Consider the following 140,450-nt stretch of genomic DNA (forward strand, 5'->3'; position numbering starts at 1 on the left):
GAAGCAGGGAGAACGCTGCACCAGCAGCTCAAAAGCTGTGTGATTGCCTTCACAGAAGCACAAGGACACATCAGCCTGCAGCCCTCCGCACTCACTGCTCACACTTCAGCCCTCCGTGCCCTCTGCAAGCAGTGTCCCTTAAATCCTGCTCTAGTGTTCCAAAAGAGAAACTGTTCAGATTAAAGGCTGCCACAGGGTGGGAAAATCTTGAGCCACCCCTTGAAAGTATTAATAGAACCAATGACAGTTTGTTTGGTCTGAAATAACTTGCTCAGCGTGGAAAACTGTGTCCAGTTCTGGGCCCCTCAGTTTAAGAAGGACATTGAGACACCTGAAGGTGTCCAGAGAAGGGCAACAAGGCTGGGGAGGGGTCTGGAGCACAGCCCTGTGAGGAGAGGCTGAGGGAGCTGGGGTTGCTTAGCCTGCAGAAGAGGAGGCTCAGGGGAGACCTCCTTGCTCTCTACAACTCCCTGAAGGGAGGTTGTAGCCAGGTGGGGGTTGGTCTCTTCTCCCAGGCACCCAGCACCAGAACAAGAGGACACAGTCTCAAGCTGTGCCAGGGGAGGTTTAGGCTGCAGGTGAGGAGAAAATTTTTCAGAGTAATTGGCCATTGGGATGTGCTGCCCAGGGAGGTGGTGGAGTCACCATCCCTGGAGGTGTTCAAGAGGGGACTGGATGTGGCACTTGAAGCCATAGGTTAGTTAGTCCTGAGGTGTTGGGTGCTAGGTTGGACTTGATGATCTCTGAGGTCTTTTCCAACCTTATTGATTCTAGGAGGAAAGGGAATTTAGGCTAGAAGGGGAGCAGCACCTTCCAGCAACCTGAGAGGCTCCCCAGAGGATTATCCTGGGGACTCTCCCTTTACTCCAATAAAGTTTTACAAGACTCCTGTTGTGAGCAGGAGCTTCTAGATCAGATTGATTTTTCCTTACAGGAGTTTATGCCTAGCACACAGCCCTGGCTTTCTCCAGCAAGCATCATCCACCAACATTTCCCTCTCAGCAGCCCCTTGTGAGCATACATGTTCTCATTGCAACACAGCCCAGGCCAGGGTAGCATTGGCCAGGTCACCTTTACAGCCAAAATCTGCCTCTCCCGTGGGCATGAAGCCAGCAGCACAGTACCAAAAGCCTTGCCTACCTCCCCTCCATCCCTGAGATGATGATACTCTTGCTGCACAGCCTGTGACGAGAAGGATCAAAACAGCTTCTGAGTAAGTTTCTTGTGGCATGAACGTACTGGCAGATGTGTGTGGAGTTTTAGTCTTTCTGCCACAGCGAGAGGATGAAATTCCCAACCCAAATGGCAGCTCTGCAGCAAGTGTCTGACATAATTACAGCAATTACGTTGCCTCCACACTCTTTGATGAGCCAGTGACAGTATATACTTAATGAGCTCTTTCCTGTTCAGCAGGTTGCTCCCAGCCACTCTGATTTCCAACTGCAATGCAGAGGTATCTCAAAATAGCATGAGCCCTTGGGAGCAATGTCCCTTTCTGGGGGGACACAGGTGACCCCTCTCAGAGCAGGGCCTGGTTCTACATGCCCTTCCCAGCACCACTGGAAAGCATGGGTGGGCTTCAGAGCAAGCCCTGTGTTAGGTCTGCTTTGCCCAGCGAGTGCTGCCTGTGGGAGCTGGGGATGAGAAGCTCAACATGAGCCAGCAGGGAGCACTTGCAGCCCAGAAAGCCAAACACATCCTGGGCTGCATCAAGGGAAGTATAGCCAGCAGGTCAAGGGAGGTGATTCTCCCCCACTGCTCTGGTGAGACCTCACCTGGAGCACTCTGTCCAGGTCTGGAGCCTCTATTACAGGAAGGATCTGGAGGTGCTGGAAGGTGTCCAGAGAAGAGCCACAAAGATGAGCAGAGGGCTGGAGCTGCTCTGCTATGAGGACAGACTGAAGGAGCTGGGGCTGTTCAGTCTGCAGAAGAGAAGGTTCCCAGGAGACCTTATTGTGGTCTTCCAGGATCTGAAGGGGGCTACAAGAAAGCTGGGGAGGGACTTCTGAGGGTGTCAGGGAGTGATAGGACTGGGGGGGATGGAGCAAAACTAGAAATGGGGACATTCAGATTGGATGTTAGGAAGAAGTTCTTCCCCATGAGGGTGGTGAGAGACTGGCACAGGCTGCCCAGGGAGGTGGTGGAAGCCTCCTGCCTGGAGGTGTTTGCAGCCAGGCTGGAGGTGGCTGTGAGCAACCTGCTGTGGGGTGAGGTGTCCCTGGCCATGGCAGGGGGTTGGAACTGGCTGAGCCTTGAGGTCCCTTCCAACACTAAGTGTAAGATTGATTCTATGATGCAGGCACTGCCAGGACACAGTGGCTCACATTGCACAGGCTCATGCTGTGTCCCCTTGGAAAGTCAAAGGTTTTGGTTTTTTCCCATAGCAATCAAATATGTTTTGCAGCTCCTGGGCTTGCAGGTGTCCAGAAAATAGTCCCTTGGCTTTGCCCATGCAGAGGCACCTCTGGAGGCACAGCAGGGCAGGTGGCTGCCGTGGGAACACGCCACACCTGGGCCATCTAAACCCAGCAGTCTCCCGTGGAGAAGCCTATTACACTTTCACTTCAGGCACCAAGTTTGTCACCCTGAGCACACGAGGAAGCAATTGCTGCCTGGCAGGAAAGCTGGCACAAGCCCATGCACTAGAACACCTGTGCTCAACCATCACTGCAAACTCAGCAGTCCTCTGCCTTGCCCAGAGGAGAGACCCTTTGCTGTGTGCATTGCTTCAGCCTCAGGAACTGGACCGCTGGCACACAGCGAGGTTACAAACCAGCTCAGTACCGAGAGCGAGGCATGCAGCAGGACCACAGCCAGCTCCCCAGCGCTGCCCACACAGCAGGGATGCCCCCAGCCTCCGAGCCGGGGCGGGGGGCGCTGCCGGCCCCCAGCCTCCGAGCCGGGGCGGGGGGCGCCAGCCGATCTGAGCAGCACCTACGTTTGCTGTGCTGTTCCCTTGCGTCTGGCCCTGGGAGATTCCTCCTGCCACCCACCCTAAGGTGCCGCCTCCAGCCCTCATCCCAGCACTGTGAAGGCAGGAGAGAAGCGAAGAGCTCGGGGGACACTGATGCTCAGGCAGATGTTCCCGAATGACAAAAATGTCTAAAAATCAGCAAGAAAAGATAAATGCTAATTTTAAAGCTATTGCCTTTAAGCAATCCTGCCTCAAAGCATTCTCTACCAAGGCAGCAGCTTGGGTAATCCCATGGATGCCACGTCCACAAACACTCCTCTGTGAAGCTTTGCCTGATGGTGCCTCAAGGCCCTGAGTTGCCTGAGGAATGATCCTCCTCCTCCTCTTCAGCAGTCCACAGAGTCACAAAGTTGTCAGGGTTGGAAGGGAGCTCAAGGCTCAGCCAGCCCCAACCCCCCTGCCATGGGCAGGGACACCTCACCCCACAGCAGGTTGCTCACAGCCACCTCCAGCCTGGCTGCAAACACCTCCAGGGATGAGGCTTCCACCACCTCCCTGGGCAGCCTGTGCCAGGCTCTCACCACCCTCATGGGGAAGAACTTCTTCCTAACATCCAATCTGAATCTCCCCACTTCTAGTTTTGTTCCATGCCCCCCAGTCCTCTCATTACCTGACACCCTAAAGTCCCTCCCCAGCTTTCTTGGAGCCCCCTGCAGATACTGGAAGGCCACAAGAAGGTCTCCACTCTTTTCCAGACTGAACAACCCCAACTCTCTGTTTGTCTCCAGAGCAGAGCAGCTCCAGCCCTCTGCTCATCCTTGTGGCCATTCTCTGGACACCTTCCAGCACCTCCAGATCCTTCCTGGCACAGAGGCTCCAGAACTGGATGCAGTACTCCAGGTGGGGTCTCAGCAGAGTGGAGTAGAGGGGGGAGAGCTGGTATCACCTGGTAGCTCCTCACTTGCCAGGTGGGTGAGTGCAAGCCAGGTCACAGGGATTTAACAGAGCTACAGCGCTTCATGCCACTGCCACAGCTGCTTTTTTGCACTGTATCAGTCTTGAGAGGAGGCAGGGGAGGAGAAGCAGTTTGGAGAGCTTCTCTCAAACCTGGTCTGTTCATGAATTTTAAAGAGAGTCATATGGATTTCTGGGGAGTTGGAAGCCTCAGATAGTCAAATTATGCCTACAAGATTTTGGTTACCTATCATAGAATCAATAAGGTTGGAAAAGACCTCAAAGATCACCAAGTCCAATCTATCACCCAGCACCTCAGGACTAACTAACCCATGGCTTCAAGTGCTACATCCAATCCCCTCTTGAACACCTCCAGGGATGGTGACTCCACCACCTCCCTGGGCAGCACATCCCAATGGCCAATCTCTCTGTGAAGAACACCTTCCTAACATCCAGCCTGAACCTCCTCTGGCACAGCTTGAGACTGTGTCCTCTTGTTCTGGTGCTGCTTGCCTGGGAGACCAACCCCCACCTGGCTACAACCTCCCTTCAGGTAGTTGTAGAGGGCAATGAGGTCTCCCCTGAGCCTCCTCTTCTCCAGGCTAAACACCCCCAGCTCCCTCAGCCTCCCCTCATCATGAGAGTGCTGCAGCTGAAGCTCAGAGGAGTGCTGCAGCTGAAGCTCAGAGGAGTGCTGCAGCTGAAGCTCAGAGGAGTGCTGCAGCTGAAGCTCAGAGGAGTGCTGCAGCTGAAGCTCAGAGGAGTGCTGCAGCTGAAGCTCAGAGGAGTGCTGCAGCTGAAGCTCAGAGGAGTGCTGCAGCTGAAGCTCAGAGGAGTGCTGCAGCTGAAGCTCAGAGGAGTGCTGCAGCTGAAGCTCAGAGGAGTGCTGCAGCTGAAGCTCAGAGGAGTGCTGCAGCTGAAGCTCAGAGGAGTGCTGCAGCTGAAGCTCAGAGGAGTGCTGCAGCTGAAGCTCAGAGGAGTGCTGCAGCTGAAGCTCAGAGGAGTGCTGCAGCTGAAGCTCAGAGGAGTGCTGCAGCTGAAGCTCAGAGGAGTGCTGCAGCTGAAGCTCAGAGGAGTGCTGCAGCTGAAGCTCATCTTCCTTGACTCCAAGGAGATCTACACTGATGCTCTGGTGCTCCACTGCACAGCACCACATTCCTGGAGCCTTACAGTGGGTCTGCATGGTGACTTCCCCTAAGCTAAGAGTCTACTTAAACCAAGCACCACCTAAACAAGCAGCCTTGCACCCTCAGCTGCCTGGGGAGTTTAAAGTGACATAGCAAGGTGCAGGTTTATTCTGAGGGTGCAGGCACCACACTTTGTCTTCCTGCAGTACTTCACTTTCGGGATCTCAGCTTGGGGAAGGAAGAAGAGATGATGATAAAGGCAGCTGACAGCATACCCAGAGCTCAGGGTTTACTGAAGTGTCAAACAATACCAAAACAGCAATTCAGAGCTCAGGGCAGACAAGCACTAGCCTAAAATCTGTTCCCAGGCTGTACCACAGCCAGTCAGCCAAAAGCTTTAGGGGGACGATATTATTTGATTTAAACCACCCCTTGGTGCTGGTTTTTTGCCTCACTGCTAACCTGCAGTGAATGCATCAGATCCAGAGATGATTGAGGGGATTCTCTGACTGCAGTTGGACCTGCAGTGACATCTCGTGGCCCCCTGCAAGGCAAGGGCAGGCGAGGTGCTGGCTGCCAGGCAGCACAGCCCTCCTACCCAAGCCTTGCACCTACACCACTGGACTACAGCACTGACCTGCACAGAGCTCCCAGGGACTCCATCTGGGGTGACTGAGTGCCAAGAAGGGAAACAAACACACACCTCCTACAACATCCCTTCCCCTGCAGCCCCAGAGAACACTTCAGAAGTCATCCTTTCATGCATGGAGAGAAACAAAACCTGAGCCAATCAAACCACGGCATGGGGAGCCCCTGGATGGGCCATGCCTGCCTGCAAAGCCAGGGCCCTTTCAGCTCAAGGCAAGGAGAGGAATTACACAACCTTGACAATTCTGTCTGGCATTACAGCCCTGACTGATACTGATAACAGAGGTGCTCGTGGGGGAAGCACCACCACAAGGAAAAGAACGCAGGAAGCTGACTGTGCCACCAGAACAGCAACAGGGGAGAGGAAAGGGCAAAATAGAACAGAAAAAGTATCTTTCAGAAATGATAAAGTTAGCTTAGAATAGGCTCTTCCTTAGGACATTTGTCTTGTGGTTCACCAGAAGTGATTCTGCCTTTCCACCCTGCCCCTCTTCCTGAGGGCTTCCTGTTCAGAGCTGATCAATAAGTGCACGCATTTGCCAGCTCTGCTTTATTGCTTGCTTCCCTCCTTTCCTTCCTTATTTCTGAAGGGAGGCAGTGAGGGGGAAGAAATGGTCTGCAAATGAGGCACAGCAGCAGGGATTCATGGCATGATGAGAGCAGGCTCCAGGAGCCTCCAGGTCACTGCAGTGGAATCAGCATCACAGCATCTAACTACACAGCTCCTGCCCCACCACCACCATTCCTCACCCATCCCAGAGCCTGGGGCAAGACACCACCCAGAGGAGCTCAGCCCCAGTGAGCAGCCCCAGCCAGCACCCGTGGAGAACAGTGGCGCAGTCATCAATCCTGGCCCTAACAACCGGGGGGCCACCAGGCCCCCCGGCCTTTTGTCACCACCACCCACACCCAGTGTGCACCAGGGGCACTCACCAGGGAGGAGAGGAGGATCCTCAGCCCAGATGGGCTCAGCTTGGGGCTGCTGCCCTTCCTGGGGGGGATTAAATAGGGCAGTGGGTGGGGAGGGCCAAGTGGCCACAGCTGGGGTGGGAGGAGACTCCAGCAGAGCCCAGGTGCTGTGGGTTTGAGGGGAAAAAGGGGGAAATGGGGCAGGTGAGGGACTTTAGGGTGTCACAAAATGACAGGACTAGGGGGAGTGGAAAAAGAACTAGAAATGGGCAGATTCAGATTGGATGTTGGGAAGAAATTCTTGCCCATGAGGGTGGTGAGAGACTGGCACAGGTTGCCCAGGGAGGTGGTGGAGTCTCCATCGCTGGAGGTGTTTAGGAAGAGCCTGGATGAGGCACTTGGTTAGATGGTGCTGGGTGATAGGTGGCACCTGATGATCTCGAAGGTCTTTTCTAACCTGTGAGCAAGATGCTTTGTGCTGTGCCACTGCTTCTCTTGTGACTCTCAAATGCTTTCCACTGAAAACCAGCACCCTTACTGATGGCATCTTGGTAGAGAGAATCAAATCCAGAAGCTCAGTGTTATCTGATTTCCCACCCTTGAATGCCACTCTGTATTGCTACCACCTACTCACTGTTTTCTGCACATACACGTGCACTTAGAGAAACATTCATCAACAAAGAGTATCTAGGCAGAGGAAGGTTGCAATCAGACAGTTCATTTGCTTGAGAAGTGAGAGAAGGGAGGAGGAAATGACAATGAGAAAATGTCTCTCCTGTGAACTTAGGGCACCAAAAATTGTGTGACAAGACTGCAGCAAGAGAAGTGAAACAGCTGAACAACTGCTCCTGAGCTACTGCACTGCAAACAACATGGAAGTCAGAGATGTGATTCATTGGACATCTTCTGTGCTCATCAAGAAAGAAAAGAGAAGAAAAGGGAAAGGGAGAGGGAGAGGGAAAGGGAAAGGAAAAGAGTTAAGTCACAGGAAACTTCTGGATTTGATTCTCTCTACCAAGATGCCATCAGTAAGGGTGCTGGTTTTCAGTGGAAAGCATTTGAGAGTCACAACAAGAGAAGCAGTGGCACAGCACAAAGCATCTTGCTCACAGGTTAGAAAAGACCTTCGAGATCATCAGGTGCCACCTATCACCCAGCACCATCTAACCAAGTGCCTCATCCAGGCTCTTCCTAAACACCTCCAGCGATGGAGACTCCACCACCTCCCTGGGCAACCTGTGCCAGTCTCTCACCACCCTCATGGGCAAGAATTTCTTCCTAACATCCAATCTGAATCTGCCCATTTCTAGTGTTTTTATTCCATTCCCCTAGTCCTGTCATTTCCTGACACCCTAAAGTCCCTCACCTGCCCCATTTCCCCCTCTTTCCCCTCAAACCCACAGCACCTGGGCTCTGCTGGAGTCTCCTCCCACCCCAGCTGTGGCCACTTGGCCCTCCCCACCCACTGCCCTATTTAATCCCCCCCAGGAAGGGCAGCAGCCCCAAGCTGAGCCCATCTGGGCTGAGGATCCTCCTCTCCTCCCTGGTGAGTGCCCCTGGTGCACACTGGGTGTGGGTGGTGGTGACAAAAGGCCGGGGGGCCTGGTGGCCCCCCGGTTGTTAGGGCCAGGATTGCTGACTGCTCCAATATCCTCCACGGGTGCTGGCTGGGGCTCCTCACTGGGGCTGAGCTCCTCTGGGTGGTGTCTTGCCCCAGGCTCTGGGATGGGTGAGGAATGGTGGTGGGGGGGCAGGAGCTGTGTAGTTAGATGCTGTGATGCTAATTCCACTGCAGTGACCTGGAGGCTCCTGGAGCCTGCTCTCATCATGCCATGAATCCCTGCTGCTGTGCCTCATTTGCAGACCATTTCTTCCCCCTCACTGCCTCCCTTCAGAAATAAGGAAGGAAAGGAGGGAAGCAAGCAATAAAGCAGAGCTGGCAAATGCGTGCACTTATTGATCAGCTCTGGAGAGGAAGCCCTCAGGAAGAGGGGCAGGGTGGAAAGGGAGAATCACTTCTGGTGAACCACAAGACAAATGTCATAAGGAAGGGACAGGACAAGACTGCATCTCCTCCACTGTGGTTATGTTTCATGGTGGTAAATGCAGAGGGGGGAAAAGTTCAAACTGGCTTGGAAATCCAGGCACAGTTCTCTACAGAAAGCATCCCTGAGACAGGGACATTGTGAGAAGTGAATCCCCATCCTTCATACAGAATTAACCAGGTTGGAAAGACTTTAGAGGTCAAGTCCACCCTATCACCCAACACCATCTGATCAACTCTACCATGGCACCAAGTGCCTCATCCAGGCTCTTCCTAAACACCTCCAGGGATGGGGACTCCACCACCTACCTCCCTGGGCAGCACATTCCAATGGCCAACAACTCTCTCTGGGAAGAACTTTCTCCTCACCTCCAGCCTAAACCTCCCCTGGCACAGCTTGAGACTGTGTCCTCTTGTTCTGGTGCTGCTTGCCTGGGAGAAGAGACCAACCCCCACCTGGCTACAGCCTCCCTTCAGGGAGTTGGAGACAGCAAGAAGGTCTCCCCCCTGGCAGGATTCAGCTCTCACTAACTGGTTTTCATCAGATAAATTCCTGATTGCCATGTGCCTGCAAGGAGCCCTCCCTGCCCCCACAGCCACCTCTCCCAGCTCTCCATAATCTTTCCTGTTACAGGGTTCCTCCCTAGTGACTAATCTAAACCTTCTTTGATTCCATAAGCCTATTATTTCTTGTCCTAGGCACCAGGTACATAAAAGCATTGAACAGATGAAAGGAGTAAATGGTTCCCTTTGTGTTTGGAGGCTCCTAGTTCCTTTGTGTGTTCTGTAAGCAAACTCCTCAAACACCTTCAGTCTTTGTCTTGCATTTCTCATGCTCAGGCACTTCAGTTCTCACGGGCTGGGCTTTTGGGTTTCTGTTGAATCTCATTGCTCCTCTCTGAACTCCTTTTCCCTAACAAGTCTGGCATACAGAAACAGACCTGCTACTGCAGCTGCTGCCCCTCCAGGGCTGAACAGAATGAGATGTACAAAGACTGTATCAGCCATGTGACATGAAATCCCTATTTCCCTGTTGATTTTGAAGCACCAGCCTGTTGCCAGAAGGGTTCACAAAATGGATGCCAGCCAGCTGCTGGACTTTCCTTTCTCCCTGCCAAGCTGACCTTTAATCCCTCACTTTGATGTTTGCAAGGCTGGTCACTGCTGTCCAATTTCTCAAGATGAATTTGAATCCTAATCCCAGCCTTCAACATGCCTGCAACCTCATCTGCCTCAGCACAAGAGGAGGCTCAGGGGAGACCTTCTTGCTGTCTACAGCTCCCTGGAGGGAGGCTGTAGCCAGGAGCGAGTTGGTCTCTTCTCCCAGGCAACCAGCACCAGAACAAGAGGACACAGTCCCAAGCTGTGCCAGGGGAGGTTTAGGCTGGATGTTAGGAAGAAGTTCCTCCCAGCAAGAGAGATTGGCCATTGGGATGTGCTGCCCAGGGAGGTGATGGAGTCCCCGTCCCTGGAGGTGTTTAGGAAGAGCCTGGATGGGGTGCTTAGTGCCATGGTTTAGTTGATTAGATGGTGCTGGGTGGTAGGTTGGACTTGATGATCTTGAAGGTCTTTTCCAACCTGGTTAATTCTGTTCTGTTTTATCCTGTTCTATTCTATTCCTTTTGCCCTTCTGTACATCCTGCCTGACACACAAGCAGTCACACCATCTCTCTTGTGCACATGTCTCCTGCAATCCAACAGTCACTCTCTAGACTCTTAATCTCTCTACCCACCCAAAGGAAAAGAAAAAGAAAAAAGGGAAGGAAAAGAGACCCAAAGTTATTCACTGGTTTGGTCTGGGGGAGTGATTGTTTATTTCTACAAAAGAAAGCAGCACTGCATTTTTGCTGTAAGCACCAGGAAGAAATCATGGAGCACTGAACCAGCTCCAGAAACGGCTGACCATCTTCCCCCCAAGGACATGTATGGGCACCTCAGCATGTTTGAGAAGTGTCTGGGCTGTGAAAGCAATCTCTGCACAAAGAGCTTTCACAGTTCAGAAGTTCTGACTGCATTGAAGCCAGGGCTGTCAATATTTGCTAAGGAGAGCTCAAATATGATACCAATAGGAAGAGAATAGCCAGCTCTGCCAGGGCTGTGAGCACAATTCTCCTCTGACTCACTTTCTTTTGCACATTGGGAGGAGGCAGATTTGAACCCATGTTAGAACCAGCTGTATACTAAAACTGGTGGAAAGCAGTGACTGTTTGAGTGTTCAGCACGGTAATTCCTCTCTTCTCACTGCTGGAACTGTCATCTGCTTGCCTCAGAGTCCTGCAGCTGAGCAACACAGCAGCTCCCTGGGACCAGCTTCAGTGCATCGCAGCCATTGATTCCTACTGCTTTGACTCTGAAAAGTCTCAAGGGATGAATTGACAGCAAAGAAGCTACTGAAAACCTTGGTGAAGATGTTAAAATGAAGACAAAGAAAGAAAAAGCAAAGAGGGAAATGGAAAACACCACAAAACCTCAATACAAATTTACATCCAAATTCAAGCTGTTACAAATCTCAGTTCAAGTCATTCTCTCATCAGAGAAGGTTATTTATAGGACAGCAATAGAAGCTCCACATTTTACAGCCATTTTCCCACCTTTACCATTGAAACTTTGGCTCCATTTTAAGCAACCAGCAAGCTGGAGTTATGCAAGAAACTCACTCCAGTCAGCCAGGCTGGCCTCCCACCAGTGCTGGTTCTCTCTCAGACACACTGCAGCAAACACCACCTTCACTCACAGTGCCACAAATTCTTCACTCTGCCACAGAGGAGAGACCAACAGCTGTACAACTGTCAGGAGCTTCATGGGGTCCTGCAAGCTATCCCCAAGACAATGATTTGCTAACTTAGACCAGGAATTGCTCTGCTTTTGTGCAGTCCCCCACAACTCAGGATCTCAGGTAGTGATAGGACCAGGGGGAATGGAATGAAGCTGGAGGTGGGGAGATTGAGGCTGGAGGTGAGGAGGAAGTTCTTCCCCAGGAGAGTGGTGAAGCCCTGGAATGGGTTGTCCAGGGAGGTGGTTGGGGCCCCATCCCTGGAGGTGTTTCAGCCCAGGCTGGATGAGGCTCTGGGCAGCCTGATCTAGTGTGGGGTGTCCCTGCCCATGGCAGGGGGGTTGGAGCTAGCTGATCCTTGTGGTCCCTTCCAACCCTGACTGATACTGTGATACTATGACTTAGAGGAGTTTGTGCCAAAGAGGAGTAACTTTAAACACATTACTAACAAAAACTCCCAGAAGGCATCTGGTGCAAAGAAAGAGCTGAAAAAGAGTTGGTATGGAGCAAAGGAGAAACCCCAGGGGAGCAGTGGGAACCACAGAAGAAGTTTAGCAAGGGGAATGTGCATCAAAAGGATGCAACACCTGAAAGGAGCTGAGCAAACCTTTCAAGACACCTCTCAGAAGGTTACAGGCAGTGAAGCACTGAAGCATTTCTAGCCAAGGAAGACACACTTGAATCCTACATCCAAAGCACTTCCACAAAGACATGGCTGGTTAGGATTCTGTGTGAAGGTACAGCTTCCCATCAGAGCTCCTCATGCCATGGCTACTTTTACTTGGACACAGAAGTTAGTATTTGGCAGCTCTAAGAATACTCTGGCCTCATGTGCTCTTGAGAGAATAAAGTTAGGGTGAGGAGAGTGGAATTTGGTGCCTGGCAAACAGCCCATGAGAGAGAGTCTTTCAGACTCTGAAAATCACAACTTGACAACTTCCACCAGTCGCTGTGTGCAGAGGAGGCAGTTCATTACAGAGCTACAGAGTCTTCCCAGGACCAGAAGTATCTGGTGACCTGAAACAGCCACAGTCTGTGCAACCCAGCACCGGGATGAGCTGCAACTGTCTTGTGAGCTGCAGGAATGACTTCCCTTATGGCCCTGAAGCCCTTCATGAAAGGAGTCAGTCTCTCCTGTACTGGTAGAGAGGAATGTTCCCTCTTTTATTAAGAGCACAATGCCTCAGATGTACTGCTCTTCATCTCCTCCATTCATAAGCAACGACCACTTGTCCCCTTGCTCCTCAACAAAGCCGTTACACCTCAGCAGCTTGTCAGACGCCAAGGAAGAGAGAGACACTTGGCTGATCTGGTCCCAAGGAGTCGGTCTGGATGAATCCCTCCTCCTGTCATCCATTCCTATATGAACACTGATCTGGGAAGGAGTAAGTGGCTTCATGCAGCCTTGAGCTCGTGCTTCATAGCTTTCTGTGTCTGGCTTCTTATAGCTGAGAAGAGAGAGAGAAAAGGTGTTTAGTACCAAGAGGTCAATATGTAGAAGCCTCCTCAGCATCACAACAGATCAGAAACTCCAATAACCTAAATGTTACCCACACGAGTTCTAGTCCCCTCATTTCATAGAATCACTAAGGCTGGAAAAGACCTCAGAGATCCTCAAGTCCAACCTAGCACCCAGCACCTCATGGCAGACTAAACCATGGCTCCAAGTGCCATGTCCAATCCTTTTTTGAACACCTCCAGGGATGGTGACTCCACCACCTCCCTGGGCAGCACATTCCAATGGCAAATTACCCTTTCTGGGAAGAACTTTTTCCTCACCTCAAGCCTAAACCTCCCCTGGCACAGCCTGAGACTGTGTCCTCTTGTTCTGGTGCTGGTTGCCTGAGAGAACAGATCAACCACCACCCGCCTAGCCCAGGTGTGCTCATGACACCATCATGACACCTGTCTCTTCTGGAGCCATGGATTAGAGAGAACAACCCCAAGCCAAAGGGCTGTCAGGTACTTCCACACAGCTCAAGAGACTGTTTCCCTGGATCCCCAGCAGCAGTGCTGCCTGTGGGTCAGCAGCTGACAGGGGGAGCCAACTTGCCATTTGAGCTGCAGGGACGACAGCACGACAGACACAGACGAAGCTGCCATTGCAGCCGACCCCATCCAGGGCTGAAGCACAAGGCCAGCAGGCATGAACACACCTAGCAAAGAAAACACAGGCACATGAGCCAGAGCCAGCTGCCCCACACAGACAGCTGCTTCTCAGAACAGACCAGCAGGTCTACAACAAGAGCTGCTGAGAACTCCATCAACACATCTGAGATGCATTTATTCACTGATTTCTGAATATGCCTCTCCCATTGACCTCTTTGGATCCAGCTGTAAGACTGTGGCCACAGGGTGAGACTATCTGTCCCTTCCAACTATTCTGCACATAAGAAACAAAGCCACAGCCACAAAAAGGTAAGGCAGTTGTCCAGGTAAAGCAGGAAGAAGCTGCTCATAAAGACAAAGAGGGAATTTTAAAGTAAGCTTTAAGGAGCAATTTGGAGCATGAGGAGATGTCTGACAGAGCATGCAAGCAGGAGGCAGGAAAGTGTGAGATTCATGGTGAATAGAAGCAGCAGCATCCAGAATGTGGTGATACTTCTGATTAGAGCTGGCTTTGAATATACAGGAACTGCCCCCTAAGTACTGCTAGGAGCATGGGTTTAATGTTGTCATATAAGAATTTGTTCCTAAGGGTTTAAAATCCAGGGTGCAAATACAGTCCAGGGTGCAAATACTTTTTCTTCAACATGAAAAGAAAACCCAAGAACACTTTGTCCTCCATTCACCACATTATAGAATAGAATAGACCAGACCAGGTTGGAAGAGACCTTCAAGATCATCATGTCCAACCTATCATCTGACACCACCTAAACAACTAACCCATGGCACCAAGCACCCCATCAAGTCTCCTCCTGAACACCTCCAGTGATGGCAACTCCACCACCTCCCTGGGCAGCCCATTCCAATGGGCAATCACTCTCTCTCTGTAAAACTTCCTCCTAACCTCCAGCCCAAACCTCCCCTGGTGCAGCCTGAGACTGTGTCCTCTTGTTCTGGTGCTGGTTGCCTGGGAGAAGAGACCAAGGCTCTCTTTGATTTCTTGAGCAGGAAGTCCTGTGAGAGGCAAGACAAAGCTCAAGTGTGGTGCTGCCTCCAAGCAGCTGAGCTCTGGCAGTCACATACCTGCTGCTATGGGTATTCCAAGCAGGTTATAGATCAAGGCAAGAATCAGATTAATTCGTATTCTCCGAACTGTTCTCTTTGACAAGTGAATACTGGCAACTACATCCAGCAAGTCATTCTGCAAGACAGGAGAGCAGTGAAAGTTTCCCACGTTCCACAGTCTTCAGACTGTGGAAAGAGGATGGTGAGTGATCCAAGAGGACAGGTGAAAACTGCAGTGCTCACTCGGATAAGAACGACGTCTGCGGCTTCGATGGCAACGTCGGTGCCCGTCCCGATCGCAATCCCAACGTCCGCCCTGGCTAGTGCAGGGGAGTCATTGATCCCATCACCAACCATTGCAACCTTCCTCCTCCCACTTTGGAGCTCCTGGACCTTTGCAACTTTGTGAGAAGGAAGAACCTCAGCAAAGACTTTTTTGATCCCAACCTGCACAGGAATAAAGAAACACAGCCGGTTGGTGGAGCCAAAAGGAAGAGCCCTTTGCTGCTCTGGGTGAAGGAGAACGAAGGAAGGTTAACCAACCTGAGTCTGGCAGAGGCAACATTTGCAAGCTACACAGACAGCTGAAGAGCAACATGCCTTTGACATGAGAAAGGGACTGCTTATAGGCCCCTCCATCTTCACAGCAGAGTGTGGTGGGTTTAGGCTGTGCCTTGAAAATTTAGTTACAGATTTTGAGCAGAAAAGTAGAAGAAATAAGGAAATCACTATTGGGTGTGAAAAGGGAAACAGAAGAGCATTCCAAACAAACTCATTGGGTAAATATCTGGAACAAGAGGAGCTGTGCCCTAACAATTCTTCCCTTTTCTCTTCTCTGGCTGGTTTGCTTCACTCAGGAGAGAGAACCTGCTTATCAGCTGGCTTTGGCTAAGTCTAACTTCTCTGCTCCTTTCTCTTGTCCCTTTTGTACAGGGGGGTAAGAGAGGTAGGGAGGGAGAAGCTAGTAGCTTCCCCTGGTCCTTGGCCAGGGGGGTCCTTGTGCTGATCATTAATTCATCATAGTATCATAGTATCAGTCAGGGTTGGAAGGGACCACAAGGATCATCTAGTTCCAACCCCCCTGCCACAGGCAGGGACAGCCACACTAGATCAGGCTGGCTGATACTGTAAATATCTGTGTAATATTGGAACTCCTGTATATTTTGTGCATGTTCATTGCATTCCATTGCAGAGTGTAGCTCTGGCTTGTAAACACAGCTCCATTTGCTTCTAACTGAGTTGGGCTGGCAAAGGTTAATGCTGGGGGGAAACTTCACCCCACCACACAGAGGTTCTGGCAAACCATGCTCTGCCCTGCCATCATACCCTGCAGGGCTTCTAAAGCTCTACAGAGCTGGCAATAAAGGATTTGGTGGCTAAAAGAGGCAGTTTTAGCTGATCCTGCTGCTCAGTGCACTAATAAAGCTTCCAGGAGGCACATATGATCAAGCTAGGAGACACAAATGCCAAGCATGTGCAAGCCTCAGGGAAATGATGAAGATGAAGCAGATGGCTGGCTGAGCACTTACACCCATCCACATCTCAGCTAATATGAAGCTGCTACCAATGAATTTAACACTGCAGCTGAAAACCAAGTGAGTGTGCTGAAGGGGGCTGGCATAATACCCCTGGTTTGGCTGCCTCACCAGGCAGAGATCAGCTTTTTCACTACACATGATACAAATTCTCTTTTAAACTCTCAAGGAGTAACATGTAAGGATAGTTTTAGGAGTGTCTTACCATTTGTCCATTGGAAAGCAATTAAGTGCCAAAAGTTCAATAAAAACACAGGTTGGCACAAACTAAGCTTGTTTGAAAACTTCAGCTGAGTGCCTGGAACCATGAAGCAGAGCTTGGTTCTGTCTGAAAGGCTTCTCTCAGCAAGGAAAGATGGGATGGGGAAGTGCTTTACCACAATTGACCACAAAAAGCAGGTGTGTGAATCAAAAGGGAAGGATTAAAGCACCACACCAAGAAATAAAGCAGGCCTCAGGACATAGGAGAATGTGCATACCACAGTGCTGGCTGAGTTAGCTGTGTGGTGGGAGACCTGAGGAAAGCAAGGTCCACACAGTGGAGAGAAAAGAGGGAGAGGAGAGGAGAGAATAAACCAGCTTGGATTAGACCTTTGAGATCATTGAGTCCAACCTATCACCCAACACCATCTCATCACCTAAACCATGGCACCAAGTGCCTCAGCCAGGCTCTTACTAAACACTTCCAGTGATGGTGACTCCACCACCTCCCTGGGCAGCACATTCCAATAGCAAACAACTCTCTCTGTGAATAACTTTCTCCTCACCTCCAGCCTAAGCCTCCCCTGGCACAGCTTGAGACTGTGTCCTCTTGTTCTGGTGCTGGTTGCCTGGGAGAAGAGCCCAACCCCCTCCTGGCTACAAACTGAACAGCCCCAGCCTCTTCAGTCACTCCTCATAAGATTTATTCCCCAGGAGGCTCACAATGTATTGTTTCCAAAGACAAAGCAGCAGATACCTGGGTAGCAATGGCTTTTGCAGTTTTTCTGTTGTCCCCTGTGATCAGCACCACGTCTATTCCCATGTTTTTCAGGGTGTGCACAGCCAGGGCTGCCTCCTGCTTGACAGTGTCTGCTATCGCGATCATCCCGCACAGCGCTCCTGTACGAAGAGAAGTCCTCCGTTAGAGAGAGCTGTGGGAGGCAAAGTGGCAGCAGGAGACATGGCATGGCATGGAGTGGCATGGCATGGAATAAACCAGGTTGGAACAGACCTTTGAGATCACCGAGTCCAACCTATCACCCAACACCATCTGATCAACTCAACCATGGCACCAAGTGCCTCATCCAGGCTCTTCCTAAACACCTGCAGGGATGGGGACTCCACCACCTCCCTGGGCAGACTTTCCCTCCAGCACACCGTGGCAGTTTGTGCAACACTGACACTCCCAAGCCTGAACAATTGCCTCCCTTTTTCTAAGGTGCTTTCTCACACACACAAACATGCTTTTCTCATTCATGTTTCAGGCTGAACAGCAAACCCCTTTGATATTTAGGGCCCAGGAGAAAAGGGAGAAGAGGAAGGCAATTTTTAAGCATGCCTGACTTCTTGGGTTTATGATACAGAGAAATACCACAGTGGGCCAGAGGAAGTTTCTGTGTTTGCTCCCAGGCCAGATGTGGAAGGCACTCCTTTAGCAGGAAGCATAGAGGGTATCTGGTGCTATCTTCCATAATTTTCCAGGGGTGGATCTCAATTACTTTCCCATAGAAGTGTGGCATATGTCTTCCAATTTGTTGACTCCAAGCTGCAGCCACGTCTCCTTCAAGCAAGTCACAAAACTCTCACCTTGGTTTGTCCTTGCAAAGGTTTCTCATTCAGAAGTGAGGACTTCAGTGGGTTTTGCACCCTTCTGTCTGCTATCACTAGCAGTGGTAGGACATACCAGCTGTACATCAGGGGCCTTAACTCCATGTTATGAGCACTTGACTCTGCTGGACTGCTGATGGAGTCCAAGCTGAGACACACAAGTGCCTCAAAATTGCTCTCTAGGAGCACCAAGGATATTGTATTCAGTAATTGAATCAGAGGCCCCATCTGAAGATCACAGATGTACTGCAAATCTATCACTGTTAGAGCAGCTTCACACACTAAAGTATTCTCTGGGATCTCTTTCTGCACAGCACAGAATAGAACCCCCCTGGCAAAACTCATTTAGACTAATCCATTATACTTGAATGATCTAATGAATGATCATACTGATCCATGAAACATCTTGAAGTCAGTGATGTAACAGCTTTGCCTGTGCTCCTACAGCAATGTGAAGCCAGGATGGAACATGGCACTGCACTGGCACTGCACTGGCACTGCTTTTCTGAACAGCAGCCCCAGACAACAGAAGGTTCAGCACTTAAACTAAATGCTACCCAACAAAATCTTTAAACACTTTAGAGTAGAATAGAATAGACCAGGTTGGAAGAGACCTTCAAGCTCATCGTGTCCAACCGATCATCCAACACCACCTAATCAACCAACCCATGGCACCAAGCACCCCATCAAGTCTCCTCCTGAACACCTCCAGTGATGGTGACTCCACCACCTCCCCAGGCAGCCCATTCCAATGGGCAATCACTCTCTCTGTGTAGAACCTCCTCCTAACCTCCAGCCTAAACCTACCCTGGTGCAGCCTGAGACTGTGTCCTCTTGTTCTGGTACTGGCTGCCTGGGAGAAGAGACCAACATCCGTCTGTCTACAGCCCCCCTTAAGGTAGTTGTAGAGAGCAAGAAGGTCACCCTTGAGCCTTCTCTTCTCCAGGCTAAGCAACCCCAGCTCCCTCAGCCTCTCCTCACAGGGCTGTGTTTCAAGCCCCTCACCAACTTTGTTGCCCTTCTCTGGACACCTTCCAGCAAGTCAACCTCCCTCCTAAACTGAGAGGCCCGGAACTGGACACAGGACTCAAGGTATGGCCTAACCAGTGCAGTGTACAGGGGCAGAATGATCTCCCTGCTCCTGCTGGCCACACTGTTCCTGATGCAGGCCAGGATGCCATGGGCCCTCCTGGCTGCCTGGGCACACTGCAGGCACACTGGGCACACTGCAGTGCAAGCTTCTCTCAAGAACACCTTGGTACTCTGCAGCTCACAAGCAGTTCTGCACTAGGAGACGTTTCTTGACGTTAAGCCACTGATCAATTGCTCCAGAGTTTGCTTTTGTCACTTTCATGACTTTTATCAGTTTCATCCCCTGGTATTTATCAAGCCACCCCAAACCCCCCTCAGTTACCATCTATAGCCACCAGTATGGCAGTCTGTCCTTTCATTTCATGGTCTGTCATGGCATCATTCACGTCACTTGCAATCTGCAAGCCGTTGCGCCGCATCCACTCGCGGTTGCCGATCAGCACCGAGTACGTAGGAGGAGCTGAGGGACCTTTGTGCACAAACAGAAAGGGAGATGAGCAGCTCAGAAATACTGAACACAAGTCAGAGATGTTTGCAGACAACAATGCCAGGCTGCATTAGCTACAGAGGGAGATTCTGAAGAGGTTTACTAATTGATTTCTTTTCATGTGTGCTCCGGACTGGCAGTGGTCACACAAACAGAGTTAGTGCTGCTGCCAAAGCCAAATGAAGATAGCCTCATTAACCTTTCTTCTTCAAGACTCAGTCTGCCCTGTTCAAACACAGAACTGTGTCACCAGCTTAATGCAAGTATTTGCCTGTATTTGTGTTCTTTCTGAACCAGCTCAGTATGCACACTTCATACACAGTATCACAGTATAACTAAGGTTGGAAGAGACCCCAAGGATCATCAAGTCCAACCTGGCCACACATGGCCACGCCGCTTGGTTCTCACAGCTAATGAGCTCTCACGAATATAAAGGACTATTTCTGGCAAGAAAAAAAGAAGCAGTTTTATGCTAACAACGAAACAGAATGCAATGCACCTCGTTATAAACTCAGTCCAACTTCAAAAGAGCTGTAGGAAGCAGGTGAGAAAACAACACATTACCACCGCTCACAAAGGGCAGAGCTCTGATGATTAAAGCTCTTCTTTAACTTTTGTAACAGCTTTCTCAAAAAGGTCAGGGGGGAGAGCCACAGCCTTCTGGAGAGAGCTGATGAGCTTCCTAAGGAAGGCTTTACATTCCTGCTCTCTCTCTCCTGCATTACAAAAGAGAAAAGTGGATGCTACAGAGCCTGAAAAAAGCCCACAAATGTACAGGCCTAATCAAAGACACCGGGCACTGAAACTCAGGTTGCAGCTAAACCCCATGCTTTGGTGCAACTGCTGAAGAGGGGTGGGGCTTTTCAATTAAGTGCCTTGAGAGATATAGGAAGAGAAAACAAAAGGTCCAGGTGAGTATGAGACAAAGGGCAGGACACAAGAAGTTGCAGTAAGATAACGTATGTTACATGGAACTGCACTGAAGGGGAAGGTCGTGCTAACAGGCAGACTTTGCTCTCTGCTGGCCCATTCTTTTACTCAAAAGGAGCACTGCTGAGCATGCCTTCTTGCCTATGGGCATTCTGAGTACCCGTCACTGTGGCATCCAAATTCTCCCGTGGGTTTCTGAATTGCAGAGAGATCGAGAGTAGGGGAAACAGAGAGCCTCAGTTTTTACTCGGGGGCATTTTTATCCCCATGTTTTTTGCCTCCTTGTGCCACAAGCCCATGTGTCTGCTGCTCCTGGTCCTGACAGGATTGTTTTACCGCGGCCAGCACTGTTGGTTCACTCCCTTGCACCGTGACTGGCGGTGCCAGGGGGCAGACATACCGTGTGCTGCAGGGAGCAGCGCGTCCCCTCCCAGAGGAGCGCCGCCGTCCCGGCCCCCCTTGGCATCCGGCTTAGCGGGACCCTCCTCAGCCATGCCCAGGACGGCCTCAACACCTCCGACTCTGCAGCTGATGCCACAGCCTGGCACTGCCTGGAAGTCAGTGCAGTATCCCAGGCTTTGAGTGCCCAGCTCCTGTGGATGTAACCAGAGTTATGCAGTCAGTCCGTGCTGCTCACGTGGGTTACAGACCTCAGCTAACCCCTGCCAAGGAGAGGCCTCTTGCCTCCTCTTAACCAGGAATGACCAACTGGAAAGCAACATGGAGCAGCAGGAGCACAGAACTAAACCCAAGGGTTCTATGGATGTGCTGTTCTTTAGACCTCTAGAAAGGGGCATCCACACAGGTCACATCCTGGTCTTGGGCCTAGCACCAGCAAACCATAAAGGAGAGCTTTTCCTGGGAGGACAAAGGAGGTGGTTCATGACCCCAGTTCAAGGCTAGGAACTGCAGAGAAATACTGTAACAATAAGCCACACAGCTCCTGAAGAGAGGCAAGCTCTAATAAACCTCACAGACAGCTGGCCTGGGGGGGGTCAAGCCTTTGATGTATATGTAAAAGTAGAGTGAAAAACCATATTTAATTCATGAATTGTTCCATCCAGAGGATAAGGAAACTGAACCTGCCTGGGGAGCTAGAGAGAGAGGCCAGTGAGAGATGAGAAAAGAGATTACCAGGACCCCATGAGGTAAAAAGAGTGGAGAAAATATTGACTGATAAACAAGTTATGATGGGTTGTGTTTGGAAGCTGGGATTACAGGTACCTTTCAGTGACCTCCTTACAACACATGGAGGGTAAGGCAGGCAGTAAGAAAGTCAGAAGACAGTACAGCACTGCAGCTCTCATAATCCATGAGCCAGCAGTAACTGGTGGATGGAATAACTACAGAAGTGTCAGGGGATTAAGACAGACCTGAAAACAGAAGATGTGAACATCAAGAGAGGCAGCTCAGACATTACTCACACTCTCTTCTTCCTTCTGAATTTATATGTTAACTTCTAAATTTCACCACTGGATGGTCTATCACTGCTAAGTTTCATAGAATCACAGAATCATAGAATCAGAAAGGTTGGAAAAGACCTCAGAGATCATCAAGTCCAACCTGTCACCCAACACCTCAGGACTAACTAAACCATGGCTTCAAGTGCCACATCCAGTCCCCTCTTGAACACCTCCAGGGATGGGGACTCCACCACCTCCCTGGGCAGCACATCCCAATGGCCAATCTCTCTTGCTGGGAAGAACTTTCTCCTCACCTCCAGCCTGAACTTCCCCTGGCACAGCTTGAGACTGTGTCCTCTTGTTCTGGTGCTGGTTGCCTGGAAGAGACCAACCCCCACCTGGCTACAACCTCCCTTCAGGGAGTTGCAGAGAGCAAGAAGGTCTCCCCTGAGCCTCCTCTTCTGCAGGCTAAGCAACCCCAGCTCCCTCAGCCTCTCCTCACAGGGCTGTGTCCCAGACCCCTCCCCACCTTTGTTGCCCTTCTCTGGACACCTTCCAGCATCTCAACATCTTTCCTAACCTGAGGGGCCCAGAACTGGACACAGGACTCAAGGTGTGGCCTGAGCAGTGCTGAGCACAGGGCACAATGACCTCCCTGCTCCTGCTGGCCACACTGTTCCTGATGCAGGCCAGTTTGATATAGTCTGGACAATTAATTTTTCTGTAAACCAACTGGTGTGTTGTTTTAGCAGAAAGAATCCCTATTTCAGTAACTATTTGTGCTTTCATTCCTCCTGAAACATTTGGGGAACACATCAATGACCTTTTGCAAAACTGGCTAAGGTTGGAGTAATCTGTTCCTTCATTTGTGAAGCTCACAAGGGTCACGGTTTAAGATTCAAGGGTTTCAAGCTTTTTGCCTAGTCTATTCAGACAAGCAAATGACCAATAGAGATGGCAGCAGTCAGGTCACATGAAGTGTCATTACACACATCTGCTTCACAGTGCTATTTAAGCACAGGCATTCTTCCTGCATGCTCTCCACAATCTTTATTTTCCCAGTAGCTCAGGAAAAACCTTTGTAAGATCTTGCTTGAGCACTCCACAGCATTACCAGAAAAGCAAAGCTTTGAAAATGCCTTCTGCTGTTGTCCAGACTAAGATCCCTGGAGGTGTTTAAGCCCAGGCTGGATGAGGCTCTGGCCAGCCTGATCTAGTGTGGGGTGTCCCTGCCCATGGCAGGGGGGTTGGAACTAGCTGATCCTTGTGGTCCCTTCCAACCCTGACTGATACTATGATGATACTATGCTTTTCAGCCTGTTACTTTTCAGGCAAGCCTGAACCTCTGGAACATTTATACAGCATTGAGGCATTTGTACAGATGCCTTCAGGCTCAGATGAAACAGGAGGGCTAAGTACCTCTTTGCAATACTTAGTGACTGCCAGACCTAAAGGATGCTCGCTGCTGGCTTCCGCTGTGCCGACCACCGCCAGTACCTTCTTCAGAGAGAGCACCTCTGTGTCTCCCAGCAGAAGCACCCTCATGACTTTAGGAATGCCACAGGTAATGGTCCCAGTTTTATCAAACATGACAGTCTTGATCTGCAAGAAATAAACCAGAGTTACTGCCTAAGCCCTGCAAGCATGGGACTGCTCGTGTGCTTGAGGCGCCTTTGTGAGCTGCAAGTAGAGCAGATGAGTGATTGCGAGGAGAGCTGGAGTGTAGAGCCTGGAGAACATGGCCAGGAATCTCTGTAGCTTCATTTTGTTCATGATTTAATTGTTGTTTGTCCTCCAAGGAGGCTTAGTTGCTGTTTTCCTCTGCATTATACAGCATGTTCCTGGGTGGTGGAGTCACCATCCCTGGAGGTGGTCCAGAAACCTGTGGCCCTGGCACTTTGGGACATGGTTGTGTTGGGTCGATGGTTGGACTCGGTGATCTTAGAGGTCTCTTCCAACCCAAACAATCCTGTGACAGGCAAGACTTTAACAGCAAGTTGATTTTATCCACACCAAGACAGAATAAACCTGCAAAACTAGGAGCTCATGCATGGAGTTGAACTAGCTGTACAGCAGCTCTTCTCATGCTGTCATATTAATTCCCCATGCAGTGATTTGTCTGAAGCCACAACATGGTCCTGTACCTGTATCAGGATCTCAGATAACAGAGGCATTGAAGGACTTGCACTGTGTGCATATATACATTCACATCCAGGATTCATGTAACAGCACCTGCAACACTTTTCCCACAAGGTATGATGCAAAGAGGGTTCTTAAGAGTGCTATTCTAAACCCTTAACAATGCTACTGAGAAAAGAGGACTTGAGAGGTTATTTGGTAATAGAGGAGATGGGTACAAGAACCTGCAACAAGTTCCAGAACCAACAACCTGACCTCATGCTAGCCTCATGCTGCTCACTGAATTCAGCAATCACTTGTTAGCCAGCCCAACAGGTCCTGAGGGAACTGACACAGCCACGCATACACTGAAAGCCAAAGGTAAAGTCAGTTCTAATCCTGAAGATAACCACAGCACAAAGAAACACAGAAACAAAAGCAGTCCAAGGAGGCACTATTTCTATTCCCAGCTACCCCATCCTACCAACCCTGCAGAATCCCACAGGCCACCTCATTTTCCAAGCCTTGACCCTATCCTCACCTAGATTGGAATGGTAAAAAGTCCTTACACCAATTAGCAGACATTTGCTGGTGGCTGTGTGTGTGTGTGTGGTTTGCTTGTTTGGGTTTGGGGGGTTTTGTTTGCTTGGGTTTTTTGTGGGCTTTTGGGGTTTTTCTGCAGAGGCTTGGAAAAATTTCTGGTTTATGCTTTATAATGTCCAGTAAGAACAAGACTTATCAGTCTGATTAACTTAACTGTTGCCATGCTTTTTCACTTAAAATGTTCAGTGTATGTCTAATCCAGTGCATTATAGCACAGTTTATACTCCTGCTCTTTTCATCAGCTGTGGACATGTCAAGTCTCAGTATCACAGTGTCACTAAGGTTGGAAGAGACCTCGAGGATCATCGAGTCCAACCTGTCTCCACAGACCTCATGACTTCCTCCTTCAATCTCATCCTCTGCTTTTCATCACTTCTCTCTCTTTGCAGGGCTTTTTCTGTCTCACTTCCATCTTTTCTATACAGTAGAACAACCTCAATCATTCTGGTTTTCCCCAGCTGTAAATGTTATCTCTTAAGCTACTGGTCATGAACAACACACATTTCCCAACAGCCCTCTGAGGAAAGGAGGTAAAGAGAGTGCAGAAGTCAGAAACCTGTGAGAATGATTAGCAGCCTCACTGGCATGAGATTGCAGGAACTGCTGGCTGTCAACACTTTGCTGGGAGTGCTTTGAAGCAAGGTCACATCTGTCTTCTTCACATCAATGAGCATCAACCAACAGACATGAAACCAAAACGTTCTGCAGTGTTTCTCTTGGGCTGCAGAACTTCCCTGGGAAATTACACTCCATGCAGCAAGAGCCAGGTGAGCTACAACAGTGCAGAAGGTGCTACTAACCTTGTGTGCCATTTCCAGGGGTTTTCCACCTTTGATGAGGATGCCATTCTGTGCAGCAACTCCTGTGCCCACCATGACAGCTGTAGGGGTAGCCAAGCCTAGAGAACAGGGGCATGCAATGCTCAGCACAGTGATGGAGGTCTGAAATGCAAACCTCAGTATCAGCTCAGCCTTCGAAACATGCTTGTTCTGATTCTGCAAACAGAGGGAAGGGGGAAGGGAATAAAAGCTATATGAGTGCTGACAGAAAATAGCACAGATGCACAATCATAGCCCACATTTATCTGGAAACCTGCAGTACACAAAGCAATCTGTTCTTGTTACTGCAGCCACAGAGAAAGGTTGATGTTATGAAGTGTTTGTGGCAGTGGATTTTTTGCTGCTGAAGCACACACACACACCTGAGACTGCTCTCATGCTCCTGGATGACAAAATAACTTGTTGGCATTTCCTCTACAGCTTAGGGCCTTATTTCCAGGTGCACAGATCCCCACAGCTGCTGAGCATAGCAGATACATATCCTAAAGATAACAGAAGGTCATCTTCTTTCTACAGCCAAAACCACTATCTGCCACCAGGAACAAGGAAAGCCAGATAAAAACCTCAGGCATGATAGGAGTGTCTCAGCTTCTTGAAATGCAGCTACAGATCATGTTGATACTGCCAATAATTCCAGTTTGTAGGAAGCCTGCAGAAGTAGGACCCAAATGCAAAGGTCTATTTGTATTTGCTGATAGATTTTAATTAGTGCAGATATCTGCTCTATGCAGAGGCATCACATCACACAAAAGTATTCACCAGCTTGCAAACCCTACACACAAAAGGTATGCTCATTACACTGGAAGATCTTCCAGCACCAAAATCCAGCTCTGTGTGAAATTACTTACAGGAAAATATTTCTGAATAACATCAAAGTTGATGAACCCAATTGTGATCCATGCTAGCAGTGTCACTGTGGAAATGATGATGATAAATGGAACAAAATATCCACTGAACCTATCTGCCAGCTGCTGGATGGGTGCCTATAAAAAACAAACAAACAAACCAACCTAGATGTTTGGATGTTTATGGCCAAAACAAAGGGTTGGAGGGTTGGTGGCCACTGGCCAGATAGAACAGAATAGAATTAACCAGGTTGGAAAAGAATTCAAGATCATTGAGCCCAACACCATGGCACCAAGCACCCCATCCAGGCTCTTCCTAAACACCTCCAGGGATGGGGACTCCACCACCTCCCTGGGCAGCACATTCCAATGGCCAATCTCTCTGTCTGGGAAGAATTTCTTCCTAACATCCAGCCTAAACCTCCCCTGGCACAGCTTGAGACTGTGTCCTCTTGTTCTGGTGATGGGTGCCTGGGAGAAGAGACCATCCCCCACCTGGCTACAGCCTCCCTTCAGGGAGTTGGACAGAGCAAGAAGGTTTCCCCTGAGCCTCCTCTTCTGCAGGCTAAGCAACCCCAGCTCCCTCAGCCTCTCCTCACAGGGCTGTGCTCCAGACCCCTCCCCAGCTTTGTTGCCCTTCTCTGGACACGTTGAAGAGTCTCAATGTCCTTCTTAAACTGAGGGGCCCAGAACTGGACACAAGACTCAAGGTGTGGCCTAACCAGTGCTGAGCACAGGGCACAATGACTTCCCTGCTCCTGCTGGCTACACTGTTCCTGATGCAGGCCAGGATGCCATTGGCCTTCTTGGCCACACTGCTGGCTCATGTTCAGCCTACTCTCAACCAGCACCCCCAGGTCCCTTTCTGCCTGGCTGCTCTCAGCCACTCTGACCCCAGCCAAATAAACATGCAGAGTTCATGAAAATACCTACTGGTCTTTATGAGATCCTACTCTGAAGTCTGAACAGCCACACAGTTTGCAGATACATCAAAATCCTGACACTTTTTCTCATTTCACCAGAATCACTGAACAAGGTTTTCTTTCCAGCTATTTCTACCTTTGACATTTGTGCTTCTTCCACCAGCTTCACAATTTGTGCCAGAGTGGTATCGTTGCCAACATGAGTTGCATTAACAAGGACTGATCCATGTGCATTTATAGAGCCAGCAATCACTGTGCTCCCAGGCTTCTTTGTGACTGGCATAGCTTCTCCTGGAAAGAAAAAGCACAAAGAAATGAGCCAACACCCACAGTGAGCACAGCCATTAGCACACAGCCCACTGTAAGCTGGCAAAGTCAGTGTGTCAAGCCATAATGACCATAAATCAGCTATTGTATACCTCTGTCTAGTGAAGGAGTGTAAGTGGTGTCATACTTCTATTAACCTTCTATTCAGGTTTAGTTTCAAAGCAAATGCCATTGCCTTGGTCCTAGCTCTCCAATATGACATCCCTCCAGAGGGCCAGGAACAAACTGGTTGGAAAAAGATGTCCTCTTTCAAGACAGACTGCTCTCACAAGCAAGACCCTCCAACACAGACAGGAGGGAAAGTAGCATGGAAATGCCCTGGGTTGAGACAAGGAGTTTCATAGTATCATGGTATCAGTCAGGGTTGGAAGGGACCACAAGGATCATCTAGCTCCAACCCCCCTGCCATGGGCAGGGACACCCCACAATAGATCAGCCTGGCCAGAGCCTCAGCCAGCCTGGGCTTAAACACCTCCAGGGATGGGGCCCCAACCACCTCCCTGGACAACCCATTCCAGGGCTTCCCCACTCTCATGGGGAAGAAGAGTTTAATGGAAACAACACAATGTGCAGGTACCTTAGCCTGGTTCACAGAAAAGAACAGCAAAAGCAGAAGCAGCTGCAGAGCCAGCAAGAAAATAATACCCCCAGCCCAAGCCCACAGCCAGCCCAGAGCAAAATACCAACCCCCCCAAAACCAGAAACAGTAGCTGGAAACTGGAAGCCTCTCAGGTTACAATCCAAACTACAAGCCCCATGAAGCTTTGCTCCAGACAGCACTTTAGCTTTAAGGCTGGCCTGACCTCAGCATGGTTTTGAATGCTCCTTCAGTTGGCTAAACCCATGACAAAGGAACTTCAGGGAATGTCTCTGATGGACACTTTGCAGGCAGAGGGGAGTTTGAGCAATCTGTCTGTATTTCCACCACCCTCAGTTTCCAAAGACTAGAAAAGCTGTGTCTGTGACAAAGCTCCTGTTCTCACACTGCCCACACTATTCTTGATCCAGGCCAGGATGCCATTGGCCTTCTTGGCCACCTGGGCACACTGCTTGGCCACCTGGCCTACTCTCAAGCAGCATCCCCAGATCCCTTTCTGTCTGGCTGCTCTCCAGCCACTCTGCCCCCAGCCTGTAGCACTGCCTGGGGTTGCTGTGGCCAATGTGCAGAACCTGGCACTTGGATGTGTTCAATCTCCTGCCCTTGGACTCTGCCCATCTGTCCAGCCTGTCCAGGTCCCTCTGCAGAGCTCTCCTACCCTCTAACAGATCAACTCCTGCCCCCAGCTTGGTGTCATCTGCAAATTTACTGCTGATGGACTCAGTCCCCTCATCCAGATCATCAATGAAGATATTGAACAGGATGGGGCCCAGCACTGATCCCTGGGGGACAGCACTAGTGCCTGGCTGCCAGCTGGCTGTGGTGTATTTCCACCACCCTCAGTGTTCAAAGACTAGAGAAGCTGTGTCTGTGACAAAGCTCCTGTTCTCACACAGCCTCTCTATGCATACTTACTGTACAAACCAGTATTATCTGGGGTTTAGTATTTAAGGTTAGTGACAGTGAGAGGTTCTCTTAATTAGGAGTGTACCTCTTCCCCGAGCAAAGCAAACACGTAACTAAAACAAGTAAGCCAAAGCCAAGGCAAAGGTTTTCCTATCCTTTACCTTGGCTATTGAAATTGCAGAATGCAGTAAATACAGCATGAAATTAAAATTCCAGAAGCTCTGAAAAAGCCCCATGACCCTTAATGAGCAACAGATTGTGAGGCTTTCATTCCCCCTTGCTCACTGGGAGATCCCTGTCAGAAGCCCTGTTCAGTGTCCCTGTATAGACAGCCCAACATCTCAGCAGTGTTTCCACATCAGCCTTAGAAGTCACTTCTGAGAAGGTACCATGTCTGCAAACACATTCCAGAGGAAAGCCCCAGCAAATCTCTGCCACAATGACAGTCTCAAGCTGGGCCAGGGGAAGATCAGGCTGGAGGTGAGAAGAAAGTCCTTCACAAAGAGAGTTGTTAGCCATTGGGATGTGCTGCCCAGGGAGGTGGTGGAGTCACCGTCCCTGGAGGTGTTCAAGAGGGGATTGGATGTGGCACTTGGTGCCATGGTTCAGTTACTCATGAGGTGTTGGGTGATAGGTTGGACTTGATGATCTCCGGTCTTTTCCAACCTCATTGATTCTCTGACTCTATTGTTTAGACTCTTACCTATCAATACATTGGTAGAAGTGACCAAACTGGGAGGAAATTCCTCTGTTTTTTAGGGGTCTGCAGCCCTGAGATTCAGGTTCAAGCCCACAAAGGTTAGGCACAGCAGTCATTCAGGTGGACATTTATTCAGACAGCAGCTTTTGGGGTGGGTCTGCATTCTGTTCTCATAGGGAAGAATTGCAGGAGATTTCAGTTCTTTGCCGAAGTGTAAGGGAGCTTACCAGTAATCAGAGACTCATCTGCCATGGAACTGCCTTCGATAACCTTTCCATCGACCGGAAACTTTCCACCAGGAACAACCTTCACAATATCACCCCTTTGAACCAGTTCAACAGCTACTTGCTCCTCCCTGCAAAAGACAGGATTTCATGCTGCTGGCTTCAGAAGATTCATAATGCTTTCACTTTAACTGCTCCAAACCCAATTTATGCACCAAGGCAGGCTGATCATAAATATCTACCTGATGACGGAGTGGTCAGGTCCAAGTGTCACCACTGTGGCTTCTGTGGCTTGAAGAGATATAAGTTTAGCGAGAGCTTCTGAGGTCTTACTCTAAGAAACAGAGAGGAATGGTTAAGATATGTTAAGAAATATAGATGCTGGTTAGTAGTTAACACAATGAACTCTAAGTGACCTTGTCTAGTACAGCTGCATCAGAAACATCTGGCTCAAAATTCCTCAGAAGAGTTTTCTTCTTCTGTCACCACAAATACACAAGAATTAGTGTGAAGAGGAGTTACCTTTGCTATGTGCTCCAGCCATCTCCCAAGGGCAATGAACACAAACAGCATTGGAGGAGTGTCAAAGAAGGTGACAGGGCTCTTCTCTGCCTTTTCAATTATTGCCACCAGCAGGATGACACAGGAGTACAGGTAGGCAATCGTTGTGGCTAGCACGATGAGCACGTCCATGTTGGCTGTCCTGTGCCTCAGGGATTTGTAAGCTTGCACGTAGAAATACCATCCCCCGAGAAACTGTTGGTGTGAGCAGGGACAGCCTCATGTGAAGACCACAGCAGTAAAAGCAGAGAGTACAGAACATTCCTGGAGCAGAACTATAAACATGCAGCATGCAGGGGAAGGTATTGCTGCCCCATGCCATGTTTTAATTGATGCAGCTGGTGCAGAGTGGTCCCTTGGGAGGCCGCCTCCATTGTCAGCCTCCCACTTGTCCTTCCTGGTTCTTGAAACATCTCTGCCAGCTAAACACCATCTTTTGTTCCTCAAAAATGCAAAATAAACAAGGCTGAAGGGATTCACCCACAGCTATCCAATTAGTTTGCAGCTGATGAAGTGTTTCTTCCTTTTGACAGTGCCTTCCCCACCCGGAAAGTTATCTGATGCAGCTCAGGCAGGATGGAACGGAGAGCTTGCATGCATGGGTGGCACAGACCAGGGAGAATGCCCAACCCACAAAGCCTTTCCATCCTCTGGTCTTTACCACATCTGGTTATACACAGGAGAAATGAACAGAGAGCAAACCCCCAGCAAGCACTGTGAACATACCTGAACGAAAGTGCAGAGGACAAAGAAGAGAAGATTCAAAACAGACAAGCCGGGGATGAGGTTCCGCTCCAGCACCAGAGCCCCGTGCTGCTCACCATCAGGAATTAGCATATAAACCATCAGGATTAGGACAGGGATACCAAACAGTAGGCTGCACAAGAAAGATTTCCTCCACCTGCAAAGTAGAAACTGTAAATCTCTGATTGCTGTACACCCTGCAGAGCCCAGGCAGGTATTTGCACACCTGTACAAGTGCTTGCAAGCAGAGCTTGGGGTACTAGCAGTGTACTGACACACAGCTTTGAGACATTTGGGGAAGTTTCAATGTCTTACACATGGTTAACTACATAGACTTCTACCAGTTAAAATCTGGGAATAATAAAACAAAGAGAACAGACTAGAATTAACCAGCTTGGAAAAGACCTTTGAGATCATCGACTCCAACTTATCACCCAGCACCACCTAACCAACTAAACCATGGCACCAAGTGCCTCAGCCAGGCTCTTCCTAAACACCTCCAGGGATGGGGACTCCACCACCTCCCTGGGCAGCACATCCCCATGGCCAGTCTCTCTTGCTGGAAAGAACTTTCTCTTCACCTCAAGCCTAGACCTTCCCTGGCACAGCTTGAGACTGTGTCCTCTTGTTCTGGTGCTGGGTGCCTGCCTGGGAGAAGAGCCCAAGCCCCACCTGGCTACAACCTCCCTTCAGGGAGTTGTAGAGAGCAAGAAGGTCTCCCCTGAGCCTCCTCTTCTCCAGGCTAAGCAACCCCAGCTCCCTCAGCCTCTCCGCCCAGGGCTGTGCTCCAGACCCCTCCCCAGCTTTCTTGCCCTTCTCTGGACACGTTGAAGAGTCTCAATGTCCTTCTTAAACTGAGAGGCCCAGAACTGGACACAGGACTCAAGGTGTGGCCTGAGCAGTGCTGAGCACAGGGCAGAATGACCTCCCTGCTCCTGCTGGAGACACTGTTCCTGATGCAGGCCAGGATGCCATTGGCCTTCTTGGCCACCTGGGCACACTGCAGGCCCATGTTCAGCCTACTCTCAACCAGTACCCCTAAATGGCAAACTGAAAAATGAAATACACCAAATTAACTGGGAAGAGTGGGGTGGATGGGGTGTGAGGTACAAGAGGTGATCTATACATGGTCATTAGTGAGAGACAAAGGTAAATACTTACTGCTGTATTTCCTTTTTATGATCCAGGTTATGTGCATTTGGGACTCTTCTAGCCACAGAAGCATGAAAGCCAATTTCCTTTGCATTGGAAGGGGAGGGAAGATGAGTCAGCTGTGATTAAAATAAGCATAATGCATACAGCAGCCTTGAATGATGCTGCCTTCAGAAGACATGGCAGGAAAGGACACCCTTCCATATTTCATAAATGCCAGCTTCTTAGCTATTTTTAGATCCTGCCAACATGAGAGGGTGTTTCAGACAGTACCAAAAGGCAAGCTGCAAAGGCCTTTGGCTACCTACCCATGGACACAGTGTACACATGCAACACGTGTCCCGGGTTTCTTACGCACGAGAAGCTTCCACTGGCAGCTCAAGTTCTGCTGCCCTCCTCCTCAGGGGCATCACAGAATGTTAGGGGTTGGAGGGGCCCTTTAGAGATCATCAAGTCCAACCTATCACCCAACACCATCTAATCAACTAAACCATGGCACCAAGCACCCCATCCAGACTCCTCCTCAACACCTCCAGGGATGGTGACTCCACCACCTCCCTGGGCAGCACATCCCAGTGGCCAATCTCTCTTGCTGAGAAGAACTTTCTCCTCACCTCCAGCCTAAACCTCCCCTGGCACAGCTTGAGACTGTGTCCTCTTGTTCTGGTGCTGGTTGCCTGGGAGAAGAGACCAACCCCCACCTGCCCACAACCACCCTTCAGGGAGTTGTAGAGAGCAAGAAGGTCTCCCCTGAGCCTCCTCTTCTGCAGGCTAAGCAACCCCAGCTCCCTCAGCCTCTCCTCACAGGGCTGTGCTCCAGACCCCTCCCCAGCTTTGTTTTGCCTGCAGCCTGGCTGTAACAATGGTATATCTTATCTGTGTGGTTATTGGTAAGCCAGGGGGTTTTCCCTTTAGTGGCTGTGTCACCAGCTCTTTCAGTTTAAACAAGTTCCTCCCCGAACTGGTGTGGGCACAAATGGCAGTGACTGGAGAGATGTGTGATACCTCTGCTACGAGCTGCTGCAAAACTTCTTTTACAGCCTCTTTCCCTGGCAAGACAAAGCAGTGTTTTTTGTCCTGAAGTATCAACACTTCACTGAAATGACTGGAAACCAGAGACACATGATCCTACACACAGAACTGTAAGGAATGAATAGATGACACTTTTACCAGCCAGAGATTAAAAAGGGGTTATTCCTGTCGGTTTTAGGGTGAGCTTCTAGAGCAATAACCTGGGAAACTACTCATTGCTGCCTGTACAGCAGCTTCACCACAAGAGCACAGAAATACATGGCAATCACTATGTCTGGTGGGGAGACATGACCCCCCAGCTCATCTGGAGAAACTGCCCCCCAGAATAAAATTGCCAGGCTAGCTCAGTAGGTCTTGGAAGCAAATGGAGCAGTATCTACAAGCAAACTACAACCTAGACAAGTGAAATGCACTGAATATGTACACAGTATGCAATATATGCACAATATATAGATGTATTTATATTTATGTATGATGTATTTATAAACAACACAGAAGCTCTTCAGAAGCCCCCTGGATGGACCTAGGGAACCTCTTCACCTCCTCCTCCCGCTCTCCTTCCAGTTACCTCACACAGTAGTCAAAACAGGGATACCCCTGGCAAGGCCATGGAAGAGAGAGAGAGGAAAGTTGAAAGCAGAAGAAACAGAAGAAGAAAAGAGTGAAAGAACTGTACCCCCAGGTCCCTTTCTGTCTGGCTGCTCTCCAGCCACTGTCCCCGGCCTGTAGCTCTGCATGGGGTTGTTGTGGCCAGTGTGCAGAACCTGGCACTTGGATGTGTTCAATCTCCTGCCCTTGGACTCTGCCCATCTGCCCAGCCTGGCAAGACCCCTCTGCAGAGCTCTCCTACCCTCTCTAAAGAGATCAACTCCTGCCCCCAGCTTGGTCTCATCTGCAAACTTACTGCTGATGGACTCAATCCCCTCATCCAGATCATCAATAAAGATATTAAAGAGCATGGGGCCCTGGGGGACACCACTGGTGCCTGGCTGCCAGCTGGCTGTGGCACCATTCACCACCACTCTCTGGGCTCAGCCTTCAGCCAGTTCCTAACCCAGCTCAGAGTGCTGCTGTCCAAGCCAGGGGCTGACAGCTTGGCCAGCAGTTTGCTGTGGGGGACAGTGTCAAAGGCCTTGCTGAAGTCCAGGCAGACTACATCCACAGCCTGCCCCACATCCACCAGGCAGTCACCTGGGCACAGAAGAAGATCAGGTTGGCCAGGCAGGACCTTCCCTTCCTGAATCCATGCTGGCTGGGCCTGATCCCTTGGCCATCCTGTAAGTGCTGTGTGATTGCACTCATTGGCCATTGGGATGTGCTGCCCAGGGAGGTGGTGGAGTCCCCATCCCTGGAGGTGTTTAGAAGGAGCCTGGATGAGGCACTTGGTGCTATGGTTTAGTTGATTAGATGGTGTTGGGTGATAGGTTGGACTTGATGATCTCAAAGTTCTTTTCCAACCTGGTTAATTCTATTCTATTCTATTCTATTCTATTCTATTCTATTCTATTCTATTCTATTCTATTCCATTCCATTCCATTCCATTCCATTCCATTCCATTCCATTCCATTCCATTCCATTCTGTTTATGCCTCTGCTCTGTGTCCCATTAGCAATCCAATGAATTATATAGACCTTATCATTATTTTCCTTTTGTACCCAGTGGTAACTTATTTCCAGCCTTTGCAGTCAGGGGCCAGGCTCAGGCTCCCCCCTCACAGTGTAACACTACGTCATCTGCAAAAGGCACAGAGGACTCTCAAATCCCAGCAGCTGTATTTCCAGTTTAAATTCACCTTGTAAGTGTTCACACATAAAAAACTGTCATTGTTCATACAGAAAAAAACTTTCTAGATCCTACCTCAATGACCTTTATAATGTCTCGAGGCCCAGTAAGCTCAGGATCGAAGTGGATGTGAGCCTTGCAAGTAGCAAGCGCGACGGAGGCGTAGGATATGCCGTTTGTTCTCATGAGCCTGGACTCAATGTTGTGAACACAAGAAGCACAAGTCATGCCTGTAATCTAAAACAACAGACAAACTGAGGCACAGTGAGCAGTCCCCCACACCCCCCCAGGACTCATGGATGAATGTGAGACAAGGCTTCCCCATGTAACAAAGATAGCAGTGGCTGTTCAAGCTCTGCTGGTACCGACCTAAGGCCTAAGCAGGAAGCTTTTACAGAGCTGGCTTGCATGAAACAAAGAGAGAACAGAACCATCCACTTCTACTGCAAAATTCTGCAAGTGACAGTTACAGTCACAGGCTCACAGGATGTTAGGGGTTGGAAGGGACCTCTGGAGATCATCGAGACCAATCCCCCCTGCCAGAGGAAGACAATATCACCATATAATCCAGTGCAGGTCACACAGGAATGCATCCAGACAGGGCTGGAAAGTCTCCAGGGAAGGAGACTCCACAACCTCTCTGGGCAGCCTGCTCCAGTGGTGCCACATACTGATTCCTTAGCTCCAGTATAGTTGTTGGCCATGGGAATGTGCTGCCCAGGGAGGTGGTGGAGTCCCCATCCCTGGAGGTGTTCAAGAGGGGATTGGACATGGCACTTGAAGCCATGGTTTAGTTAGTCCTGAGGTGCTGGGTGAGAGGTTGGACTTGATGATCTGTGAGGTCTGTTCCAACCTTATTGATTCTATGATTCCATGACCCTTACAGTAAAGAAGTTCCTCCTCATGTTGAGGTGGAACCTCCCGTGCTGTAGCTTCTATCCACTGCCCCCTGTCCTATCACAGGGTGCAGCTGAGCACAGCCTGTCCCTGTCCCTTCCCTCTTGACACCCAGACCTCAGATATTTATAAACATTTATTAAGTCCCCTCTCAGTCTTCTCTTCTCCAGACTGAAAGCCCCAGGGCTCTCAGCCTCCCTTCATAAGGCACATGCTCCAGTCTCTTAATCATCCTTGTAGCCCTCTGCTGGACTCTCTCAAGCGGATCCCTGTCCCTCCTGGACTGGGGAACCCAAAACTGGATGCAGTACTCCAGGTGAGGTCTCACTAGGGCAGAGTAGAGGGGGAGGAGAGCCTCCCTGGATCTGCTGGACACACTCTTTCTTAACACACCCCAGGATCCCATTGGCCTTCTTGGCCACCAGGGCACATTGCTGCCCCATGGATAACTTGTTATCCACCAGGACTCCCAGGTCCTTCATGGGGCTGCTCTCCATCAGATCACCTCCCAACAGCTATATATTTGGATAGCAGCACTTGTACATTGTATTAAGTGCAAGAGTCTAGCTGATGGAGCTCTAACAGCAGCCACATTCACTTTGCCAGTCAAACTCTGCATGTGTCACTTCATCTTGCTTACTCAGAATTCACTTGTGGCTTCAGTAAGGTGTGCTCCTGCTTCCTGTTCTGTGAGCACAACTGCAAACTGCTGTTCCCTGTCTTGCAGCAGGCATGTATCAGAGAATAACAGCAGACTTTTGAACAACCTGTCCCTCACATAACAACCTACTAATTTTCCCCAGAGTTCTCAGACCCCTATACAACCCCTAGGCATTACCAACACTTATCTGGTGTTCTATCTACTCTCAGTTGCTCAGAGCCTGTGCTGTGGACTGAAGCACCTGCACAGAAACGTCCTGTTTCATTGCTCCTTGCCAGGGACAGTCTAGTCTGTACCCACAACTATCCCTTTTTATTTCAGCACCTTTGTACAGACTCCACTAAGAGCAAACTGACTTTGTGTTTTCAGCAGTTAGAAAGCACCAAGTGCCACCCACCAGAACTGAAGAGACAACTCCTGAAGCAAAAGGCATTTGCAAGAAAATTATTCTTCCAGGTTTGGCTTTTCCAAAGCCAACAGAAAGTGTCAAACACACAGGACTTACAAGAAGCTCCACTTTTCCTTCTGCTTCTGCCTGATCCTCCATGACAGTAGCTTCAAACCCCAACTCGCAGATCAGCTGGGCTATGTCGGGAGGCTGTAGGAGCTCTGGCCTGTATTTTACCTCTGCTTTACCTGCCATCAGTGCTACCAACACTGAAACAATCCCTGCAGCAGCAAGAACAGGACAATGTTAGGTAACATAGCTCCTTTGAGGGGAGGAAATGTAAAATACTACAAGTGATTGCCAACAGGGGCTGCAACAACTTAGAAATGTGAAAGGCCTAACAATTTCTCTCTGTCTTCTTCCAGTGCTGTTCTGCACTCACAACAGCAAAGTTCTTACTGAGATCCAGCCACACCGTGGTTCCCTTCAGCACTGAGAGAAACCACAGGAGCTCCTCAGGGAAGGAGCTGTGTTTTGCTGTGAGATAATGAGACAAAAAGGATGCTCAGAAGCAATCTCATTGCTGCAAGCTCTACCCTGGGCTAGGTTTGGAAAGCCCTAAACAAACTTCACAGCACAAGGCTAGGCTTCCCTATTTTCTTAGGTTTCTCCTTTCCCCCCCCCTCCTTTCTATTAAAAAACAAATAAACCTGCAGAAATCTGCTGTTAGAATTGAAATGCAAACCAAAATCACAGGCAAAAAAATGATTAAGTACTAATGTGTAGGGGGTTTGAATTTGTTTAATCAAGGTTGTCAGACCCTCAGTGGGAGACGTGGGGGTGCAGGAATCAATAAGCAAAACCCTTCCAAGGCATGCCTACACAGATTGCATCAAATTCACCTTCTTGCTCTCTACAACTCCCTGAAGGGAGGTTGGAGCCAGGTGGGGGTTGGTCTCTTCTGCCAGGCAACCAGCACCAGAACAAGAGGACACACTCTCAAGCTGTGCCAAGAGGTTTAGGCTGGAGGTGAGGAAGAAGTCCTTCCCAGCAAGAGAGATTGGCCATTGGAATGTGCTGCCCAGGGAGGTGGTGGAGTCCCCATCCCTGGAGGTGTTTAGGAAGAGCCTGGATGGGGCCCTTGGTGCCACGGTTTAGTTGATTAGGTGGTGTTGGATGATAGGTTGGACTTGATGATCTCAAAGGTCTCAAAGGTCTTTGCCAACCTGGTTAATTCTATTCTACTCTATTCTATTCTACTCTACTCTATTCCATTCTATTCTAATATTACTGAGGCACTGTTCATCCATTCTATGCAACGAGAGAAAAGGCAGCTTCAGCCTGCAGACTTCTAACCTAATAAGCTTTGCTGTGCTTAAGCTACTATAATTACCCAGGCACTGGAGCCACCCATTTGTTCGTGCCTGCTCGTGCAAATGTGCCCTGAAGGGTCAGGTTTGTATCACAAGTGTGTCAGAGCTTTCCACAGCTTGGGAAGAGATGGATCACTCTGTAAAGCAGCAAGGCCCTGGCAGCTGAATGAGAAGCATTTCTTTGTTGTTTTCTTGAGCCCTATTTGCATTTTTTGTCACAACAACTTAACTGTCACAGTACAAATATGTCCACTGGGTTTGTCCACCAGTGCAACAGCATAAACAGTAATGTCATTACATGAGCACTAACAAAGCATTAAGTCCATTTAACCTCCAGATGCCTTCCACCTTTCTTATCCCACAGTCCCTTACAGACTCATTGCAGGATTCTTAGGTTTCTTACCATCTTCTTTCTGCAGATTCCTTTCAATGGTGGAAACACACGAGGCACAGGTCATGCCTGTGATTTGTAGGAAACACTTTGCAGCTGTTGCTCTGCTGTGCTGGTCTGGCCCATCGAGGTGAGGACTGTCTTGACGTGCATCTGAGGCACAGCCTTGGTGAGGAAGCTCTGGAGCTTGAGGCTGTGTGGCTGCCTTGGTGGCATCAGGCTGGTGCCCACATCCTCCAGTGGCAGTATCTTAAATTAACACACAGTAAACTGAACTGCTGACAGCACAATCAGACAAGGCACAACTAAAAGCCAGTCACATTTATCAGTCATGAGAAGTTTCTTACTTGTTTGAAAGTAGTAATCTTGGTCTCTTCATGGCAACAGTGCAGGTTGTTACACTCACTAGCACCACTTGCATGACCAGCTAACTTTACAGAACTGGATTCCCACTGGCAGATGCCAAATGACTCCTCTCTGCTTCAATGCCTGGACTTGACAGCTACATCCACTCAGTAAAGATATATTGGTATCTAGAGGATCCTTATCTACCACTGAGAATGTAATTTAGTCACAGCTATTCTGTCCTTGCCATCCATGCAGGACTCAGAGCACTCCACCTCAAGCAAGGTAAAGAGCAAGTTTCTCAAGAGCTTTCTCTTGACGGCGCAGGATTTATACTGCAAGGTCTGCAAAATGAGTAGTGGAAGGATTTGCACCCAGAAGGCCTTCACATATACAGGCCTGGTGTTCTTTACCAGGGACTCAGCAGCTCCAGCTGCATTCACAAACTACCTCTCTTGCACAGAGGCTTGTGTAAAAGCACAGCAGCTGCTGCTGAACAAGTCAAACACTGAGGCTCCCCCTCTCTTACACCGATGGGTTGGGAAGTCTCCCACCAACAGATTATAAATCAAACAAATCATAATTAAACACCACATGTGGGCTCTTCCTCACCTGCAGCAGTTCCACAGATTCAGAGGGATTAGACCCAGGAGAAAGCTAAAAGGATATGGTCTGCAAGAGGACACAGAGCACACAGTCTCAAGCTGTGCCAGGGGAGGTTCAGGATGGATGTTAGGAAGAAGTTCTTCCCAGCAAGAGAGATTGGCCATGGCAATGTGCTGCCCAGGGAGGTGGTGGAGTCACCATCCCTGGAGGTGTTTTGGAAGAGCCTGGATGAGGCACTTGGTGCCATGGCTTAGTTGATTAGATGGTGTTGGGTGATAGGTTGGACTCAATGATCTCAAAGGTCTTCTCCAACCTGGTCAATTCTATTCTGTTCTATTCTACTGTGATCAAACAAATTCACTGCATGTAAACCACATCTGTACCTCAAAGCCAATCTGTTGCATTGAAGCAGATAAATAGTGCTACAGTTTAGATTTGCTGGAGAGAAGATTGTGCTCCACAGCAACTTCTTCAACGCTGAGCACACGTACAGAATGCACCAACTGTGCTGCAGCTGAGATGCAGAAGCACCTGCTCCTACCAAAGAGTGCCTGTGCCTCGCCACTTACCTTGAATAAAGCAAGGCTTAGAAAAGTAGGGGTAGTGAAGATACTCAAGAAATAAAGCTCAGAGGATTAGGACACTAAAAAGATATTTTAGCTAGATAAAAAGCAGGTTTAAATGGAAGAGTTTTCATGAAGCTTGTGAGGTTTCCTGGTTTGGAACATCAATGAAAACATTTGGTTACACAGATCTACTTACAGCAGCCTGTGGGCACAAGAGGAAATCTGCCTCAGTGGGTAAGGGGATTGGATATTTGAAAGACCTTGCACCAACTTCCAAACCTTTTGCCTTCATAATGTAACCCAACTCTTCCACCCACCAGTGCAGTTATTAAGGGCTGAAATAAGGTAATTCACAGCTGAAATCCCTCCCTTGTTAAGTGAGGTCAGGTCAGGCCAGCCCCTTAGAAAAGGCAATGCCAATGTGATATTTTCAGAGTCTCTCTCCAGGAGAGTCTTTACACAGGCATTGCATGGCCCTGCTTGGCACATCGCTCACAGAAGAAACAATACTCTTACCTGTCAGCACAGAAGCATCAAACCCCATGTCTTCTATGGCAGCTCTTAACTCTTCTCCATTAGTAACAGCTGGATCATAATGTATGGTCCCAGCTCTGCCAGCTAGAGAAACTGCTACATGTTGCACTCCTTCTCTCTGTGACACGGCCCTTTCTATGGACTGGACACAAGAATTGCAGGTCATGCCATCAATCCTAATAATAGCCATGCGTGTCACGTCCTGTGGTGGCTCTCTGAAGAGACTGCACAGCAAAGCAGGAGATGGAGATGCTCCTTCATTTGCTTCTGAACCATTAAGGAGGCCTACTTTGAAACTGCCAGGTGGGAGGGCTTCAATGGCGTGCTGCAAAGCCGGCACGGTAACTGAACCCGGGCTGTACCGCACCACAGCACGCTTCTGCTCCAAAGACACCTCGATGCTTTGGATGCCAGGGAGAGCTGATATGTTTCCTTCAATGTTTTTGACACAGGACTTGCAGTGCATGCCTTCTATCTGTAGAGTCACCACAGCTGTGCTACTCATTTCAGGGACCAGTGGATCCAGCCCGTCACTCGCCAGGCTTGTTGGCGTGCCCTTGGGGCTTGCATTCTGCAAGCGCTCCAGATCGAGCTCGCCCAGCCTCAACGGAGCTGATTTGCTTTTAATGCTGCAGTCATAGCCCAGGCTACTAATGTGGCTCTTGAGGTCATCAGGCTGAATGATGTAAGGGTAGTAAGCAATAATGGCTTCCTGGCTACCAAGTGACACCTTGATCCTTGCCACACCGTGCAGCTTCCTGACCTTTCCTTCAATGCTGGTGACGCAGGACTGGCACGTCATGCCTTCCACTCGCAGCTTCACTACCGCTTCTTTCAAGCAGGACAAGCTTGCAGGGGCTGCTGTCAGCCTCTCTTCTGCTATGCTGGCATCAAAGCCCATATCCTGAATTTCCTGGCAAATCTGCTCAGGACTTATTTCCGACCTCAGATACTTTATTACAGCCTTGTTCTGTTCAAGGGAGACTTTAATACCCGCAATGCCCTTCACCTTGGAAATCTGGCCCTCCACTGACTGCACACATGACTGGCAAGTCATTCCCACAATGTTGACTGCCACAGTGTGTTCTTGGGAAGATGGAGAGGGCACAGTTTCAACGGTCTCCTCGTAGCCCATGTTGTCAAAAGCAAAGCTTTGTTTCATTGTAGGCTCCAGCTCGCAGTCAGGAGGAGAGTCGGTGCTGGGCAGAGGCTAAGGAGCAAGAAAGAAAAGTCAGCAGCAGCAGTACTCTGCACAGGCTCTCAAGTCAGCCTGTACTGCTGCAATGCTTCATAGCATCAACTGACACCTTGAATCCATCACCAATGAGCTATGCCCACGATGATGAATCAGGCTTCTGACACTTCTCTTGGGCAACTTAACAACAATTCACTAGGGATATAAAAGTGAAATTGTCTTAGCATTCCCACTCCAATCCAATCATTTAAAACCTGAGCTCTGCAGCCACGGGACACTTTCACCAGGCAGCCTGAACCCTGCCTCTTCAGAGTTCACTGGCACAAAGGTTCAGAGCACAGCATGTGCTGGATGTCTCTCCTCAAATGTCAGAAGCTGGCTCAGTTTGGTGAACCTGCTACAGTTCAGCAGGAGTTCAAACCAAGCAAAAGAGTCCACAGAAAACAGCATCAAGACTTTTCCATGAGCCCAAACCAACCTCACACAGCAAGAACCAGTTGCATGATATCTGAAGATACAGAGATAGAGACAGATATATAGATAGATATGCATGCACACAAACACCTGGGCTGTTTGCATCTTTTAAGTTAAGATCTACATCTGACAAAGGTTTTAAAAGCCACAAAGACTTATGCAGATACTTCCACTGGGGTTTCATCTACCTCCCTGTGCAACACCTAATGAAGAACACTCGTTGGGCTACAGGAACTCACTGGCTTGACCCAAACCAAATGTTCAGAATGTAATGGCCACTGTAGGAAATGGCCCAGAAGTGGGCTCTGACAGGCTCTGCGGAGCTGAGACTCTAGACTTTAATGCCCTCAGTTCAAGTGAGGATGAAATCATAATAGAGTAATAATACTAAAGCAAATCATTTAAAATACAGCAGTAAAGGCAATGCTTCTCACAGAACAGGTAATCTGAGCATTGGCTCTGTCACCAAAGGAAATAGCTGGCACCAAGGGATAAAGAAGATGGAGCAGGGGAGGGACAAGTCCCAGCCTGCCAAATTGCATGGCAAGAACATCAAAATTCATGTCTGTGACTTAAGGCAGCTTTAACTACTGAAGAGCTAGACATAAGCTCTTATGACATCTCTTCTCTCACCTGAGAAGGCATGGGCTTTTCCAGCATTCAATAAAGCCACCTGAGAGTGGGCATCACTGCAGGAAGGGGCTGAAGAAGGGGTCACTGGATCAGCAGGCCCAGTACCACAAATCTTTTTCCTACCACCACCAAGAAAACTCTGTCCTTGGCACCACGGTGTGGATAGCAGAATTGAGGCTGCTTGTGAACACTAGACTGCTTCCTGTCCAGTTGGTGCAGCGTTCAAAACTCATGAACTTGATTTTGTTTCATGCTTGGACAGCCTGGGAATAATGAGGTCTGGGGTCATGACCAAAGTGGCAAAAATTGAACATGAGAAATTAGCTTTCAGTCTTCTCCATACTGTATTTATTAGAACAGGAGGAGGAAACAGCAGCAGCTTCAGCTCTTCAGCATTATGATGCAGCCCCTCAGTATCCTGACCTGGAGCTCTCCCCTCATGCCTGCCTCCTCTCTGCTTGACCTCAAGGCTGCTCTCCAGGGATGCTGGGGAAGAAGAGCCACAGGAATATTTTAGCCCTGGCACTCCCTTGTACCTCACACAGGCCTGGCAGCACCCAGGGGCCGTACCCTTCTCCTTGCACTTCTCTCCCTACAAGCCACAGCATACAAATGTGCAGGCAGCTCCTCCTTTCAAAACAAAGCCCAAACAGTTAATTGAATCTCCCTACAAAGGTGGTTCTCTGTTTAAACACACACAAAGATAATAGATGCTTATTTCCTCTTATTTGTGCCTACAGAGAGTTTGAAGCAATAAAATGGCCTTGTATATGGAAAGGAAGCCCATTTGAAAATGGAAAGTCTCTCATCCACCACATTTCAAATGCTCCTTAAACTCAGACTTGCACTTACTGCAGTGTCTACCATGAGAAATGTAATTTGAATATTGTCCCTCACCTCCCCTTGCCTATCTCCTGTCCTCAGCCCCACCAGGGGCACTCTGCTCACATTGGCCAGCTCTTATCACAAACACACCACAGTGAAAATCCATGGCTGAGTGACAGGAGCTCCTCACCCTATACATTTACTTTGGCTCACATGATAAAGCCATTTGCCTTCTGCACCCTGTAGCAAAACAGAGTGTGAGAGGTGGGTGAGATGAGTATCCTCTGCTCCTCTGCTCCCCTTCACCACATTTCTGGCAGCCAGTGGCAGATGAAACCCCAGAACCATGACAGGCCTTATGTCCTCCCCTGTGTTCCCTCCACCCCCTCACTCACAAACAGTTTTCCTAGATATAAAAGCAATGAAACTAAATGTATGAGAAGATTAAAGGGTATTTCTTCACAAAACCAAAGGGTTTCCTCATAAAACTAAGCGCTGGTTCTCCTATTTGAATCCTGTGTTTCTGGGGCATTGCAAGCCACAGAAAGGTCAAGACTTTGCCACCGCTTGATATTCGGGATAAAAAGCTATCCAATGTTCAGAAGAACTGCCAAAACCACTTTGTTTCTCACTTTGACAAAAGCAGGTGTTTGTGCCTTGCAGGTGAAAAGTCTTTGCACACCAATTCTTAACTGACAAGGAAAAAAGTAGAGAGGGAATATGGATGTTAAAAACCAAACCAACAACGGAAAAAACCCAAACCCACACCCAGCCAAAGCCACAAATCTTTGTTGCTCTTAAAAAAAAAGGACAACAAAAAATACAAAAATCATTGTAGAGTCTTGCCCCAAAATATGCACAGGTTCAGACAGAGGATTTCCAGAGCCTCTAGTATTAACATCTTCCAAAATCAAAAGGCTGGGGGGAGCACAACTCCATCCAGGTGTGTACTTGGGGTGTTTCAACAGGAGGGCAGAAGAATGGGGAAGCACTGTTTAGAAGGGCTTGAAGCAACAGGACAAGGGGCAATTGTTTTAAACTGGAGCAGGGTAGATTTAGATTGGATATAAGGAGGAAGTTCTTCATAATGAGGGTGGTGATATACTGGAACAGGCTGCCCAGAGATATGGTTGAGGTCCTGTCCCTGGCGACATTGAAGCTCAGACTTGACGTAGCCCTGGGCAGCCTGGCAGGAAAGGTGGTTGCTGTCTGTGGCCTTTGCAGCTGGTGGGGCAAAACTGCCCCACTGTCCCCCAAAATGGGCTACTTCTTTGGGGTGCTCTTATTTAGTAGTTCAAAGGCTGAGTGTTCAACACATCAGTGAGAGAATGCAGAATAAATGTGAGAAGAACAACTGAATTGGTAAAATAAAACCCAAAGGAGAAACCACAGTGCTGGGTGAGACCTTCACCCAGTACACAGCAGCCAGGGTCCTAACAACACAGAGTCATAGAATCACAGAATCAACAAGGTTGGAAAAGACCTCAGGGATCATCAAGTCCAACCTGTCACCCAACACCTCCTGACTACTAAACCATGGCACCAAGTGCCACATCCAAGCCCCTCTTGAACACCTTCAGGGATGGTGACCCCACCACCTGTGAACTCAACAAGGTTTGTGTCCTCCCTGGCTTCATGCCTCAGCCACCCCTGGCTGGGTCCCCATGCTGCCTTCCCCACTGTGATCCATGATGACCTCCTAAGGGGGCTTGCCTCCAGGAAAGCCATGCTCCTCCTCACCCCTCCTTCCCAGGAGGTGCAGGCACCTCCACAACACTGCTGTAGCACTCTCGGCCTCTGCACCACTCCTGCCACTCCTGATGCGCCCTGCAGCTCCCCAAGCATCACCCACACCAAGATCCTGCACGGACACTGCTCGTCTCTAGTGCTACAGCAAGGCTCTCTCCCAAGCCCAGCTCTGCTTTCCCACCCCTCTTCACCTGGCCCACAGGGATGTCAAGTTTTCTATCCTGAAACTCCAGCACCAGACTGCTCAGCACGATGCCAGGCAGGCAGCTCGTCAGGAGGCAAGGCCTGGCCTATTCAGCACATTTCTCTCTGCCCCTCCCAACTTGCTCATCCACCAGCTCTGGGTCTTGATGAACTTCTCACCCAGCATCTCCAGAGGTTTTGAGCTGCTCCCCTCTCTGTCACCCTCTTGCCTTCCAGCACACATCTGCCTAAGAACTATCTAATTTGTGTCACTCATTTACCTTTCCTGTTTTGCTCTTGCACAACCTGCTGATTCACAGCTTTGGATTCAAGGCCCTGAAAGCCACATACCATTAATTAAATGCTTCAGATGCTTCCTCAGTTTGTTAGAGGCAGCAAGCAAACAACAAAACGAGGACAGAGAAGGTTCAGGAACGTCAAAGGTCCTGAGTCTTCAGTTTTGTGCCTGTAACATCAGCACTTGGGAGGGGACAGAAGTTCAACCCTCATTCTCCTCAACAAATGTCAGTGAAACTTGCCCATCTGCCCTGTATCTCCACTGGTTGTTCCTCCCTCCCCCTTTCCCCCAGCTCAGCTGGTCAGTAGCCACTGTTTTCATTGACTCCTTGTAACACAGGTTGCTGTTTTTCAAACAGTCCCTCAGTCTTCCAGGAGGGAAAAATCCACCCTCTCCACCTGGATGTTAAGATTCAGTGAAAATAGGACTTTAAAGCAGCCTTTATGGATTCTATTCTACATTCTAATCTATTCTTTGTTTCCAAAACAGTCAGTTGCTGTACTGCTCCTGCCCAGGGTCTGCTATAAGCCCTCTGGGAACCGGTTTCCCAACAGCAGACAATGGGGCAGCTGCAGCGAGTCTCAGTGAAAGGACACCTGCATGCAGCTCAGCTAACAAACCTTACAGACCTCAACAGGTACTTTAAAAGGAGCCATATAAACCATGCCTGGTTTAGTGGGAAAGGGGAAAGCCTTTTTGTGAAGGCTAGAATTAAAACAAAGCAACACACTTGGTGATACCCTTCACAGCTCCACTACAAGCAATGTGCATATCCTACGCACTGAACAGGCAAGACAGATTTGGTGGAGTCATTTATGTCATGATTCTTTTCTAGCCAGCATTGAAACATGAGGCAGAGAAGGCCTGCAGGCATATTTGGTCTGTCCTGGCTGTTATTTTGTTCCAGTCTGATAGCAATTGTTTAAGATATTCAAAGCATATGCAGGTTCCAAAGCTGTTCTGAGAGTTCCTTTTCCTTAGCTACCCCCTGATCCCAACCACACTTCCACAATTTACTGCCTTGCAAACAGACAAAACTCTTCCAAAAAATCATATTGTGGTTTTCATCAGCACTGATCTTGCCAAACCTCTTCTCCACAACAGACAGTCTCCCCAAAGGCCCTAGTCATATACACCATACAACAATGCTCCCCTGGATGTACTATCAAGAACTTCCAGCACCATCCTCTCTGAAGTTACAAAATAAGCTACTTACCTACAATTAGAATGGGTTAATGTCTCTGCAATTTCTACTGTTCCAGAGAATAACCTGGTAGGAGCTGCTGTCAAACTACTCAAGGAACTGCAGTTCAAAAGGAGAGGTTTTAATATCTTTCCTTCCTAAGAATCACCACTCAGGATTATTAGAGGTGGAGCTAAAAAACCTCTCATTAGTTACTGCAGCATAACTTGTTATTAACATGTGCTTTCAAAGACCATTGTCAGAGGATCTCCAGAGGACTCCACATTTGGGTGCTGCTTGCTATGGGGCAGGCATTCATGCTGCAGGTTGAAACAATAGAGATAAAGAAGGTTTCCCCTCCTTTATCATGCAGCTCATGTCCAACGTGCTTTGTTTTAAATTCCCCAGCTCAGAAACATCTCTTCCCTCCCAACACACACACACACCAGCTCACTGACCTGTCTTTGAACTGGATTCACTTCTGGCATTCCCATGGAGGAGCTCTGCAAAAGTTTCTCTTCTTTCTGCAAGTTACAGCTTGCTTTTGCTGGAGATCCTGTCTTGGACTTCTCCCCAATGATCAGTAGTTCAGGCACATCATGAGCTGCCTGCTGCTTGCGAATAGACACCAGGGTTATGTTTTTGTTGTTTAAAGTAGCTAAGCAGGACGGTTCCCTTTTCATTTTACTGCCCTGTTTGCTCTCCATTGCGTTTCCAGGCTCTAAAGATTCCAGCTCCAAAGGAAAGCTTCGTCAGAGCAGTTATTTGGTGTCGTATCAGCCACGCTTCTTCCAGTTACACTTACAACAGTTTGACAAAGTCTGCCCGTCTAACCAAGGTGCTCCTTAGGCATTCAGCACCAAACCCCAGATGTGCACACTGCCTGTTGCACTCAGCTACCTGCTCTTCCTGCCAGTTCAGCTGCTCCCCACCGACTGGCATCCCTTGTGCTTGCTGAGCTGCGGCCGGCGCGGCTGATCTTTGCACACGGCGTAGCAGCGAGCTCAGCCAAGGCTGCCTTTCACAAGCTCCTCAAACATGACCTGTGTGCAGCACACCAGTGCATCATTAACTCAGCCAGCCTGCCATTAGCTCATTGTGGCCATGTGCATCATCACAGCTCCTACAATGGGCAATGCTATTCCATTTCCTTCTTCCATGAAATCACCAGGGATTTCTCAGATAGAAGGTAGTCCCTTCTAACACTCCAAACGTGCCCATGCTTGCATCATTAGACAAGGTGCCTAGACTGAAGGTCTTTCACTCATTAAGGGCACACAAAGAATCATCCTTTGTTTCAAGAGGGGGGGAGGAAAAAACAACTACAATATTTATACTGTTTAAAATATGCCTCAATGCCATCAGCAGGCTAGATCAAAACCCAACCAACCATACACAAGAAACTACACACACACCACAAATGAAACACAAGAAACTACACACACACCACACAAATGAAACACAAGAAACTACACACACAACACCACAAATGAAACACAAGCAACTACACACACAACAGGTGGCAGGAATTTAACACTGCAGCTCCTCAGGCCTTTGGGGAAAATCCACAGTGATAGTGTCACCTATCACACCAGCAGACTGGGGGATTTCATCCCTAGACCTAAATCAAACCTGGAAAGCAATTTCAAACAATGAATCATGCATTTCACAATTGAGCCTCACCACAGATAAGGCACATGGATTGGGTATGCAAATCATCTTTGGAAATGGAAAGGAACATCTGTGTGGCATGCAAACAATAACCACACTGAAGAACCACCAACAAGCTCAGAGTCTTGTAACCACTTGCCTTGGGCAGTGCAGCTCCCAAGAGTATGGAAAAGAGATGAAGGATGGTGAATGGCATTACATGCAGCCTACACCTTGGTATATAGATTGCACAGAAAAAGAACAAGGCAGGGTTACAAAGATGACTCTTGCAGAACACTACCAAATCCAAAAGGTCAGTCCCTGAAGTTTGCAGTTTGCAGTTTGCAGTCCAGCTGAGTTGCTGGAAGGTGTCCAGAGAAGGGCAACAAAGCTGAGGAGGGGTCTGCAGCACAGCCCTGTGAGGAGAGGCTGAGGGAGCTGGGGTTGCTTAGCCTGCAGAAGAGGAGGCTCAGGGGAGACCTTCTTGCCCTTTACAACTCCCTGAAGGGAGGTTGTAGGCAGGTGGGGATTGGTCTCTTCTCCCAGGCAACCAGCACCAGAACAAGAGGACACAGTCTCAAGCTGTGCCAGGGGAGGTTTAGGCTGGAGGTGAGGAGAAAGTTCTTTCCAGCAAGAGAGATTGGCCACTGGGATGTGCTGCCCAGGGAGGTGGTGGAGTCACCATCACTGGAGGTGTGTAAGAGAAGACTGGCTGAGGCACTTGGTTGATCAGATGGTGTTGGGTGATAAGGTGGACTTGATGATCTCAAAGGTCTTTTCCAACATGGTTAATTCTATTCTATTCTAATTCTATTCTATTCTATTCTATTCTACTCTATGCTATGCTATGCTATGCTATGCTATATTCTATTCTGTTCTATTCTATATTGTACACAGATTTACAGTTGTTCCACCAACCTTTCTGAAGTCCAGAGCCCAGGGCAAATGGCCAGAGCTTTAAGGCAAAGATGCTTACATTGAAATTATTCAACTCTTATCCAAAATATTTGGACTGGGACATTGGTAAAAGAGATACATACACACTGCCAATAAGAAACAGTACTCCCAGTGGGACATACTGTCTGGGTAAGCAGTGATGGAACTTGGGCCACAGAGTTATCTTTGACCAGGCCAAGGAGGCAAATCACCTTAAGAATGTTAACTTCGTGCCCCTTTTGGAGAAAGAGTCCATTAGTACCTGAATTGAGGGGGGAAATGTCAGGAGACACTATGATCTGTGGCAGCACCCTGTGACTGGAGCAGCAGTAGGATGGGTATTTAAAGCAGGGTTTTGCCCTCAGATTCCTTCATTTGAGAACTGCATATGGTGATGCAATCTAATAGAACAGACCAAGGCACTAGCAAATGCAATGAGGATAGGGCTTCAAGTTTTGAACACACAATTGCAGATGACCTCAAGGTGGCCCTTCAAAATCATTTGGCCTTAGATTAGCAACAGGTGATAGATGCTATATTCACACTCCCAATGGGACAGAACATTTGGACTAACAATTTGATCAGATTCAGCAAGTGATTGGGTGAAGACTTGAGAACAGGCATGGAAACCAGATGGCTAACTAAAACATGACACAGAATGGGATTCTCCCTGACTGGATGGCTGCAATGCTTTTCTGCAAAGTCTTATAATGTTGTTTGTTACTTTACTGATTGTGTGTGCTTTATTTGGGTGCTTTAGATGTATGACTGTCTGCTCTGTGTCAAAACCCTGAGTTATGATTGCTGATAGCAACGAGACTTGCTGCGAATGTAAAGCTTCAATGCGTTTCAAAGGGGGGAAATCATAGAATCAGAGAAGTGTCAGGGTTGGAAGGGACCTCAAGGATCATCTAGACCCAATCCCCTGCCATGGGCAGGGACACCTCACACTACATCAGGCTGCTCACAGCCACATCCAGCCTGGCCTTAAAAACCTCCAGGATTTGGGCTTCCACCACCTCCCTGGGCAACCTGTGCCAGTGTCTCACCACCCTCATGGTGAACAACTTCTTCCTCACACCCAATCTCAATCTACCCATCTCTATTTTTGTTCCATCACCCCCAGTCCTATCACTCCCTGACACCCTAAAAAGTCCCTCCCCAGATTTCTTGTAGCCCCCTTAAGATACTGGAAGGCCACAATAAGGTCTCCTGGGAGCCTTCTCTTCTCCAGACTGAACAGCCCCAACTCTCCCGGTCTGTCTTCACAGATGAGGTGCTCCAGCCCTCTGCTCATCCTTCTGGCCCTTCTCTGGACACCTCCCAGCATGTCCATGAAATGTTAAGGGTAGGAATGAATGAATGACAGCTGCAAGACCATAGGCCTTAAGAAACAATGAATGAATAACTGCTGAAAGACCATAGGTTTTGAGAAACAATGATCTATGAAAACCCTCAAAAGAGGAGGTACAACTGTCTTGCTGAACAGCCCATACAAATCTGGCAAACTAAGTAGTCCAGTGGTTATAGCCTAACTATAGGGGAACTCCGTGGGACCTGTGCTCCTTGTGTCATGATTAACAGCTAAGTGACACACCTCCTCTGTTGAGATACCCACCTCCCTGAAGAAGGGCCTCTCTCCTGGGCATGCACTTTGCTTCTTCTGAATACTACACCTTTAAATTGAAGTGAGGAATGGACTAATGAACAGAGGAATAGGATATTAATGGGTATTTATTAAATGGGAAGGATTTACTAACCTGAGAGCTATAAATGACAGATTTGTGTGACTTGGTGCTTGCTTTGTGAATCACCACCTTGCATGCCTGTATTTGCAAGTATGCACTACAATCAGAACACCTCAGCCCTGTGAGCATGTTGGTGTTATGCACACCAGGCAAAGGACCCCACCTGAGGGACAGCAATCACATCTGACAGAAGCATCATGACCTGACTCAAGGCTGGATTTTGTACAGACTAGGAGATTTGCCAGAAGAGCCACTCAGGTTTGGTAGCCTGAGCTTCGGATGGCAAATAGAAAATAAGCCTTTCCAGGTACCTGCTAGCCAGGCAGAGCCTTCATTTTAGTGTCACAAAATGCAGGGCACCTTAAGAAAATTAAATCCCTTTGATTTACAGCCTCAAGAGCTGACAAAACACAAGCTTTCTCCTTTACATTACCCACTACTACTGGAGAATTTGATAAACACACAAGAACTAATACATAGAATACATAGAATAAACCAGGTTGGAAGAGACCTTCAAGATCATCATGTCCAACCCATCAACCAATCCAACACCACCCAAACAACTAACCCACGGCACCAAGCACCCCATCAAGTCTCCTCCTGAACACCTCCAGTGATGGTGACTCCACCACCTCCCCAGGCAGCCCATTCCAATGGGCAATCACTCTTTCTGTGTAGAACTTTTTCCTAACATCCAGCCTGAACCTCCCCTGGCGCAGCCTGAGACTGTGTCCAGGTAAAGTATACTCCATGGGTGCATTCAGACCTGGCTTTACAGGATGTTCTGGCCTGTTCCTTGCGCAGAGAAAACATCTGAAGTAGTCTAAACAATGCCTTGGAAGAGGAGAAGCTTGGGTTCAAGGTCAAATCAAGGTAAGGGGATCATATTGCCTTAACCTGACAGGCAGACAAAGGGCACTGGTTCAGACAGATTCACATCATGCCAGTGAAGAGAGGGATGTGTTAGTATGAATACATCACTCCAGAAATCCAGTCTACCTTTGAATGTTAACTGTTTCCCTACTCTCCTCCTGGCACCAATTTAAACCACTGAACTATGATCCATCCTGAGGCAGACAAGCGATGATCTGAGGCTGAAACCCAAGCAATTTCACACTTGACAGTATTCTGATTCATTAATTCTTTTAAGTTGCATTCAGGATGCAGTCAGCTAAAGTCTGGTCTTGATTTTGGGTTCCCCCCCCACCATCATAACAGAGTTTGGTTGATTTGGGGTTTTTACCCAGATAATGCAACTGCAGGAACCAGAGCTGTAAGGAAAAAAAGGCAGGGGGTGAACCAAACCAAACAACACAAACCCAACAAACCACAAACCAAATAAATGGAGAAAAGCAAAGCATTGCAAAGCTCCTGGTTACATGACAAACAGCAGGGCTGGCTAACACAGCCAGCAACGAGCTGTTAAATACATTGCTTGGGTGGGGAGCCTGTGAAACACTCGGCCCTCGTGGGAAAGAACCTTTCTCCTCTGGCAGTGTCCTTCTCAAGCCAAGGGAGAACTGGTTGGCAAAGGCATGCACCTTCTGTTCAAGTAAATCCCTGCACTTGCTCAGCAGTGATTTGCCAGGAACACAAGCCTGACAGTTCCTCCATGAAGTCAGATGGAGCTGAAAGTTCAGTGGAAGCTTGGTCAAATTCATGGTACACAACTATGTCCTTGACTTTTCCAAACAAAGTGACCTACTTGTTACAGAAAATCAACAAAGGCTCTATCTTTTTCAGCAATGAGATGCAACAAAAATCCCTGTTTGCTCCTGGGTTTGAGCCATGGCATCAGCAACACAACTCTCTGGCTGCAGCGCTAAGGAAAGCAGCAGCCATCAGAAGCACCAAACGTCTGCGGCGTGGAGGGTATACACATGTCTGTCAACAGAGGAAGCAGCACAATCACAAGCAGTAGTCTTTCTTGCACTACAAGGGAAAACATGCATAATGGAAGCTCTGAAAGACAAGGAACCAGATGCCTACCTGCCATGAATAAAATTGCCTAAGAGCCGCTGGCCTCATTTCAAACCGTATCAGCTCAGACTTTGGCTTCAGCCTTTCAGGAAGCAGGCTCAATCTTCTCCAAATATTTAAAAAGGTTTGTTTGCCCTAAAGCAGCAAAACTCCACAGAGTTTCTCTTTTGTGGCAGGCCCCTGAAAGGCACAGCAATGTTTTTGTTCATTCCATGGCTTCTGCTATGGTTGCAAACTGTGTGGACTTGGGACTTTGCCTGCTTTGAGCAGCGTTGAATTCACTATGATCATTTCTGTTATCTATTTATATTGCAGGATTTGTTTTCAAGTGCCTGGAGACTACCAGGCAGGTCCTATTACCACAGCAAAAGGCACACCTTCTGGGTCAGGGTTTAAGTGCAAAGAACAATTGCAATCTGCATTAAACTAATCCAAGTCCAGCTTTCCATAACCGTTCATTCACCTGGCAGGTGAAGCAGGCAGGCAGAACTTGTCAGGCAGTGCCACAGCGAAACCAGGGCTTCCCTTCTGAGTCTGCAACTGAGTGTTCTGACACTGTCCATGCTCTGCTCGTTCTCAGAGCTGGACTGGGCTTGAAAAGTTTGAGCAGAAAAGTACTTCTGACCCTGTACTTTATCCACCTTAACTGCAGTATTGCAAATAGAACTTGAGAATGAGTAGCATTAAAATGAAATAGGGAGGGGAAGGGAAGGGAAGGGAAGGGAAGGGAAGGGAAGGGAAGGGAAGGGAAGGGAAGGGAAGGGAAGGGAAGGGAAGGGAAGGGAAGGGAAGGGAAGGGAAGGGAAGGGAAGGGAAGGGAAGGGAAGGGAAGGGAAGGGAAGGGAAGGGAAGGGAAGGGAAGGGAAGGGAAGGGAAGGGAAGGGAAGGGAAGGGAAGGGAAGGGAAGGGAAGGGAAGGGAAGGGAAGGGAAGGGAAGGGAAGGGGTTCAGAGAGGAGAAGGAGAGGTGAGGAGAGGAGAGGGTCGGAGAGGAGAGGAAAAGGCAAGGCAAATTGGAGAGGTCAGAAAGCGCCACCCCTGTGAACTGTATCAGTCACTGCTGAAGACCTTTGCCATCCACATTCAGAAATACGACTTGAGTTCTTAATTCCAATTCTGTTTTGTAAATTCCTTGGAACCTGTTGTGGGCTCTTACAAATATAATTCACACTTGTTTTGAATAAGTGAAGTGTTAAGTCTCTGAACTGTTCAATACAAGGGAAGATTATCTTTTCTTCAGCAGGAAGCTGCTGTTTCCCCTGGAGAAGGCATGTATGCAAATCTGGTTTAAGCCTGTATTTCAGTCTCTAATCCCAAGTCAAGCTGCTTGGCCTCTGAAGAAAAGGTTATTTCATCCCATTTCCTTTGTCTGCACCACAGCCACCCTCACTTCAGGGTAAAGAGACAAAACAGCACCTTGTGCTTGCATCACAGATGCCACAGCTAGAGTACAAACACTGCTCTTGTGAGGCCAGGCTCGCTGTGTAATGGCAAGCCCAAACTCAGTTTCTCTTGCTTCTGGCTATCTCATCCTGGCACAAACAACATCTGTAAAGAAAAGGAGAGGAGATTCCAGCAGTGCCTAAGAAAGCTTGACAGCAACACTCCTCAGCACTGAACCTGGGCTGCTCCAACACTGAGTACTGAGCAAAGTCCTAACTGCTTTCTTGGTGCTCCAGGTAAATCCCCTCCTGGGAAGCAGGGTTTCCCTTTTCTACATCATGCATTTTGTTCTCTTACTTCTTTTCTTCCCCCTCTTCTGTGGACTCTTTGCAGTTACCGGGTAGCAAAAGGCATGGGAGTGCCAGGGCCCTCTCTGTGATACCATCCCTTTAGAGGGTAGACTCACAGATGACCCTGTGGCCCCAGGGCTCAGCCATAATCCAGCCAGGCCAGCAGCTTCACTTCACTGCTTGCCCCTTTGGGCTCTGCCCTATGCTGCCAACACAAGGCCACTGCCCTCCCGCCCTGCTGGGTGCGAACTGAGCAGGGCACTGCTCACACACCACCGACTTTGGCACCACCGTACTCACAGGGGGACTGCAGGGACAGGAGGGGCCAGCCACTAAGCAGCAGGGGCCTCCCTCAGTACAGCACTGCCATGAGGCAGGTTGTGTCCCCATCTGGGGACGGGTGAGGAGCTGCCAGCTCTGCAGCTGACTCCCTCTGACACTGCAGACAAGCAGGGAGGGAAGCCTCTGACGAAGGCGCTACGGGCCGGTGAGGCAGAAGCTCTGCTGTTCCCAGTTGTCAGAGGTATGTGAGCTGCTACAGAAGTCCAGGGCTAGGAATGATTACAGCACTGCTCTGTCCAGGTCTGATACCTCACAGGAGCTTACAGTCAGCCCTCGGGCAAAGCCCACAGCAGGGAGGTGCCAGTTCCTGTGTATAGAATACATAGAATAAACCAGGTTGGAAGAGACCTTCAAGATCATCGTGTCCAACCCATCAACCAATCCAACACCACCTAAACAACTAACCCATGGCACCAAGCACCCCATCAAGTCTCCTCCTGAACACCTCCAGTGATGGTGACTCCACCACCTCCCCGGGCAGCCCATTCCAATGGGCAATCTCTCTCTCTGTGTAGAACTTCTTCCTAACATCTTGTGGGCAACACACACTTCCAAATGGCCGTGCAGATACATGGAGTGTGCCTGGATAAATCATACTGATTCGCTGCAGAGGCTTACAGGAACTGAGTGCAGGAATGAAAACTACAGATTGAACCACACTGGCTGTTGTGTTGGGGTTCTTTCTGCTGGAGTGCTTCCTATTACAGCAAGGAACACTGGCAGCCTACAAGAAGTGGCAGGGAAGAATTCAGGTGGAAATGTCAGAATTAAGGCATCGGCCAGGGAGGAAAGCATGACTGCAGGAAACTCTGCTGCTAATTGGACTCAACCTTTTCCACACAAACAGATGGCTGGCTTGTGAGACATCTGAAGGAAATGTCAGTGCAGAACAAACCCCTTTCTGTTCACAAGTAGTTTTCCCTGAAACATTTAACACTTGCACTGAAATACACAGCTAAAATCCTGCTTTCAAATGCTGAAGGCTTTGCTCAGCTTGGTTTCTGTGGCATGCACACGGGCTCATCATGACTCAAACCCACTGTCAAAATGGTGTTTATTGCATGAGTACAGAGAGGAAACTGGAGGCATTTTACTCAGCACTTACAGGATGGCCAAGGGATCAGGCCCAGCCAGCATGGGTTTAGGAAGGGCAGGTCCTGCCTGACCAACCTGATCTACTTCCATGCCCAGGTGACTGCCTGGTGGATGTGGGGCAGGCTGGGGATGTAGTCTGCCTGGACCTCAGCAAGGCCTTTGACACTGTCCCACACAGCAAACTCCTGGCCAAGCTGTCAGCCCATGGCTTGGATGGGAGCACACTGCGATGGGTTAGGAACTGGCTGGAGGCTGAGCCCAGAGAGTGGTGGTGAATGGTGCCACATCCAGCTGGCAGCCAGGCACCAGTGGTGTGCCCCAGGGATCAGTGCTGGGCCCCATGCTCTTTAACATCTTTATTGATGATCTGGATGAGGGCATCGAGTCCATCATCAGTAAATTTGCTGATGACACCAAGCTGGGGGCAGGAGTTGATCTGCTGGAGGGTAGAGAGGCTCTGCAGAGGGACCTGGACAGGCTGGGCAGATGGGCAGAGGCCAAGGGCAGGAGATTGAACACAGCCAAGTGCCAGGTTCTGCACACTGGCCACAACAACCCCATGCAGAGCTACAGGCTGGGGGCAGAGTGGCTGAGAGCAGCCAGGCTGAGAGGGACCTGGGGGTGCTGGTTGATGGTAGGCTGAACATGAGCCTGCAGTGTGCCCAGGCAGCTAAGAGGGCCAAGGGCATCCTGGCCTGCATCAGGAACAGTGTGGCCAGCAGGAGCAGGGAGGTCATTCTGCCCCTGTACACTGCACTGGTTAGGCCACACCTTGAGTCCTCTGTCCAGTTCTGGGCTCCTCAGTTTAGGAAGGAGGTTGAGTTGCTGGAACGAGTCCAGAGAAGAGCAACAAAGTTGGTGAGGGGTTTGGAGCACAGCCCTGTGAGGAGAGGCTGAGGGAGCTGGGGTTGCTTAGCCTGCAGAAGAGGAGGTTCAGGGGAGACCTTATTGCCCTCTACAACTACCTTAAGGGAGGTTGTAGACAGGCAGATGTTGGTCTCTTCTCCCAGGCAACCAGCACCAGAACAAGAGGACACAGTCTCAGGCTGTGCCAGAGGAGGTTTATGCTGGAGGTTAGGAGGAAGTTTTACACAGAGAGAGTGATTGCCCATTGGAATGTGCTGCCCAGGGAGGTGGTGCAGTCACCATCACTGGAGGTGTTCAGGAGGAGACTTGATGGGGTGCTTGGTGCCATGGGTTAGTTGTTTGGGCGGTGTTGGATTGGTTGATGGGTTGGACACGATGATCTTGAAGGTCTCTTCCAACCTGGTCTATTCTATTCTATTCTATTCTATTCTATTCTATTCTATTCTATTCTATTCTATTCTATTCTATTCTATTCTATGCTACTCCTAACACAAGAGCTCCTGGGAGTCTGCAGCTGTGAGAAAAAGGAACAACAAAAAAGCTCTGAGACAGTGAGAGGGAGGATTGCTTTTCAGCTCTTGGTAATCCTCTCATTTCCAAAGTTCACCACAGTCTGTTCTCCAAAGAATGTTTCACCATGGGCACACTTAGTCAACATCAATGCATTCTGCTGCTCAGTATGAAGGAAGGTAACCATCCTGAGAGTTGCTGAGCAACCTTCTGAGACCTATTAACTGCCCTCAGTTCCTCAGAAGCAGAGATGCTAATCCATGGCAATTCAGACTCAGTTCATTTATCCTTCCCTCCTGGTACCTCTGCTTCTTGAAAGAAAAGGTAGTGCAGCAGCTCTAGTTCACCTCACAGAAAAGCATATTGGATTGGATCCACCCCATGGGAAAATCAGCAACCTTTCAAGCTTTCTTCATCCTCAGAATAGAAGTAAGTCAGGGGTGACAAGGCACAGTGCCTGCATCTCTCATGTCTGGACTAGCCAAACAATTTCCTCCAACAACTCTAACTCCCTTCTGGCCTGCTCCTCAGCCAGTTTCTGTCTCCTTTCTCCTTCTTGAGCAGTGCCAAGGAGCCAGCCACGAGCACAGAATGCAAATCCTGCCTTCCTCATCCTGGCTTCATGTGTCAACAAAATGGATTTTGATCCAGACATCACTTCCCCTTGCCCCCCAACAGAGGCAAAGAGAAGCACACACCAACATGTGCACAAACGCACCTCGAACGAGTTAGTGCAGGGTGTTTCCTTCTCAGTACGAGATCTCCTTAGCGTCTGAGGATGGAGATGTCTAGCTCAATACAAGTTTCACACTGTGGAGTTTTGCAGCTTCCTGAGCAGTTTTATAGTTGATTTAAACAGATCTTAAGGTACTACCCTGAAACAGGTGGTCCTTTGTGACCTCTTTCATGTCCTGATAGGCGCAGATGGCCATAAGCACATAAGCACAAAGAGCAGACAGACACCCACAAAGAGCCCCCAACCCCTCAAACTCCAGATGAAGAACCTGGGAGTTCAGGTGCTGGTTGGCAAGCTCAGTGATGTTATCATTAGGGGTGCATCACCTGCAATCCTATTTCTGCCTGTGCTCTCTCTACTGCTTGAATAGATCTCCTTCACTCCCCCTAAAAATGGCACTCATCTTGCTTTTCCCTGACGACAACTGCTTAGGAGAACTGACAGAAGAGTCCATGGGAGGCTGAAACACTGGGACAGTCTAAATGATTAAACCTCAGCAGTGGAATTCCTTTGGTTTCCTACATGGTCCTCACCCAACTAGAACAACTCCCATGAAAATAATCTTTTGTTAATCAAAAGCTGTGAGTTCAACCTGGCTTAAGTTGCCTGGTGACACAGAAGAGCATGGTTTACAGCAGCTCTTGCACAAGTTCTGTGTAGATCCAATCTGCTTAATTCTTCCTTGCTTCTGCAAAGAGGCAGGTTTTGCTCATAGGTACAGGGTGTGGGCACCTGGGCCTTAAAACATCGAGCTCAGAAGAAAAGATGACAGTTAAAAACGAGTTCAGTAGAACTGCTTGTACTTAGCAACCTCAATATTACATCAGATCAATAAGAAGATCCCCACGGGGGTTTTCCCCACACATGTTAGCACCACAATTTATTTCCAATACTTCATCCTTTTTTTTTGCTTCACAAATATTTAATATACAACTGGTGCAAGGTTAAAGAGAAGAGAAGAGAAGAGAAGAGAAGAGAAGAGAAGAGAAGAGAAGAGAAGAGAAGAGAAGAGAAGAGAAGAGAAGAGAAGAGAAGAGAAGAGAAGAGAAGAGAAGAGAAGAGAAGAGAAGAGAAGAGAAGAGAAGAGAAGAGAAGAGAAGAGAAGAGAAGAGAAGAGGAGAATTAGGCAGGTTGGAAAAGACCTTTGAGACCATCAAGTCCAACCTCTCACCCAGCACCATCTGATCCACTCAACCATGGCACCAAGTGCCTCATCCAGGCTCTTCCTAAACACCTCCAGGGATGGTGACTCCACCACCTCCCTGGGCAGCACATTCCCATGGCCAATTTCTCTCTCTGGGAAGAACTTCTTCCTAACATCCAGCCTAAACCTCTGCTGGCACAGCTTGAGACTGTGTCCTCTTGTTCTGGTGCTGGTTGCCTGCCTGCCTGTTCTGGTGCTGCCTCCTGTTACTATGCACTGCAGAACAAATGAACTGTAACCTTCAACAGCCTCTCACCAGACATGCTCAAAGCCAAAAAGCCCTCCTGTGTGCACGAGTGAGCTAAGGTTTCTCCTGCTAAAGACAGTCCAAGGCATTTTGGTAGCTCTGTGGGACAGACTCAGTGCACACCATGCACACTTCTGAAAGCAAGCAACCAAGTGTACAAAAGGCCACATGACTGTCATAGGAATATCCTTACACAATATTAATCCAGTTTCTTTGTGTTATTACTTGCCAGTGGTTTTACCTCACCAAGTTACTTCCACGTGAGAGAATGAGAGTTACAAAAAGACACTTTAAAACTGAGTCAAATGCCTGAGAGGCTTGCCCAGAGCACACTGTGAGTGGATTCTGTTACTTGTTCTGAACACCACTCACTTCAGAAGGCCTGTTTGCATGGATCTTTCCTTCAGAGTAAGGACCTCAATAAGGAAAGCAATGGAAACAGGACAGAAGTGCTTACAGAGTCAGTCAAAGATTAAAACCTCCATACATCCCTGGGAAGGTCAAAACAAAGCCAGCTTCATGAGGAGTTTAATTCCATTGGCATGTCAGCCATGTGGAATTTCTACAGACAACGTTTTTAATAGTGCTCTCACTGCTGGAGTGGGAACCCACAGGGAGCTCAGCCCTGCTCTCGCTGAAATTACTGCTTCTGCTACACAGGCACTAAGGTGGGAAGCTGGTAAGCAAGCAGTGACAACTAAATTAGTCTGTGCTGGCCATGCACATATTAAAGGTACTCCCTTAAGCCTGTGAGGCTGCCAGCAGCACTGTTTCCTACTGCTCATGTCAGAAGCTGAATAGCCTGTGATGAAGTTAACAAAATTCAATGTATTAATATGTCCTTTTGTAAGGACTAGATTCACTGCAAAATAAATCAAACAACAAAGATGATTAAAAGACCAAAAAGACAGGAGAATCTTTCCTGTGAGGAAAGGCTGAGAAGGCTGAGACTGCTCAGCCTAAAGAAAGCTCAGGGAAGAGCTCTCATCAATGTGTACAAACATCTGGAGAGAGGGTGCAAGAGAACAGATCAGGCTCTTTACAGCAGTGAGCAGGCCAGCAGCCATGAGCACAAACTGGAACACAAGGGGTTCCCTCTGAACATCAGGCAACACTTTCTCACTGTGAGGGTGACCAAGCACTGACACAGATTGCTCAGAGAGCTTGTGGAGTTTCCATCACTGGAGATGTTCAAAAGCCAGCTGAGCATGGTCTGTGGCAATTTGCTCTAGATGGCCCTGCATGAACAGGGTGAGCTGGACAAGAGAACCTCCAGGGGTCTCCTCTTACCTCAACCATTCTGTGACCCTGTGAATTATAAATGATTACAACTGAGGAAACTGTTTTGTACTCTCACCATTATGCAGATTTCTGCCCACAACAAGCAAGTGAACAATGCTTGCAGAAGAAAAACAGCCTTCCAGGAGAAGAAGGCCATCTGAGGTGACCACAAAATACATAGGAAGATCTGCAGAAGGAACAGGAACCACCAAACAAGACATCTTCTGACTGTAAAGTCAGGTCTGAGTAAAGTGTTCTAGGACTGACAGAGTCATTTTGACTCGTGTGGCAGTTTGTGTCTGCAGCAACTCAGGTAGCTTTTGGGAAAGGAAAACAAAAAGGAGCCATTAAAAAGGACACATTTAAACCAGGCAGGGCCTAAAAGTAGATGCACCACAGCTTCTCTTCACAACCTTTTCACCTAGTCTGATTGTCTGGTGAAAAGCTCTCCTTTTCCTCTGCTTAATATTGGCAAAGAACTGAAAAAGTGATCCAGATCCAGAATGTCTACTTGTTTATGTGGGTGCTTTTTACAGTGCTCCTGAGCTACACCTTACAGGTCACAGGCAGCCTGCAAGGGCATTATACTTCCTGACATACTCCACCTGAAAGTATCCACCAAGAAATGAGTGCCCATGGTAAGGACCAGCCCATGAAGCTTAAAGAAAAGGCATACAAATCAGAGAGGGCTGCTTTTACTGAAACAACTTGTCTGGCCTTCCTGTGGCTTGCCCCAGGAGCAAGACAAGAACCAGTATCTAAGAAATACTCTCCCAACAATCCTTCCCTCAGTTGCTATCACCAGTGAGATCATACTGGTCAGTATGCTGCACAGCACTGAGGCTGCACAGCCAATCCACACGCATGCAAGGATGTACCACAGGATCACAGAATCACCAAGGTTGGAAGAGAACTCAAGGATCATCGAGTCCAACCTGTCACCACAGACCTCATGACCAGACCATGGCACCAAGTGCCACGTCCAATCCCCTCTTGAACACTTCCAGGGACAGTGACACAACCACCCCCTCCCCTGGCAGCACATCCCAATGATGAACGACTCTCTCAGTGAAGAACTTTCTCCTCACCTCGAGTCTAAACCTCCCCTGGCACAGCTTGAGACTGTGTCCTCTTGTTCTGGTGCTGGTTACTAGAGAGAAGAGACCAACCCCTTCCTGGCTACAACCACCCTTCAGGTAGTTGTAGAGGGCAATGAGGTCACCCCTGAGCGTCCTCTTCTCCAGGCTAAGCAACCCCAGCTCCCTCAGCCTCTCCTCACAGGGCTGTGCTCAAGGCCTCTCCCCAGCCTTGTTGCCCTTCTCTGGACACCTTCAAGTGTCTCAGTGTCCTTCTTAAACTGAGGGGCCCAGAACTGGACACAGGACTCAAGGTGTGACCTAACCAGTGCCAGTACAGGGCACAATGACTTCCCTGCTCCTGCTGGCCACACTATTCCTGATGCAGGCCAGGATGCCATTGGCCCTCTTGGCCACCTGGGCACACTGCTGGCTCATGTTTAGGCGGCTGTCAATCAGCACCCCCAGGTCCCTCTCTGTTTGGCAGCTCTCAGCCACTCTGACCCCAGCCTGCCTGGGGTTGCTGTGGCCAAAGTGCAGCCCCTGGCACTTGGATTTGTTGAATGCCATCCTGTTGGACTCTGCCCATCTGTCCAGTCGGCCGAGGTCCCTCTGCAGAGCCCTTCTGCCCTCTAACTGACCAACATCTGCTCCTAGAATTTGGAATTACTGCAGGGCAGTGGCAGAGCTGGGTCTCACTCTGGCTGTGCTGGGTCTCACTCTGGCTGTGCTGGGTCTCACTCTGGCTGTGCTGGGTCTCACTCTGACTGTGCTGGGTCTCACTCTGGCTGTGCTGGGTCTCACTCTGGCTGTGCTGGGTCTCACTCTGACTGTGCTGGGTCTCACTCTGGCTGTGCTGGGTCTCACTCTGGCTGTGCTGGGTCTCACTCTGGCAGAGCTGGGTCTCACTCTGGCTGTGCTGGGTCTCACTCTGGCTGTGCTGGGTCTCACTCTGGCTGTGCTGGGTCTCACTCTGGCTGTGCTGGGTCTCACTCTGACTGTGCTGGGTCTCACTCTGGCAGAGCTGGGTCTCACTCTGGCTGTGCTGGGTCTCACTCTGGCTGTGCTGAGCGGCCAGAGCGCAGAGCCCGGCTGCACAGCCAGCTGAATCAAGGCTGAGGCTCACCCTGCCGGGAAGCTCCCTCACTGCAGATGCAGAATGCTGACACAAAGCAACACTTTCCACTGGGACTGTGCAATTCAGTCCTTTTCTTCTAGCTGCCAAACCCACAGACAGATGTGTTTGTTAAGAGAAGAACTGGGGAACTTTCAAGAAACTGCTTAGGTAGTGTCAGGAAAGGCAAAGTACTGTGCTGGGCTCCATCTAAAGCATACCCTTAAGACTGAAACCCTGAAGGAAGTGTAGGGCTTATGCTGGAAGTTTCATGGGTTAAATCCTGTGTTTCAGTACAGCTAACCTTGCAAGGAGCCTTGACTGGAAAGAAGGAGTTGTGCTGACATCAAACCAAAGGCTTTTTTGGAGTACTTTTGAGAGCTGAATTTAAACCCAAACCATTGCCTCTGCCATTTATGGCCACTGAAAAGGCAGGCACGTGGGATCTCCCTCATTAATTCCTCTTCTTGTTTCCCAGAACTCTTCAGCACTACTTAAGGCTCTGTTAATTAAGCCCCAGCTAACCCGTGACCCTTCAGCTTCATAAAGACAATCTAAGAGTCATACCTTCCAAGGGAGTGGCCATAAGCTCCTTTGCAAGTCAGTGGAGAGAGACACTTCTCAGGCAACTGCTCTGTTGAGGAAGAGGGAAAAGATTAAAGGAGATAATTGAACACCTGTGGCATCCTACTCAGGAGACCTGTTCAGAAATTAAATGTTAGGTCGTGCTTTCTGGACCTCACAAAGGAACTTTCCAAGCTCCTTGCATACAGAAAAGCAGAGATGCCCTGGTAAACCCAACAGTCAGTTGTGTGAAGTGAAGAGAGTAAACCAAAAACCAGTGCAATAACCAACAACCAACTCTGAGGGCCTGAAACATTTCCAGTTCCATTCCCACATGGTGAGCCCTCAAAAATGGAGAATTCAATCCAGGAAAGTCAGAATCAAATAACCATTACTTAAACTGAACTCTTCTCATTCCCACTAGAGACTTTGTCTCTCTGCTTCAGGGTACAGCAATGGAAAAATAAACAAACAATTCAACTCCCAGCCAGCACTCTCCTGATGAAGATGACACAGGATGACTTTCATGAACACCCCTCACAGCTTCCAGACTTCAGCACAGACAGGCAGCTATGGCGTGAAAGAGATCACTCAGACCTCAAAGGGGCTGAAGGATGGCAGCTTCTGGAGGGATGCAGTTCAAAGGAAATGCTTGAAATGCCTTCAAATATTGAACAACCAGAAGTGAGCAAGAAAGTGGAGACTGTTCTCTGGATGAAAACTGCCACATAAAGGTGTGGGGGTTTGGTTTTTAATGGAGAATGTGATAAGGGAAGATGGCATCTAGGGTTGTGACAGCAAATCAGCTATGTTTTGGCCTTTGCTGCCTCAGCCTCTCCTCACTTCCAGTCTGGTAGCTTCACTCAGTGCTTCACAGAATCACACAGAGGGGGAGACGTTTCTGACATTCTTCCAAGAGAAGCCATGTTAGAAATACCTGGCCTGGCTATTTACTTATACTTATTTATCACTGACAGCATTTGCTTTTAATTAATAAATAAATAACAAAGGCAGCATCCCTGTTCTGTCTCTTCTCTATTTCACAGTATCACAGTATAACTATGTGGGAACACCAGTGACGAGCGGTGTGGGCAATCTGGCAGTGCAGGCCTAAGAGCCTGACATGGTGGTAGGCCATGCCCAGCACAAGGGCAGAGCCAGCTAGCAGGATGCCAAAAGAGTGCTGTGCCTGCAGCACTGTAACTCAAACAAGACGCTGGTAGCTAGAAACATAGAGAGTTATCTCGGGACAACAGGACATGCAGCTGCAGCACCAAACCTCGTGTGTCATCCACAGCTGGACCAATAATCTACAAAGGTGTGATGTGTGGTCACTCCTAGGGGACCAATGAGTCCATGCCAACAAGGCACACCAAGGGTATATAAATTGTAGCAGTTTCCTTGCTACACACTTCTTCTTTTCCTGCCTGTCCTATCTCCTTTCCTTCCATGCTTTGCTGTGCCATGCTTTCACCATAGGCCTGAGCCATAGGCCTGCAGTGCTGGAACAATAAAGGATCAATACCCGATCATATTGGTCAGCCGTATTGATTCCAAGAACCTCCGTCGTCGCCATATCTGGCTAAATAACCAAGGTTGGAAGAGACCCCAAGGATCATCGAGTCCAACCTGTCTCCACAGACCTCATGACTAAACCATGGCACCAAGTGCCACATCCAATCCCCTCTTGAACACCTCCAGGGATGGGGACTCCACCACCTCCCTGGGCAGCACATCCCAGTGACGAATGACTCTCTCAGTGAAGAACTTTCTCCTCACCTCGAGTCTAAACCTCCCCTGGCACAGCTTGAGACTGTGTCCTCTTGTTCTAGTGCTGGTTGCCTGGGAGAAGAGACCAACCCCCTCCTGGCTACAACCACCCTTCAGGTAGTTGTAGAGGGCAATGAGGTCTCCCCTGAGCCTCCTCTTCTGCAGGCTAAGCAACCCCAGCTCCCTCAGCCTCTCCTCACAGGGCTGTGCTCAAGGCCTCTCCCCAGCCTTGTTGCCCTTCTCTGGACACCTTCAAGCGTCTCGATTTTGTGCATCTACTTCACAATCGAGACAAAATATTAACCAGAGACAGCCTGCACATCCTCCAGCAGAAAGACGTCCCCGGGAAGGATGCTCAGGGGATGGTTTCGCAGGCGGCGCCAGGCTCAGGGCGTCGGACATCCTGTCCCCCGCCTCGCAGAGCCGCCGTGCGCACATCCGCAGCGCGAAGCCGCTCTGTAAAGCGGGACTCACTTACAAGCGGGAGGCTAAGGCGGGGCAGGGAGACGGGACATGGAATGCCATCCTCTTCTGGCCGAGGAGGGCACGGTGTGTGCAGTGGCAAACCGTGCGAGCGGTAGATGCTGGAGAAAGCCTTTGACCCAGCGAAGTCTCTGCTCACACACCACACTGCACACCCGCCGCGGCACGGCAGGCCAGAGGCGCCGCCCCCGGGGCGACCGGAGCGGCGGAGGAGGACAAGGGAAAAGCCGCGGCCACGACTGCAGCGGCGGGCACGCCGCTCCGGCGCTGCCGCTCCGGCCCCTCAGGGGGCGCTGCCGGCACGGCCCGGCACGGCCCGGCACGGCCCGCCCCTCAGGCACGGCCCCGCCCGCTCCATCCTGCCCCGCCCTCCTCTCTCCTGCCCCGCCCTCCTTTCTCCTGCCCCGCCCTCCTTTCTCCCGCCCCGCCCTCCTCTCTCCTGCCCCGCCCTCCTTTCTCCTGCCCCGCCCTCCTTTCTCCTGCCCCGCCCCCCTCTCTCCCGCCCCGCCCCCCTCTCTCCCGCCCCGCCCTTTCCCCTCCCCTCCGTCCATCTCCCGCGGAAGCCGGCGCGGGGGGGGCAGCCGGCGGCGGTTGCGGCGCGCAGGCCGGGCCCCGCCCATTCCGGCGGAGCGGCGGTGCCCAAGATGGTGGCGGGGGGGATGTGCCTGTGTGGGCTGATCAGGTACCGGGGGCTGGGGGCGGCGCGTCCTGGCAGCGGAGAGGGAGGGGAGAAGGACACCTCCGTGGGCCCCTGCCAAGTCGCGACTGCTCTCCTCAAAGCCTCCCCGAGGGTCCCGTCCCTGCCCCCACCCCGCCCGCCCCAGAGGAGGGGGAGCCGCCGGGCAGGGAGAGGTGGGAGCGGTCTGTCGCCGGCCCCGGATGGGCTAATGTGCTCTTCCGCTTCTTCATCCCGAAAACGAAAGGTGTTTGTTAGCTGCCGTGCCGGCGGCGCTGCGCGGCTCGCCGCGGGCAAGCCTCTGCGTGGCCGGTGCGCTGCGTTCATCACACCGCGCAGCGCAGCTTCCCGGCTCTGCCGCCTGTGAAGCTCGGCAGGCCAGGAGTGAGCCCCGGGGAGAGACCTCCGCTGCCTGGCTCAGGAGAGCGGTGTCAGGGAGGTGGCGGCGAGCAAAGGGAGCGCTCCTGGTAGCTCTTCAGATAAACAGAGAAACTGCTCAGAGCTTTTCCAGGCAGTTGACATCCCTGGTATCCCAGGGGGGTGCAAAATGCAGGTTCTGGGTGATGCACTGCAGGCTGGCCCAGGTAGCTCTGCATCAAAACAGTTTGCAGGAAGGCAGAGCACACGTGGAGCTTGCACGGAACAAAACTCTTCCGAATCTATTCAGCAATCTCTTCGCTAGTTGTGTTCGGCCAGGTGCTGAAGGGCATGCAAACTCGGAGCGTGTAGCACAGAGATGGATACAGATGGAGGGCGTGCATAAACAGCAATGGATAATTCCCAGGTAGTGGTAGGGGGGGAAGAATCTTGCTAAACAATGTGGAGTTGTGTTGTGGCTTTTTTGTCCTCCCATAACTGTTGATAACACAGATTGATCAGGAGAACGCAGTGAACTGCTGAGCTCCCTGTGGGTGCAGCTGTAACCCTTCTCTCACTTTCACACACAGCATTTCTTCGGAGCAGTTGGGTATTTTAACATCTCCGGCTTGTTGCAGGTTGCTGTGCTCGTTGCTAATCCCTGCGTTGTTTCTAAGTGGGATTTTGTGTGTGTGCCTGGTGCTGCTCCTGTGGGGAACACGGCTCTGGATACAGCAGAGGAAGAAAAAGCTGATCTCAGAAGGGAAGGATGGGAGGCCACCACTGCTGGTGGCTTTTTTTCACCCCTATTGCAACGCGGGTGGTGGAGGGGAGAGAGTCCTGTGGTGTGCCATCAGAACACTCCAGAAAAAGTAAGCCTGTGTGTCTACCACATCCTGTATTTTATTCTCAGCTACTGGTGGTGTGATTTATGCACATTTTGCCATTCTGTGTGTTTAGGGATTACTAATCTACCAGTCCTACAGTGTTTTGTAGCTTCATTTCGTGTGGCTGCAGCACTGCACTTCATCCCCTTACCTAGATTTGGATCTTTCCTGCTTTGGCATTTCTGTCTTCTTTCTGTCCTCTGGAGAACCTCTCTTTCCTCATCAGTTTACCACTGTTGTATGGAACTTTGGGTAGGTGTAACTCAACAGTAGACAACTGACAGTGCTTGCTTCTTGGTGCAGGAGATGAAGCACGTTCAAATCTGAAGTGGATTTCACACTGGCACATCCACTGGCTTGCACAGCCTTCTGCATTTTACTGATGCTATGCACTAGACAGACATAGAATCATGGAATCAATAAGGTTGGAAAAGACCTCAGCGATCATCAAGTCCAACCTGTCACCCAACACCTCCTGATTAACTACACCATGGCACCAAGTGCCACGTCCAATCCCCTTTTGAAGACCTTCAGGGATGGTTACTCCACCACCTCCCTGGGCAGCACATTCCCATGGCCAGTGACTCTTTCTGTGAAAGATGGTGGGATGGATGGGGCCATTCTCCAGTCTGTAGAACAACACTGAGCTTTCCTTGTGCTTTACTAAGAAAAAGGCAGTATTTTAGTGTCATGTGAAATAGTAAGGGGGGAAAAAGGAAAGGATGAATGCATTAAATTGTTTGTCTTTACTCTTGCAGGTACAGGAATGTAAGGTGTGTTGTCTACACTGGTGACAGAGGTGCCACTGGAGAAGAAATAGTGGAGGCTGCTTTCAGGAGGTTCAATATCAAGTTAACTCACCCTGTGAAGTTTGTGTTTCTAGACAAACGCCACCTTGTGGAGGCTTCTCGTTACCCTCACTTCACCTTGCTGGGCCAGAGTTTAGGGTCAGTGTTCCTTGGCTGGGAAGCTCTGCTGAAATGCGTTCCTGATGTTTACCTTGACTCCATGGGTTATGCCTTCACGCTTCCCCTCTTCAAATACCTGGGAGGTTGCCGTGTGGGCTGCTACGTCCACTACCCCACCGTCAGCACCGATATGCTTTCTGTGGTTAGGAATCAGGACACTCGCTTCAACAACGCAGCCTTCATCACCAGCAGCCCTCTCTTCAGCAAGTTGAAACTCCTCTACTACTACTTCTTCGCTTTCCTGTATGGCTTGGTTGGTTCCTGCAGTGATGTGATAATGGTCAATTCCTCTTGGACGCTGAATCACATCCTTGCCCTCTGGAGAGCCGGGGCGCGCACCAGTGTTGTGTATCCGCCGTGCGACGTGCAGACCTTCCTGGATCTCCCGCTGGAAGAGGAGAAGAGCACCACTGAGTATTCCATTGTTTCTGTCAGCCAGTTCAGGCCTGAAAAAGATCATCCTTTGCAGATCAGAGCCTTTGCTAAGTTGCTGAAAGAGAGGAGCCTGGGGCAGCAGCCGCAGCTGAAGCTTGTTTTGATCGGAGGCTGCCGGAACCAGCAAGACGAAGAGCGTGTCGAGAACCTTCGGCGTCTTTGTGAAGAGCTGGGAGTTAGCAATGCTGTGACCTTCAGAATAAACATTCCCTTTGAGGAGCTAAAGAGACACCTGGCTGAGGCCACCATTGGCCTGCACACCATGTGGAATGAGCACTTTGGGATAGGTCAGTATCTTCCCCTAGTTTCCAAGTTTCCTTGTCCCAGCTGAGGACAGAGTTGGGGAGGGCTTCAGTTCACGATTAAGGCTCCTCAGTGTGGTGTCCAAGTGTTAAGAGACCTGCATGCCAAGTGTCCAAACCCCATTCTTGTCCAAGGTAAACTAGCTGAGGTAAAACCTACAGGACCAATTCAGCTGACTAACCACTAGGTGCTACTGTAGTGCAAGCTGAAGCTCTCTGTTGTCTGAACTGAGTTACAGACGTCCTCTAGTCCCCTCTACACAGAGCTGCCCGGGATGTCCTCTTGCTCAGTCTGCAGCTGTCATGGCTCATGGTCAGGGGTCACACTAAGGTCTTGTGTTAAGTTTTCTAACCTTACACAGATGCCTTCTGTACCCAACAAAGCTTCAAAAGGCAGCAGGTACTTTTGGTTAGGCACCTTAGGGTGCTGCTTGGCCACACTGCAGGAGGAGCTTGGTTCACCAGTAGACATCTGTGTGTAGAGATTTTGTTTCAGCTGCCATTTGAAATGCCTTTTTATAAGTCATGGGGTTCTAGCTGCTGCTTCAGAGGGGAGAGGCTCCCACAGATCCTGTCTCTTATTTGTAAGCCCTGAATAGATGCCACCAGGTACCCTTGGTCATCTTACTGCACTAGGCACCTGCACTAAGGCAGTTACCTTAGTGTGAAGTGGGTGTTGAGGAGGACCTGGAAGCAGGTTTGCAATGTGCTGTCACACAGATTTAAGGTACTGAGCTTAGTTTATTTGGATTAGTTGAGTTCTGCCCTTGAAAGGGAGTATCTCATCTGCCAAAAATGTACAGCAGAGTAAGTTGGCAGCCAGGCAGATGGATCTCTACTCAGCTGTAATGGGACTAAATTAAAGTCATCAGACTTTATTAGAGTACAAGCTAAGTGAGTATCAGGAGTGATAAGAGTCTGTAGGAACTTGGTATATGAAATGTGCTCTGCAGTGTGTTCCAGAAGCCACTGCCACAAAATGGAAGCTATGGTTTATCGTATTTTCCCCCACAAACCAGTTTGGTGAAGTACCTTTTTTCCTCCCCCTTGGGATAGAATCTTTCCTTATTATACACAGTCTAATTCTCCCCTCTTTTAATTTAAGACTGTTACCCCTTGGCCTTCCTGACCCCATGCCTACACAATGGTCTTCTTGGGAGACTGTCTTACTCTGTGGTATTCCAACTAATCCAGAGCAGCAGTCTGCAGTAATTGACAACAGCAGCAGGGGGACAACTGAGATCCTACTGGTTCTTGGCCTCTTCTCCCAGGCAACCAGAACAAGAGGACACAGTCTCAAGCTGTGCCAGGGGAAGTTTAGGCTGGAGGTGAGGAGAAAGTTCTTCCCAGAGAGAGTAATTGGCCATGGGGATGTGCTGCCCAGGGAGGTGGTGGAGTCACCGTGCCTGGAGGCGTTCAAGAGGGGCACTTGGAGCCATGTTGTCAGGAGGTGTTGGGTGATAGGTTGGACTTGCTGATCTCTGAGGCCTTTTCCAAGCTGGTTGGTTCTGTGTTTTTCTGCTGTGGCTTTACCTTTGCAGTGCCTTGCAGAAAGCAGAGGTACACGCTGCGGACGTTCACACCAGCATGTTGTGTCTTTTACAGGAGTCGTTGAGTGTATGGCAGCTGGCACAGTGGTCCTGGCTCACAATTCTGGAGGCCCCAAGTTAGACATTGTGGTACCCTATGAAGGACAGAGGACAGGCTTCCTAGCAGAAAGCATGGACAGTTATGCAGAGATGATGGCTCATATCCTCTCCTTGTCTCCTGAGAGAAGGCTGGAGATCCGGGAGAACGCTCGGCGCTCCGTGCGCAGGTTTGCTGACCAGCACTTTGAGGAGACGTTCCTGGCAGCTGTGGAACCCTTGTTCAAACAAGTGTGCATGAATAAAAATGGACAGCAATAGAAGAAACTTGGCTGTAGTATTTCACTGTGTCACCTGTGGAGCTCCAATCTGTGAGCTGCTGGTCCCACCCAATCGAGAGACTGGGGGGTTTTTCCTTCCTGCTTTGTGTAACAGATTTTTGCTTGGACAGAAGTGCTCATGAAAGTCTTCTGCTGCCTGGGTGCCAGTGCAGTGTGCTGCAACCCCCTCTGCCTTCACAAACCCTTCCCCTTTCCTCAGCAACAGAACTGCAGCTGGCAGATGTTTTATTGACTGAATGCCTTCCACCTCTTTCATGACTCTCTACCCCCAGTCACATGTCTGAAGCCAGTGCTTTTGTTTGGTATCTTTTGTACTCTCAGGACTTTCTCCCAGACCCTGGAGCGTATTTTCATTCTGCTGTCCCCCACTGTGGGGCAGCATTCTCTTAGGTGGGATTTGAGTTGTGGTTCTGGAGATTCCACTACCTACCCTCATTCCTTTAGGTTACCCACATGGTTTTGCTAGCTCACTTTTCAGTTAAGTCACTTGTCTGTGGTCTTCATATTGCCTGTTTCACAGCATCAGAAACACTCAGGCTGGAAAAGGCCCTCAGGATCACCCAGTCCAACCCAGAACCCTACTCTGCAAGGTTCACCCCTAAACCATAGCCCCAAGCACCACATCCAAACCACCTTTAAACACCTCCAGGGCTGGTGACTCCACCACCTCCCTGGGCAGCAGGTTCCAATGTCTGACCACTCTTGCTGGGAAAAGTCTTTTCCTAATGCCCAGTCTAAGCCTACCCAGGCACAGCTTGAGGTTGTTCCCTCTTGTTCTGTCACTAATTATCTGTGAGAAGAGATCAGCACCAGCCTCTCCACAACATCTTTTCAGGGAGTTATCAGGAGGAATGAGGTCTCCCCTCAGCCCCCTCTTTCCAAACTAACCATCCCCAGCTCCCTCAGTCACTCCTCATCAGATTTATCCTCCAGGCCCTTCCCCAGCTTCATTGCCCTGCTCTGCACTCACCCCAGCACCTCCACATCTCTCCTGTACTGAGGTGCCCCAAACTGGACACAACACTTGAGGTGTGGCCTCACCAGAGCTGAGTACAAGGGGACACTCACCTCCCTGCTCCTGCTGGACACAGCATTTCTGATCCAAGCCAGGATGCCATTGGCTTTCTTGGCCACCTGGGCACACTGCTGGCTCATATTCAGTTGCTTGTCAATGAGAACCCCCAGGTCCCTTTCTGCCAGGCACCTTTCCAGGCACACTGCCCCAGGCCTGTAGCATTGCTTGGGTTTGTTGTGACTCAAGTGCAGGACCTGGCCTTTGGCCATGCTCTTTCAGAGTGTGTGTTCTGTTCTGGAGACACAAGGCATGTCTTCTCCTTTATTCCTTTGTTACTCATTAACACAGCAGCATAGTCTTGCTGGGGTTTATGGTACTTCTTTCCAAAGACAGCAATTAATCCTCTACCTACTCCTCCATTTCAAGCCCAATTCCAGTTGTTGTAGGTAGATTGCAAATTTCAGTCACTGCTTCAGTGCTGTTTTCAGTTCTGACACCCAGTCTGGGTCATCTTCCTCGAAGTCCCTAAAAAGAAATGTCAAGATATCATTTTACAAAGCAGAACACAACTTTGTAAGTATTTCCCCCCTCCATGCTGCCCTACAGCTGGGAGGAATTATCTTAAAAACACCAGCACAGTTATTTCCTGGCCCATTAAGGAACCAGCAGATGATCTCTTGAATTTCCCCAAATAGGTGTTATCAGAAGCAAACCCAGATGCATGTCCTAAGAGGGTGCAACCACGGTGGCATTACCAGCTTGCAGCTGACCTGCAGTACTATGTCTCCAAGTGCCACAGAAATAAGCACTGATCCTGAGAATCCAAGAAGCTCCCCCCAAAGCATCCACACATTTCCAAAACACACTATTTCTGCTCAGAATGTGCTGGTGAGCACCCTGCTCTTTCAAAACCAGGGTGGGGAACTAACACAAATGGAAGATAGAGGTTAAACAGTTTCTACAAGTCTGTCTCAGTAAGGAGGAACCAAACTGAGTTTACTGCACTAGGCATGAAGGTGTCCAGAGAAGGGCAACGAGGCTGGGGAGGGGTCTGGAGCACAGCCCTGTGAGGAGAGGCTGAGGGAGCTGGGGTTGCTTAGCCTGGAGAAGAGGAGGCTCAGGGCAGACCTTCTTGCTCTCTCCAACTCCCTGAAGGGAGGTTGTAGACAGGGAGAGGTTGGTCTCTTCTCCCAGGCAACCAGCACCAGAACAAGAGGACACAGTCTCAAGCTGTGCCAAGGGAGGTTTAGGCTGGAGGTGAGGAAGTTCTTCCCAGCAAGAGAGATTGGCCATTGGGATGTGCTGCCCAGGGAGGTGGTGGAGTCCCCATCCCTGGAGGTGTTTAGGAAGAGCCTGGCTGAGGCCCTTGGTGCCATGGTTTAGTTGATTAGATGGTGTTGGGTGATAGGTTGGACTCGGTGATCTCAAAGGTCTTTTCCAACCTGGTTAACTCTGTTCTAATTCTATTCTAAATGCTCCTAAACTTTAATGTTATATGAGAGGGATGAATTTAGATGCTGAGAAAAATCCTGGTTTTTTGTCCAGAGGGCTCTCTTGTTTGGGAAAAGCAAAGAGACAAGCAAGCCTGTCAGCTGGACATACGTGTCATCTTCGTCAGACCGAGGCTCCAGTCTCCCAGAGTCTGTGGCAACAGCTTCATGGTCACCATCTATGTCATCAGGTGCTTCAGGGTCCTCACAAAGTGGACCTCTAAACACATTTTCAGAAGCTTGGAAAGCAGAAAAACCAAAATGTCACCACAGCATTTTAATCCTAGAAACTGAATGCTGGAGAATACAAATGCCACAGAGTCCTTCCAGTCTGCCCCCACTCCTTAGCAGGCTGCAGCACAAGATGCTACTTAAGTGAGACTAATAACACAACTCCAGGGCCAAACAACTACTTATGGCAGTGGCTGTGCCTATCTGTAAAATGCAGTGATTTTAGCTGTGCCACCTTACCATCCTGTCTTCAGAACAGGGCACTGCTGGTTTAGTGAAGGTGGATTTAGCTGCTGGGGCTGCAGCCCATTTGCTGCACCTCCTGAACACAGGAAACTGCTGAGCAAGACGGAGTCTGGATGGCTCTGCAGTCGCTGCATTTTTGTCACAACCTTGCTCACTGAGCTGCAGCTGAGAGCTCATCATAAAGAAATGTAGTGGAGTGAATTCTAAGCATGGCCTCTTGTAATCTCTGTTTCATTTGATAAACTTGAAAACCCCCAAACCAGTCTGCTGTGACATGAATTCAAGTGTACAGTGTCTGTCCACAGGGGATATGCATGTAAAACATCCAGTCAGCCTCTTTATCCACAGATCTGTTGGCAAAACAGCCTTGCCCAGGAGCTGGAGACTCACCTGGTCTGTAAATGGTGTATGTCTGAAATGCCAGGCTGACCTCTGCATTGCTGAGAATGCTCATCACGCTCTGAGGAGCCTCCTTGTTCCAGTGCTTGCGTGGCTTGTTTCCCCTGCAGCTTATCACACAGCCACCTAGGTATCAGGGCGTGAATAAATGCTGCTTAGGCAAAACTGCACCAGCAGATTTGAAAGACCACATTCAAGACAGAAATACAGAAAGAATCCAGTCTAGATGTCTCCACCTGCACTGCTGACCTGTCAATATGCAGAGGCTGACACTACCTGCATTGAGAAGAAAGGAAATTGCAGTGGGGCCTCCTGCTGTCAGGGAGCCAACACCAACTGGCTGAGGGGTGTGAGGAGTCAGACTCTCTGCAAGCTTAATTGGTGGCTCCACACATCTCACAAAATGGAGCCCAGGGCCTTTTTCATGCCTTTTAATAGCACCTAAACATATGCATTCTTCTGTCCTCTGTCCTTGTCCTCCATGTGATGATCATGCAATGCACCCACCACAGCCTGGGCATTTTATCTTGATGATTTATTTCAGCAGCATCTCCCCACATTTACTTGGCATATATATACCCATGACCACATCAAATAACTACTGCAACACCTGCATACAGTGAGGGGCATTTCGAAATGGGAACATTTTCCAGAAGCAAGCCTGTCTCAAGTGTTCCAGTTGACAGCTGTTGGAGTGGGAGAAGAATCCCTCCCTCCCATCATTAGTAGTTCTTGACATGGATTATCTGGATGTTGAATGACAGCGGAAGCAGAGCTGGGGATGTCACAGGCACCCAACTGTGTGTTGTACTTGAAAGGCAGCTGCATTCTGCAGCAAATGAACTCCTCAGTGTCCCTGTGACAAATGGTGCCTTCAGAGGATGGATGGTAGGATAATTTCTTAGAGATTATCATCATTTTGGGGTTTCTGATGCTGTCTGTGGCTGCAATGGCTTAGCACAAGGGCCAATCTCCCCCAGGCTTCTCGCTCCCCCTCCCGTCTCCTCTCTCCTTACCAGGAGACAAGAAAGGGAGGGGGGAAAAAAGCAGAGGGCAAGTTTTCAGTTGATTTACATAGAACATTTCACTCCTGTGCTACAAGGATGACACCAGTAGTATACAGAGAGAACAGAAGGGCAAGGGCAAGGCATTCCCATCCAAAGCCCCTAAGAGGCAAAACCGCAGCTGCCCGCTCGAGGACCGCAACACACAGCCATAAACTCCTGACTCTGACCGTGGGGAACGTGTGGTCCAAACCACTCCAGTGGCTTTTATCACTCTGGTGTGACAGTCCTCCTGCCATGCAAGGAGATTCTTGTCAGCACAATAGATTTCTTAAGTGTTTGCCAGGAAAACATTTTTAAACTGCTTTCAGTCAATTTTGAGCCCTCCCTGCCCAGCTTTGGCTTTCAGAGGGTGCAAAGGACAAATCAAACCCACCTTCACTTACACCTTACCTTTAGTCTCTTCAGATGTAAAACTGGAAGAAAGCAAAGGTGCATTTTCCAGGACATCCACTACAGTACTGGATAGCCTCTTTCCCCACTGTTTCCTCTGGGGAGGTGATGAATCAGCAGCTCCTGGGAGGACAGGAGAAGTTTCTATTGCAATCGCCACCACCAAAGGATGATAACCAGAACCTAACTGGAGTCTCTGCTCACGTGAACTAGCTTTAAGTGTGCAGCACTTTAGAATCATTAAATCAGAAAGGTTGGAAAAGACCTCAGAGATCATCAAGTCCAACCTATCACCCAACACCTCAGGACTAACTAAACCATGGCTCCAAGTGCCACATCCAGTCCCCTCCTGAACACCTCCAGGGATGGTGACTCCACCACCTCCCTGGGCAGCACATCCCAATGGCCAATAACTCTTTCTGGGAAGAACTTTCTCCTCACCCCCAGCCTAAACTTCCCCTGGTGCAGATTGAGACTGTAGTGATGTCTGATTCTGTGGGTAAAAGCCTGAACTCGGTTAAAAGGTCCCCCATAAATTTACTCTACAGTAAGTCTTTCAGTCTGGATGAGGCACTTGGTGCCATGGTTTAGTAGAATAGATGGTGCTGGGTGAGAGGTTGGACTTCATGATCTCAAAGGTCTTTTCCAACCTGGTTTATTTTGTATTCTGACCACTGGCATTCAGATATCACTACACAGATATCCAAACTGCAGAACTTACCTTCTTCATCAGATTTCTTTTGTTCCTTTGTGCTTTCACTCAAATCCTTAGCAGCAGTTTTCCTTTCTAAGGGGCTATGCTTGCTTTCATCTTTGCTTTGCTTGAAAACAATAAAGACTGTATTAATCACTGCCCTTGTTGTCTTGAGCAAGAAAAAGCAGGAATATTAACATGGCATTCATCACACCAGTTGTGCAGAAAGATCTGAAGACTAAACCACTGACCCCATGAAGCCAATTGCAACTGCACTGTAACCCTCCTTGCACTGTGTGCCCCTGTTTCACAGACCAGCTCAGTGTTTGAAGCTAAGCACACACCTGGGTACTTCATGCAGTTTGTAGGTTTGATTTTTTCACACTTAGAAACAGTAACAATAGAAAGGCAAATGAACTGTAAGGGAAAACAAGATGTAACCAAATATTAAGCTTCTCAGACTGACAGGACTATGAAAAGAAAGAAGGTGGGGGAAAAACTCTATATAGAATGGAATGGAGTGGAATGGAGTGGAGTGGAATAGAAATTAACCAGGTTGGAAAAGATCTTTGAGATCATTGAGTCCAACCTATCACCCAACACCATCTGATCAACTCAACCATGGCACCAAGTGCCTCAGCCAGGCTCTTCCTAAACACCTCCAGGGATGGGGACTCCACCACCTCCCTGGGCAGCACATTCCCATGGCAAATTTCTTTCTGGGAAGAACTTCTTCCTAACATCCAGCTTAAACCTCCCCTGGCACAGCTTGAGACTGTGTCCTCTTGTTCTAGTGCTGGTTGCCTGGGAGAAGAGACCAACCCCCACCTGGCTCCAACCTCCCTTCAGGGAGTTGGAGAGAGCAAGAAGGTCTCCCCTGAGCCTCCTCTTCTGCAGGCTAAGCAACCCCAGCTCCCTCAGCCTCTCCTCACAGGGCTGTGCTCCAGACCCCTCCCCAGCTTTGTTGCCCTTCTCTGGACACCTTCCAGCACCTCAACATCTTTCCTAAACTGAGGGGTCCAGAACTGGACACAGGACTCAAGGTGTGGCCTGAGCAGTGCTGAGCACAGGGCAGAATGACCTCCCTGCTCCTGCTGGCCACACTGTTCCTGATGCAGGCCAGGATGCCATTGGCCTTCTTGGCCACCTGGGCACACTGCTGGCTCATGTTCAGCCTACTCTCAACCAGTATCTCCAGGTCCCTTTCTGCCTGGCTCCTCTCAGCCACTCTGACCCCAGCCTGTAGCACTGCCTGGGGCTGTTGTGGCCAATGTGGCATCATGCTGATAATCTACTTTCACAGCAATCCTTCTGAAAACTCAGTTTCCTGAGACATCTGCAACTGCATTTATGGCTTTCAGAGGAGGACTGACACAACACCACACTTCATATTGTGATATGCTTAATGACCACAAAACAAGCTGACCTAGCATTTAAAATGTGAATGCCACTGCTTAAATCCATGCTGCTCAATCTTTACTGTACCTCAGGAGGCAAACAGGTTTCTATCAGTCTGCTCAGGCAGCCTCTTGCAAGAATAGTGCTGGCTGAGGGGCGGCTCTTGGGGTTTCTCTTAAACATCTGCTTCACGAGGTAGTGAAGTTCATAGGAATAGTGAGATGGCAGTGGATTGTAGGATCCTTTGCATATCTTAAGGATCAGATGTTTCCAGCTGTTGGCTTGAAACTGCATCCAAAATAAGCAAGTGTTAGGGCATGGACATTAAGCATGAGGTAAAAAGAAGCTGGCAAGTCATTTAAGAGTGACTTTGAACAGTTATTTTATGTTTCATCACAATGCACAGTCTGTGTCTGTGTGTGCTCCCAATGAGCATATTGCTTTGGCTCCAAATTTAGAATCAGAGAATCAGTCAGGGTTGGAAGGAACCACAAGGATCATCTAGTTGCAACCCCCCTACCATGGGCAGGGACACCCCACACTAGATCAGGCTGCCCAGAGCCCCAACCACCTCCCTGGACAACCCATTCCAGGGCTTCACCACTCTCCTGGGGAAGAACTTCCTCCTCACCTCCAGCCTGAATCTCCCCACCTCCAGCTTCATTCCATTCCCCCTAGTCCTATCACTCCCTGAGATCCTGAGCAGTCCCTCCCCAGCCTTCTTGTAGCCCCCTTCAGATCCTGGAAGGCCAATTTGGTGGTTTCAGAGCTCCAGTTCAGAGGTGTGGAGTAATGACCCTGAGTGAACTCATCAGTAACTTCCTTTTACCTTTGCAGGGTTCTTTACACAGGCATCTATTCATGTTAACCATGACAGACAGTTTGCTGAGAATGAACACAGCATGGTCTGCATAAGAGCTTTGACTGCAGTGGGATTTCAGTGGCCACTGCCAACAATAACCTGTACAACTGCAAACCAAGAGGGAGCTACTCTTGTAAATTGAGGATTGTTCATATTTTGTTTGTACAGGAATACAGCATTGGACATTTTTTATCCTCTTAGTGCCCTTCATATGCTTGAGAACAGAATCAAACTGCCTGAGTGATCCTGCAAGCAAGGGAAGATGCAGGCTTCTATCAAAAACCCCAAATCATCCAAAGCAGCTCCTCAAAGCACAAGTGTCCTCTCACAAATCTGCATGAAATGGCTGAAGTTGTTACTTCCCTTAGCTGACTGCTGAGCAGTCTTCCTCTGGGAATTACTCCTTCCAAGTGCAAATCATTGGACAACTGCAGTATCAGCAAGGACAGTTCTAACCATGGGTGGCAACAGCCTGAGCAAAAACAGCTGAGAACTTCCATCTCCATGGGGAAAGTTTTCTTCCTGTCCACCCCACTGGCTGGGCTGCAGAGTGCCAAGCATCCACAGCATGCACCTCTGAGAGGTTATGCAAGAATGTACATGACCACCACGGGAGAAGAGCTACATAACATGGCACTGCTGCTAGAGAGGGAAGGGTACTCCCCTGCTTGGTGTCTCAGCTCTAAGCACTGACCTGAATGGCTGTGACAGTACCAAAGCCTTGCCACAGCCCCACTTAGGCTAACACACACCTCTGCAGAGTCTCCTCTGTCACCCAGTCACACACAGTATAAATGCCTCAACTCTTGCACTGCTGGCACTTGCAGCTGGAGAGAAGCTTTTGCTGATATGCAGGATTTCAAGGTACAGCATTAGCTCCATGAAAATAAACTCTTGCTTATAAAAAGCTAAGACAAAAGGACCTTAAATAAGGACAGCCTGCTTTTCTTGCAGAACAAACACACCCTCTTGTGTTAGCTGTTTGAGGAAGTTGGCACCTTCCAGAGTTAGCCAGTGAGAAGCAGAGCACCAAAGGTGTAAACCACAGTGTTCCAGAAATAAGAGAGACAGAACCATCCACCAAGGTTCCCAATACAGGGCTGGTTCTTGAGCTTTGAAGAATAAGCAAACAGGTGGGCCACAGATGCAAGGTACAAACCTGCTTATTTTGCTGTACTTGCATATGGTACATGCTCTTCAGCAAAGAGGTTTTGCCTACATCTTCAGTGATCATCCTGACTTTGCAAAATGTTCATTCAGACATCCCTGCAGGTACCTGGAACCAGACTGCTACCTGCTGAAGTCCTTAGTAAGCTCCTGGGTGGTTTGAGCCTTAACTGGGGCTTAAGAGCTCAGCAGCTCCAAATCACCTCACTGATACTGAGGAAAATGAACCATGAAAGGAAAAAGGTTGTGGTTTGGTTTGGTTTTAATTCTAACAACTTAGAAAACTGTTACACAGAATGGCCCAATATGCACAAGAGCTGCTGAAAAAACAGAAGGCATGTGATGGTGAAGGGGTGGGAAGAGTGGAGCAATGCTTCCCTCTTCCAGAAGCAGCAGCAAAGACATCAGTCAAATAACTAATTGGCTGTGGGTCTTTCAAAGTGTAACTAACTGCTAATTCAATACAAGGACTTCCAAAACACCTCTCATAGCAATCAAGCTATACTTACTGGATGCTTAAGAGTGCACAGCTCATACAGGATACATCCCAGAGACCATATATCACTGCAGGTATAGAGAAAGATGAGACACTTTGAGCCAAAACCTTACAATTTGACATCCTGCCAAGAAAAAGTGGAATTCATGATGTGTACAGAACTGAACTTAGAAACAAATGTACATAGCCATGCAAGACAAGTCTCCTTCTCTGGAGACTTTCAAGACCCCTCTAGATGCATTCCTGTGTGACCTGTGCTAGATTCTGTGGTCCTGCTCTGGCAGGGGGGTGGACTCAATGATCTCCAGAGGTCCCTTCCAACCCCTGACATCCTGTGAGCCTGTGAAATACACGTTTAACTTCTTCAGTGGAAATGATCTCGCTTCTTTTAACCCACTCTGATGTAAAACAGGATGACAGCCATAGAGTTGGAGTTGGCTTTTTATTTCCAGAATGTCTCCTAAGGAATTAGCTGAAACATTTATCCTTCCACACTTCCAAGCCTTTGTATTTCACAGCCTTTAACATAAGATGGCAGACACAGAATCCTAATTCTGAGAGCTGGAATTCTGGTCTTGCCAGTAAGAACGATCCTACTGAGACAAAACCCCATAACCTTCTGCTCCAAGGGAGTACTACCACCTGCACAAGAAGCAACTGATGCCCTTCCCAGAAGAGGAGCCAAAAAAAACTGAAGCAGGAGAAGGTTTCTTCCCTTCTATGGAAAAAGTGTCACTTGACACAGGTATAAATAGAGTCACAAAACAGACCGAGTGGAGGCAATACGAAACAGCTTAGCATTTTAGGGCAGAGCTCTAAACACCATACTGTCAAGATGCTCTCAGAAGTTCTTGCATAACAACCAGAAAAACTGGGGTTTGTAAATTCCAGTCATGAGTTCTGTAGCCATTATCCCTACATTATCTGCCAAGAGCTGAAAAAGTAAGAGCAGACAAAAGCCACAAACACACACATATGCATGTGCATGCACACACACCTCTCTGTGTGCTTCTATGTACATATTTACTCTCCCAAATGCAGAGAGAGGTCTGCACACTAGTTTTGAAACTTCAAGACTGAAGATATTGTGCACTGAGTGAGCTAAGTGGAGAGGAATCTAGACCTTTCCATCCAAAGCAAACTGTAATTAACTCTTTCTAACTATTCTCAGCTCAGTACCTTCTCCAAATCAAACCATGGATAAGCCACACCCCCAGACTGAGATGGCAATAAAAAGGCACCCAACTGTCAGGCAGCACTTGTGACTGCAGGAGGTACCTTTTGTTGCTGTATGGCATGCTCTCCCAGATCTCTGGCGGTACGTAGTAAGGAGTCCCCACGTAGGTGCACGCGTAGGATGCCGGACTAGTGAAACGACAAAGAAACACTGCCAGGTGAAAAGCAATTAGGCACCAGATCTACTGATCTACTGTACTACTGATCAGTGGTGAAACACAACTCCACACCACTGAGACCAGTGTAGGCATCCACATACTGTGCCAGAAGGCGTGCAGATCCAAAGTCTCCCAGTTTGACTTTCCCATTTTGAGTGAGGAAGACGTTCTGCATTGCGAGAGAGAGAGTTACATACTGCAGCATTCCTCAAGGAAACTCTTCTGTAGCAGGCACACAGAAAAACCACAGAGACAAGGACTTCTGGTGCTTTATCTGTTTCCTTTTATTTGCTTATCCTAATACTTCTACCAAAAAAGTTAAGAACTATGTTGTGTTTAAATGGAGATGGAAAGGTTCTATGAGCCTTAAACCCCAGCATCAGTAGCTGAGAAAGAATCAGAGCAGAGAAAATGCTTGAATCCCTGTGCTGTACTCAAATGCTAAGGTCACACTTTCCACTGAATTTTGTATCTGTCCTTCTGCCAGGAAGAATGGAAAGGAAAAAAAGGGAAGGGAGCAAAAAAAAAAGGGAAGGGAGCAAAAGGGAAGGGAAGGGAGCAAAAGGGAAGGGAAGGGAGCAAAAGGGAAGGGAAGGGAGCAAAAGGGAAGGGAAGGGAGCAAAAGGGAAGGGAAGGGAGCAAAAGGGAAGGGAAGGGAGCAAAAGGGAAGGGAAGGGAGCAAAAGGGAAGGGAGCAAAAGGGAAGGGAGCAAAAGGGAAGGGAGCAAAAGGGAAGGGAGCAAAAGGGAAGGGAGCAAAAGGGAAGGGAGCAAAAGGGAAGGGAGCAAAAGGGAAGGGAGCAAAAGGGAAGGGAGCAAAAGGGAAGGGAGCAAAAGGGAAGGGAGCAAAAGGGAAGGGAGCAAAAGGGAAGGGAGCAAAAGGGAAGGGAGCAAAAGGGAAGGGAGCAAAAGGGAAGGGAGCAAAAGGGAAGGGAGCAAAAGGGAAGGGAGCAAAAGGGAAGGGAGCAAAAGGGAAGGGAGCAAAAGGGAAGGGAGCAAAAGGGAAGGGAGCAAAAGGGAAGGGAGCAAAAGGGAAGGGAGCAAAAGGGAAGGGAGCAAAAGGGAAGGGAGCAAAAGGGAAGGGAGCAAAAGGGAAGGGAGCAAAAGGGAAGGGAGCAAAAGGGAAGGGAGCAAAGGGAAAGGAGCAAAGGGAAAGGAGCAAAGGGAAAGGAGCAAAGGGAAAGGAGCAAAGGGAAAGGAGAAAAGGGAAAGGAGAAAAAGAAAGGCAAGGTATTTACAAAGGGCACACTCCATACACTCCATGAAGCCTCAGAAGCAATTAACACTATCAGCAGTGTGGATATGAGCTATACTTAATGTTTACACCCACAGACTTACATTGCCCCACAGGCTCAGCAATGTCATCTACCTAATAATCTCAAAGCTAAAGTTAAAACACAGCCTGTAGCAGTAACAGGCAATTATGAGAGAGGGAGTTAAACTTTTCCATGCAGAAGACAGTCTGTTAATGGCAACAAAGCTTGCTATGTTCACCTTGGATTTGATATCCCTGTGCAACACACGTTTATCATGAATGTGCTTCACACCCAGGCACATCTGCACAAACCAGTGAAGGATCTGAAAAGAGCAACTGAGAGTTATAGTAACAGCTCCATGCTGGATGGAATGAAGTCTTTACTAACAGATTTGTATTGAAATTGGAAAAAGATATATCATTTTAAGTGCTCAGAATATTTGGCAGTTAAAACTAACCCTGGCATAGTGGCCTCCAGTCAGCATGAAAGACTGGATGCTTTACAGCCAAGTGCATTCTAACACAGCAGAAGGAATGTTTGCTACCTGTGTCTACAAAGTATTAGTAATATATAATCATAGAATCAATAAGGTTGGAACAGACCTCACAGACCATCAAGTCCAACCTCTCACCCAACACCTCAGGACTAACTAAACCACAGCTCCAAGTGCCACATCCAATCCCCTCTTGAACACCTCCAGGGATGGGGACTCCACCACCTCCCTGGGCAGCACATTCCCATGGCCAACAACTATAGTGGAGCTAAGGAATCAGTATATGGCACTTCATAAGCATGCCAATTACAGCTTTGAAGTAAGTTAGCAGGAAAACCCCAAACAACCAAAAACCCAACAGAAAACCACACTGAGATAACACATTGTTTCTAAACCTACATGTGTTCTCTTTAGAAGTACAAAGCAAAGTTGGTAGAGATGCTTGGCCAGTCCAAATACTAGATTAAGCGAGGATCATGGTCTTGCAACCAAAATGGTGCTTCAAACTGTGGCAGGGAGTAGCTTGCAATCACCTCAATGAAACTTTGAACCTTCTTCTCAGTAATTTTATAGCCTCTGCCTCCTTAAATAATTAAACAATTAATTGCTACACAATATGCAGGCATTTAGACCCCCAGCTAGTTTCATTCATCATACCAGAGCGCTCTATTTACTCTTCATTTGCAGTACCACTTACTGTGCTTCCAGTTCTGCTGGCTGAAGTTTGTGTTGAACTCCTAACTAACTGCATAAATAGGAGCATGCAAACCTGACCTTATTGCTCCCCTTGCCTGCACACTCCACAGATGCAGACAGCAATTCTGTGTTCCTTTCAGTTCAGTTTTCATATTGTTCTTCAGGAAACCATCAAAGAAATAATGCTTCCTTTCTGTCTATAAATGACTTGGTTTCATGTGGGATACTCTAAGGTGCTGTAGTCCCCTGTAGTGTACCTCTCATTTGGTTTATGTGGTGTAGGGTGCTTCAGATTCCCAGGTCCTTGGTTCAAGACAATGTCTTTTCTTACCGTGCCTTCAGGGAATAACTTTCCTCTTTGGTGTTTAATCTTCTGCATTAGATCTCCACCATCACAATATTCCATCACTATATACAGATGCCCATCAGCTAAATTTTAGGGGATTGAGGAATAATTAGTAAGTGCATTAGCAGGGTAGGTATAGTTTTGTTACTATAACGCTCTGACTACTTGCTATGTATTCTGTATTGTATCACAGTATCACAGTATCAGTCAGGGTTGGAAGGAACCACAAGGATCATCTAGTTGCAACCCCCCTGCCATGGGCAGGGACACCCCACACTACATCAGCCTGGCCAGAGCCTCAGCCAGCCTGGGCTTAAACACCTCCAGGGACAGGGCCCCAACCACCTCCCTGGACAACCCATTCCAGGGCTTCACCACTCTCATGGGGAAGAACTTCCTCCTCACCTCCAGCCTGAATCTCCCCACCTCCAGCTTCATTCCATTCCCCCTAGTCCTATCACTACCTGAGATCCTGAGCAGTCCCTCCCCAGCCTTCTTGTAGCCCCCTTCAGATCCTGGAAGGCCACAATGAGGTCACCTGGGAGCCTTCTCTTCTGCAGACTGAACAGCCCCAACTCCTTCAGTCTGTCCTCACAGCAGAGCAGCTCCAGCCCTCTGCTCATCCTTGTGGCCCTTCTCTGGACTCCTTCCAGCACCTCCAGATCCCTCTTGGAATAGGGGCTCCAGAACTGGAGGCAGTACTCCAGGTGGGGTCTCAGCAGAGCTGAGCAGAGGGGGAGAATCCCCTCCCTTGCCCTGCTGGCCACACTTCTCTTGCTGCAGCCCAGGATCTGGTTGGCTTTCCGGGCTGCAAGTGCACACTGAGAGCTCCTGGTGAGCTTCTCCTCCCCCAGCACCTCCAAGGCTCTCTCCTCAGGGCTGCTTTCCAGCCAGTCCCTGCCCAGCCTGGATTTGTGCCTGGGGTTGCCTCGACCCAGGTGCAGGACCCTGCCCTTGGCCTTGTTGAACCTCATGAGGCTGGCTTGTGCCCACCTCTCCAGCCTGTCCAGGTCCCTCTGAATGGATCCCTTCCCTCCAGCTGTCTGCTGCACCACACAGCTTGGTGCCATCAGCAACCCTGCTGAGGCTGCACTCATTTTGTTTACAACATATTATAAACAAACACAAACAGTCATCTTGATCCTTCAGGAGTATGCAGTTTGACACAAAACAAAGTTACTCTCAGTATATATATTTACCTTCAAAAGAGTCTTGATAGGCAACAATATTGGGGTGTTTCATTTTAGCCAGAAGAACTGCTTCCCTCCTGGAGTTCTCCACATCAGATGAAGACTGAAAGAGGAAGTAGTCTCATGTAAAAGCCACTCCAACACACTTGCACATGCACACATGATGCACCTGATTTTCCCCCAAAGGAAGTGTTTCTATGAGTTGCTCCTCACTTGTTTTAAAAAGTAATTAAGAAACTTGAATAAAAAGCCCCCACATCCTTTTGTGATCCATGGTTTGTTAACCAAAGACTTCTTTGGTTTGCTGGGGTTTTTTAGTTTTAGAGGACACTTTCCTACTTCAGTAATTCTTTCCATTTTAGTAATGCAGAACTATGTACAAAGCAGCACACACAGACCTTAGACTGGACATTAGGAGGCCTTTTTTCCCAGCAAGAGTGGTCAGGCACTGGAATGTGCTGCCCAGGGAGGTGGTGGAGCTGCCAGCCCTGGATGTGTTTAAAGGTGGTTTGGATGTGATGCTCGGGGCTATGGTTTAGGGGTGAAGCTCACAGAGCAGCATTATCAGTTGGACTTGGTGATCCTGAGGGTCTTTTCCAACCTGATTCTGTGACTTTGGGAGAGCTGGCAGTCTACACTACATGAGCACAGTATAAAGCCAAGTGCCCAGCTATTAACTAAGCTTCAGCCTCAGTCAAGCCTGTGCTATGCTTGTCAGCTAGGCACAGAGAAAGTACCACGAATGGCATCACCAGCAATAGTATGAGGCTAATTTCCACACCTGCCTTTCAGGGAAACCAGTGGGAATCCAGCCAAGGGCATCAGGGGAAGAGTGGTTTGATTCTGAGTGTTTTCCTATGTGCCAGGCTTCCCAAAATCTAACCACACACCTTCTGAAACAGGTCAGATTTTGCTACTTGTTATCAACATCACCTTAGACATAGCTATAGAGAAGCCATACCATGCAGCTGTCTATTCACAAAGCTCTCTGCAAGTGCTCAGCATTTCAAAAGCACAGAATCATAGAATCATTAAGGTTGGAAAAGGCCTTCAAGATCATTGAGTTCAGCTGTACCCAAACCACGATGGCCACTAAACTACCTCCTGAAGCACCACATCTGCACGCTTCTTCAACACCTCCAGGGATGTGGCTCCACCAGCCCCCTGGGCAGCCTGTTCCAACCCCTCACCACCCTTTCAGTAAAGACATTTTTCCTCATACTCAGTCTAAACCTCCTCTGGCACAACTCAAGCCCATTTCCTCTCATCCTATCACTAATTACTTGGAAGAAGAGACCAACACCAGCCTCACTACAGCATCCTTTCAGATAGTTGCAGTGAGCAAGCAGTAAAATCCCCTTAGCCTTCTCTTCTCCAGATTAAACAACCCCAGTTCTCTCAGCTGCTCTTCTTATGCCATGCCCTCCAAACCCCTCACCAGCTTCACTGCTCTTCTCTGGACACCCACCAGGACCTCAATGTTTTTCTTATGCTGTGGCATCCAGACCTGACCAAAGTGTATTATGATTAACAACAGCAGTGGGTGAGCTGATGTAGGTGTCATGCTTACCATGGGAAGTCTTATTTCCTTCATTGCATATTTCTGCTCACTGATTCTGTGCTGAACTAGGAGAGCTCTGCCAAAGGATCCCTCTCCCAGTACTTCCAACACTTTGTAATCTTCCATTCTTTAAGAGCCTAAGCCCAAGGCGTCACTTTAAGCACCCCCTTTCACAGGCTGCTCTTCTAAACTTCGTGATGAAGTGTTTAGAACAGTTGTTGTTAATCTGCAGGAGGGAAAAAACCACACCACAACATAAGAAGAACAGGTGATAAATGTGGATACCCACAACTGCTCAGCACTACCACAAACAGAATTCCAGCTGTTGCTCTGATTTCACCAAAAATGAGGCCTTCAGACAGTTCAGCTCAAAGCATCATACACTGTCTCTGCATCTTATATTTGTACTACTCAAGCTCTCTGGAGATGTACAGGATAGACCTACAGTTTAGCATCTTTTTGTTACTTGCCCTTCTTGAGGTGGTTTCATAACACTAAAGAATAGCATGGCATAGCATGGCATAGAGCAGGTTGGAAAAGATCTTTGAGATCAAGTCCAACCTATCACCCAACACCATCTAATCAATTCAACCATGGCACCAAGTACCTCGTCCAGCCTCCTCCTAGACACCTCCAGGGATGGTGACTCCACCACCTCCCTGGGCAGCACATCCCAATGGCCAATCTCTCTTGCTGGGAAGAACTTCTTCCTCACATCCAGCCTAAACCTCCCCTGGCACAGCTTGAGACTGTGTCCTCTTGTTCTGGTGCTGGGTGCCTGGGAGAAGAGACCAACCCCCACCTGGCTACAACCTCCCTTCAGGGAGTTGGAGAGAGCAAGAAGGTCTCCCCTGAGCCTCCTCTTCTGCAGGCTAAGCAACCCCAGCTCCCTCAGCCTCTCCTCACAGGGCTGTGCTCCAGACCCCTCCCCAGCTTTGTTGCCCTTCTCTGGACACCTTCCAGCACCTCAACATCTTTCCTAAACTGAGAGGCCCAGAACTGGACACAGGACTCAAGGTGTGGCCTGAGCAGTGCTGAGCACAGGGCAGAATGACCTCCCTGCTCCTGCTGGCCACACTGTTCCTGATGCAGGCCAGGATGCCCTTGGCCTTCTTGGCCACCTGGGCACACTGCAGGCTCATGTTCAGCCTACTAACAACCACTACCCCCAGGTCCCTCTCTGCCTGGCTGCTCTCAGCCACTCTGACCCCAGCCTGTAGCACTGCCTGGGGTTGCTGTGGCCAATGTGCAGAACCTGGCACTCAGATGTCAGTTTACCCAGAGACTGAAAAATAACCACTCCACAGGCCCCTAAGTGACGACAAGAGGCTGCTGTTTGTCGGGGGCAGGGGCACACTCGGTATGCGCTTCACGTGGATAGTTACCCCTGGCAGCTACGGCTCCCTAGTGCTGCCAGGATGCCCGGAGCCCCTCAAGCCTCGCCCGGCGCTACTCACCTCACAGGCCGCGCAGAATGACAATGCCGAGCGCCCGCCGGCGCCTGAGGAAGGGCCCTGGGGAGCGCCCCACGTTAGCTCCGGCCAGCGCCGCCAGCCCCTGCCCGCCCCACGTTAGCTGCGGCCAGGCCGGGCAGCGCCGCCAGCCCCTGCCCGCCCCACGTTAGCTCCAGGCAGCGCCGCCAGCCCCTGCCCGCCCCACGTTAGCTCCGGCCGGGCCGGGCAGCACCGCCAGCCCCTGCCCGCCCCACGTTAGCTCCAGCCGGGCCGGGTAGCACCGCCAGCCCCTGCCCGCCCCACGTTAGCTCCAGGCAGCGCCGCCAGCCCCTGCCCGCCCCACGTTAGCTCCAGCCGGGCCGGGTAGCACCGCCAGCCCCTGCCCGCCCCACGTTAGCTCCGGCCAGGCCGGGTAGCGCCGCCAGCCCCTGCCCGCCCCACGTTAGCTCCAGCCGGGCCGGGTAGCACCGCCAGCCCCTGCCCGCCCCACGTTAGCTCCAGCCGGGCCGGGTAGCGCCGCCAGCCCCTGCCCGCGGCGGTGGGCGGGGGCCGGGCAGGGGGCTGGCGCTGCCCGCGGCCAGGCGGGATGTCGCCCCGCCCGCTCCCCCGAGCGCGGTCCCAGTCCCGCCCAGGGCGGCCATGGGGCCGCGGCCCGTGGTGGTGTGTCGTGCCTGTGTGCCTCAGAGCAAGCCGAGGTGGCTTGTATTCGGCATTCATTAACAGCAGACAGCACCCTCCCACGTCTCGGTAGGAGGTCTGGCAATACCTCGAGGCTCTCGTAGAGACTACATCGCGCAGACCCAGGGTCCAAAGTACTCTCACATTTCACAATCGGTTTCTTTGCTGTGGTGAGAGACTGATTTGTGCCAGACCTTAGAACTAGTGACTGCGATAAAGGCTTTAGGCCAGAGGAATTGTACTAGAATTTGTTTCAATGTATTTTTCAATCTGTGGAAATAAATCCAGTAGGGGAAGCAAGTGCAAGTAAAACTCTTTAGCTACGCTGTTGCAAGAGGAATGCCTCAAGACAGACAGAACCAGCTAAAGCTGCTTCCAGAGTGTATTAGTCTTGAGCAGCCTGTTGGCAGAATGCTTTGTACCACTTTGTTTCGACGTCTGGCAAAACCGTTTGCACTTCATAGACTTCTAGGTTAAAGCACAAATATATCATGCTGAGCCTGAGCCTAGGCTGCCCTGGCTGCATGACAGATGCTCCAGCCTGCATATCAATCATGAGCTGCATCAGTTCAGTTTTCCGTAGCAGAGAACCAGAAGTGCCTGCCTAGACCGTGTCCCGAGACGTGTTCAGTCCTCTCTTATTCCATGTGACATCAAAAACACAAGGTTAAAAAGTTATCAGGAAGTTTCACTTAATACACAGTCAAGGCACTGGGGAAAGTGCTTCTGGGCCAAACACAAGCAACAGCTGCATCCTAAAGTAACCTTATCACAGACAAATACACAGCCAAGCTGATCTTCTGCAGGGAGGAGCTGAGAGCCCATGTGCAGAAGTGTGGCCCAGTGATGCCGGGGCACTACCTCCAGTGAATCTTGCTTTGATGCAGTGGTGTTAAATGAGCTTGTTCAGGTATGGCAAGAGTGTGGCTTTGGGTACTCACATACAAACTTTTAAAGAGGCTTTTTATCCCAAATGACTTTATGAGGTTGTCATCTGAAAGACAGAATCCCATACTTAAAGGACTGGATAGTTCAGACCAGAATACATTTGTTCTGTCAGTGGTATCTTGGGGTGCATTAGAAAGTGTCCAGCAGATCAAGGAAGGTTCTCCTCCCCACCTTCTCTGCCCTAGTGAGGTCCCACCTGGAATAGTGCATCCAGTTCTGGGCTCCCCACTTCATGAGGATGTACTGAAGATAGTCCAATGGAGGGCTACAAGGATGATGAAGGGACTGAAGCACTGCCCTATGAGAAAAGGCTGAGAGATCAGGGGCTGTTTAGTCTGGAGAGAAGACTAAGAGGAGATCTAATCAGTGCCTAGAAATATTTGAGGGCTGGGTGTCAGGAGGACAAGCTCTGCTCACTTGTGCCCTGTGACAGGACAAAGGACAACGGCCGTAAAGTACAGCACAGGAAGTTCCACCTCAGCATGAGGAAGAACTTCTTTACAGTAAGGGTCACAGAGGACAGAATAAGCTCCCAAGAGAGGTTGTGGAGTCTCCTCTTCTGGACTTTCAAGCCCTGTCTGGATGCATTCCTGTGCAACCTGCATTGGATTATATGGTCCTGTTCTGGCAGAGGTCCCTAACATCCTCTGACCATGCTGAAACACACCCCTGAAGGGGAAATAAAAAAGGTCATGGTACTTAAGGAACCTCCCCACCTTTTTTTAAATCAGATCTGCATGTAGCACGATGGAGAGGGAAAGAAGACTGACACATCAGGTGTCTAATGCTATCGACCATGTGTGCCTCATCCTGGTAGGTGGCTGGCACTCTACATAGAGTAGATGACAAAGGTGAAGGGCTTTTTGTACACACTATTTGAAGAACCCTTGTTAAGGACAACACTTCTGTATGTGGAGGTTTGGACTTGCTTGCCCCTGCTCAGGAATGAGGGAAACATCGTGCAACAAACTTTGGTTTCCTGGCAGATGCAAAACCATAAGGATCCAAGGTTTGCTTTAACAATGACATCTGAGTGCCTGCCTACAGTTCATGTTATTTCTGCATACTGAAGCCAGGGAAAGACTTAGCTTCTGCTGGATGTTGAGAGTTTCCAAGATGTTCTGCTATAGACAGGTCACTTCCAAGAACAGGCTAAAGCAAGTTTCAAAATTCTGGTCTCCTGCCTCTAAGCATCTCCTATGAGTGGTTCCCAACATGAAGCCCATAAAAACCAACCAACACAAGAGCACACAAATAACACAGCTGATTAGTTTAATAAGTCTGCCCTATTACAGAGTAATACTAATAGCAGAATAAATTCATTCATGTACCTGACCTCATCTAAGGACAACTACTTGCTCATGAATAATCCTTGTAACTCAAGTGATTAAGCTGTTTTACTGAAATTCTCCCTGAAAATGGAGGCAGTTTGAAGTTGGAGTACATCTTACTAGCTAGTTTCAGATCTCAGAACTACAGGTTGCTATAGGAGATATTGCCCTGTTACAATGTCTGTGCAAGTCTACAGGGTACATTGCAGCAAGAAAAGGGCATTGGCAGTATCCTACAATCAATGTTACATGAAGTGTTAAACCTAGTCCTTAACTGCTAATAAACCGTTTTTTACACGGAGACACTGATGTTTACAGGCACTACACCAGACCAGATTTACCACTGTGAAAAAAGCAGGAGCTCAGGAATGCAAAAGTTTAGTGACTTGGGCAGACAAGTTTCATCTGAAGCTGTCCACACAAGTTTCAGATAGCTCTTCTCTCAAAGCTGCTAAGAACAATCACCTTTGCAACTTCTCCTTAAAAGAGAACCAGTCTTTAACTCCTGTGCTTTTTACTCTTCCACTTCAGCACTTGTTTCCTGCAGTGCATTGCTCTGACTATGGATGAATGCAGTGGCTTCCAGTTCTCCCAGATCTTGCTCTTTGACAGTGTCCGTCACCTTGCGCAGCCTCTCTCGAATGCGCTGAGAGCACCGCAAGGGGGTTAAAATGATCAGGTCTGTGTCACAGGAGTCATTGGCTTCATCTTGCACCTTCACACTTAAGAAAGAACAAACAAAATTAAACAGACACACCACCTATGACTTACCTCTGTAGCATCTAGCAGAAAAAGCAAGTCATTAACCCCGTTCAACTCTCTTCCATTCCCATAGCCTGAGAAAACTGGATGCACAACTCTTTCCTCAGTCAAAATGCTTTAATCTGGGAAGCCTACTGAAAAGTTTCTGAAGAAAGATTCCCCTGAATCCCATCTGCAGCAAAGTGTTCCTGCTTTAATGACATGCTTTGATGCTAGTGAACAGCTGCCAAAGTCTAGCTTCATCAGATGCCCAGAGGAAGCACAACTTTCCTAAGTCTGCTGTTGTAGAAGAAAGCTTGTGTCAGAAGAATTTAAAACCTTGTCTGTTCTGTCCTGAGATTACTGGCCAGATTTTGGCCTCAAGATACAATGAGGATCTTTACAGTGCAGTTACACCTTGTTCACTGATGTTGTGTGATGACCACAGCTACATGTGCAAAGGGGAAGACTGGAGAGGTCTGCTTTCTCTTGACCTAGGCGCAGTGCAGAGCTGCTGCCACCCCATAGATTGTGGGCAGGGATCTTAAACATGGAATTTGTGTCTGTGCCACGGAGAGGATGATTACCCTGTAGCAGGGAATTCCAAAAGGCAAAGCAGTTGGAGTAGAGGAATTCCTTTGAAAAGACTTCCTTCTGAGGGAAGAGGAAGGAATTCTAATCAAAAAGAAGTTCTTGTCAGCTCTTAACTGGGTGTTCACAAACACAGTGCCTCCCTGTTTTGACAGGGCAAACATCACTGCAAACCTTCCATAGTTACCTGAAGCAATCTTACCTTTCCAAGTGTGGTGTGGCAGATGGATTGCGTGTCAAAGATGTGGTGTTCTCCTTCTCAGGAGAATTAGATGCCTGGGCTGTGTCTTTTACCTCATCATCTTTCTGCTCTTCTGCCTCATACTTCACTTTCTTCTTCCCACGTTCTTTAGTCCTGTGCCTTTTATTCTTTTTTGGCAAAGACTTCTCACTTGGTTTCAACTCCAAATCCATTCCTTCTTTCTTGATCACTTCATTTCCACTTTCTGCCTTCTTGTCATCACTCTCTGATTTTTGGTTGTCATCATCGTAGCAGAGATCCTTGAAGGCTTCCTGAACCTGCTCTACAGATGAATTTGGTTCTTTGACTTCCACTACTTCTTGAGCTTCTGTGGCAGTTCCCTCTGAAGTTTAAATGAGAATGGAAATAAGTATGTGTTGAGGATGAGGCACAGAAATGTAAGTTACTAATAGTTTTAGTCACCTTAAAGAACCTGCAACCTGAAAGCTCTAGTTAAGAATATCCTAAGAATTCATTCTCTTCCTTCCCAAGCACAGCAGTTCAGAACAAGCGTCTCTGGGATAAAATGGCTGTGTCATGTTGGACAGGTAATGTACACAGCTATTTTGCTTCCCAAAGCAGAGTATTTAGCACCTTTAACTGCCACTGTGCAAGTGCTAGTTAAGGAGTTTGTGTCAATCAGGCAGCTGATTCTTGGCTCACAAGAATATTTACTCTTTATCAGGCTAAAAGAGTTGAACATTGCTTTGATAGAGTTGAAGTAGGAAGTTTGAATATGAGAGCACCCCCACTACCAAGTTTAGCATGCTACCATGGGCAATCATTAGCTTAGTCAACGTTGTTTTCAAGGACAGTTGAGTGCAAAATGATCATAGATAAGTGTTCATGAAACAGTTTAAGGCAGGCACAAACAGCTAGCTCATGCTGCCTCTCAAGCCAGACATTTAAGCAGAATAAGAGTGCTTTGACTTACCGTCCTGAGACTTGACAAGGCTTTCAGTGCTCTTCAGAGTCTCTATTAGTGCAGATCGTAGCTCATCCTTAGGCTGAAAAAAAGCCATTTTGGAATTGGTTTTTCTAAAAGAGTACAAATCACTTCAGCTTATTTGGTGTGACAGTGACAGGGGAAGTGGCACAGGCCACATGAGGCTCACGTTACAAGCCCTTTATTTAACGCTGCAGAAGCGTAAGTCAGAGCAAGTGAATCTCATCTGTTCTGTATTTGGTGCCCTGAAATCTTACTAACACTGAAGCACAGGAATTAAGTCTATCAATAAATGTAACATTAAGCTGCCTTGGGTTTCTAGTGATACTAGAAGTCTTAGTCCTTAGAAGAAATCTAAGTGAAACATCTTAAGTTAATTTGATGGTGCTAAACCTTTCCTCTTGAAAGCAGCAAGTACCTCCAGAGCAAACTAAATCAGAAGTATTTTGTTTTCAGGTAGTTCACCACCTATTGAAGTGCTTATTAAAATCAGAACTAGTATTTTAAACACAGATTTAAGACAGCTGCTCACCATGGCTCCTGCCAGAATGGCCTCCTCATACACAGTAATAAGCTTCTCAAGAGGACCTGTCCGCTCCAGATGCATGCAGCAGATCCAATATTTTGCAAGCTTCTTAGTGCCAGGACTGTTCTGAGTCAGCTCTTCCAGCATGGCACGTATTTCATCACCTTGACATCCCTGAAGTCAACAAAAAAGCACAGATTTAAATGCAGTGAACATTTTGAGGTGATAGATTTTGGCTGGTTTAGAATTAGAAAGCAAGGAGGGGTGTGTTTGCTTGCTTTTCATTTGGAGAGTAACCCCGAGTTGAAGATGGCAAGTATCTCCAAGACTGAACGATCAACTTGAACAGAAGAGCTGTCACTCACCTGTGCTTTCAAGGGAGGATTATTTATACAGCATTGTAAGCAGAAAGGATAGTAAAATGCAGAGACTACTTAAAACAGACTTCCATAGGTTTGGGCAGGTTACTGGAAATGCAAGGGTATTTTAGGTTGATTACTTCAGTGCTACTCTCATTACATTATAGCCTCTGCTTTATTGGGTAGTCCAGTAAGTTAGCTAAGCTTAAGTGCAAGCTGATTTCTTCAGCTGTTGGCAGAAAGCTATATTGCTTAACCTGGGGAGCAACTAGTCCCCCACATCTGACTCCCAGGTCCAGGATGCCCATAGGATTTGCATGTTGTAAGGAGCAATATGATTGGAGCTTGGCAGGCAGGGGAGAGAATACCTGTTCAGCTAACTGCAGACATACTGTGAGAGTCTTGTTGACTTTTTCACTGTGTAATACATCCTCTAAAGAATCATCAGAAGATAATTCATTTTCTTCCCTTTTAGGCTGGGGTCCCTGAACCACAGCTATAGGAGGTCTCTTCATCACTCTTCCTCTAGATGCTCTCCATTCATCCAGGCAAGCTCTGCATTTAAGAATATCATTAGCTGAAGCAGCAGATGTTTTATCACCTTTTACATTTACCAACACTAACTAGGGTAAGTTGTACAAAGATGTACTTCCCAGGAAGTCCTTGAGTCCTCTCCCTTTAATCCTGAATGGAATACAGTTGCCATTTAGACTTGCATGGAAATTGCACAGCCACACATCACTAGCTGCTTTAGATAACCTGTTGAGGCAGAACACTTTCATGTCTCCCCTTCCAAGCAGCAAGGAGAGACTTGGGCTGCAGAGGCTTTTTTTAAGAAAGGGTAAAACATGCTTCCCATTTATTCTGCTGCATTCCCTCCCTACCCTGATGGCACTTCAAAGCAGGAAACTAGAAACTGCATCCAAAGCAAGCACTGGGAACAGCCCAACACACCCTATCACACAGCGTTCAAAATCTGAAAGCCAGGTACAAGTTTAGGACTTCCCACATATTTAATTCCCATGCTGTCCCCTACACCAATTGTAACTAAATGACATCCTACAAGGAGGTCTATCAAGAGTAGACTTGCAGATTGTAATTCATCACCCCATCATCTAAGGTGCAGTCACAGACAAGTGTTCTCCTTCAGTGCATCAAAATGGTCACTTACATATACATCCTATCATTGCTTTTTAAAGCAGTGACATACATGTGCAGTTCACCTACAGGACTGTCTGTCATGCTTAAGGCTACACAACACTCAGCCTAAAAACCAAGGAGAGTTCAAGCAATGCAGATATTCTATTTATAATCACACAGAACAAACTATGAGCCTGAGAAGCTGCTGCAAATACTTTGAACCCCAGTTTCTCAGTATTAGGTTTGCAGTTGTAGTCTGCTGCCCTTGGGCAGCAAACTCAAAGACTCATTTTTCACCACATCTACAGCAAGAAATAGATCAAAAAAAGATATTCTTGGAAAGGTTTAATCATCTGCAGAGATCAAGCTATGATGGTGAATAATTCAGTTACCTTCTGTCTTGTGTTGGCAGATGAGATTTCCTGTTGCCATTAGTTTTAGAGTGCTGACCTGGCTTTGTATCAGCAGCAACAGAAATGGGTCTTGCTGGAACTCCTGGTCTTGCATCTTCAGAACAATTTGCTTGTCTCTTCACTCCTAGTGCTCTGTGATCAGAGCTGTTAGAAGCAGCCTTTGGTGGCTGCTTGCCACCCATCATTTTTTGGGCTGTTACTTTTTTGGGGGCTACAGCACATGTTGGTTGCCATTTCTTCAGGCCAGACTGGGAGCCAATGGCAGCTCTGTCAGATGGTTTGCTCTGGAACGAGAGAACACCATTTGGCTTTACAGAACTGGAGTAGTTTTTAACTTGGATAGCTTTCAGAACTACAGGGCAGCTGCTTGTGGGCAAAGAACTTACCGCTGGTTTGGTAGTGGCAGAAGGAAGCAGCTTCTTGTCTGGCAAAGAACTATTTCCCCCCTCAGTTTTTGGCGCTCTGCGGAAGGAGTTGATCTTGGATTGGATGATTTTGCCACGATACGTGCCAGGCACCGACTTCTTTGGTAGGCTGGCATTTGAACTTTGCTTTTCAGCAATCAATTGTTTCTCTTTCATGCTTTTCATTTGCAAGAAGGTCTTGCTAAGTGACACATGCTGAGACTTGATTTTAATGACCTCATCCTTGGAAGCACGTTCTTCAGGCTTGCAGTTGGTGCCTGATGAGGCACTTGTCAGTGGCATTGTGGAAGAGTCTATGACCACATTTTCTTCAGAGGTTCCACTTGACTGGTCCCATGACAGTTTATCAGCATTCTCTTTGTTTTCCTGGAATCAGAAGTATATGCTTGGAGATGTTAGAAGTAGATTAGTATTGTAGGTTACTTGTATCCAAAGAGGCTTTCCACTGCTTTATAGGACTGATTAAATGCTACTTTAAAGGCACCTACAAAAGCAGTGCATATGGTACTAGAGTATTTGTCAGCTGTTATTACAGAGTTCTCCTAAACAAAAAAGTTGATTGTTTAAACTCTGCCATGGAAGTAAAGCAGCCTAAGCTGAAGGCTACTCTTCTGTAGAAACAAAACTCCAAGCAACTGCTGGCTTTTCACTGGCAAAAATCACCTTCTAAGTTAGAAGAATCAGAGTTTCAACCTCGCTTTAAGTTGAAAGCCATATCTCAGTTTGCATACCCCAGCACTTAATGGCAGCAGCATTCCTCCACTTAGCATGGGTAACCTAGAAGCATGAGGTAGTGAGTAAAGCCTTTAATTAGGGAATTGGGCTATGTTACCAGATAATTTTTCTTGCTAATGAGTTGTAGGATGCTGTAGTTGAAACACCTTACTTTTGCTGCTCCCTGAAACACTGCTATTCTCAGCATAACCTTAGCCTAGAGGCCATGAAGAGTGTGACCTGTTTTTCCCCCCCCTCTGGAGAAGATGCTCTGTAGCAACTAAGTCAGCATTGTCTAAGCAGCAGTTTATAGAAGAGTGAAAGAGGCATGAGCCACAGCAGGGCAGGATCAGGCAGATGGGTTGGGCCAGGCCAGAACTCACCACCATGGTCAGTACTGTGTTTTGTGTCACTCACTTTAGGTACTATTTTGTTACTATTATTGTTATTCCTGATTATTTCCCCCTCTTTCTGCTGTCCTATTAGACTTTTGTTTATCTCACCTCACAGGGTTTTGCCTTTTCTCCCAGTTTTCCTTCCCATCCCACTGGGGTGTGGGTAGTTGTGCAAGTGGCTTCTAGATCTCAGCTGCCAGCTGAGCTATGAGACTGTGACATGAACAGATTTTGAGTAACTCCCCAAAGACTGAAAACCAAAAGGTTAAGACTCTTGAGAAAAGTGGTTAAAATGTAATCATTGTTACTGAAATAAAGATGTCCTCTTTAAAACCCTCTCCAGTCAGTTCTCACTATCCAGCACATGCAGTAATGCAGCAGCTCTCCCAAAGGCAGGTAATAAGCTGTCACTGCACAAACTGCACCTCTGCACTTGCAGACTTCTGCAACTTCAATACATTGATTGAGTGGAATATTGTAGCCACAGGCACAGTGCCATCACTACTTGAGTATCAGTCAGCTTACCATTTCTGGCTTTGAAGATGTTGAGAGCAGGATTGTGTCTTGGAGCTTATTGCCAGCTGCCCTTCTAGCTCTGCTGCTGCTTAAAAAAATGAACGAAAAAGGCATCAAGTCATCCTGCAACACAGCAAAGGCATGCATTTCTAGAGTAAGCTTACATGACCTGGGTAGCAAGTCTTAGCCTGGAGAAGAGGAGGCTCAGGGGAGACCTTCTTGCTCTCTCCAACTTCCTGAAGGGAGGTTGTAGCCAGGTGGGGGTTGGTCTCTTCTCCCAGGCACCCAGCACCAGAACAAGAGGACACAGTCTCAAGCTGTGCCAGGGGAGGTTCAGGTTGGAAGTTAGGAAGAAATTCTTCACTGGATGAGACACTTAGTACCATGGTTTAGTTGACTAGATGGTGTTGGGTGATAGGTTGGACTCAATGATCTCAAAGGTCTTTTCCAGCCTGGTTAATTGTGGAATATATTGCATGAATTGCATCTGTTTTTCTTTGGCTTAACCAAAACCTGCAGTATCTCTTGACAGTAAGAGGTCTTTGGGCAATCCCTGGGGTTCCCTGCCCTGCTACGTGATCTCCATGGCTGGCTGAGGTTCTCCACAAGAACTGCTCTTTGAGTCTTTCACAGCAGCCACTTGCCCTCCCAGAGGAGTTACCTGACTGATGGCTGGCTGGCCTGGATGGGTATGCCAGAAAAGGTCTTCTTTCTTAACAGATATTCTTCAACTTTTTGTCGTCTTTGTTCTAGAGGATTCACCAAAACAAAAGGACACTTTCAGCTGAAAGCATAGTGCCAGGTTCAGTCTGACAGACAAATGGAAATGCAGTTAGAACAGCATCAAGACATTATGAGAAATAGACACTGGGTTACCAAAGCTTTTAGTTTATCATTCACATCTGCCCTGTGAGGAGAGGCTGAGGGAGCTGGGGTTGCTTAGCCTGCAGAAGAGGAGGCTCAGGGGAGACTTTCTTGCTCTCTACAACTCCCTGAAGGGAGGTTGTAGCCAGGTGGGGGTTGGTCTCTTCTCCCAGGCACCCAGCAGCAGAACAAGAGGACACAGTCTCAAGCTGTGCCAGGGGAGGTTGAGGCTGGATGTTAGGAAGAAGTTCTTCATAGAGAGACTGGCCATTGGAATGTGCTGCCCAGGGAGGTGGTGGAGTCACCATCCCTGGAGGTGTTTAGGAAGAGCCTGGATGAGGCCCTTGGTGCCATGGTTTAGTTGATTAGATGGTGTTAGGTGAGAGGTTGGACTCAATGAGCTCAAAGGTCTTTTCCACTCTAACTCATGATATCTTATACATTCTCTCATTTCTTGCACAAGGCTATATTTAAGGGCCAGTTGAATGTGAATTTCACAGCTATATATGATGGCTGTTATGCCACAATGAGGGAAAGATAAACAATTGTGTGATAGGTAGAAGCCAGACTCAATTTTTACCTCCTGGATGCCTGTCCAGTCTTTCACATACTTACTGTTGGTCCAGCAAGCACACTTTTCACTTATGATAGTAGTAAGGTACCTATAGCACACAAAAAGTACCATGCACATGAACCCAACCCACCAGCTGCAAAATCTTTTGCTTCTCCTGTCAGCTGGGCATCTGTGTAAGTGTTGGTTCAGTGGGAGCATTAATAACAGCACAGTGTGATCCTGTAACAGTCTTAAGCCAGCTGTCACTGTCTTAATGCAGGAAAGCATTGCAGCACAGGATACTGTTTTGCATGTTTTCACTGGCTGACTGCACACCAGAAACACACATACTGCATAGGACTACTTTGTTGATCCTTTCCTGAGACCTTTCCTTATTCCTCTAAGGAGACAGTGACCTTTTCTTACTGGAAGCAGTTGGGATAAGATGGTCCTGCCACTCAAACCAAACTCAAGCATCCATATGTCAGTCCAGGCAGTTAAGCTCCAAGTCTCACAGCTGTTTCATGATCAGTGGGATGCAAGAATAAGAAGTTAAAGCATTATCTTTGAATAATAATTCCTTAATGGCATTCAGGAACTCAGGGCATTGCACCATCCTCCATCACAGACAGATGCATTCAGTAGCAGAAGTGTTAGAACAGAATTAACCAGGTTGGAAAAGACCTTTGACATCCAGTCCAACCTATCACCCAACACCATCTGATCAACTAAACCATGGCACCAAGTGCCTCACCCAGGCTCTTCCTAAACACCCTCAGGGATGGTGACTCCACCACCTCCCTGGGCAGCACATTCCAATGGCCAATCTCTCTTTCTGGGAAGAACTTCTTCCTAACCTCCAGCCTAAACCTCCCCTGGCACAGCTTAAGTTAAGCATAAGCTTAAGTTCAATGAGCTTCCATATAAAATCCAACTCCTGCCCTTCCTAGGCAGGCATAAATCCCCTTTTGAATCTTTGCATATATTTGTTATCATCCACATTCTGTCTTTGCCACCGTTCTTCATTCACATATCTGCATCTCTGCAAGGTCCACCCTGTATGTTCCCTTAATGCTGAGAAACTTTTGTATTCCTATGGGTCAGGCTGTAGAAGTTGCTTAAACATTATTGTCTTTCAGGAGCTAAATGATAACTTCGAAAAGAATTAAGCATTTGATAGTGCACTCTCCGTGGTAAAAGGTTGTCATCCCACAGGGCAGGGTAATTACCCTCAAAGCCTCCTCTTGGTACAGGAGAGATAAGAGCCAAGTTTTCTCCTGGACCGGCACACCAACGGCTGAAACTCAGGCGGCAGAATGGCTCTAGACTCGGGCTTACTGCAGCGCGGTTTCATGCAGGACATCATGCTGTCCAAACCCAGGTCAAATGAAGCCCCAGAGGCAACGCACATCACCCGCTCCTGAAGGTGCGCCAGCCAAGAGATGCTGCGCAGCAGCAAACTCAGCGGGCAGCCTATCTGCAGCCTTCCTGGCACCTTCTGCTTCACAAACGCAGGTCTCACCGACTGCAAACAGCAACGTCCCATCAGAGTTCGTTTAACTTGCACAGACTAAACCAGTCACAACGGAATAAACAGAAGAGCTCAAGTCTAGAGCGGCTCGTTCGCTTGACGTGCTAAGCTAAGGCGTGCCCTCCGCCCCAGCAGCCCTGCCCGGGAGGAAAGCAGGGGGAAAGCATCAGCCCCAGCTCTGCGACGGGAGGGTGGAGTCTCACAGTCCCACATGCACCGGACAGGGGCCTCAAGACCATGAAAGCCGAAACCCCACCTGAGGCGCTTGGCCTCGTCTCCCGTTGGCTGGGGAGAGCGGCCAGCTCCCCTCGCTCACCGGCGTCTTCCTCACCCAGAGCTACACGAGGGAGGAACGACGGACAGCTCCAACAGAGAGCGCCCGGGCTACGCGCAGCCTGGAGCGGAGAGCGGTTCAGCCGCCCGGAGCTTTGTCCCCCGGTGCCCGCCTCGCATGCTTACCTCGGTAGGCCGGCTGAGACCTGCGGCTGGCCGGGAGCTGAGGAGTACAGCGCGCTGCCATGGCCGCCCCCGGTACTGAACGGCGCTGCCAGGGCCGTTTGGATTACCCGCCGCACAGCGCCTGCCCGGCTGGGCTGGCCGCAGGACTTGAACTGGCCAATGGCGAGAGGGCGCTGGGAGGAGCGGGGCGGTGCCTCCTGCCGCGGCAGGAAGATGGTGGCTGCGCCTCACGCAGCCGCCAGAGGGCGCGGAGGGGCCGGGGATGGGGCCTGGTTGCCCTGCGGCGGCGGGCGGGGAGAGGCGGCTGCGGCCCTGTCTGCCGGTGGCAGAGAGGGAGGGCGAGGGGCTGCGCGTCCGCCATGGACAGGTTCGCGTGGACTAGCGGATTGCTGGAGCTGGGGGAGACACTGGTGGTGCAGCAGCGTGGCGTGCGCCTCTACGACGGGGAGGAGAAGGTGACGGGAGCGGCGCTGCGCGGGGCCTGGCAGCCTAGTAGGGCCCGGCGGACCAGGGTTGGGGCAGGGGAGGCGGCAAGGGGATAAGCTACCGTCGCGGGACCCCGCCGAGGGGGCGGCAGGGAATGTGCCTGGGGGTGGTGTCGTGTGAGGAGGGGTGTGAGGAGGGGTGTGGAGGGGCCTGCCCTGCAGGCGGAGCATCGATTGTCTGTGGGAAATTATTTTACTCCTGGGTCTGGCCGGGCTTGGTTGTGTGAGACGCTCCGGGCTTTGTGAGGCAGAAGGCGGCTTGGGGCAGCGTGTGCCAGAGGGAGGCAGGGTGGGCATCCCCCCAGGGCCGGGGTCCCTGTCACGAAGCCTGACGTGTGCTGCCGGGGCTGTGCCGCGGCTAAGGACGCCCCCGCGCCGCTGCAGCCAATCAGCTGTGCTCCTGGCTCTGACGTCTGCACAGCTCGTGCCGCGCCGGCGCGCAGCGGCAGGGGCTGGAGCGGGCTGCGCGGCAGGGTGCGGAGCACGGCGTCCGGGCAGGCTCCGAATGGGTGCGGAGGCTCCGCCACCACCAGTGTAAAGACGTTCCTCCTCGTGGAGCTTCCTGTTTTCAAGCTTGTGCCCATTACCTCTTGTCCTGTCATTGGGCACCACTCAAAAAGGGTTAGCACCATCCTCCTTTGTCGTCTGTTCTCTTTCTGTGCCCTCTTCCTCACCCTGTTTCTCCGGAGACCTCCTCCATGGACTTCTTTGCTGACATTTTTTCCTGTTCTTTCTCACCCTGCAGTCTTTTCTGCCTCCCCTGGTGTGTCTTGCTGTGGCTCAGTGCTGTACACTCTCCCGGTTAAAAGATGGATGCTGTCACACAATTCACGTGTGGGTCACACTGGTAGCTGTGACATGCTCTTTAGTTCTGCTTGTGGAACAAGCTCTCTTGCCCTGCCTTTCTCTCTGGACGTACATACTCACATGCTTCTTTTCTCTGTTGGACTAACTCTTGATCACTTCATTTTGCCACACCACAGCAGTTGCACAGCCTCATAGAAAGCTCTGAAAGTGCACCTCAGGTTTTACAAGTAGGGATCGGTTTGCTGACACATTCTTCACATACTGATTGCCAGCTGATAAATAAAGGAACTTTTCAACAGTGGCCAGCAGGAGCAGGGAGGGCATTGTGCCCTGTGCTCAGCACTGCTCAGGCCACACCTTGAGTCCTGTGTCAGTTCTGGGCCCCTCAGTTTAGGAAAGATGTTGAGCTGCTGGAAGGTGTCCAGAGAAGGGCAACAAAGCTGGGGAGGGGTCTGCAGCACAGCCCTGGGAGGAGAGGCTGAGGGAGCTGGGGTTGCTTAGCCTGCAGAAGAGGAGGCTCAGGGGAGACCTTCTTGCTGTCTCCAACTCCCTGAAGGGAGGTTGTAGCCAGGTGGGGGTTGGTCTCTTCTCCCAGGCAACCAGCACCAGAACAAGAGGACACAGTCTCAAGTTGTGCCAGGGGAGGTTTAGGCTAGAAGTGAGGAGAAAGTTCTTCACAGAAAGACTTGTTGGCTTGTTGATGCTGTGAACAGTAAAGTGGATAGAAGAAATACTCCTATGTGATAGGCTGGAAGATTACAGACTGCATAGCATGTCCTTGTTAGATTCTCTTTCTGCATATCTTTTCCTTTCTTTGTCAGCAAGTAGAGTTCTCAAGCAAAAAACCCCAAACTGTTTAAAACATTAAGAATGTTTGTGTCTTGCCTGACACACAGAAGGAGGAGCCTTCAGGATTCCTGGGGGACAGTTACCCAGGAAAAACAAAAAGGAAGTTTTCTACTCTTTTCCTTCAGTTTCCCCTAAGCTTCATTTCTTGTGTTTTCTGAAAAACAAGCAAACAAACCAACAGTGCTCTTAAAACACTGGCTGCTTGAGTCTGCTTTCTGTGTTGTGGGGATGTGTAGTGTTTCCAAGGCCAGCATGCATGCAGCTTGCTAGCTGCATTTGTTGTTGATGTGCTTTCTTTTTCTCCTGTTCAGGTGAAATTTGACAGTGGAGTGTTACTGCTTAGCACACACAGGCTGATCTGGAGGGATCAGAGGAATCATGTAAGTCCCACTTTTTGTTTTCTTGTATGTCATTCAGCTGTTAACTCCATGACAAACAACAGGTAAGACTGCACACGAGAGGAGGTTTTTCTTTCCTCTCTGTGTGTTTTGTGTTACAAGTACAGTACATTTGTTTGCTCACAGTGAAAAGAATGTCCAGGAATGATCCTTCACCTTGGTCTATGTAATGTAGAGATAGAAGGGGTAAGGAATGAATCCTATAAACTTTCCCTTTCCATGGCACACAAAAAGAAAGGAGACAAGAGTCTGATCCCATGCACTAAAGAACACTGCTTTAGAGACTGAAGCTGAAGGTGCCAGGTAAATCATAATGTGAACTCCTCTGCCATGCTCCTTGTCTAGAAAGACTTTTTCTTCCTCACTGTTTTCAAGTCAAGGTTCTCTGATTTTTGCTCCCACCATATAGTCCCAGACTACCATTTGGCAGTAGAATAGAGTAGAACAGAGTAGAATAGAGTAGAATAGAGCAGGTTGGAAAAGACCTTCAAGATCATCAAGTCCAACCTCTCACCCAACACCATCTAATCAACTAAACCATGGCACCAAGCACCCCATCCAGTCTCTTCCTAAGCACCTCCACCTCCCTGGGCAGGACATTCCAAGGGCCAATCTCTCTTTTTCAGGGATGAATTTCTTCCTAGCCTGGCACAGCCTGAGACTGTGTCCTCTTGTTCTGATGCTGGTTGCCTGGGAGAAGAGACCAACCCCCACCTGGCTACAGCCTCCCTTCAGGGAGTAGTAGAGAACAAGAAGGTCTCCCCTGAGCCTCCTCCTCTCCTCTTCTCTTCTCCTTCTGTTGTTACATACCATCTGCACTTGAAACTACAGATAAGCAAAGCAAGCAACCCCCCCCAGCACAGCTGTGCATGCCATTTTGCATCATAAAAGCATGTACAATGTGAGCATGGGACATCAGCAAAAACCCAAGTCCACACAAACTCACAACATTTTCCTGAGTGTTTCTGGTCTTGTATGCCTTCCTCTTGCTCCTCTCACCAGGAGGGGGTGGCTCTACATTCTTGCACTTAAAAGGAGTTCATAACATCCTGGCTGTGAACTGAAAGAGCCAATCCTTTTGACAGTGTGCATCCTCTGTGGAGAGACTCTTCTGTCATTTCCAAGACTAGATATTTTTTGTTTAAGGAACCCCCTTTGACCTGTATTTCAGCCTGTCTGGGGCTGTGTGGGCATTTTACAAACAGGAGCTGTTCTGTGCAGCATCTGTGGCATTTGGAGCCATGGGGGAGTCCAGATCACTCACTGAGTTTTTAGGACAGGAAGTACAATCCATGGGGTTTTTCCCAGTGAGATATTTACTCATTAGGTGGAGTTCCTGCATGTGTGCTTCCCTAATTTCCAATGGAATGAGTATTTAGTTGTTCTGTGCAGAGGAACAGTTTTGGTAGCAGGGGTTGAGAGGGACCCATGGCCCTGTTTGTGGTAACGTGGTGGTAGGCCCAGCTTCATAGCAGATGGGAGAGAGAGCTTCCAAGAGGGAATGTAACCTGTGCCTGGGTGACTCTCACCAGGCTGTTGTGTGGTGATGTTCACCAAAACAGGACCAGACATCTAAATAGATGCTTGCAGTCATAGACTCAGAGAATCAGTGAGGTTGGAAAAGACCTCAGAGATCATCATGTTCAACCTATCACCCAACACCTCATGACTTAACTAAACCATGGCACCAAGGGCCTCATCCAGGCTCTTCCTAAACACCTCCAGTGATGGTGACTCCACCACCTCCCTGGGCAGCACATCCCAATGGCCAATCTCTCTGGGAAGAAAGAGTTGTCACCCCCTTGAGCAATTTCTGTCTCAAGTGCATATAGGAGGAGTTTATCCTGGGTAGGCTAGTCTCCCCCAGCTGGATACAGTCTTGTTTCATGCTCAGCTTTGCCTGGAGCACAGTCCAGTAAGTGTATGCTGAGTTGCCTCAGCTGCTGGATTAAGTCCTTGGCTGTAGGACAGATAAATTCCTGTTCCACTCAGAGGATAGGCTATTTTCTCAGACATTCAGCATGTGACTGGTGACTTTGCCTTAGCTTCCAAAGTGACATCAGTGTAGAAATGTTAAGAGCCAGTGCTGGGTACCTGCAGGGGTAAACCAGTAGTGGAAAGTTTCATGTTTGAATTTTGAACTTAGATACTAAAGATGTGTTTAGTTCCCAAGTCCTTCTGTGAATCTAGCTCAAGGTGTCTAAAGCTGACTCATGGACACTTAAGTTTGGGGTTTTTTGACTAGCCACAACTCAGTTTCAGCTTTGCAGTGGATTTCTACTGGTGTTTCTCTTTGCTAGATTGCTGTGGTCATGTTTCATGGGGAGTGCCTCAGGCAGCACCTGGAGAAATCTGTGCTGCTTGTGAAATGGAGGAAGGGAACTCAGGTATGGCTTTAATGACACTTGTCTTTGATTTGATTCCTGCAGGAGTGCTGTATTGCTATACCTCTGTCCCAGGTCATCTTTATTGAAGAGCAAGCAGCTGGCATAGGAAAAAGGTGAGCTGATAGCCATTGTCTTTTTCAGATGGATGCTTTGCCTGTGATGTTCTGTGAGGTACCCAAGATAAATAGCAATTCATCACAGGCTCCATTTACAATCTTAAGTTTCCAGACTGGCAGCCACAAGGACCTGCTTTCCTTCCCTGAGGTCAGGTGTGCAAGGGAGTCGTGGCAAAGTGGGGCTCGATGCTGTGTGTTGAGTAGCTGTCTTGTAATCCCGAAGCAGGTGTGTGTCCTAGCTTGCCACTGGCATTCCATTAGTCATAAATGACAAAGGAATTTTGCTGAGCCTGGGTTTGAAAGCTAATTGTAGTGCTTTGTGCCACAGAACTGTTTGGGAATGGAAATTCTGCCACATCCCATGGGACAGAGCTTGTCAGGAGCATGTGATTGATTTAGAGCATGGCAATGCTAGCCATGGCTCCAAGGAGCTCAGGTGTTTCTGCTCACTTGAATAACTGATTCAGTGGTGCTCATGTACATAAAGAAGTTGCACAAGAAAAAGAGGGAAAGCTCTCTTAGCTGGAGGAAGATAGAGAGCTGACATCTGCTTGCACCCTACAGACAGACATGTAAGGTTGTATGCTGGAGGCATCCAGAGCCAATCAGCTAAACCATTTAAATACAGAATAGGAGGAGTTGGAATGGACTTCTGAAGGCCAAGTCTAAGCCCCCTGCCAGAGCAGGATCAGCTAAAGCAGATCACACAGGAACACATCCAGGTGGGCCTTGAAAGTCTCCAGAGATGCAGACTCCACCACCTCTGGGCAGCCTGCTCCAGTGCTCTGCCACCCTCAAAGCAAAGAAGTTTCTTCTCATGTTTAGATGGAACTTACTGTGTTCAAATTCAGGCCCATTACCTCTTGTCCTGTCCCTGGGGATCACTGAGAAGAGTCTGCCCCTATCTTCCTGGCACCTACACCTTAGATACTTGTAAGCTTTAGTAAGAGCTCCTCTCAGCCTTCTCTTCCCCAAGCAGAACAGACCCAACTCTCTCAAACTTTCCTCATACTACAGATGTTCCAGTTCCTTAATCATCTTGGTGGCTCTGCACTGGACTTTCCCCAGTAGTTCTTTGTCCTTCTTGAGCTAAGGTGCCCAGAACTGCACACAGTATTCCAGGTGAGGCCTCACCAATGCAGAGTAAAGGTGGAAGAGAAACTCCTCAACCTACTGGCCACACTCCTCTTAATGTGTCCCAGGATGCCACTGGCCTTGGCCATGAGGACACACTGCCAGCTCATGGTCATCCTGTTGTCTACCTGGACCCCCAGGTCCTTTTCTTCAGAGCCTGGAGGTGCCAAGTAAATGGAGTTCCATGAGGAAAAGTTATCAGTAGAATGAAGTGGGAATGGCAGACTTGCTGTCATACTGTGATGGCAGTCTGTGCTCCTGAAATACTGCTGTCTGAAGGTTTGTTTTGGGGGTAGGTGTCATCCTGGACTCCTATTTCCATGCATGCTACCTTTGAGTGTTGGGTTTGGACAAATTCACATGACAAGTGTGATAGATTAAACACAAGATTGAGCCCTTGTCTGTGACAGAGGCAGTGCATTGTGGCAGTAATTGCTGCAAGGCAAAAGCTGTGTGGAATGACTGCTGGATGATTAGTATCACAGTATCAGGGTTGGAAGGGACCCCAAGGATCATCCAGTTCCAAGCCCCCTGCCATGGGCAGGGACACCTCACACTAGATCAGGCTGGCCAGAGCCTCATCCAGCCTGGGCTGAAACACCTCCAGGGATGGGGCCTCAACCACCTCCCTGGACAACCCATTCCAGGGCTTCACCACTCTCATGGGGAAGAACTTCCTCCTCACCTCCAGCCTGAATCTCCCCACCTCCAGCTTCATTCCATTCCCCCTAGTCCTATCACTACCTGAGAAGTCCCTCCCCAGCCTTCTTGTAGCCCCCTTCAGATACTGGAAGGCCACAACTGGGTCACCTCTGAGCCTTCTCTTCTGCAGACTGAACAGCCCCAACTCCCTCAGTCTGTCCTCACAGGTTTTAATCTTGACTGAAAGATGTTTCAGAAATGACTGCTTGAGCTGTTAAACATGTGACTCTGATTTCCTGAGAACCAGTGGTGGCTACCTTCTGTATGTGTGAGATGTTGCTGGTTTGGAGCATACAGGAGTTTCAGTGTAAGGTCTGCCACAGCAGTGAGTCGAAGTACCGAGCTGTTGGTGCACAGAGGTAAAGCATTATTTGATGCACTTTGGTCCTGATGTGAGGTAAAGTTTGTAGAGGTTTTGATTCAAGAGTGAACTTGGATGGCAGGCTGCCTTTTTTTGTGGTGTGTTACAGAAAGCTGCCTCTTCTCTTTAACTTTCTCCTAGTGCCAAAATAGTAGTTCATCTCCATCCTGCTCCTTCAAGCAAAGAGCCTGGGCCATTCCAGAGCAGCAAATATTCCTACATCAAACTGTCTTTCAAAGAGCATGGCCAGATTGAGGTAAGTTTGGTGCCAGGCAAGCCCAGCAGGTCAGATGTTCAGACATGCTTCTCTCCTCTCTCTCTGCTAATGATGATTTTCCATGGCCTTTCCCTGTTGACTTTTGAGGTGGAGCTTTTCCAAAGCATCCTTTTCTTGCAGAGAAACACTGGGAGCCTTCAGGGTTATACAGTTCAGTTAACTCATGCAGGCAGAGGCCTGGAAACATCAAGAGGCATTATTAGGCTTTGTCCTTATTTTAGAGGATTTCATATCTTCTTGTGCTTCTGTGCTTAAACTCAACAGAGGGATTTCCTAAATGACATCTCTGAGATCCTTTAACTGATGAAGAGAGCAAAAGGTGTTTCATTTTAGCTAACCCTCTGCTGAAGGGCAATCAAGCACCTTGCTCTCTGATTTTACCTCTGATCACTTTTTGTTCTCTTCAAGCTTTGTTTTGCTTCTGTGGTTTAGAAACCTCCATTTTTTTTTACTTACAGTAAATCTCAAAGGCTTTGAGCAGTCTAAAACAACCAGAAAGCAGTGTATTCTTAGAAGGAGGCTTATCCTACACCCCAGAAATTGTACTTGGTGAAGGAGCTCCACAGTGCAAGATCCTCGCTTGAAGAGACTGAGAGCTCTGACCCTGACAGCAAGCTGTAGCTGTGTGCTGCAGAAAATCAGCTTTCCAATCTGCAGTAGTTAGCAAGGATCACAGCATCACCAAGGGTGGAAGAGACCTCAAAGATCATTGAGTCCAGCCTGTCACCACAGACCTCATGACTAAACCACATCCAATCCCCTCTTGAGCACCTCCAGGGATGGTGACTCCACCACCTCCCTGGGCAGCACATTCCAGTGGCTAACAATTCTCTCAGTGAAGAACTTGCTCCTCACCTTGAGCCTAAACTTCCCCTGGCACAGCTTGAGACTGTGTCCCCTTGTTCTGGTGCTGGTTGCCTGGGAGAAGAGCCCAGGTCTCTTCCACCCTTGGAGATACTGATGCACACATGTTCAGTAATTAACCAATGCCACCTTCTGGTGTTAGCCATAAGCAGATACATGTAATCCAGCTGTGTTGTCTTTATATTGTGAATTAGCAGAGAGTGATTGGGTTGTTCAGCTTCCCTTCCTTCTAAAAGCCTGCAAGCCTTGCCATTTTTACCTGCAGCACGCTCTGGAACGTTGTGAGTGTCCTGAAGAAGTATTCCTGTGAGTTTGAGTGGTAGCTCCATGGCTGCTCCTCTACCACATGCAGTTTTGAAGGCTGGCCATTAAGAATTGCCAGATAATGCATGCTGCTGTACTGGGGTGCTGCTCTGTCACAGAGGGAAGCTTACTTCATCGACCAACAGGAGGCTCAAAGTACCCAGAGGCACCCTGCAGAGTCTGTGAAACATCTGCTGCCCTTCTTTCATCTTGCAGTTCTATAGACGGCTGTCGGAGGAAATGACCCAGAGGCGGTGGGAGAGCATGCCTGCTGGCCACACCATTCAGGTTACCAAGGAGCCACAGGTATGTGCAGAGCTCCTGAGCAGGGGCTGTGTGCAGTCTCAGCTTTACCCTCCTTACTGCCCCCTGTGCTGAACCTGGCCTGCCTCTAACCAGCACCGTGGGCACGGGAGGGAGTTCAGCTTTGCCCATTTCTGCACTGCCTTCAGTTAGTTTTCCCTTCCCAGTTTTCCCTGATACACAGTTCTGTGGCCTCTCTCTTTGAGTGTGTTTGGACTTGAATAGTTGATGCTGAGCTCATTCTTTTATGTAGTCAGACACACACAAATGCTTGTGTACTTATGAAGCATAAATACACACTTGCATATCATTTCCTTCACCCTGACAGCTGAATGATGAGGCTGAAAGGTTTTTGATCCTGCCATTTCAGGGCTTTTTTGTGTGCCTGCAAGTCATACATAACATTCTACTTTTGTATGGCTTTGGAGCCTCTGTGGAGCCTATTTGAATCAAACATTGGTTTAAATGTCTGTTCTAAACAGAGAGCTGTCAGGAGAATCTCTGTCATGTGAGACTGCCTTCTTTATCTGTCTGCATACTTCTGTACAGCCCTGGCAAACACAGAGGTTGTTGCTGTAAATGACTGTGTTGAGGATCTGAATGCATCAAGCACACAGTACCCTATGAATGAAATGGGTGATTTAGGCATTATTCCATGTCAAGTCAAATGTGGCATCCTTTGTAGTTGCATTTGGACTCATGGGGAAGCCTGTACCTTGTGTCAGCAGTCACTTAATGAAGGTGCCTTACTTCTGTGCTTAAGTCACATCACATCTTACACACCAGTGCTAAGCTTTGAGGGCTGGCACACATACCAGGTACCAAAACACCTTTGGCATCAGGCAAAAAGTTCACCTTCACTTCCCTTCTGGTACTCCTCAGCAAGGTAAGTTAGACCTCACTTAGCACTGTGTTTCTGTGCCTGTCTCTTCAGGCTGCATCTCTTGTGTCTGTGGTGTGTGGATACACTCCCTCATCCTGCATTTCAACAGCAGTAGTATGGGGGAGGCTTTAGCTGAGATGAGCTGGAATGCATCTTGGTGTCAGTAGCTTCCCTGGAGTACTTCTGTTATCTGAGTGCCTCAGCAGAGTTGCAATGCTTTGTGCTCACTCTGTGTCTGAGGTTTTCACACTGGGTTAAGAAGGAATGTAAGAAATACTGCAGTTATGATTTCAGCTCTGTGGGGTAATGTTTCCTGCCTTCTAACCTAAGTTTTTTCACAGTGAGGAGGATGAGAAAACTTAACCATTTCCTATTTTGATCCCTTCCTGTATTTTCTTTTGCAGGCAGGAAGAATAAGGGCAGTGGGAATTGTGGGAATCGAAAGGAAATTAGAGGAGAAAAGAAAAGAGACTGACAAAAACATTTCTGAGGTAAATACTGCTGAGGCCTCAAGGTCAACCACCTGAGCCCTCTCCATTCATTCCCACTCTGCAAGGGCTGGTGAGACTGTTGATTGTTCTGCTGAGAAGTTTGAGCTGATGAAGAGTGTGTGAGTGGCAGTCATTTACCTGAACTGGCTCTTCCAGAGATGCAGAGGTCCTTGTTTCAGCAGTTCCTCTCAGGAAGGCTGCTGCTTGGCACTAGCAGTCTGCACTGCTGAAATCTAACTTGGTACAATTAGAAGTCTGAGCTCAGTGACTTTGCATCAGGGGAAGCAGAGCACAAAGGTGTCTGCAGACAAAGACATCTACAAGTTTGGGCTGGGAGGGTTCCTTCTCTTTCCTTTTCTCTGTTTTCCTTTGACATCTAATCTTTATTTCAATTGAAAAGCTGATGTATGTTAAGAAGAACACACTAAGCCCTCTGCCTGCACACAGCTGGTGAAGTTAGCTTTTCATCTTCTAAATACTCATTTTTTAATCATTAGATTTTGACTTATAATTGCAGTAAAATGTTCTGTGGCCCAGGAAGCAGCAAGGGACCTAAGGCAGAAAGGGACCTGGGGGTACTGGTTGAGAGTAGGCTGAACATGAGCCAGCAGTGTGCCCAGGTGGCCAAGAAGGCCAATGGCATCCTGGCCTGCATCAGGAGCAGTGTGGCCAGCAGGAGCAGGGAGGTCATTCTGCCCTGTGCTCAGCACTGCTCAGGCCACACCTTGAGTCCTGTGTCCAGTTCTGGACCCCTCAGTTTAGGAAAGATGTTGAGTTGCTGGAAGGTGTCCAGAGAAGGGCAACAAAGCTGGGGAGGGGTCTGGAGCACAGCCCTGTGAGGAGAGGCTGAGGGAGCTGGGGTTGCTTAGCCTGGAGAAGAGGAGGCTCAGGGGAGACCTTCTTGCTCTTTCCAACTCCCTGAAGGGAGGTTGTACCAGGTGGGGGTTGGTCTCTTCTCCCAGGCAGCCAGCACCAGAACAAGAGGACACAGAGGCTTTGTCCAGGGAAAAGTTAACCATAACAAGAATTTCATGGATTCATGGCATGGTTTGGATTGGAAGGGACCTTAAAGGTCATCTAGTTCTACCCCCACTGCCATGGGCAGGGACACCTTCCACTATACCAGGTTGCTCAAGGCCTCATCCAGCCTGGCCTTGAACACCTCTAGGGAGGGGATATCCACAGCCTCCCTGTGCAACCTGTTGCAGTGTCTCACCACCCTCACTGGAAAGAGCTTCCTTCCAGTATCCAGTCTAAATCTGCCCTTCTCAAGCTTAAATCCATCCCTCTCATCCTATCACTGCAAGCCCTCATGAGAAGTTCTCTCATGACTTTCTTGTAGGCCCCTTCAGGTACTGGAAGGTCACTGTAAGGTCTCTCCAGAGCCTTCTTTTCTCCAAGCTGAACAGCCCCAGCTGTTGTAGCCTGTCCCCATATGGGAGCAGCTCCAGCCCTCTGATCATCTTCATGGCCCTCCTCTGAACACACTGCAGCTGTTTGGTGTCCCTCCTGTGCTGGGAGCCCCAGAAATGAGCACAGTACTCCAGATGGGGTCTCACAAGAGCAGAGTGAAGGGGGAGAATCACCTCCCTCATCCTGCTGGTCACACTTCCTTTGCTGCAGCCCAGGACATGGTTTGCCTTCTGGGCTGCAAGTGCACATTACCAGCTCCTGTTGAGTTTTTCATCAGCTGACATCCCCAAGTCCTTCTCCTCGAGACTGCTCTTGAGCCATTCCTCACCCAGCCTATATTTGTGCCTGGGATCACCCCTACCCAGGTGTAGGACCTTGCACTTGGCCTTGTTGAACTTCATGAGGTTGCCTTGGGCCCAGCTCTGCAGCCTGTGCAGGGCCCTCTGGATGGATGTATGGATGGATGCATGTTGCCAGACCACACAGCTCGCTGTCAGCCCCAGAGCTGCTGAGGGTGCACTCAGTGCCACTGTCCCTGGCACTGACAAAGATGTTAAAAAGCCCTGGTCCCAGTGCCAGCCCCTGAGGGTCACCACTTGACAGCCTGGTCTCCATCTGGACATGGAGCTGTTGACTGTAACTCTGAGTGCAGCCAGAGAGTTCAGAGGGTTTCTCACTTACTCAGTGTCAGGCTTCAGGGGGCTCTGAGCAGCCTGCTCCAGTCAAAGGTGCTCCTGCTGGGAACATCTGCAGGGGGATTGGACCAGATGACTAGAAGGTGCCTTCCAACCCAAACCAGCCTGTGGCTGTGTGATGCACTGCTCTCGTGCCTCAGGGAATCACAGGCCCTCTGCAGGCTGGGTGCTGTTACCGATACTGGCAGCATTCAAAGCTGCCTCCTCTCCTGATGAGGAGTGTAATGAATGAAGTTCTTTCTGTGTGTAGTTCCAAGGGCATTGTGGCTACATGCATGCCTGTATAGTTCAAAAGGTATTGTTTGGTTATTTTTTCCTTCAGTAGCTTTGTCAGAGAGTAAAAGAAATCCACTCCTGTGTGCTGTGTGGAGGGAGGAAAACCCCAGCTTGTAAAACCCTGCCTGCCTCCTGCTCCAAATGTTGTCCATGGCTGGGTTTGAAAAATGGTGCCCTGGCTTCCAGGAAAAGGCTTCCTGCAGCTGCTGTTCCCTGCTGATAAGGAGCCAGTTCTGTAGCCTTTTGTTTATCTGAGGAAGTTCCTGTTAGGTGTGTGCACATTCCCCTTTGTTTCCAGGCTTGCCCTGGGTGAGTCAGGCAGAGGAGGAGTTAGCCACAGCCTGCTGTTTACTGAGCTCAGTCAAGGCCTCTTTCGATGAGTGATGTTTTCATGGCCCTTCCAGAGCTGAGAAATAAGCTGGGAAGGGCCTTGTGGAAAACTTTTTGTTGATGTCATGGACAAGTATAGCAGAAGGCCTTTGATTTGCACTAGAGATTGGGACATCTATTGTGAGTTATTGAGCATGGCAGATTAGGAAGTCAGAATAAAGAGCCCAGAGCAAATCTTTTGTTCTGCTAGTGGTGCAGTGTTTGTTGTTACATGGCAGTATGTTTTCTTTTCTCTCCTTGGGCCTAACTTCAGCCAACTTTATTTTGGGTGCCTGACTTAGGTGCCAAGTGTTGAGGCTAAACTCTTCCAGACAGTGGAGAAACAGACACCACTGGGAGGGCTTCAGATGAAAAAGAAGCCTTGTCTCCTCCTGGAGGCTTCTGCTTTCTCTTCTTTGAGTGTTGAATCTCAGACCAGTAAGCTTCTAAGTGAGGCTTCTAAATGTAGAGAGGAACAATTGGGTCTCCTGTGCACATTCTGCTCCAATGTGTCTTTCTAGTGGGGTCTTAGAGTGAGCTAGGGATCACACAGAGGCAAAGGCTGGAAGCTGAAGGCAAGATGAGCTGTTCTGAAGAGCTGCTTCATGCTGGAGGGGTTGCTGGTGCTGTCAGGTGAAATTCAGTTCCAAAAAGGCTGTTGGAAAGGGTTGACCACCTAGGCATGTTGCAGCCTACTTGAGAGGAGCAGGTGGGGATGCCTGGATGTGTATTGCTGAGTACAGGAGAAATGAGAGCTGCTTTTGTTCAGTGCCATTCTCCCGTGCTCCAGCAGGTACTGCAGGGTGTGGGTCCAACAGAGGAGGCTTTTGATCTACTTTGTGTCTAATGTGCTTAAGTCTGATTCTTTGTCTCCTGGACCCTAGTAATTCTTTTAACTCTCTTTGTTTATCATGGCAGCACCACTGTCCCTGTGTGTGCAGCACTGACATGAAGGATGCTGCCACACACTTGCAGAGATTCTGTCTCTGCAGTTAAGCATACAAGTGAAAGCCTTGCACCCTCTGCCTTGCTCCCTTGAAATGACTATTTCCTACTAACTGTTGATTAAAATTGGCTTCTCAGGAGGAGTACTTGTAGAGTAGAATAGAATAGAATAGAGTTAACCAGGTTGGAAAAGTCCTTTGAGATCATGAAGTCCAACCTCTCACCCAGCACCATCTAATCAACTAAACCATGGCACCAAGTGCCTCATCCAGGCTTCTCATCCAGGGATGGTGACTCCACCACCTCCCTGGGCAGCACATCCCAAGGGCCAATCAAGCTACTTCTGTAGGTTTATGCTACAGTGCTACAGGCTGGGGTCAGAGTGGCTGAGAGCAGCCAGGCAGAAAGGGACCTGGGGGTACTGGTTGAGAGTAGGCTGAACATGAGCCAGCAGTGTGCCCAGGTGGCCAAGAAGGCCAATGGCATCCTGGCCTGCATCAGGAGCAGTGTGGCCAGCAGGAGCAGGGAGGTCATTCTGCCCCTGTACACTGCACTGGTTAGGCCACACCTTGAGTCCTGTGTCCAGTTCTGGGCTCCTCAGGTTAGGAAAGATGTTGAGGTGCTGGAAGGTGTCCAGAGAAGGGCAACAAAGCTGGGGAGGGGTCTGGAGCACAGCCCTGTGAGGAGAGGCTGAGGGAGCTGGGGTTGCTTAGCCTGGAGAAGAGGAGGCTCAGGGGAGACCTTCTTGCTCTCTCCACCTCCCTGAAGGGAGGTTGTAGCCAGGAGGGAGTTGGTCTCTTCTCCCAGGCAAGCAGCACCAGAACAAGAGGACACAGTCTCAAGCTGTGTCAGGGGAGGTTTAGGCTGGATGTTAGGAAGTAGTTCTTACCAGAAAGAGAGATTGGCCATGGGAATGTGCTGCCCAGGGAGGTGGTGGAGTCGGCATCCTTGGAGGTGTTTAGGAAGAGACTGGCTGAGGCACTTGGTGCCATGGTTGAGTTGATTGGATGGTGTTGGGTGAGAGGTTGGACTGGATGATCTCAAAGGTCTTTTCCAGCCTGGTTTATGCTGTATTCTGTAGCTTTATGGCTGGCTTGCTGCTGGCCAGAAACAATGGATATGCTTGTGTGAGGGTTAACTGTTGGAAGGAGACCTCCCATCACCACTGAGAAACCTTCCACCAGCTTTTAGGTCACTGGGGCAGTTTAATCTTCCCTGGTCCTCAGTATCTCATTGTTCCTTCCTATCATATAGACTTCATAGATCATTTTTAACTGGTTCACATACTGGGAGCACCTGTGATTGATTGCTTCTTTTCTTTACTCTTTGTTCTTTATGGATATTATCATTTTGATTTTAAGACCTAGTATGAAACTCTCTGCTCTCTCACGTTGTAACACACTAACCTAAAGGGAGAGCAGCTCTTAGGAACAGCTTGGGTAGGTGAACAAGGGCAGCTGACTGTACCCATGAAGCTGAATGCTGTGCTTACACTGATCTCCTGTGTCTGCATTTCATTGCAGGCTTTTGAAGATCTGAGCAAACTGATGGAGAAGGTATGACCTGTCCCTTATCCCAGCAGACTTCTGCTTGTTTCCTCAGCCTTAGTGGGGTTTGCTTGGTTTTCTGCTGGGCTGAGTGTCTGACCATCTCTGTGTCTTCCTTGGCAGGCTAAGGAAATGGTGGAATTATCCAAGTCAATAGCCAATAAAATTAAAGAGAAACAAGGTGACATCACTGAAGATGAGGTAAATGACTTTTGGATTTAAAGCCCACAGAAATGTTCCTATGCAAAAGAAAGTTGTCTGTTTGGTACATGTAGTCTTACTACAGGGCACCTGCTGGCTGGCTTTGTTTGTGTTCTAATCTCCATCAAGTAACAGTGACTCACTTCTTTAGTGTTGGCTTTCCTTTGACCCTTTCTTAAAAGCAAAGGTTTTGCTGCCTTTGTGTTTGGGGGGTTTTGCTGTCTCTAACCTCCACTGGTCACAGATGAGTTGTGTTAAGTGTTGCCTTGGCTTTGCTAGCCATTGCCTTCAGTGGTAGCAAATTGAATGCACTTATTCACCAAAACTGTCTTGTAGTCATAAAGTCAAAGGCTTGTGAAAGGCAGAATCATTGCCTCCCTGATGTACTCTCACATGGATTGCTTTGTTTAGACTATCAGATTCAAGTCCTATCTACTGAGTATGGGTATAGCTAACCCAGTTACAAGGGAAACATATGGATCTGGCACCCAGTACCACATGCAGCTGGCAAAGCAACTAGCTGGGATACTGCAGACACCATTAGAGGTAAGGTAGCCAACTTTGCCCAAGTGTGTTCTGCCTGTGGTGCTGAATTGTGGTGGACATTGTGCTTCGCCTGAGGTGTTGTGACTGTTCTTAAAGCCTGACCTAGCTGCACAGCTTCGTGTTCAGTGGCTGTGGAAGGAAGAGAAATCCTCTCTCTGACCAGGAAAGTTGTTAATCTGTGCAGGAATTGTCCTTTGGAGCAACGAGACCTCAAATTGTAATTTGTAAGAAGCAATCACACTTAGAAAATCATCCTAGCAGTCTCCCTTCTATTTGAGGAGCCCTGTATTCAGCCCTTGCTGCAGGGTGTTGCTGCTTTAAAGCAAGAGGGAAACAACAGTGACTTGGAAAATAGACCTAGTCAGTCCTTTGGCAAATACAGCACAGAGCTGCTTGAGTCAATAAGGTTGGAACAGACCTCAGAGTTCATCAAGTCCAACCTCTCACCCAACACCTCAGGACTAACTAAACCATGGCTCCAAGTGCCACATCCAATCCCCTCTTGCTGGTGACTCCACCACCTTCCTGGGCAGCACACCCCAGTGGCCAACAACTCTTTCCGTGAAGAGTTATTGCACAGATTACTGCCCCTAACAACATCTTGTGTTTTGATGTAGCTGAAGCTATTACCTAGCTCAGGATCCCCAGTAAAACGAGCTTCCATGTTGTAACTTAGAGGAGTAGGTGTCTGCTAAAGAGCACAGATAGTGCAGTGTGTCTGTGCAAAGCAGGCAGAACTCTGCTCAGCATGGAACACTGAGCATGCCTGCAAAGGAAAAGCAACAAATGGATAGACTTAATACACTGAAATTCCTTGGTGCTGTGGTTTTTATCCTCTGCTTTAAAGTCAAAGCAGTCACTGGTTTGCATTTTACAATGATGAGAGGCAGGTGTAACAGCTTACCTCTTGTGCTAGAAAGACTTGGTATGGCCTGGGGAGAGTCTTCATTTCTTCAGTTTCTTCCTGTTTCCACTTTGTCATTTCACTCCTGTTCACCTGTTCAGTCCCTCAAATGCAAGCTGAGCTACTCCTGCCTGCTGGGCTAATGCTGCTTCTCTGACCAGGCTTGTGCTTGATACAGGAGCGAGGAGGGATCATGTCTCTGACAGAAGTGTACTGCCTGGTGAACCGTGCACGAGGACTGGAGGTGAGACATGGGCTCTGTAAAACCTTCTAGAAAAGGCACTTCAGTGCTGAGGAGGCCAAAGAAGAAGAAGAGGCAAAATGTTCCCTACCAATTGCTCACTCTGCCTCTCTAGCAGTGTGAAGTGTGTAAGATATCTTCATTAAGATAAGGGAGTTCTGCCCTTTCCCTTTTTCCTTCTTCCATGCAAGGCTGAGGTATCCTCTGAGCTGTTGTACTGGATGCTTCTTTTACCAGACTCTGTGAAAGAAAATCCATCCCCATCTGGAAAGAAAATGGAAAGGACAGAGAATACTAAACACTGCTGAAAGGCTTGGGCTGTGGGTGGGGGTTTTTGGTGTTCTTTTTTGTTGCTGTTTGGCTTTGTTGTTGTTTGGTTTGGTTTGTTGTTTTGGGGTTTATTTACAAGATGTGTCCATTCTTTCTGTAAGGAGGGCAAGGAGGATTATTGTGGAACACACAGAAATGGTACAGAAGGGAGCACAGGAGCCAAGAAAATGGACTCCACAGTACAAAAGAAGAAAATGAAGGCTGCTGTGTAGCCTGCTGTATTTTGTCCCTGTCATTACCCAAACTGCTTTGGTCTTGTGGTCTGTTCTTGAAAGGCAAGCTGTGAATCAATGTATTTTGCTATTTTAACAGTTGCTGTCACCAGAAGATTTAGTAAATGCCTGCAGGATGCTGGAGTCTCTGAAGTTACCCTTGAGGTGAGAGCTTCACAGATGCATTCAGGGAAGATGGCCCTCACGAGTCAGACCCTGGTGCTTGGATGCCTTAGTATCTTCCCTGCACTAGGGGGTTTGGTTTGGTTTGGTTTGGTTTGGCTTGGCTTGGCTTGGTGGGTTTTCCCTAAGCAAAGGATGCTCACAGGCTGCTGCTGTATGCCCTGTACCTGCACATATGCCCCTGGTTCACTTTGCTGGGAAGACAATGGTCTTTTCACTTCCGTTTATTTTCAGACTGGGAAAACTGTTTCACTAATCCCAACCATATGCCCTGCTCTTTGCAATCTCTTCAGGTTTTGAGGATGCTTTTAGTGTTAAGTTCATGTTACAGAGATTGGGGGGGTTCATTTCCCCACTGGTACAGTGGGGATGTAGGGGTGGGTGCACTGGGAGTGCAGCCACAGGTGATGCACACAGCGGTTTCAGTTCCTTTGACTCTCTCTTGACTTTAGGCTTCGGATATTTGACAGTGGTGTGATGGTGATTGAGCTCCAGTCTCATAATGAAGAGGAAATGGTAGCTTCTGCCTTAGAGACAGTAAGTGTCCTGCATTTCTTTAAGTGCTCTGACTCTGCTGGGGTGGTTTAAACACATGAGTATTGAAACTTGAGGTGCAGGATTTCCTTGTGAGCTTTTGAAATACAGAATGTTCCATTTGGAAGTCTTCTCACAGTTAATAGCTAAACAGCACTTTTCATCTTCAAAGTGCTGTGCAGGCAATCATCTCAGTGATTGCTTGCTCCTGAAGCAACACATCACTTTTCCATCCCTTTCCAAACCTTGTTAACCCTTCAGCCTTTCTCCTGCTCCTTTGTACTGTGGAATGAAATCCGTGGCGTGTATTAAGGACTGCATTTAACAGAAGTGGACTCCAGACACTCTACCACAGTGTGCTTGAAAGCAGTCAAAGTAGCTCTTGAGTGTTGATACAGGCAATTGTTTGGTTTGAGTTCACCTCATGAAATAGCACATTGTGTGAGTAACATGTCCTGAGCCTGCTGTTGCACAGGGGCTCGGTGGGAGAGCAGTGTGTTTAGAGTTGAGTTAGCTTTATCAGGAAAAGAACTAGCATGAATTGCTCAGTGTGGTCAACCTTTGTGTCTTGCTACCTCTGAACTCCTTAAAGCCTCACTACCCCATCATCTGATGCATTTTCCTGTGTCTTTCCCAGTGGGATGTTGTTGGTTTTTGGCTTTCATTAAGTTGAGTGAAGGCCAATGCAGTGTATCCAAAGTTAAACATCAAAGTCAGAGAGGACTTTGGCTTAAGCAGCCAAAAAAAGTCTTGCAGGCACTTGCTCTCTTGATGCATGAGGTGAACTCTGCAGTGCTGTTTGCATGACTGGTACTAGATAGCTTTCTCTCATCACAAAGCTTTTTAGCTAAGACAAATGTATTTAGCCATCTGAAAGGTCCCATCCTAGGTTACCAGGACTGCAATCTTTGCATATTAATCCTCTCAGTTCACTTTCTGACAGTCACAGAGAAATACCTAGTCCCTCTGTTTTGTGATGGTTTTTGTTTGCTCATGAAGTTGTTGCTCTCAGTGACAGTGTTTATCTCTTTGAAATGAAAGCAAAGACCCTTTCTTGGTAACAAACGAGGTCAAGTGCAGCAAGCAGCAGATGGTGGATTTATCACACACTGTTAAGGGTTGGAAGGGATCAAGAGAGATCATCCAGTCCAACCCTCCTGTCTGAGCAGGATCACCTATACCAGATCACACAGGAGCTCATCCAGGTGGGTCTTGGATATCTCCAGAGAGGGAGACTCCACAACCCCCCTGGGCAGCCTGTTCCAGGGCTCTGTCACCCTCACAGGGGAAACATTTTTCCTCATCTTTCCATGGAGGAACTCAACTTCCTCAACTTCTACCATTGCCCCTTGTCCTGTCCCTGGGCATTGCTGAGCAGAGCCTGGCTCCAGCCTCTCAGCACTCACCCTGCACATCTTTATTAACATTCATGAGGTCACCCTCAGTCTCCTCCTCTCCAAGCTACAGAGCCCTCAGTCCCCTCAGTCTCTCCTCATAAGGAAGATCTTCCACTCCCTTCATCATTTTTGTGGCTCTGTGCTGGACTCTCTCAAGCAGTTCCCTGAGGTCCTTCTTGAACTGAGGGGCCCAGAACTGGACACAGTATTAGAGATGCAGCCTCACCAGGGCAGAGTGGAGGGGGAGGAGAACCTCTCTTGACCTACTAACCACAGCCCTTCTAATTCACCCCAGAATGGCCTTGGCCTTCTTGGCCACAAGAGCACATTGCTGGCTCATCATCATCCTTCCATCCACTAGGACCCCAGGTGCTTTTCCCCTTTGCTGCTCTCCAGCAGGTTAGTCCCCAGTCTATCTATTACCACAATGCCTTTTTTTCTTTCATTTTCACAGAAACATGTAAGGGAGAGGCTTTGAATTAGGAGGGAAAGGGAAGATGAGGTCAGACTCATGGCCCAGAATACCTTGTGCTTAATGTACAGTAACATGAAACTTCTAAGGAGAAGCAGAAGGAAGTCAGAGGGTTTCAGGCAGGAGAGAGATGTGGTTTGAATAGCTGGTGCAGCCAGGAAATGCCATGGAAAGCAAAGGAACCCTAAGCCACCCTTGATGAGAGCAGTGGCTTGGGAAGGAGAGATTCACCACCCATGTGCATACTGGATTGTGTAGCAGACTGCCATTACTCAGCTGTGTCACTGAGCTTCATAAAATCTCAGGTCAGGAGTAATCTAATCTGAGTTTCTGTAAAAAGATTACTGCTGAGAGTGAGCAGAGTGCAGAGCAGGCCTGTGGGGACCGGGAAGTGGCAGCTCCAGCTGCATGCACGAGCTTGCAGGAACCTGAAGCTGTGGAGAAATGGAAAAGTGACTGAGTTGTGGGGTAATAAAGCATGCTGATATGGGAAATTGAGTGCAGTGATGAATTACATGCTTGTGCACTCTTGGGAGCTTCCCCATGCCCAGCCTGTGTGGGGAGGGCTCGTTGTGGCATGTGTTAACTGGCATGGCTGAGACAGTGGGGTCAACATTTTGGCCCCCAAGACTGAAGCTCTTTTTTGTGTCAATGGAATGTGCTGCTGGCTTCTCTTGATGCCTCTAGTATGGCATAACCTGGAGTGGAGTATCACAGTATCACCAAGGCTGGAAGAGACCTCAAAGATCATCAAGTCTAACCTGTCACCACAGACCTCATGACTAGGCCATTGTACCCAGTGTACTAAGGCCTGGGGACTTTTCTGCAGGCAAGGGGGGTAGTTAAATCCTATTAAACTAAAAAAGTCTCCACTCCTGCCTGAGATGACTTTAATAACTTTCTGATTGGTGACCTGCCCTAAGCAGGTTAAGGAGACTTGATGGGGTGCTGGGTGCCATGGGTTAGTTGTTTAGGTGGTGTTGGATTGGTTGATGGGTTGGACGTGATGATCTTGAAGGTCTCTTCCAACCTGGTTGATTCCATTCCATTCCATTCCATTCCATTCCATTCCATTCCATTCCATTCCATTCCTGCTGCTTCCTGTGGGCTTTGCTGAACGCAGCATCACTTTGCTGAGCTGGGCTGTGCAGATCCTGCTTGTGAGGGTTTGCTGCTCTCTGAGCTGCTCTGGTTTTCCTTCTGGCTCAGGGCAGCTTTGGCAACAATCTGAAGGAAAGAGCACCACATGATTCATTCCTTTTCTTTTCTTCAGGTTTAACTCTTTCCTGAGTTCCTTCTTTCATCCCTGGCAGTTCTCCCAGGAGACAGGAATGAGTATTTTTAAGAGGAAATACTATTAGTTGTACTTTGCCAACTAGTTGTCTCTCCAAGGGATTTGCTAAACCACTTTGCCACTTCCCAAGGCCCAGCCTGACTCGGTACCTGAGAGCCCTTCCTGCTCTTCCAATGGCACAGCTCATTTGTGTGTTTGGTTTCTGACAGGTGTCTGAGAAGGGCTCTCTCACAGCCGATGAGTTTGCCAAGCTGGTGGGGATGTCTGTTCTCTTAGCCAAAGAAAGGTAACTCATCATTGCTCCTTTTAATGCCTTTGTTGTCACGTTGTCCTCGAGCGATACAGCATCTCTTCTTTTCCTTCTCTTAGGCTGCTCCTTGCTGAGAAGATGGGCCATCTCTGCAGGGATGATTCAGTGGAGGGCTTGAGATTCTACCCAAATTTATTCCTGACACAAAGCTAATGTGGTTTGTGTACAGTTTGTTCTGGAACAAGAGAGCAGAGGGCATAACCCTTCCAACAAAACTGACTTTAACATTTTTATTTGTGTTAGTCAGCTGCAGCAGGTGAACATTGTAATACTTCACAGTTCTCAGGTATCTCAAGTGCTGAATCCCCCTGTGGGGAGCTGCAAGGACGCAGGAGTCGCTGAGTCAGAAGCCTGTTGTCTCATACCAGCTCCTCGTGTTTCAAGTCTTATTTGATGTGCTCTGTAGTTCCTCATTGCAAGAGAAGTCAGGTGAAGATTCCACCCAGTGAAAGTGGAGAGAATATCCCTGGAGTCTGCCAGGAGGGTCAGCACCCAGAAGGCAGGTTACTGCATACTCCAGTCTCAGGTTGTGTACATCCAGAGCAACAGAGCAGACAGATGCATCCACAGTGATACGGAGCCCCTGCTGTGTCCTGAGGTACGAGGAACAAATGCAGGTAGAAGAAGCCCTTCTCCTTGGAGTGATCCAAGGGAGGATCTGGGGGCTCTTTTTCCTGTGAGACAGAACCTGCTGCAGGAGATACTAAGGTGTGCTGTGTGAATCTAGACCACACAGGGCTTAGCTTGTCACGCCTTACGCTGATGTCTCAGCTAGAAGTATTGTTAGCACAGACTTCCTCCCTTCTCTTGCCTTGCCATCTTCCTTCCTGTCTCCTTGTGTTGCACTCTGGGTGCCCTTTCTCTGTCCTCCTTTTATGTAACAGAGTGTAGTAGCCTCCCCTCCCTCTATCAGACTCTGCTTTAATGTGCTTGGGTTTTATCTTGCACTTCTAATGAGAGACCACTTGTTGATCAGCCTGCTACCTGCTTTGGACCAACAGTTCATTTGCTCCTGTCTTGTGTGTGAAAATTAACATGCTGTCAATACTGAAGGGAGGCAGAAGACTATCACCCTGTGTTTGACAGTCAGAAGGTATCAGATCATGTGGTATTCCTCACCTTGTGTTCACACTGAGTGCAATTGATAGTCTCAGTCTTTGTGACTCCAGTGGAGCTGTCCCCTGTTTGGGGCTCTGCTGTCACGGCCATGGGGAGTGGATGTTCACCAGCCACGTGACTTCCATGTTTGTGCTTTGAAGTGACCAGTTTTAATAAGCAACAGAATCCATTCAAGGCAAGGGTGAGGACAGCATGCAGGTGACTGTTGTGGTTGGGATGGACCAATGCAGCATTACACAAAAGGAGAAGTAGGCTTGTAAGGCCCTGAAAATAGTCAGAGCTGTTTGAGTATTTCCATGGCCAAAGGTTAAGAGCCTGCCAATAAGGAGTTCAGTGCAGAGATCCACACAGCAAAGATGCTTCTGGTTCACAGGATGCTTATTTAGATCCAGCAAGTTGTGACCTCTTCTGCTTGTCACAAGCAGACTTTGATGCAGTGCTTCCTTCAAGGCAGTTTCCTGGTTTTATGAAGGTGCTAGCACAGATGGATTGGACACAGCTGCAGGGACTGGTTCCACGCTGTTCTTGCTGTGCTGACCGTCCAGTATCGTCTCTTCAGGAGTCTTAGGCTTGCTGCTTCACTTCATCCTCCCCACGACCCACAGAAGAGACCTAACTGAGGTGCACAAAGCATGGTGCATCTGAAGAGGAACTGCAAAGCCAGCAGTCAGAGGAGGCATCTGTCTGGGGTCAGCTGTGTGTCTCGCCCCGTGCCCCGAGCCCTCAGGGCAGATCAGTGGTGTCTGGGCTGACCCTCTGCCCACAAGGGGGCACGGCTCCTGCAGGAAGGGCAGAACCAGGCAGGAAATGCCAAGTGTAAGCTCCCAGCCTCCACTGCTCCAACCCTGAGCATTTCACTATCTTAATTAAGCAATAACAGCCCAGCCTGCTCGGGATTCTGCTACCTTCTCGAGCTTTTCTTTCCCAAGAGCTTTCTCTTCTTTTTTCTCCAGGGAAGAAATCTGCAGGGTAAATTGTAGAGCTGGTTGGGAACTGAAACACACACCTGAGGACATGACTACCAGAAAACAATAAACATGCAAAGCTTTTCCTCAGTGGGCTGCTCTGTCAGGGGGTTTTTCCTTCCACAACGTTTTGGGGGAGCTTTTGACATCTTTACACACCAAAATCCTGTGGCTCTGTGAGGCAGGCTTTTGAAGCACCTCCTATTTATGCTGTGTTATTTTATTGCTCACAGCCACATCCAGCCTGGCCTTAAAACCCTCCAGGGATGAGGCTTCCACCACCTCCATGGGCAACCTGTGCCAGTGTCTCACCACCCTCATGGGGAACAACTTCTTCCTAACATCCAATCTGAATCTACCCATGTGCTCCATCCCCCCCAGTCCTATCACCCTCTGACACCCTCAAAAGTCCCTCCCCAGCTTTCTTGGAGCCCCCTTCAGATACTGGAAGGCCACAATAAGGTCTCCTTGGAGCCTTCTCTTCTCCAGACTGCACAACCCCAACTCCCTCAGTCTGTCCTCATGGGAGAGGAGCTCCAGCCCTCTGCTCATCCTCGTGGCCCATCTCTGGACACCTTCCAGCATGTCCATCTAGATCTCTGCCATTTCTCCTCTGCCTTGGTTTCCTGGAAAATGATAGTGAGCCTGTGGAGACATGGCCCTGAACTGAAGCATGTTTCTGAAGTGCAAACATTTTCTCCCTTTTTTCCTTTCTCTCTCTGCAAGCTGTGTGTGTGAGTCTGTGTATTGGAAACCTCCAGAAGTCATAGTTCCTCTAACAGGACTCCTACCCTTTCTCCAGAGGGCCTTACCTCGCTTTGTGCACAGTTAGTGCAAGTGCAGTCAGTGAATGCACGAGGGCAGTAGCAGATGGTGAGAGCCTGTTGCCACCAGCAGAAGCTCCTGCATCCTCACACCTAGGAGATTCTCATTTGCAAGGAGACAGTTCTTCCAAAACACCCACTGGAACCCCTGGCTCTGAATTCTCTGTGGAGGTGAAACCATTGCTTTCCTCGGGAGGAGCCCCCTCTCCAGTGTTCTTTTTTGCCTGCCCTAGATTACATTGCTTCTCCTGTTCTGCCAGTTCCCATTTCACCCTGTTCCTCAGTGCTTCAGGCATTCATGTGCAATGCAAGACAGCCTACTTCCAGATCAGCTGGGCAGACCTCAGCCACCATTTTGCTCTTTCCCAAGAACCAGCTGCAAGTACACACTGCGAGCATGTTCTGAGCATGTCTGTTGGCAGTCTTTGTATTGGAAAGAAAGACTTCAATGCTTTCTGGTGCAGAGGCCCAGCTGTCAGCCCTCCCAGGGAGCTGTCCTGGCCAGCAGGCTTGAGAGCAACTTGAATTTGTGGTGCAGAATAAAAGTTTTGTTCAGCTACTGAAAAAGCCTCCACCAGAACACGGAAGGACTTCGTGAGGAAACCTCAGCTTCAGCCAACCCCCCGGTCTGCTAGTTAGCACATGTCTGTGAGAGGCAGGAGCCACTCTGCTTCATATCCCTGCTCCAGACCAAGAACCAGGTAGGATCTTGGCTCTCAGTGTCCTCAGTGACCTCAAATCTCCACTGATGAAAAAACACATTAAGACCTGTTCTGCCAGGGTCACAGCAGCGGTGGGCAGCAAGTGCGAGGTAGAAAGGGCTGCAGTGCTGAGGCAGTCCAGCACTTGTGTAAGCCTGTTCATGCTCTAGGCATGGAGCTCTGGATAGTTAGATGTTTTGCATTGTCTTGTTGAGTTCCAGGTATTTTATGTACTTGAGGGGTTTCACTTAACAGATGAGGAATTCTTGTCGAAATGATCTCAGGCAGCAAGCAAAAGAGGGAACTGATAGCAGCACCTAAAGGCTGTTGCTCTGCGTGCTTGAAGCGTGCAGTGCCAGCAAATCGCTGATCCTGTGTCCCTTGCTTCACACGGGCAGAGCACCCCTGGAAACCTGGAGGCAGAAGTTGCTCTTGGTCATTTTAACCAAACAAATTGCAGGAGGATACATGCTGTGTGAAGGGCTCTCTTTCTACAGAGAGTAATAAAGGCAGCACATCTGCACAGAGCAAACTCGTGGCTGTTGTTGGCATGGCATTTGTACTAGAGCTGTTTGATGATGTATTTCACATAGGCAGCATTCTCTTCTGCTGTAGCCTAAATAGAACAGTCTTTGGCATGGGATGGGAGAAAAATCTGCTCTTGCAGCCCAACTCGGCAGCTCCCTGCATTGTGTGTGTGGCATAATTCCCCTGAGTTCCACTTCACATCAGATGGAGAATCCAGAGGTGTGTCCTGGAATTGCAAAGACACTCTGGTTTGATCCACCCCTTAAATGAGAATAGCAAACCTCCCACTGACTTCAGACTCAGCCCTGGTTAGAATTACCACTCTGACCGGCTGGGAGCTCTGCAAGTGGCTGTGGTGGGTCTCGCCGAGCTCTGTCAGCAGGGAGAGCTGAAAAGGTGTTCTGGAATAAGACCACAACATGTTCTGGTCTCATCAGTAGAAATACAATGGGTACAAAGTGACTCTCTCTGATCTTTTCTGTATTCCCATTGTATTTTTCCCCAGTGTTTTGGGAAAGCCTGAGATAAGGATAGTATTTTCCCACTGGGACTCTACTGAGAGGTTGCAAGGCCAGCAGAGACGACGATGGCAATCTCGCTTGACCTCCCGGCTAGCAGATGCTGTAAGACTTCCCCTACTCCATTTATGTTTGAAGTCAAACTCTTCTTTTGGGGACAAGAAGAGACGGCAGCTGCTGGGAAACCTCACTGCAGCTCCTGGCAGATTATCCCAGACTGTTCCTGGTGCTAAAAATGCTTTCACTGTATGTAATCATTTAGCTTCGGCTTCCAGCCGCTGGACCTTACATTGAGTAAGTCCTTTTGTAAGGATGAGCTCCCCTCCTACCAGGTGTCCTGGAATGCAGCTGGTCTTTATGTCGGCAAGTCATTCAGAGTCCTGCCCAACATGGTCTTCTATTTTCTGTGTTTCCCAAGGTCTGTCATAGTTACCTAATAACCACCTTACGTTGTGAATAGCAGCACTGGACCAACAAAGGCTATTGCCAAAGCACTAACTGCAGAGGTGATTTCTTTCCCAGATTTTTATACTGCCTGACATCTCCTCTAGACTGTGTGCCCACGCTGCCAAGCATGTCCTTGAACCTATCTCCATGCTTGGTTTGCTCCCCATCCACACAGCTCACATGCAGCTTAGATGCCAGACTTCTGCTGGACTCATTCCCATGGGTATCTGACGAGGGAAAGCGAGCTCTGAGGGCGGTCTCCTGTAAAACTGCACTGCAGCCTGGTTCCTTGGTGGGTCTCCAAAGCCAGGATTTTCCTTAGCACAGTGTAAAAACCATGAACCTGAACCGCAGTGGGGTTAGGAACCAGCAGCACAGATGGAAGGGCTCAGAGCTTCCTCTGCTGAAGCCTGCCCTGCAGCTTCCCCAGCAGCTTAAGGATTCTTGCCTGCAGATTCGCTTCCGCAGGGCTATCCTCCCTGCTGCGGTTCTGTGCTCGTTTCTCACAGTGACACATGAATTTCACCTGAGCATCTGTTTGGGTAAGGTGCCAGTGGGGACTACCTTCTCCCCAGTTCTATGAGTTTTGCATTGCCTCATAGTAATTTGACTGGGGTCAGAGTTCCTGCACTTGGTCATAATACCTTTAGGTAGGACAGTAGGAAAGGACTGTAAAAGCAAGATGAATAGAATAGAATAGAATAGAATTAAGAATAGGAATAGAATAAGAATAGGAATAGAATTACAATAGAATAGAATTAGAATAGAATAGAATTAACCAGGTTGGGAAAGACCTTTGAGATCATTGAGTCCAGCCTCTCACCCAACACCATCTGATCAACTCAACCATGGCACCAAGTGCCTCAGCCAGGCTCTTCCTAAACACCTCCAGGGATGGTGACTCCACCACCTCCCTGGGCAGCACATCCCAGTGGCCAATCTCTCTTGCTGGGAAGAACTTCTTCCTAACCTCCAGCCTAAACCTCCCCTGGCACAGCTTGAGACTGTGTCCTCTTGTTCTGGTGCTGGTTGCCTGGGAGGAGACCAACCCCCGCCTGGCTACAACCTCCCTTCAGGGAGTTGTGAAGAGCAATGACACCTTTCTCTGCTCAAAACATGTGGGCAGCAGCACCAACTAACTGATGTGACTGTGGGAGCTCAAGAGTAGCTAGCAGCTCAGTGTGATCTCCAGATCTTTGTAAAGCAATGAGTACCCAGGAGGGAGCTGCATGTCCTGTAAAGCATGTCCCACAGTCTGTGTTCCTAGTTAGGTACTTTCATGGGAGCTGGGTTAAAACCTGCCTTGTTTGCTAAAGCCCAGCTTAGCAGAGATTGCCCAGTGGTCATGATCTGTCTTCAGGACCTCATGCTCTCTCAATTTGTGTGTCATTTGAAAGCTTGAGCAGTGATAATGCAACATCCTCTTTCAGGTTTCTCACAAGGCTTTCAAAGCCTAAACCACGCTTGCCTCTTTAGGTGAATGCATCCTGCATGAAGATGAGACATTAAAAAGCCACTCTGCGGCCACATTTTGAGTCAACTTTTGAGCTTTTTAATGCATGCTGTGCTAATCTTGCAGAAGTCTCCCTGGTGGAAATGTCAAGGGTTATCACACCAAATGTATCATGGAAATGTGAAGTATTGTTCTACTGCATTGCTGCCTTTACTCACCAAACTTTATCTGGAATGCAATTTCCACCAGCCTTTGTCAAGGAGCATTGGTGATGGGACTCTGCCTTTTTACTAGCAGCTTTTCCACCCCTGTGTCTGGAATCAGGGTAAGGCTGACTGGGCTCTGTCTGCTGGGGATGCTCTCACTTTACAGACCAACCAGGTTAGTAACCCCCCACACATCAGTATTCATTGTGAGACTCCACAGACTAACTGACTGGAAAAAGAGCACTATCACTTGCTGGATGCAAGTTCACCCAGAGCCCATGCTTTAAAGCTGTTTAACTGGAGCTGCCCTTATTTTGCTTTCTCAGCCCTGCATTGGAACAGGAAGGGGTTTTTGTTACCATCCCAGAACAGGGCTCCATCATCTGTTTTCCACCCCAACACATAACAGAACTATTTACTGAACAGCTGTGTTTCTTTTGCACTCCAGTTGACAGGTCAGGTTCTTCCCGCAGCAGTATGGCAGCAGAACAGGTTCCAGCCTTCTCTTTCAAACACATTTCAAAATCAGAGGAAGATGAATCCCCTCAACATTGCTGGCTGCAAATCTCATCTCCTTTGAAGTTCTCTGCAAGTTTTATGCTTCTGATTTCTCCAATTCCTGACCATTTTACTGTACTTATGTTCATTCATTTACATGCTCTCTGCAGTTAAACTGTTAGCATGCTTGCCAGTTCTCCAGCCCAGCCTGTCACCTTCCCAGTGAGTGCAGCCTGTTTATGGCCTGAGAGGCTTTCTTGAGCAGCGCAGAGGTATGATTTTCAAAAGGAACTGGTTCAGTTGCTCCTTGTTTCCAGCTGTCTGACGTCTCCCCCTACACCTCCAAATATTTATATTCCTGGTTTGGCCCTCACCTTGTTCATCCAGAACAGATGACTAGCTTGCATCCCAGCCAGCATCACTCTGGGGGGTTGATAATGAATTCTATTTTGCCAGTGCAGATGAGGACAAACAGAAATTTCTCTTGCTTGCACGCTTCTCTTTCTGAGCCAGGACATTATTACTGCTCCCGTTATGAGGCTCGAGGTCATTTTAATATCAGCCAGAGGAGACTTTTAGCATATTTTTCACAGATAGAAATCACACATAATGCCACATCTCTTCCTCCTACACAGAGCAGAGAGCGAGTTTGGTATCCAGCCATGCTGCTTTCACACCTGGTGGTCTGCAGACAATATGTGCTACTACAGAGTCTTGGCTTTGTGCCAGCGGAAGAAAAAGGCATTTTCTTCCTAACCCAACTGTGCTGGCAGGGGGTGAGAGACTCAAACCAACATACACCTTATGCCCACTGAAAACCACCCACACAGTTCATCTGGTGGTGATGTCCTTCGTTAGAAATACTCCGACTTTGGTCTGGGTAAAATCAGGCAGATCAGTTGCTTTCAGCCCATGGCTGTTGTCAGCGTGGCTGTTGTGCTACAGGCTGGGGTCAGAGTGGCTGGAGAGTGGCCAGGCAGAAAGGGACCTGGGGGCACTGGTCAATAGTAGGCTGAACATGAGCCAGCAGTGTGCCCAGGTGGCCAAGAAGGCCAATGGCATCCTGGCCTGGATCAGGAATAGTGTGGTCAGCAGGAGCAGAGAAGTCATTGTGCCCTGTGCTCAGTACAGGTCAGGCCACACCTTGAGTCCTGTGTCCAGTTCTGGGCCCCTCAGTTTAGGAAAGATGTTGAGATGCTGGAAGGTGTCCAGAGAAGGGCAACAAAGCTGGGGAGGGGTCTGGAGCACAGCCCTGTGAGGAGAGGCTGAGGGAGCTGGGGTTGCTTAGCCTGCAGAAGAGGAGGCTCAGGGGAGACCTTTTTGCTCTCTCCAACTCCCTGAAGGGAGGTTGTAGCCAGGTGGGGGTTGGTCTCTTCTCCCAGGCAAGCAGCACCAGAACAAGAGGACACAGTCTCAAGCTGTGCCAGGGGAGGTTCAGGCTGGATGTTAGGAAGAAATTCTTCATGGAAAGAGTGATAAGCCATTGGAATGGGCTGCCTGGGGAGGTGGTGCAGTCACAATCCCTGGAGGTGTTTAGGAAGAGCCTGGATGCAGTGTTTGTTGACATGGTTTAGTTGATTAGCTGGTGTTGGCTGACAGGTTGGACTGGATGATCTCAAAGGTCTTTTCCAACCTGGTTAATTCTGTTCTGTTCAGTTCAGTGCTCTGGCCCGGCTGAAAGCAGGGGGCAGCTTCCCGCAGCCCGACGCTGCCAGTCACTGCCCGTGCAAGTATCTGCTGCACAGCTGCCCACAGCTCCAGAACAGGTAGCCCCCTTTTTCTGGCCCAGGATGCTTTTCCCTGCCTTACCTTTCTGTCAGGACTGACCTTCACGTTCAGCCATGTGGGCCACTTCAGGGCAGCAGCAGCTAGCTGGGATCTGTGCTCAGGTGGAGTCCATCTGCACGCTCCTTGCTTGTTTATCATACCAGTGCCTTGTGCTACAGGCCAGCAATTAAAGGTCATTCTCTCTTTGTATCCTTTGCTGTCTCTATTAATTTGTTCTCAGCATCGTGGTTGTGGGCTAAATGAGCATTTGTCTGTTCCCTCTTCCTCCCGTCCCTTCTGTTACTAGCTTCTTGCTCTCCAGGGAGCCCAGCCCTAATGGCACAGAACCCAGCGTTTCATCCCTGGCTAGCCAGATGCCTCAGAGACCAGCTCTGCTGAGGCACTTTAATGACAAACACATTCCTGGTGAAATTTGGATGGCACCTTAACAAAGACAGAGCTTAGTCCTTGCCATCACAGCAGGTGTGCTACGTGCTAACACAATCCCGTGTGCTTCAAAGGGTTTAATAATGGAGCCTGGGTGTTTATCCTGTGTTTATCCTCCTGTTATCTGGGAGCTTTACAATTTCCACGCTGGAATCATAGGAGAGCCTTGTGGGGTTTTCAATCAGCATTTGTTTGTGCCCTCTCCCCTTTTGGAAACGTTGACACCAAGGGTCCAAAAGAAGGCAGAGAATGGGGGTGCAGCGATTTGAGCTGCAGCCTTGATTCTGTTTCTGGCTTTACAATTTGATCATCATGGCAGCCAATCAGTTTACTCTGGCAGAAAAATGAAGACAAAGCTTTTTTTTTCCCATCAGGAGTGGGAAGTAAATAACACGAAGATCACTCATACAATACTCCAAAGCCACTGGATCAAAGGCACTGCAGTACGTGCAAAGTACTGCCTTACGACTCAAACATCTTGCCACATGTTCCAGGCTCTTGCCTGCTGGGTGGATTTCTCTGCTTTCTCCTCTGCACTTTGACAGACAAATTAAACTTTTAAGCAGTTTTGTTCACAGAGGTGAAAAAAAAGCAAACCAATCACCAGTATGAGGTCTTCCAGGTATTAAATGTAGGCAGCAAAGGAGGCTGGAATTTGAATCCTGGGACTCCAGCAGACGTTTTGGTGCAGGGAGAGGCATTCACTGCATGCTTGCTCTCCTCTGAACTTCCCCATCATCTGTAATCTCCTTACAGCATTGTGGTCTTTATTACCACACAAGGTTTATTACCTCTTTAGTTCAAACCAAATCCAGTACCACAGTGCATCCACTCGGGTCAGCTGGTACCTTATGTCATCAGGACGAAATGAGATCCTGGCACGACTGTGTACATCAGCCCCTTCACAGTGGCACTGCCTGGAGACAAGTTCTTGCTGTCAGATAATTTGCACACGCCAGGACTGGGCACAGGAAGCTCCTCAGTGTTTACAGGAATCACAGAATGGTTTGGGTTGAAGGGGTTTTAAAGATCATCCAGTCCAACCTCCCTGCCATAGGCAGGGACACCTTCCACTAGATCAGACCGCTCAAAGCCCTGCCCAACCTGATCTCAAACACTTCCAGTGATGAGGTGTTCATGGAATGGATGTGGCACAGGTTGTGCTCTGGGCAACCTGTTCCAGAGTCTGACCGTCCTCACTGCAAAAAATGTCTTCTTTGTGTCCAATCTAAACCTCCCCTCCTTCAGTGTAAGGTTGTTGCTCCTTGTCCTATCGCTACAGGCCCCAGTAAAAAGTCCCTCCCTGTCTCTCCTATAAACCATCTTTATGTATTGAAAGCCAGGGTTGAGTTACATTACTGTGAGACATGGAACACATCTTCTAAAGTGTCTGATGGAGAAATGCAGTGGCCTTCACTTACTAAACATGCATCCCTTCTACGAAACATCAAACGCTGAACAAAACCTTAGAGACAGGAGAAAGCTCAGTTAGGAAACACTGCACCCCTCTGATAAAACAGAAGACTGTTACGAGTTTGGACTGTTCAATTCAGATGTTTAAAAACAACCTGGAAAAACCTTTATGACACGTGAACACTTCACTTTTTGCTGCCCACAATACCGTTCAAGCGTCTTCCTGAAGGTTTCTGACAGTACTCCAGGTGGCAGTGTGCCTGTGAAGCGCCTACCGCCGCAGGCACCAGCTAGCACATGGAGAAGAGGTTTAGCACAGGCTGGTCAGACAAGCGGCAGTGGAAAGGCAGAGGATGACCAGGGCCTCAAGCACCCCTATCACCTGCTCCAGCTCAGCAGTCTATGACTGGGGCAGGGCTAGTCGTGTTGCACAGAAGCTGTATTTCCTTGGCCACACACATGACATAAATTAACTAGGAGCAGCCAAAACTTGGACATCACAATTACTTCCTCTCAGGCCTTCATGTCGTGCTCATGCTTGCTGTAGATGAAGTAGGGGAAATGGGAAGATACATCACACATCACACCAGCTGATTTAAATGCCCCCTGAAGTCCTTTTGTAGCCCTGTGGGCATGCAGGTATCCACCAGCAGGTATTTAGATCTCAGACTCCATGACAGGGAAATAAATGTAACCACACTTTGAGAGAAACAGATGAGTCTGATGCATAGAAACAGATGGAAAGTTTTTCTCAGGGAAGACTCTCTCTGGACAGGTAGTTGTGTCCTGTCACAGCAGCCCTGGAGTACTGTGCATAAACACTGGCACAGCAAACACCCGTGCATACGTCACCTTTGCCCGCAGGTGGGCACAGTAAGGAGCTGGAGCTGCTCTTTGCCGTGGGGGAGACTGATGGCTCATCTTTGCTAGAAGTTGGCTCTGAAAAACGACCTCACATCTGCCCACCTCTCTCTTCACATGACAACCACCAACACAAGCACCTGGCTCCAGCGCAGGCATGGACCAGTGCTTTCACCAACACCCAGCAGGAGCAGGCTGATTTTGTGGTGAGAACTCCACATTGACCATACAGGAAAGAGGCTTCCCAAGAGCAGCAAGAGGTGGAGCCAGCCATGCATCTGTGGAGAAAGGGGAGCTTGGGCAGGCTGGAAGGCCCGAGCTGCCTGCTGAGTGTGAGGCTTGCCAGCTCCATCGAAGGGAAGTTCCATGACCAGTCCCTCTGGGGCAACACAAACCGCACGGCACCGTGAAGAGCTCTGTTGGAAGCCGGGGTACAGCAGGGCCCGCAGCAGGACCGTCCCCTGGGCCAGCGTGGCGACCAGGCCCACGGCGAAGGACCTCGGCGCGACCCTCACTCGACGGGCAGCCGCATCCCAGTCCTTGCTGAGGTCCCCCTCCCACGGGGGCCGCCACACCCCGGCGGCGGGCGGGAGGGCGTGCGCGGGCGGCACGGCCCCGGCGGGGCAGGGCAGGGCCGGGCGGGGCAGAGCCGCGCCGCGCCTCGCCGCCAGGGGCGCGGGCTCCCCTCGCGCGGCGCCCGCCGCCGCCCCGCGCCCCGCTGACAGCCGCCCTGACAGCCGCGCCGCCATTTAACCCTCCCCCCGCCGCCGGCCCGCCTGGGCGCTGCCTCCGCTGACGGAGGTGAGGGAGCGCTCGCCCGCCCGCTGCCGAAGGGCAGCTCCGCCGGCGTTTCCTCCGCGGGAAGGATCTCGCGTCAGCCCCGTCTCTGCGTCCCTGTCCCGCTGGCGGCGCCGGCCGCGCAGAGCTGCGGGGAGCGGTGTAGAGGTGAGCGCCGGGCGGGCGGAGAGGGAGCCGCAGTCTCCTTGCCCCGCGGCCCGGCCGCAGCTGCCCTAGGCGGGCGGGCGGTCCCGGGGCTCGCTGAAGCGGGACGCGCGCGGGCTACCCCGCGCCGGCGGCTGCCTCGCCGCGGGCGACGAGAGGCTCGGGCCGTGGGGGAGCCGCGGGCTGGGAGCGGGCGGAGTGACGTCCGGGGGCACGGAGCGCGGTCGGCACAGACGGGAGGGAGCCCGTAGGTCGCTTACGAAGGGTGCTGACGAGACCGTGCGGTGTCTGCCGTGGCGTTCGGTGCGTGAGGGTTTAAAACACAGGCGTGTGACCTCAGGGTTTGGCTTTCCCCGGTGATCGTGTCTCCCCGTGAGGCAGGGACCGTCCCGCCGGGGAGCGCGGGTGGTGTAGCACTCCCGAAGTGCAGGTAGCACCGGCGCTGGGAAGTAATCGTTACGGTTTCGTCACTCCGAGTTCACGATCGGTAGGATCAATTTTAGCCCTTTTCGGTGTGTTTAGTGATTTTTTACTTTATAGCAGTCGCTGCAGGAGGTGGAACCGTGTGGTTATATGGCAAGATCAGCGTAAAGCACGGGAGACAGCTTCCCAGTTCTCATTTTAATCCTGGTACTTCATGGTATTTCAGACCTGCTTGCCAAGCGCATTTCTGCTTGCTCCAGCTCTGCAATATATAGATGTATATTCTCTGTACTATGATCTTTAAGATAAACTCCACTAACAGGAGCGTTCCAGAGAGAGTGAACAATCCATGTATTTTAAAATCTAGAGGGAAAAGGCAAGACTGACTGACTGCATTCCATCCTTTATGCCACAAGAGATGAGCTAATGTAGTTAATTCCTTGCATTCATTATTTATTATTGCTTGGACACCTTCCCAAATCTCCTTATGCTTAATAAAGTTATTTACACTGTACATTTTCCAAAGCCAGGCTCATCCGTGGAGTCAATCTGCTGCAGCCCTTAGATTTCGAAGGACGGCTGTCGCTGGCTAGCTAGCTCTTGAATTGCTGAGGGAACATCAAAAGGAGTTGAGAAATTGCAGGGGTTTGTGAGACCAGACCCCAGACGTTGATGTAGATAGGGCTTCCCCGGCTCGTTATTGTGGTTGTTTATTTTTCTTGCACGCAGAATCTGGTGCTGCCGATTTCAGCCTGGTGAATTTCGATGCGTGGTTTTAATAGAGCCATTATCTGATAACAATATAAAATTGTCTGATGTGTAAATAAGAACGGAAGATGCCTTTGAGGATGTCAGCTCTAGCCCCCTGCTGTGGCAGACATCACACGTGCACTTCCCTCGCTCAACTCCGTGTCGTCCAAAACCCGGCATGTTTCTGGCCCTGGCCACTCTGAGTGGTCAGCAGCGATTAGATTTTGATCAAATGTGAGGCACACCTGAGCTGCTCCTCCTTTCATGCTGTCGCAGGCAGGATTATGTGGGAAGTTCTGAAATTCCCAGCAGGTGGTAACACTTCAATGGCTGCCTAATCCCACTGCAATAAGCAAATGCTGGTTGAAAATAATGCATCTCTCTTCTGCCATACAGATAAAATATCTTAAATTTGGGGAAATGTTGCAGATGAACATTTCTGTTCTGCTGTTTGTGCTGTGTGGCATCCCCCAGGTGAAAGGCAGGGAGGATTTAGGGCCTTTTAGGCTTTTTCTCTCTCCTATTTGACTGTTAATCAGAATTGTGCGAACTTCAGGTTGCAAATATGACTCAAGAATGTGTATTAATGGACAGCTATTAAGGAAATCGTTTTTCATCTGGGATTTCCCCCCCACACTTCATGTCCTGGCAACGTTTTTCTTACTTTAATTCCCAGTAAATACTATCACTTTTCAGAGAGTGTCACTCCAAACCCTCCTTGTATGCTGGGTTCATCAGCGTGGCTGGGGTAGGTGCAACTGTCGCTGGGGGTGTTCAGGGCGAGGCTTGACAGGATGCTTGGTTGTAT

The 140,450-nt window shown here is 49.0% G+C and overlaps 5 protein-coding genes across 5 annotated transcripts; 2 read left to right on the top strand and 3 right to left on the bottom strand.

Moving 5' to 3' along the window:
- Nucleotides 1–12,485: 12,485 nt before the first annotated feature.
- Nucleotides 12,486–42,121, bottom strand: ATP7B (ATPase copper transporting beta). Its single transcript, XM_054163134.1, has 20 exons — nucleotides 40,894–42,121; nucleotides 38,873–39,109; nucleotides 37,214–37,377; nucleotides 35,226–35,387; nucleotides 32,346–32,422; nucleotides 31,167–31,341; nucleotides 30,402–30,635; nucleotides 30,122–30,213; nucleotides 29,883–30,010; nucleotides 27,261–27,415; nucleotides 26,205–26,339; nucleotides 25,318–25,512; nucleotides 23,216–23,398; nucleotides 20,794–20,986; nucleotides 19,299–19,445; nucleotides 17,034–17,176; nucleotides 14,784–14,987; nucleotides 14,559–14,676; nucleotides 13,423–13,525; nucleotides 12,486–12,817 (listed from the first exon to the last, which is right to left on the bottom strand). Exons 1-20 carry the CDS (start codon nucleotides 42,071–42,073, stop codon nucleotides 12,553–12,555), a joined length of 4,290 nt encoding a protein of 1,429 aa, XP_054019109.1. The 5' UTR covers nucleotides 42,074–42,121; the 3' UTR covers nucleotides 12,486–12,552.
- A 25,303-nt stretch (nucleotides 42,122–67,424) lies between these two features.
- ALG11 (ALG11 alpha-1,2-mannosyltransferase) lies at nucleotides 67,425–72,317 on the top strand. Its single transcript, XM_054163000.1, has 4 exons — nucleotides 67,425–67,467; nucleotides 68,457–68,690; nucleotides 69,464–70,395; nucleotides 72,016–72,317. Exons 1-4 carry the CDS (start codon nucleotides 67,430–67,432, stop codon nucleotides 72,315–72,317), a joined length of 1,506 nt encoding a protein of 501 aa, XP_054018975.1. The 5' UTR covers nucleotides 67,425–67,429.
- A 1,323-nt stretch (nucleotides 72,318–73,640) lies between these two features.
- On the bottom strand, nucleotides 73,641–88,852 carry LOC104307603 (serine/threonine-protein kinase Nek3). Its single transcript, XM_054162923.1, is given in 13 exon segments — nucleotides 73,641–73,877; nucleotides 74,955–75,081; nucleotides 75,710–75,844; nucleotides 77,176–77,298; nucleotides 77,897–77,991; nucleotides 79,296–79,555; nucleotides 81,806–81,860; nucleotides 83,071–83,157; nucleotides 83,288–83,355; nucleotides 84,679–84,762; nucleotides 85,961–86,058; nucleotides 87,175–87,268; nucleotides 88,736–88,852. Coding segments are annotated over 13 exon segments (1,404 nt in total). The 3' UTR covers nucleotides 73,641–73,816.
- A 4,782-nt stretch (nucleotides 88,853–93,634) lies between these two features.
- On the bottom strand, nucleotides 93,635–103,612 carry CKAP2 (cytoskeleton associated protein 2). The gene is made up of 9 exons (XM_054163135.1): nucleotides 103,552–103,612; nucleotides 100,806–100,893; nucleotides 100,154–100,232; nucleotides 98,074–98,885; nucleotides 96,910–97,096; nucleotides 96,189–96,356; nucleotides 95,645–95,717; nucleotides 94,672–95,053; nucleotides 93,635–93,859 (listed from the first exon to the last, which is right to left on the bottom strand). Exons 1-9 carry the CDS (start codon nucleotides 103,610–103,612, stop codon nucleotides 93,652–93,654), a joined length of 2,058 nt encoding a protein of 685 aa, XP_054019110.1. The 3' UTR covers nucleotides 93,635–93,651.
- A 197-nt stretch (nucleotides 103,613–103,809) lies between these two features.
- Nucleotides 103,810–126,420, top strand: VPS36 (vacuolar protein sorting 36 homolog). Its single transcript, XM_009908680.2, has 14 exons — nucleotides 103,810–104,006; nucleotides 106,004–106,072; nucleotides 108,520–108,590; nucleotides 110,932–111,046; nucleotides 112,451–112,540; nucleotides 113,825–113,911; nucleotides 119,133–119,165; nucleotides 119,280–119,357; nucleotides 119,769–119,903; nucleotides 120,986–121,051; nucleotides 121,691–121,755; nucleotides 122,226–122,310; nucleotides 125,680–125,756; nucleotides 125,840–126,420. The coding sequence occupies exons 1-14, from the start codon at nucleotides 103,911–103,913 to the stop codon at nucleotides 125,931–125,933; spliced, it is 1,161 nt and encodes a 386-aa protein (XP_009906982.2). The 5' UTR covers nucleotides 103,810–103,910; the 3' UTR covers nucleotides 125,934–126,420.
- The last annotated feature ends 14,030 nt before the right edge of the window (nucleotides 126,421–140,450 follow it).

Source organism: Dryobates pubescens, chromosome 7, assembly GCF_014839835.1.
Source record: "Dryobates pubescens isolate bDryPub1 chromosome 7, bDryPub1.pri, whole genome shotgun sequence".
Lineage (NCBI taxonomy): Eukaryota > Metazoa > Chordata > Aves > Piciformes > Picidae > Dryobates > Dryobates pubescens.

What these genes read in the sequence shown, in the direction of transcription:
- VPS36 (XM_009908680.2), top strand. Translation starts at nt 103,911, where the DNA reads ATGGACAGGTTCGCGTGGACTAGCGGATTGCTGGAGCTGGGGGAGACA. An exon ending in AGGTTACCAAGGAGCCACAG is followed by an intron (nt 112,541 to 113,824) that starts GTATGTGCAGAG and finishes TTTCTTTTGCAG; the next exon opens with GCAGGAAGAATAAGGGCAGT. An exon ending in TCTCTGAAGTTACCCTTGAG is followed by an intron (nt 121,756 to 122,225) that starts GTGAGAGCTTCA and finishes TCTTGACTTTAG; the next exon opens with GCTTCGGATATTTGACAGTG.
- CKAP2 (XM_054163135.1), bottom strand. Translation starts at nt 103,612, where the DNA reads ATGGCAGCGCGCTGTACTCCTCAGCTCCCGGCCAGCCGCAGGTCTCAG. An exon ending in GTCTCAGCCGGCCTACCGAG is followed by an intron (nt 100,894 to 103,551) that starts GTAAGCATGCGA and finishes TGAATCCTCTAG; the next exon opens with AACAAAGACGACAAAAAGTT. An exon ending in CATCTTCAAAGCCAGAAATG is followed by an intron (nt 98,886 to 100,153) that starts GTAAGCTGACTG and finishes TTCTGATTCCAG; the next exon opens with GAAAACAAAGAGAATGCTGA.
- ALG11 (XM_054163000.1), top strand. Translation starts at nt 67,430, where the DNA reads ATGGTGGCGGGGGGGATGTGCCTGTGTGGGCTGATCAG. An exon ending in TGCCTGTGTGGGCTGATCAG is followed by an intron (nt 67,468 to 68,456) that starts GTACCGGGGGCT and finishes GGCTTGTTGCAG; the next exon opens with GTTGCTGTGCTCGTTGCTAA. An exon ending in ATCAGAACACTCCAGAAAAA is followed by an intron (nt 68,691 to 69,463) that starts GTAAGCCTGTGT and finishes TTACTCTTGCAG; the next exon opens with GTACAGGAATGTAAGGTGTG.
- ATP7B (XM_054163134.1), bottom strand. Translation starts at nt 42,073, where the DNA reads ATGAAACAAAGCTTTGCTTTTGACAACATGGGCTACGAGGAGACCGTT. An exon ending in TGATGCTTCTGTGCTGACAG is followed by an intron (nt 39,110 to 40,893) that starts GTAAGAGTATTG and finishes TGTTAATTTAAG; the next exon opens with ATACTGCCACTGGAGGATGT. An exon ending in TCACTAAGTATTGCAAAGAG is followed by an intron (nt 20,987 to 23,215) that starts GTACTTAGCCCT and finishes TTACATCCACAG; the next exon opens with GAGCTGGGCACTCAAAGCCT.